Source organism: Boleophthalmus pectinirostris, unplaced genomic scaffold, assembly GCF_026225935.1.
Source record: "Boleophthalmus pectinirostris isolate CB_2022bp ecotype Guang Dong unplaced genomic scaffold, ASM2622593v1 HiC_scaffold_16, whole genome shotgun sequence".
In the NCBI taxonomy this organism is placed as follows: Eukaryota; Metazoa; Chordata; class Actinopteri; order Gobiiformes; family Gobiidae; genus Boleophthalmus; species Boleophthalmus pectinirostris.
The window spans coordinates 4,276,363-4,378,362 of record NW_026571095.1 but is presented as its reverse complement, the minus strand read 5'-3'; the positions used below and the strand labels follow the sequence as shown (position 1 = coordinate 4,378,362).

Here is a 102,000-nt window from a genome sequence, read left to right as displayed (position 1 = left end):
GAATGTTGTTCAGAGGTGTTTTGACGAGAGGCTGTTGTTTAATGTTTACAACCAGGGGCAGGCCTTATTGTTTTTAATAAACCTCAACCTTTTATTATTGTCTTGTGTGCGTATCGTCTACCACACAGCCTCAACAACTATTGCAACTAATAATATTAATAATAATGATAATAATAACAACACATAATTAGCCTAATACTGTTTAAGAACAGCGTGTTTGAAGCATTTCTGCTGTGTATGACTCCACCACGTTAAAATATTTCTCAAATGGCACTGCCCCCCTGCTGGTGACCCACGCCCCTCCAGTAGATGTGCTCTGACGCACACTCTGATAAAATGAAAGTGTGTCCAAACTTTTGGCTGGTAGAGTAAGTGTTATTCCTTTGTTCAGGATCAGGCTCCTCTGAAAGCTCTCCACTTCTTTCTGGTTCCTTATCTGAGTTTGAGAACACAAACCAAGGTAAGAAACACTGGAACTAAGCCAAGGACTCAAATGTACACACGACCAAACTGACACAGCCAAGTCTAAACACGTGTCCCATGGGCACATTACATCCTACTGGTTGTCATCAGGGACACGATGCAAAAGGAGAATGTAAAACACCACCAGAGGACAGTGTTAACCCCAATACAAAATAACCACATTTAATCATCAAAAGAAAATAATCAAATACTATAAAATGCCATAAATATTACTACTTTGCAGCTGATGACATCAACATTCTCTGGGTATGTGTTGCTAACTGGAAGCACTGCTCTGTCTGAAGCTCTGTTCCTACTCAAGTGAGATGTTTTTTGTGTTTTATCAGTGTTTTATCAGTTTCGACGAGTGCAGTAGAAAAGTTAGTGACAGTAGCAGCTAACGTGATGAAGACGATGTGAGGTCAGGAGTCTGGATAACTCCATCTCTTGAGCTAGATCCCAGTCTAAATACAATTTTTATATAACGCTACTTTTTTAACCACAGATCATTATTGTTTGTGTAGACTAGAGTGTTGACTGTTGAGCTGAGACAAAAGTGCAGTCATGTTTGTTATTGTATTAAGGCACCGCCTTAATACAATAATTTAACGCAACGTGCCTTAAATCAATAACGTAACGTAATACAAAGCACAACTTTTAACAACAGCTAACGTTAGATAACCAACCTAAACTTGTGTTGTTTTTCCCCAGATGACATCAGGAGCCCCTGTCCTTCTGCTGAGTGTCCCCATCAGGAGCCCGGCACGCTGATCAGAAGTAAGTACTTTTAATGATTTCTGTGACAGTGAAGATTAGTTTAGAGTCAGATCTGACTTTGTCTCTAACTTTCTGTTATGGGACTTGAGCCGGTGCTTCAGACTTTCAGTGAGAGATGTTGACATGAACACTAATGTGTCACATCTAAATGACACTGATATTGACTATGAACACCATCATAAGTTGATTATTATATTTTAAATATTGTGGTAAAAGTAAATGTAGTAGAGTATTGTGTATTAACAGCAGTGAAATACGTCTCAATCTCATACTCAGGCTTATACTAAAACAAATGAGTTCAGTTTTACTGCACTAAAGTATTTCCGATGAGTTAAATAATGTTTTTCATCTCTGTTTCAGAATATACTATGGTTAATAAGAAGATGGACATAAGGACATGATAAAGACCCTCTGGAGGTAAATACTGCACTTGGATTAAACACTGTGGCCTCTGTGTTTAATTTGGCCCTCTGCTGGGCCAAATTCCAAAAATGTAGAGGCAGACCCTGTGTAAGTTTACTGTATTATCCTACTTTTATTAACTTTCATAACTAAACATATGCACATTATAATCACACCTGTTGTTGTGCAGATTGTTTCTTTCAGAACATGCTGTGGTGGAGTTTACAGACTGACCCTCTGTAAGTGCACAGATTTCTCCGATCAAGTGTTTACCTTTCATGTTCAAATCACACAGCCACTGTCATGACTTACAATGTTCTTCACAAAACCTGAACTCTAACTCCTTACAAGAATAAGAGGTGTAATGGGGTGTTTAACACACACTGGTGTCATTTCAGATGCTGTGAGAAAGGGGGAAGCCCAGAGCTGGACACTGACAGACTGGATCTTCACCAGTCGGACTGAAGAGGAGCCAGACTCACTACACCTCTGCCTCAAAAACCTCTGCCTCAGACTGAAGCTAAAGACAGAGGCTCTGAAGCTCCCACACTGCACACTCTATAAGAACAACCATCCATCTAATTGTTCTGTGGTGGTAAACACAAGTTCAGTTGTAGTTTTAACAGTATGGTATGTGGCTACACTCAGTCTCATCTGTCCAGGCTTTTACTCATATAGCTTATATTTGTTTTTTGCTATTAAAAAAAATAAATAAATAAAACTTTGCTTAACTTGAACAATTTTTAGTAAAAACTGTAAATTTTCGTTTTCATATTAAGAATGAAGCATTGGTTAACTTATAAGTCCTATACCATTAATAATAATTACTCATGTCCTAAGATTTTCAATTAATGATTTAAATAAACATTGTTTAGTGATAGGATATCACTGATCCAACTTTGAAATTGTTTAAATTCATGTTTTTAAATTTAAGCCTTTATATCCTAGTTTTAATACTTGCTGTAAAAGTTTTATGTACAATTGCAATGCAAATGCTGCTGGTGTGTATTTAGATCAGTAGGAAGTGGAGTGTGTACACTGCCGGTGTACATTGTCAGAGCAGGTAAAACGGAAGTCTAGGGCTAAAGACGACACAGCAGCTCTCAGGGAGAAGCCAACTTCAGCTCAACAAGAAGATTAAGAAATTCTACAGTTTTACTTTCCTTTATTTTTAATATTGAAATCACATTTTTCAGAATTTCTTTTTGGTATATTGGAGATTTTTTGTTTTTTTCAAATGTCAGGAAATACAACAATTATTTTTATCCAGCCTTCGGTGACTGAAGGTGAGAGAGCTCAGTTGTTTAATATTCCACACAAGTGAAAGAGGGGAATTTACTTCTATGGGGAATTAACCACTAACTCATCATGTATTTAGATCACCATAGTCCTTTTATTGTTTAAAAAATTCTGTATTTGCTGAAAATAACGTATTAAAATGTGAAACAACTTTCAGTTTCATTTTGAGTCAGAGTCCCCCCTCTGTATGTTCTCCACATTGTGTCAGTAATCCTACAACAGGCATGTATCTCACTAATAAAACTCTGCACATTGTATCAGGTTTGTGAAGTTGTGATGTATTATTTTGTATCCTGTTTTTATATATTTATGAAAAATGACTGTGTGGGAGCATGGGCGGCTTAGGCTTGTGAGCAGTATCATTCTAACTGTAAGGAGGGTTTTAATGAGGAAACATTTTAACATGGCTCAAACTCCAAAAATAATGCATAAGACCCCCTCTTTAAATGTACCAAAGCAGAAGTATGTAAGTGTGTTTATTTCTCTGATCAGGACCAGTTTCTTCTGAAGGAACTCCACTTCTTCCTGGCTCCACACCTGAGTCTAAAGGTAAGAAACACTGAAACTGAGCCAGGACTACAATGAAACCAGGACTAAACAAGGACAAAGCCAAGTCTAAATCAGGTCTGAAATAAAAGTGGAATATTTTAAGCTAAAGATGAAGCACAACTGTGAGCTGATCTCTGTGAAAAGTGCTCTAAAGAAATGTTACTTATAGTCACCTTTAAACAGTAAACTGTTGTAATACAGTGAGGGACGTGTGTGTGGGGGTCATCGTGGTGGTGACTGTGAGGTCGGGTCCTCTGGGTGCAGGTCTGCAGTCTGACTCTTCTGCAGTGTGGGACAGTGAGTGAAAAACACCACCAGATGGCGATGTTAACACCAATACAAAATGACCACATTTAAAACAGTGAATAATGACGAGAAAAGAATCAAAGAGAATAAAATCAGTGTCCTCATGTCAGGGTTTCAGTGGCTTTACATTTATAGATTCAGTAAAAAAAAAAAAAGGCCAGTGGGCTGAAACACATTGGGGCTCAAGATATTTTAACATCCAAGAGAGTACCTTGTTTTTTGTACTTTTTGTCCCTTGACCAAAGAGCACCTCTTTTTTGTTCTGCTTTCCTTTTGTCCCTTTTTCACACCATAGTTCAAATGTTTGGACACACTTTCTCATGTTTGTTTCTTCTTCATTTTCATGATTATTTACACCTTAGATTCTGACTGAAAGCATCAGAACTATGAATGAACTCATGTGTGAAGGAAACAAAGATAAACACAAAACCTTTAGATTAAAGACCAAAATAGTCACCCTTTACTTCAGTCACTGCTTCACACACTCTTTGTATGTGTTGACCCTGACAAGAAGCTGAAGGGTTTGCAATTCTGTTGACAATACAAAGGGTTAATTCCCTTTTTTTCTTTGCTACATAATTCCATATATGTTGTGCCACATATTTGATGCCTTCTGTTTGTATTTAAGCAGTAAACTTAAGGAAAAAAGACACTGAATGAGAAGGACTGTCCAAACTTTTGTCTGTGATGTACATGTCTGATATTGAGAGGAATCCAAAAGTTGTTTTCTGTCAGTTTGTTCTAAAACCTGCTCTCCTCTTGTGCAGACTGCTCCTGTGCAGACTGCTGTGTGGTCTGCTGTGGCTGTGTGAGCCTCATCGTTCTGAGCATCCTGGAGATCTTGTGTTGTCCCTTCACTTTCCTCTGTTCACTCTGTGATAATCACTAGGGTCAGTCTACCGGCCCCTCAAGGAGAATGCATGTTTTAAGGTATTTTTGAGCAATACAAATATCTGTAATTTACCTAAAAGTGCACTGTGTAACTTTTTGTTAGGCGTATGTCACCTGCTTATTGGAGGCCTTGCAGCGTAGCGTTGTCTGTCTGTACTAACATTTGTTTCCTGTTACCCAGGGAAAAGGAAGAGACAAAACAGTATTGAGGACATACTCCAATACTTGAAGAAGGCAGATACAAGGGCAGAGGAGAGGGAAGCTGAGGCAAATGCGAGAGCAGAGGAGCGGGATGACCGGTTGCTGCAGCAGTCCAACACTGTGCTGATGGGGCTGATGGAAAATGACACACACACAGTTTCACTCCACATAATGTACCTATCTGGAACAACAGATGTATTCTTTCCAAAAGAAAATCTATCTATTATGAGGACTGGGTGAGAAAGGGGATTTGGTCCATTTCACATTTAACAGATTCTAAAGGGAACCTTATGAAGAAATATAATTTACAATGCTCAAAACAGCAATATCATACAGTCATCAAAGCTCTCCCATTAGAATTGTTAAATCTAGTTGTGGCATGTTGAGATATGATAAAAATTACACCAAATTCCCTTTACTCACCATAGATGAATTTGAATTTAAAGACAAAAACTGCTCAAATAAAATAATAAGGAACATTATTACTACCAAATTGTGTCCTCTCCCATTAAAAAGAATCCATGTACTTAAAGAGTTTCCAGTTAATATCATTGAAAATTTTTAAAAATTAGAACAAATTATTTCTCATTTCCAATCTCCCCTAAAGCCAAAGAAACTCACTTTAAAATTTTAAATGATATTTACCCCTGTACAATTCTTGAAAAAAACATTTTAATATGGAGACCAATAACTGCACCTTTTGTAACAGTGAAATAGAAACTGTTGAACATTTGTTCTTTTATTGGAGCCGTATTAGAACGTTTTGGGACTCATTCCAAATGTGGATGGTGGAATATGACACAGATTTACCAAATGTAACTTATAAAGATATAAAATACAGAATAATTTTGGAAGACAACAAAAAACTGTTCTATAATTCTTGTTTATTACTAGCCAAACAATAAAACCCTTGTTCAAAATATATCGTCATGATTTTTTGCAATTTAATCCTCACGTCACATTAAAGGTTGTATGGAGGATTTTTTTTTGTTTCAAATTGTCAATGATAGCATTATAGAGGTGCAGTAGCCTTGTAATTATGATGACCAAAAAAGAGAGAATAAAAATTCATCAACTCTGGACGTGGTGGGGCTAAACATTTGCCAATAGATAACGACACTGCCTCGTTATCTGTGAGCTGACAGGCTGTCAATCAAACTCCCTACGTTTCTAGCGTAACTGACTTGCCTGCGCGCCGCCGTACGTGGTTTACGTACGCCTGTCACGCAGTCCACAGACGCAAGCCGCACAGACGCTGTTTACTCCACCAACGCAACAGTTCTTAGCGGCTTTTTTTTACCTATATCTTCCTCGCAGTTCGCACAAAGTTTGTTGCAATGGCGACAAGAATCCAGGAGCAGTTCGCCGCAAAAGAAAGTCCGTTTTTGAGGTCGCTGAAAGAAGAAGACAAGGGGAAAAGCAGCGAAGCCAAACTAAGGTGATTCTTGAAGATTCATTCCAGCGATGGCGCGACTGAAGCAAACGCAGGGTCTAAAGACTGACGCACTGGTCGCCAAATTACTCCTGGACAGGTCACTTCTGCTTATTATGAAAACGTACTTTATTTCCAAGAGCTAGACAAACATTTTTCAGGACACGAAAGCGATATCCTATGTCTGAAAACGTAATTTTCAAGGCAAAGAAAGAGTCCGCTTGCTGCTGCGTGTTGTAGCTCGTTCATTCGCACGGAATCTCCGCACAACCTTCTCTGCACCCCTTTCCTGCTCCTGTCCCCGCTGCCCGATCCGCTCTTCTCCCTGCTCCTCACTTCTCGTCCGCGAACGAAATGTCCGCACACCCGCTCCCCCCGCTCCTCACTTCTCCGCTCTTGCCTAACCAACACTGTAGTTAGTTGTTTACAAGTCATGTGCAGCACCGGCTGTAAACAAACCTGTTTCTGGCGTAAGGAGGAGGAGGGAGGAGGCGTTTCTACGTAGGAGCTCGCATGCGCAACATTTGAAAAAGGACAAACAGTCGCTGGATTTCTCGTTCCTTGGAAAATCCTCTATACAACCTTTAAATCTAAACAAGCCATTATAATAAATGATTTCATGCAGTCAGATGCATAAGACCTCTTGCATTGTACTTTCTTGTATTAACATTGCATTGTGTGTGTTTATTTTATTGTTTTATTGGAGGCCTTGCAGCGTAGGCATTCCAGGCATTGCTCTGTCTGGAATGTTCCACAGTGTGACATTAAAGAGCTCTGCTTTACATTTATTCAATTACACATGGTTTTATTGCTCAAAAATCCCTAGAAAAACAGACATTCACTGTGAGTGGGGTCGCCTCTCCACAGACCTGACCTGTAACTTGGTCTGATTTGGTCTCCATGGAGATAGAAAAGTTTAATGCCACACTGTGGAACATTCCAGACAAAGCAATAACATCAACATGGAGGTCTGCTCTTTATTTTATTTTATTTAATTTTATTTTCTTCTTTTACTCTATTGCCCTTCTTGTTCGTTTCTCCTCTTGAGCTCACAAATTCAACATGTTTTATTAACACACATATAAACACACACTCATGGTTTACTTTTATTTGATTATTATTCTGTTTATTGAATTGTTTCGTCTTGTCTGCAGACTGTCCTGTTACATGAGTCAGTATGTCCTGTTATTCGTGTTTTGAATCTATCATCTGTATGTATGCTTTAAATATATATACCTAGGCCCAAATCCAGGTTAATAAAATGTGAACCAAGTCTTCTTCTTCTTCTACTTCAAAATGAAACAGATGCTCCACCCCAACAGCACCGCCCGAGGAGCAGAGCCGACAGAACGCACGACTACAGCTGTAACATTCATAACACTCATGATAGAAAGAATAACGAGACGCACTTTGATCCAAATACTGTAAAGGGTTTATTTAAAAGCAAGGGTCAAGTAAAAGTACGGACACAGATCTCAAAGCTCCTTCGCGGAGGCTGGAGAGGGAGTGTCTTCAAGCGGCATGCAAAAACACAGCACTTCAGTACCAAAGATGAAAGCAACTACAGAGACAGACGACGGGACAGCTGCCGTACAATATTTAATGACTTGTTTTCTATGATATCAAATAAAAAGTTGGATTTAAATTCTATATTTCTGTAAACGTTAAAAACATGAGTGAAGTTGCTTTGCATTATTTGCTTTCCGATTTCATTTTAAGCCTCAGAACGCACTTGTACACTTAAAGATGCGCTTCTGTTTAAGGGGAAAAACTGTGAAGCTCTCTGAAGAATAATCATTTTACTCTCTAAAGATGCACTGTGTAACTTTTTGGTTGGGGCTTCATCACCTGCTTGTTTCTATGGATATGTCATTGTTCCACAACATGACATTAAACAACTCTACTTTATATTTATTCAATTACAGCTGGTTTCGTGGCACAAAGACGCCCAGAAAAAATTGGAAATGTTATTTGCGTTTCCTAAAATGTTCCACGGTATTTTATGGACGATTAGTCGCTCTGGATTATAAGACGCACTGTCATTAAATGGTCTATTTTCTAACTTTTTTCACAAATAAACCGCACCGGACTTTAAAGGAAACCCAACAGTGTGATGGGTGAGTGGTTTTGTTTGTTTGTTCGTTCACGGTGACTCTGGGCTTTGTTCAGTTGTGGTGTGTAGGGAGGGTGCTGTCTGGGACCACTGGATTGTCGGCGTGTTCACAGTGACTCAGTTGTTCAGTTGTGTCTAGAAGTGGCACATTGCACTCGCTTTTTCAGTTCGTTCCTTCGTTCCGTTCCTCGTCGGTGTGGAGTGATGAGTGTGTCTGTGGGTGTGTTTCGCTGTGTGGTCGCTGTCTGCTCCGTGTGTGTTTTGTGTGTTCTGCGGGTGGTGCGGCTTTGCAGTTTACTGAAGTCGTACTGGGACACCGGAGTGGCTTTGTGTATGGGGCGCTCTGGATTGTGGCGAGCGGATGTTTTTTGATGCGGTTAGAGGCTTAAGAGCGCGTCTAATAGCCCGGAAAATACGGTATGTCATTAAACGTATCTGTCTTATATTTATTCAAATGCAGCCTAAAAACCTTGAAAATAAGTGAAATGCCAGACTGTGGAACATTCTAGACAAAGCAATACTGTAACTTCTCCATGGAGACAAGCAGGTGACGAACCCTTCACCAGAAAACCTACGCATTGCACCTTTAACAGTGAGTATAATTTATGGCTTGTGAAATGAAAAACGCTTAAGTTCGTTGTTTTTTGTATACACACTTTTGTATGTGGTATTTTTAACAATTTAACAATTTCGACAATATTATATTTTTAAATAGTTTTGAAGTGAATATCATAAGTGCACAAATGAAGTGTCCAAATAGTTTCAGCTTGGCTCGGTCCGTCTCTACAAATAGTCTACGGGTAAAACATACAAAATAACATTAAGTTGGGTTCATTATAGCAAAAAAATATCAAAACATAAAATGGCGGACAGGCGTCAGAACACGACTACGTTTTAAAAAGAAACTACTTCTCTATTTAATGCTCAAAGATCATTTCTAGGCAAACGAAGCGATACTGAGATGTCTTGAAGCACCTGAATGCATCAGTCCACAGAGCACTGCGGACACTTCATAGTAAAAAGTAAAAAGAGAATGTGTCATTTGGCGCACTGCACCGTTGGCCTGACGCGAAGCACTGAAATATGAGGTTTGGCACTTGGGACTGCAGGTAGAAAAAGAACATGGCTGTAGGTGCTGGGCAGTGGGGACTGGGTGGGTACATTACCAGTGAAAAGTTTGGACATACAGTTTTCAGTGGTCCCTTTCTTCATGTTTACTACTACTACATTTTAGATACAAACAGAAGACATCAGATATACGGTGTAAAATATACATGGAACTACGTACTACAGAAACTACTACTTCATGAAATCTTTTTTAGATTTTATATTCAAATCCTTTAAGTTTACCTTTGCTTTGTAAACAGTGCTGCAAACCCTTATCCTTCTTTCACTGAGCTTCTTGATGAAGTCTCCTGAAATGGTTTTCATTTCACATCAGGGTCAAGCAAAGGGTGGCTATTCAAAAACCTAAAATCTAAATGAAAAAGTGAATGTAGCTGATTGTTTTGCACTGTGTATGTGTCCATTGATAGTTCTGATGCCTTCAGTGATTCTCTACAATGGAAATAGTCATGAAAAAACAGAATGAAAAGGCCTGTCCAAACTATCGACTGGTAGTGGAAATCGGTTGTCTTGGAGACGGGGTGGTGGTCCTGGAGACGGGGTGGTGGTCCTGGAGACGGGGTGGTGGTCCTGGAGACGGGGTGGTGGGTGGTGGTCCTAGAGACGGGGTGGTGGGTGGTGGTCCTAGAGACGGGGTGGTGGGTGGTGGTCCTCTAGACGGGGTGGTGGTCCTGGGTGTCCTCAGAAGCGAGCCCGGATGCGCTCCAGAAGGTCAGTGTCCCACATGTGAGCGTCCCAGGCCTGGAACCAGCCGGTGAAGGTGGGCGGCTCTGCCCCCTGTTTGATGGTGGTGATGGGGGTCCCTCTGCGGCCGGAGGGGTCACAGTCAACGTACTCTTTAGCTGAGGGACGAAGAGGAGCAGTGGTGTTATTAAAACATGGACTTTATTATCTTAAAATATGAAAAACAGACAAAGTTTATCTTAAACAGTTTGAGGCATTTTCTTGCACTCTAATTATTTACAGCAGTGAATGTTTATAATAATGAGTTTGACAGCATGCTAATGCCAAGCTCGAGGCTGGACTGCACTCACAGAAGCTCATTTCCACTAGTAAATCAAATCTGAGGATATACTGTACTATGCTTTAATCTGGCTTTTAACCCTCTCCAGGCAGACGTTGCAGATTTGCAACAGCTAAATGTCAATTACCTACTTACTCCACATCCATATTTTTTGAGCTTTTTTTACTCAAGAGCCTTTTTTCCCATCCATGCTGATAAACGTGGACGATGCAGACTGTGCAAGAATGTCTACACACAAACGACCTGCCAGAAGTGCAAAGTACTTTTGTTGTTTACAAAGGATAAAAATTGTTTCTTGGAGAACCACACAAAAAAGTGATGTTGTTCTGCCACTGTAAAGCTGTTACACTGTGCTTTATGTTTTCATTGTTATGAAAAGTGGTGAACACATAAAGTCTTCAGTGTTAATTTACCACACCGGGCCAATGTTGCAAATCTGTAACATCCCAGAACACATTGGATGTGAAGGTCTCTCAAAAAAAAGTCAGGACTGTATATTACTACCCCATATGATAATTTTCCCCAAATATCAGATTTTTCCTGTTACTAAAACTTAATTTGAGCCTGAGAGGATTACTCCAGACACCTTTGCAATGTAGTTTTAAATGTTCTATTATAAAATATTGCAAATGTATTCCTATTGAAAACTACCACAGCTACACAGTAGATGTAGTGAAGACTATTTCAGTAAAGAAATGCTTCTTGTTTCCAAAGCTCCAAGAGAACTAAAAGGAGACAACCAAAACTGTACTCATAACACTTTACTCATAATACTCATAATACTCTAATACTAATGATAGTACCAATACTTTTCTGAACCTGAACTCTCAGATGCACAAAGTGAATCCAGCCTGGAGCCTGTACGTGATATTTTGTCCCGAACACCGTCTCGTCCTCGGGGCCTCTGATACAAACCTATTTTTGGAGCTCCAGTCTTCTCCTCGGCATTGGCGTCTTTTCCCACCCAAATGAAGATCTGAAACAGTCACAAGAGACACAGTAAAAAACATTTGTAATCATATATTTCCCAATTTTTCTGACATGGGTACTGCTTGTCAAACGCCAAATCTGGGAACGTTCTCCAAGGAAAGGGACATGGAACTAAACTAATTAACTCATTGTCCTAATTGTTGTGACCAGAGCTTATGACACTGAGAAAGCAGCGTGAAACAAACTGAAAACATTTGAAACGATTGATCAAAATGAGTAACGTGAAGGTGTATGGACTTTAAAAACACAGAAAAGCTCCTTGGATTAGTTGTCTTTTACCTTTCATGTCTTATCACATTATTTCTACATCATTTTAGGAGAAATATAAACACTATACCTGATCCCAAGCGTCCAGGAGCATGACGTCATCTGTGGCCAGGTCAGACTGAGTGAAATCCCCCGGAACTTCTTCAACCTGAGAAATAATCAAAAACCAAAATTATTATTATTTTATTATTATTCCATTTATTATTCCTAACTGCAAACTGCTGCTGGAGACTGACCGAGAGGCGTCCGGTTTTGTTGGAGCAGGCGAACAGTCTCGGAGGGTTGACCACATCGCGGAGGGCCTTGGACGTCTGGTACTCCGCCTTTCCTCCCAGAGTCGACCAGAAATCACCTGAGGGACACAAACACAAACTCAAATGATAAAGTAGTGGGCGAGGGTTTAAATCATGTGTTTGTTTCTCTCTTTGAGTTACAGTTAACATATGTAGGTCACAAATGATACTTTTTCATATTTAAATCTCTCTATGAATCTAACGACAATTATTGAGTATTTTCCTTCACTTTCCTTCATTTGATGGTGCTTTTATTCACAAGTAGGTTAGTGTTAAGAATAAAGGAAAAGATGTAATTACTAAAAAAGACCAAACATGCATGTTTAGGAACAAGTACTACAATAACAAATTAGGCTAATTGTGACAAATACATGGTTAAAGTCATTAGTTACATTACAATATTACTGGATTTAAAATATAAAACATGACACGACTATTGCAGCACTTTAAGTTACTCTCACCAAAATAACTACAAAGATGCGGAACTTCTGCGGAATGAACCAAGACTAAACTGGGACTGAACCGAGGACTGAACCAGGACTAAACCAAAACTGAACCAGAGCTGAACCCGGACTGAACCAGGTCTGAACCAGGACTGAACCAGGTCTGAACCAGGACTAAACTGGGACTGAACCAGGTCTGAACCAGGACTAAACCAGAACTGAACCAGAGCTGAACCCGGACTGAACCAGGACCGAACAAGGACTAAATCAGGTCTAAACCAAAACTAAGGTCTAAACCAGGTCTAAATCAGGTTTAACCAGGACCAAACCAGGACTAATCTTGGACTAGAACTTGGAAGGTGTCGGGTGTCAGCTGCGTTTAAGCCCATGGAGCGTGGAGTTCTGCACTGGTCCTTTCGCCTGCGGTCACCTGACGGTCTACGTGGGCATGTCTCTGGTGTTTCACCGCCGCTGATATCGCAGTGATTTTAGAGAATTTGTATCAAGAAAAACAAAAAACCCACCACTTCAATCCAGGTTAAAAATGCATTGTAACGCGTGTTACTGACATTTGTACACAGTAATTTATTATTATTTTTTTCCCTGTAATGTCGAACATTACTGCGTTACAGGGAAAAGCAACGGATTACAGTAATTTGATACTTTTATAACACATTACTCCCAACACTGTTCTTAGGAACATCACGTTGCTCAAATCCAGAAACTTGGTGGTTAACAAAAGAAGAACACACTAACAGTTCTTAGCAGAACCTCTGTGCACGTACCTGGCTCACGGCCTTCGCTCACAGTCGAGGGGTTTCCTCCTAAGAATCCCACCACATGTTTGGCTGCGTTCATCTCCTCGTCACTGGCCCCGGCTCCTCTCCACACGAACAGAGCGGAGGGACTCTTCAGCACAAACACGTCGTTTGTGTTCAGATTGGACGCACTCGCCTCCACCTGAGACACACACAGGGTCCTCAGAAAACACACTCTCCACAGTATTGTCTCATGTACTACAGTACTGTCTCATGTACTACAGTATCCTCTCATGTACTACAGTATCCTCTCATGTACTACAGTATCCTCTCATGTACTACAGTATCCTCTCATGTACAAAGTAACACAGAGCTAAACAGAAGAGCATGTATGTGTATAGGTGTGTGTATGAGTGTGTATAAGTGTGGGTGTGTGTGTGTGTGTGTGTGTGTATGTGTGTGTGTGTGTATGAGTGTGTGTGTGTGTGTGTGTGTGTGTGTGTGTGTGTGTGTGTGTGTGTGTGTGTGTACCTCGACAGCACGTGTGGCCCCAGATGAGCTCTGGCGGATGTGGAACAGACGGGTGCTCGCCGTCTGGGTCTGTCCTCCTTTCCGGGAGGTTCCTCCGCTGTGGATGATCATGGTCTTAGACTTGAACAGACTCATGAGGTGAGGAGGCTCCTGGCCCTGGGTCACACGCACCTGCACACACAGCAACAAAACACCACCAAAGTGTCATTATATCAAATAAGTAATCATAAGTTGTCTCATTTTAAGTATATTAAAACATAAATTACAATCATTTTAATTCATTGCAGTCACAATATATGTTTTTTTCTAAATTGTCCTAAATTAGTCCTAAAATGTCATCTTATGAAAAAAAATGAATCCACACTGCCCCCTCCTGGTCACAGTTAAAACCTACACCACCTCTTTTTAATAAGTTGTCTACAGTCAGAAGAAGTCATTATTTTAAGTTCAAAAACATGAAAACAAGTGCCAAAAACAACACAAATAATGCATAATATTAGTTGTTTTAAAGCGCACACCTGAACTGGAGCTCCTCCCATAGAGTCGTCCAGCTTCACTGTGAGGAAGGCTGAAGCTGCCAGCTCGTCCTGAGTGCACTTCAGCCCCTGCCTTTAGAAACACAACAACAAACAGCATTTAAACAACAGTGCTCCTCTAACACTCTGATGTGTGTCTGTGTCTCCCTCAGAGCTCACCATGTGTAGATGATGTGCTGCTCGCGCCCTCCCAGTCTGTAGCTGTACAGGATCAGGTAACAGTCTCCACCGTAGAAGTGTCCGTAGGAGGCTGGGTCCACGGGGACACTAGCTCCATCCTCCACCCGAAAGATCTGTCACCCACATCAGAAAGGTTAAACATGCACAGCACATTTGTCCTTAAAGGCACTTTATGTAACTTTTTAGCTAAAAAAAAGAGACTGAAATAACGTGTGTGTGTGTTGTTGTTTTTTGGGGTTTTTTTGTACAGAACTTAGTCTGAATGGGCCTGTCTCTTGTGTCTACTTGGCCTGGAGGACGGCCTTCTCCTACTTGTTTGAATGGAAAACTTATTCTTTTGGACATGATCTTCCACAGTATGAATCTTATCTCCATGAAGAATGTGGTTGTAACTCTCATGTGGGCAGTGTTGGGAAGGTGACTTTTAAAATGTATTAAATTGTACAGATTACATACTCCAAAATGTAGTTTGTAATGTAATCTATTAAATTACTTAAAGTGAGTAATGTAATCTGAATACTTTGGATTACTTGATTTGCTGTAGAGAAGCAAAGACGAGGAAATCTTCACATAAGATGTTTTGTCTGCTAAAAGAAAATAAAAAGCCCAAACTTTACAGAACCAAATTAAAAATATTATTGATAGAAGATGAGGAGACACGGTCCACATGGCATGGTTTAGTCCTGTTAAATCCTGTTTGAGACATAGTTTAGACCTGGTTTTAGTCCTGGTTTAGTCCTGGTTTAGACCTAGTTTAGACCTAGTTTTAGACCTACTTTTAGATCTGGTTTAGACCTAGTTTAGTCCTAGATTAGTCTTGGTTTAGTCCTGGTTTAGTCCTAGTTTAGACCTAGTTTTAGACCTGGTTTTAGACCTGGTTTTAGACCTAGTTTGGACCTGGTTTGGACCTGGTTTAGTCCTAGTTTAGACCTAGTTTAGACCTAGTTTTAGACCTGGTTTAGACCTGGTTTTAGACCTAGGTTTTAGACCTGGTTTGGACCTGGTTTAGTGTCCGGCAATGAGTGGAATTACCGGACAAAAAAAAAAAAAAAAAAAGGGATATAGCCCAAAATGTGAAAACAGGAAAATACCTCTGTGTAATCCATTTATTTCAACAAAGTAACTGTAATCCAATTACCACTCACTTAAACAGTAACTGTAACTGAATACAGTTACTCATAATTTGTACTCTGATTATGTAACTCTGGTACATGTAATCTGTTACTCCACAACACTGCATGCCGGTGACGTGCCACCACCAGTTTTACTCAGGTCAAGTTTAATTGATCTGATTAATGTTTGTTGTGTTTTTTACAGAACATAATGCATTTGGGCTTAAAATTTTTGTATTTTCAATGAATGAAATGAAATCAGTTCCATTCAATTGAGGTTAAAGTCAATAATATACTGTCATTAGAACTAATTGTTGATTGGAGTAGATGTAGAGCAGTACAAGGTTATAGAAATATATGATCATTTTATTTCCAAGTTTGTGAAAAAGCATTCTAAATTCTACGTCAGAGCATGTTTAAGTTGATGGCGTAAAGAGGCAGCCAGTCATAGGGAGAACCTGCAAACTCCACTCAAAATACATATATCCTGAGAGCTTTTTGCTGTGAAGTGACACCACTCACCACTGCACCCCCACAGAGCCCCTCACCTGGACTTTCCCGCTGCCGTCGTCCACCATGCCGTGCTGGGCGGCCATGGCCTTGTTGCTGTGGAGGGAGGAGGCGTCGAAAGGCTCCTGTTTGATCTTGGCGATGCGTCCGATGGCGTAGGCTTTGGAGGGGCCCGTGGTCTGGTCTTTGTCCTTCCAGTCGCTGAAGAACTGTTTGAACAGAGTGGTCTCCGCTCCGGCCGGAAGCACCTGGATCTGTAGGAGGAATGTGAGAATTATTATTAGCAATTCCTACTATTACCTTTTATTTTTTATTTTTTATGTATTTATTTATTATTTTATAACAATACGTGACCTTTTTTTTTTCTTCCCCCAAACCTCCTCCCTTTACCTTACCCAACTATCTTCTGCCATTGTCTCCAGAAAAAAAAAAAATCAATCAATCAATCAATAAATATAAATTAATTAATACATTAAAATAAATTCCTACCATTCCTGCCATTACCAACAGGTCGATCAATAACACTGTGAAATCTGTGAAACTGATGGGCCCAGTCAAGTAGAAGTATACACAAGGTCAAAAATTCAAGTTAATGCATCTGATATAAAAATGTATTGAACAGATACATATGTACTCTAGTTTATGAAACTGTTGACCTTTTTTCTGTACCATTTTTGGTACATCATTTCAAAGACCTGAAAATTATGTAAATAAATGGATGTATTTCATCATATCTTGTGTTATTCCATCTTTGAACTGTTGATGAAGGTACATGATTTTTCCAAAAAAAAAAAGTATTTAAAATGATAAAAATTAGCTTGAAAGGACTGACATATTTTATAGAAATAGTTTCCTTTCATTTTGAAGTAATATTAAAGTATTTGGAAGAAAAAAGCGACAAATGATGTAAAATCATGCACCTTCTACTTGTTTGCACAATTTTCCCTCCGTTACTTTTCCCTCCGTTACCATGACCTTTCTTAATAAAAAATCTCATGAGTCAAAAAGTAAGAGGTTTTTCAACCTAATCTTGTACCATATGGTAGAAAACTATATGAAGCAAATATTCAAACCAGTTTGTTAAGGATATGGAAGTGAGAACCAAGAGTTATCACTGTTTGGATTTATTGCCCAAAAAGTGCTGCATATTTCATTCCCTCCGTTACCGATATGAGTTTTTAAATTTTTTGTCAACAACTTGAAAGAATATCACAGGTTTAACTTGACCCTGTTGGAGTGTAACTCTTTCCTACATTCTGATACTTTACTTATTTCAATAGTTCCTCTAGTTTCTGAATAAGAGACATTTGAATGTCAAAAATCTGCCCCCGTTTCCCTCTGTTACCACTTGACCGGACCCTGATGTAACATTCAATACATAAATAAAAATAGAAATATGTAGTATAAATGCAAATGTGTGTGTACAAAAGTCTGTAAAAAGTAAAACAATGTGTGAGAATTTAGCAAGTAGCCATTTTAATCTTCGGAGCTAAAATAAAATACTAAAACGTATCTGTTTTCTTATCTTTATTAATATATAATCTTTATGGTTTGTTTTTGTTTTTTTGGAGATGTACATAAATGGATGGTACTAATGATGCCGTTAGTTATAATAACCTTGGACAGCAACATACATTCTCATAATATTTGAGTTCACAAACCCACGAAAATCTGTCTTGGCCTGTTCCCACTGGTGCAGCGGGGCCTGGCATCGTGGAATCTTCCAAACAACTGACATACTTCAGCAGTAGTGTTTGTGAAAAATGTGCAGAAGAATGTGCTTTGTGCATTTGGGCAGAGGAAAGATGTGTCAATTGGATCTAACAAAAGTTAAAATTTTAGTTAAAAAATGTTGAGATTCTCGCCTCCCCTGTTTCAAATGTGTCCAACGTGCTGAAACGGGCCATAGCATTTACCACCTTTCTGGCCCGAAGGCTGATTTTACTTAACTGGAAACTTCCCCATCCCCCGACACATCTTCGCTGGGTTCGTAAAGTTATTTACAATCTTAAACTTGAAAAACTGAGGTTCTTCTCACTCAGAGGCTCTGTTAAATTATTCCATGCTACCTGGGACCCCTTTTTACATCACATTGACTCTTTAACTCTTCCTCAGGATCTGGAGGATGTCTAAAGTATAGGAAATAACAATTCTTTCTCTGTATTCTTTCTTTCCCTCTTTTTTTTTTCCTCTTCCTATCCCATGTTTTTCACCTCTATGAGCTCCTTTCCTTCTTTCGCATCCCTACTTCTTACTTTTTAATTTATTTTTGAATTAGTTATATATTTTTTTATAATAATTAATAATTGATAACTAATTAATCTATGTATTAATAATTATTCATATTTAATTTATTTACTACTATCAATTTTATTTACTTAATCATTATTGGTATTAGTATTATTACTATTTTATTTTGTATTTGTTTTATTTTAATATTATTATTTTGGGTTGTTTGGCCAGTGGTGGGGGGTGGGGGTTGTTGACATTCAGATGTGTCCTCTTTACTGTCATATTTATAATGGTACTATTCAATACAGTGCACTCTGTTTGTTTGTTAATGTTAAAAATGTTCAATAAACAAAGTTGGGGAAAAAAAAAAATTGAGATTCTTTGACCAATCAGCTGGAGTATTCAAACATGTCGATAGCTTCTGATCACTTTCACACAAAACCATCTCAGACTGATAAATATGTAGAATTCACTTCATAAGGCTACACAACTTGACCTATTGTGATTCAGGTTAGGCCCTAGTGCAGTGGACACAACACACAACACACACAATGTTACAAAATGAAATATGGATGAAAAATTGACACACGAACACACACCACATCAAAACTGGAACAAAACAGGACTAAACTAGGACCAAACCAAGTCTAAGTCAGGATTAAACTGGGATCAAACCAGGACCAGACCAGAACAAACTCTCTGGAGCAGTTACCTGAGTCTTATGGGAGTAGCCTTTGTCCTTGATGAACTTCTGTCCAGCTGACATGGCCGCTTTACGCTCAGACGTGTTTGCTTTGGGACCTGATTAAAACACACAAAAACACATAATCTACACATTTTTAAAAGATCATATGACAGATATTATTCAAGCAATAATATTAACTTCCAATTCAGTTGGGGCAGTCAGTTGAGTGTGTGACTCATATAAGTATCTTGGAACACTCATTGATTCAAAATTGAGTTTTGACGATATTTGTTCTGCTGTGTGTAAAAGAGGCACCAGCGCCTTCACTGTCTGAGAACGTTTTCCTTTTACCGTGTAGACAGAACCATGATGACACTGTTTTATAAAACATTTATGGAATCAGTTTTAACATTTTCATTGGTCTCGTGGTTTGGGAGCGTCTCTGCTAAAACAAGAACTCCCTGAATCAGTCGGTTAAATGGGCGAGTAGGTGATTGTTCATCCTCAGAGCCGCTGGACTCTCTGGACTCGAGACACTTACAGAGGATGTCCCAGAGGATTTTAAGAGACGTGAAACATCTACTAAACTCAGAGTTTCAACTGCTTCCTTCTGGTCTGAGGCTTTTAGTCCCAAGATCTAGAACAAATCGTTTTAAAAGGAGCTTCGCTCCAGCTGCTCTCGTACTTATGAATAAATTGTAATCTATTTATCTAAGATTGTGTGTTTTTAACATACTTAATATTTATTGTGATTTTAGCCAAGCGTAATGGATGAATTTAATAGTTTTTTTATGGAACAAACCATTCTGCACTGGAGCACTGTAACACTTTATTTTGTAATTGTGTTTTTATGTGTGTCTTGTGGATGAATGAAATGTGAAATGTGGGAGCTGCCTCTCAAATCTGCAAAGTAAATGTACCTACGGGTACGAATAAAGCGACCTAACCTAACCTAACCTTCCATGTTCATAGTACTTTCTGCGGGAGAAACAGTGTAGTAAAACTGTTATGTTTTATCTGAAATGATCTGAACATTCAAACACTGTTGACATAGAAGTAACAGAATTCAAAGCGTGATCATATTTTAAGACTTTTGAGTGTGTATATTATTACACACCATTTGTATACAAAGCATGTACAAAAAAACACTTAAAACTAGTAGCCTATACCAGGGTGACTATATTTTGAAAGAGCAGGCCTAGTGGCAGGAGTGTGTAGTAACTCTTGAGTGAATATTTGTTTTTGAGGTGAAGAGGAGCTGACCCTTCCACACAAAGATGTTTCTGTCCACGCCGTTGTCCAGGATGTAGCACTCCTCAGCAGAGAGCATGGCCTGTTTGAAGGGGCTGGAGGGGGCCACCACGGAGACCTTCATGGACCCTGAAGCGTCAGAGATCTGGGAGGAGACAGAATGACAGTAGAAACATAGACTGGATATATAAATGGATGTAGCTAACCTGCGAGCGTCCATGTTTCAAAGAGGAAGTGAACATGGGGGCGCTTTCGGTTTGATCGACTGGCTCCAGTTGACTTTACATTTAAAAATCATCGCCCCTCTGTCTGTAACTGCTGCTGTGAGCCTCGTCATTTTGGTTTTAAAAGGTTCGTATTAACCCACTCTACAAGATCCAATCATTTTACATTTGCTCTTCTGTCCATTAAAAATCCCTGTTCCTAATATGGAACTCTGCTCCAAATATGCTCCTATAAGTGCTAACCTCTGTGAGCTTCATTTGACTGGAGCTGAACGCTACGTCCCACTGCCTTACTCCACTTCTTTATACAGTCTATGAGTATGAATCATGTAAATGGTAGAGGGTAGAGCCCTGTACCTGCCGGACCCGACGCAAAACAGTTTTGAAAACTCATCGCGGGCGCGAGCGTGAGTGGGACTACACCACGCGGGAGTGGGTGGGTGGGATGATAAACTGCAGTCCCACAAATTAAATATGAGTGTAAAGTCAAATATACAAATAATGAATGTAAGAATATCATGCATAATTTGTGCTGGATATTTCATTTGGCATTAATAAAAACATTTTAAGCAGCCTAAATTTGCGTATGTGGTCTAATCTACCCCCCTCCCATACGCCACGTGGACCATCCGACTGACCCTCCTCGCATACGCCACGTGGGCTGCACCACTAAACCAGGACTAAACCAGGACTAAACCAGAACTAAACCAGAACTAAACCAGAACTAAACCAGTACTAAACCAGAACTAAACCAGAACTAAACCAGAACTAAACCAGAACTAAACCAGAACTAAACCAGAACTAAACCAGTACTAAACCAGAACTAAACCAGAACTAAACCAGAACTAAACCAGTAACTAAAACCAGAACTAAACCAGACTAAACCAGAACTAAACCAGAACTAAACCAGGACAAAACCAGTACTAAACCAGAACGAAACCAGAACTAAACCAGAACTAAACCAGGACTAAACCAGGACTAAACCAGAACTAAACCAGAACTAAACCAGTACTAAACCAGAACTAAACCAGAACTAAACCAGGACTAAACCAGTACTAAACCAGAACTAAACCAGAACTAAACCAGAACTAAACCAGGACTAAACCAGAACTAAACCAGAACTAAACCAGAACTAAACCAGGACTAAACCAGGACTAAACTAGAACTAAACCAGAACTAAACCAGGACTAAACCAGGACTAAACCAGAACTAAACCAGGATTAAACCAGGACTAAACCAGAACTAAACAAGAACTAAACCAGGACTAAACAAGGTCTAAACCTGGTCTAAAACAGGTCTAAAATAGGCATAAACCCAGGACTAAAACAGGATTTAGCCAGGATTTAACCATGCCGCTGGCCCACCCACCGTGCCTCCTCCCATACACAGCCCCCCCCAACTCCCTCCGGTCCGCGAAATATTGTCTGATATAAAACCAGTCCGAAAATGAAAATTGTGCCCCGCGCAGACCTCTAGTAGGGGGGCATGTTTTCAGTAGGATATATTAAACAAGCTTTAATCTAAAGTGCTGATAGAAGTTCTAAACCACATTTCCTCATTAACAACTCAGGACTCTTGTTATTGGCTTTGAAATATGTTTTTGAGTAACTGTAACAGTAACTGCTGTGGTGTTTCATGTTTGGAAAATGTCCTAGTTATAGAAAATTCTCATTATGTTCCATCAGATGTGCTCCATATGATTTGGTGCTCGCCATCTACTGGCAGCAGAGGGAATGACAGAAGGGCCTGTATTATACTGTTTCTGATCTATGTTATAATGTTGTTTCCTCATCAAAAACAGAGCTGGAGTTGTGTTTGGTTTCATTTACACACATTTAACACACAAACCCTGAATATTTTGAGAGTACTGTGTTTTTAAAACTCCACACACCTTCACTAGAATCATTTGGATGATTTCAGACTAATAATGAACACGTGTGAATAAAACTAAACACAAGTCCAGGTCTGTTTTAAAGCTAAACTAAAAGCTAAAAGCTCACAAGAGTCAGTTTGGTGTAATATAGGACCTTTACACAACTCAACAGGCATTTTTGCATGAAAGCAGGAGTCATGAAACAAGCGTGAATCACACTCCAGGTATGTTTTTGATGAAGGAGCAGCATTATAATATAGTTAAAACAAAGAAACTAAAATTTTTGTCGTTAAAGTTAACTAGAAACTACACTGGTAAACATAGGCTCTATTCTAGGGTGACCAGACGTCCCCATTAATCCCAGTTTTGAGCCTGTGTCCCCTGTCCCAGCAGACTTGTCCAAAACCATTTTGATTTGTCCAAGTTTTATAGGCGAGTTTCATTGTTGACAAAAGCGCGCGTTGCATGCTGGGAATTATTTTGGTTGGTGGCAAGAAACACTAATTCAACATGACGGACGGAGCGAGAAAGCACGTAAAGGGTATTGATCCCGGTTATTTATCCACTCTAACGGCAGAGGACCCAAGACCATTTGACCAGAAATTGGTCATAAGCATCGACGGACGACAAATCACCCTTTTCAACCCCTACAAAAGGTGGACCAAACCACATTTCTGGTCAGAATCACCAACTACCTGGACAAATATTCACTTTGGTGATATCCACAATGACTTGGTGGAAACTCCTGGGCCATTCACAGCAGAAAAGATGAAAACCTCCAAGAGTCTCGATGTGTTGTTGAACTTGTTGGAGTCCACGGTTTGTTAGGATCTTCTACGTTTGCTCTGTGAATGTTTGAAAGTTGTTTAATTCACCGTTGTCGGTTCTTTTCACTCGGAATACGAAAAAGACATTTTCCTTCTTCAGTGCTTCTATTTGTGCATCCGATAATGCAGCAGGAATTTACCATTATCGGGGATAAAAACACAAGGTTATTTTGTGTGTTTCTTGCCTCCGACCAAAATATTTCCCAGCATGCAACGCGGGCTTTTAATAACAATGACGTCAGCTGAAACTCGCCTATACAAGAAATGTCCCAGGTGTGCCTATTTTTGACCAGTTTGATCCCTGCCAACAGTAAAGAGAGACATAAATTGTCATTTGTTTAGGTCAAATACAGAAAAGCTGCTTAAAAATGACCAAAACACAAAGAAAATGTGACTATTCTGACTCACATGGGCCGAGCGCAGAACAATTTTCCTTAATTACACACTCCTTTCACAATTTTATTACTGCCAACCAACCCAAACCGGGAGTGTCGCAGTTTTTGTTTTTGAAAATCTGGTCACCCTGTTCTATTCGCGCTTACGTCACAAACCCGGAAGACGTTTGGAAACATGTGGACGATGAGTTCCTTTGGGCTCCGCTGGCGATGGGGAGGCAGTTTTCTTCATCTAGATGTCATTGTATTCTTTCTTTTTTCCTTTAATAAATTGCTTATTAATTTGTGTATTATAATTTGTGTAACTAAAAAAAAAGATGTCATTGTAGCGTACTCCTGCACACTCACCTGGAAACGACACGCACACTTCACTACAGTTTAGAATAGGTTCATTTAAAGGGGCATTGCGCAACTTTTCTGGTGGAGGGTCCGTCACCTGCTTGTCTTTGTGAAATTGGTATTGCTTTGTCTAGTTCCACAGTAGAGATTAAACCTATCTATCTCAATGGACACAACTATAGGCTACATTACAGGTCAGATCTGTGGAACGGCGACCCTATTTACAGAGAGCATTGTGGTATTTTTGAGAAATAGAAACACCATGGAACACTGCAGGCAAAACAGTAAGATCTCCATGGAGACAAGCAGGTGATGGACCAGAAAAGTTGCTCAGTGCACCTTTAAAATAGGTTAGGTTTAAGGTTGTGTCAAGGAAGTTTGAGAGAGGTGCCCAGAGGAGGGACTTGTGAGTCGTGACTTGGACTCGAGTGAGACTTGAGTCAATGTTGTTAGGACTTGGGACTCAACTTGGACTTGAAGGTCAATGACTTGGGACTTGACTCGGACTTGAGGCATGTGAGAAGGCTTGATACTTCTCACGTGCTATATATGTTTTTAGAAAATACTTTTCTCTTTTTTGTTGATAAATGCAGTGTTTAATTTTACTCCTTTTTATATAGAGACTGTACCAGGTCACTCGTTCTGTTAACAGAGGTGGGACCAAGTCGTTGTTTTGCAAGTCTCAAGTAAGTCTCAAGTCTTTGACCTCAAGTCCGAGTCAAGCCCAAGTCATCTGCTTTGAGCTTCAAGTCATTTCAAGTGTTTAAACCAAAGTGCTGCTTAGATTTTTTGAATTTTTAGAATTTCTGACTTTTAAACTAAATTGTACTTAACATGTCATGGTATATTTCTATATGAGTATTTATATACAGTGTTGGGGAGTAACAGATTACATGTACTGGAGTTACGTAATCAGAGTACAAATTATGAGTAACTGTATTCAGTTACAGTTACTGTTTCAGTGAGTGGTAATTGGATTACAGTTACTTTTCTGAAATAAATAGATTATACGGCGGTATTTTCCCGTTTTCACATTATGGACTGTATCCCGCTTTTTTTTTTTTTTTTTTGGTAATTCCACTCATTGCTGGAAACTAAACCAGGTCTAAACTAGATCTAAACCAGGACTAAAACCAGGTTTAAACTAGATCTAAACCAGGACTAAAACCAGGTTTAAACTAGATCTAAACCAGGACTAAAACCAGGTCTAAACCAGGTCTAAAACAGGACTAAATAGGACTAAACCAGGACTAAAACCAAGTCTAAACTAGAGCTAAACTAGATCTAAACCAGGTCTAAAATCAGGTCTAAACCAGGTCTAAAACAGGACTAAAACACTATTTAATGGGTCTCATGCTGCGCAGACGTGTCTCCTCTTCTATCAATAATATTTTTAATACGGTTAAGTAAAGTCTGGGCTTTTCATTTTCTTTAAGCAAACAAAACATCTTGTCTTGTCTTTGCTTCTCTACAGAAAATCAAGTAATCCAAAGTATTCAGATTACGTTACTCACTTTAAGTAATTTAATGGATTCTGTTACAAACTACATTCTGGGGTATGTAATCTGTAATCTGTAGGGGATTACATTTTAAAAGTCACCTTCCCAACACTGTTTATATAAGAGTATGTTCGGCAGATCAACAGTTAAAACCAGCTGCCTGTAACTGACACTCAAGATGCGATTAGTCACGTCCCCAGTGGAAAGCTTTGGCAGGTTTTGAAGACCGCTGCTGCTGAATCCACGCTTTTATCACCATTATTATTATTATTTTTGATCCATGGCTTTATCCACATGCCCAGTGTCAGTAACTACACCAGAAATCGTCATCCGCATGTTTCCAAACGTCTTCCGGTAAGCCTGAATAGAGCTTATTAAGAGGTCGTTTCTGCGCTCTCCTCCTCACCATGTAGAGGGCGCCCTTCTTCCTGTTGGACACCTCCACTTTCTCATCGTCAGGAGAAGCAGGAGCGATGCAGGTTTTAGGCCCCAACACCTGCAACATAAAAGGGTTTATTTAGTGATGAATGTACGTAGTGGAGGAGGAGGAGCCCGTAAGCATAGTCAGACACTCTGAGTACCTCATATACTGTGTACTGCTGATTCTTTAGTAATCATTAACACATTAACTAGTTTATTGCCAATTAAAACGTGCAATTTGTTGTTTTAATGATACGTATATCCAAACAATCGCACATTGACATTCTTAAAGGTGCACTGTGTAACTTTTCTGGTGGAAGGTCCATGCTTTTCTCTGTGGAGATGTTATTACTTTGTCTGAAATGTTTCACCCCAGTGGAGGAGTTAGCAATTTGGAAGTCTTAGGTGAACTTGAGTTTGGGGCCCTCACTATAATGCACCGTTTTTTGTTTTTTTAAAATATATATTTATGATTGTCTGTTTTTCCTCATTGTTCTTGACACATGCACATCTCTATTTATTTGAATTATTGTGGATTAGAAACTTGTCTTAGTTCGGTCGCCTAACCAGAGCAGAAAGCAGTTTTTTTGTTGTTTTTTTTTTCTAGTACAATAATATTTTTGTTTACATCCATTGCATATGATTATTATTATTTTTCTTATGATTATTGTTTAAAAGTGAACTACTTTCATTGTCATACTGAGTAAATCAAATTTCTCTAAGACCTTGGCCATTAGTGGCGCTGAGGGCAACTGACTGGGGGCCCCTTCAGGTTTGGGGGCCCTTGGCAGCGGCCTACTTTTGCCTTATTGTAGCACCGCCTCTGTTTCACACAACGCTATTAATCCTTTCTATCTTCATGGAGATAAAACAGACCAAGCTACAGGTCAGATCTGTGGAGAGGCGACCCCTTTCACAGTCAGAATGTGTGTTTTTCTAGGTATTTTTGAGCTAAAAAAAAACACTTGTAACTGAATAAATGTCATACTGTGGAACATTCCAGGCAGAGCAATGACATCTCCATAGAAACAAGCAGATGGACCCCCAAACAAAAAGTTACACAGTGCATATTTAAGTATATAACATTTACTAAACACACTATTTTATATTGAGAAACCATTCCATTCAGTTCCTCATTTTCTTTAAAATCTGAAATCATTCCACATATGTCCTGGCAGCTGCTTGTGTCCCCCACAGGTCCCTGGACTCCTGGTTGGAAACACAGGACAGACAAATAAAACTGGACTCTAAAATCAGAGTCTAGTCAGAACTCGTGCAGCTTGTTATAGTTTTCCTATAGATGACATACTCATTATATAATCTCATTTTAAACTCGATCACGTCAGTATTTTTCCAGACTGCTCCTTTATAAACGTGGACCATGTGTGATGAAGTTAGTTAGTTGTTCCTGGAGATACACAGACACAGTGAATACATGAGTGTGTGGCTCTGCTTCGTGACTCCACCTGAGTGAAGGCGTCCGGCTCGTCTCCCTCCTCCACCAGGTGAAGTTTGGCTCTGCCGTTCCTCTCGTTGTCACGGATACCGATGGCCACCTCCGACGCCTTGAGCCTCTCGTAGCGATTACACTCACTGCCACACCACTGGTAGATGTCCTGAGAGCAAAGAGTACACAGATTATACTACTACTGTATACTACTATACTACTAAATAATACTACTATATATGACTATACTACTATATGATACTTCTATATACTACTACTACTACTATCATATATTATTACTACTACTACCACTACTATATACTACTACTACTATATACTACTACATCTACTACTATTATATATGGCTACTAGTATTATATACTATTACTATAATATGCTACTACTACTACTACATACTACTACTACTATTATATCCTCCTTCTCCTACTACTACTATTATGTACTACTCCTACTATATACTACTACAACAACTACCACTATTATATACTACTATTACTACTACTACTACTACTACTATATACTACTACTACTACCACTACTATATAATACTACTACTATTATATCCTCCTTCTCCTACTACTACTATTATGTACTACTCCTACTATATACTACTACAACAACTACCACTATTGTACTACTCCTACTATATACTACTACAACAACTACCACTATTATATACTACTACTACTATTATATCCTCCTCCTACTACTAGTATTACAAAACTACTCCTATTATATACTACTACTACTACTACTACCACTACTACCACTACTACATACTACTAAGATATACTACTACTACTACTATATACTACTACACCTATTACTACTATATAACTACTACTACTGTTATATCCTCTGACTACTACTATTATATACTCCTCTACTATATACCACTACAACTACTACTACTATGATATACTCCTACTACAACTATTACTACTATTATATCCTTCTACTACTACTACAACTATTATAAACTACTACTACTATATACTACTACTACAAACATGCACCTGGGATATAATTATAATTTACACAAAAGTTATGACTAATTTATAAAAAAAAAAAAAAAAAAGCACCTTTATTTTGTGAAATGAGGTGTTTAAACTGACAGAAAAAGTCTTGTTTGTGCAAAAATAGTCTTAGATTTTGGATGGACTCTTCTTGTTCGTGATATAAGTACTATTTTGTTTTAGAAATCAGCGCTACTTGTATTTTTGACCTTTTCTTCTCATCTTCTTTTTGACAAACTGCCACTTAACTGATGTAAAACCATGAATAATATTTACCACAAGGACGTTTCCACCAAAAGTGAAAGTAGAAAAACGTGTCTTTAAGTTGGTTTGGTCTGGTTTGAGGCTTGGGTTTGGGTTTAGCCTCTTCCTCTTCTCTAGTTTTTATTATTCGCCAAAAATATGAATAATTTTAGTTGAAAATATCGACAAAAATGTATATAATTTTAGAGACAGCTTTAGACAGAACACTAACAAAAACTATGACGAAGCATTTTTGTGGACGAAATGAACACTGATGGAAATCCCTGCAAAGTGGAAAAAAGGAAGGCTGTAAAGTAATATAACAGGCCAGTTTAGTGTTTGGATCAATTTAAGTCATAAAACATGTCATGACCCTGTTTATAATGATCAACAACTTCCCAGAAGATCGTCTACTAAGAAAACAAAGAGAACATGTTTTATCACTGTCCACTAATATTTATACAGTAAATTACAGACATTTTCTTTTTTCAGTTATGATATTTAAATACACTGAGTGAAGTTGATGTTAGGATCAGTCTTCAGGAAATGAACAGAAGACAAGAAGCATCAAAACACAATCTCTGTTACTCTGTGTGTGCATGCGTGTGTGTGCGTGCGTGTGTGCGTGCCTGAGTGTGTGTGTGTGTTTGTGTGTACAGTGAGCATACCTTCCTCAGGTCCAGTGTGTGTGTGCGTGTGTGTGTGTCTGTGTGTGTGTGTTTTTGTGTGTACAATGAGTGTACCTTACCTGGGTTCACTGTATGTGTGTGTTTTTGTGAGCATACTTTACCCAGGTTCATTGTGTATGTGTGTGTGTGTGTGTGTGTGTGTGTGTGTGTGTGTGGGGGTGGGTTTTTGTGCGTACAGGGAGGTTCATTGTGTGTGTGTGTTTGTGAGTACAGCGAGCGTACCTTCCCTAGGTCCAGTGTGTGTATGTGTGTGTGTGTGTGTGTGTGTGGCGGGGGTGTGTGCGTGTGTGTTTTTGTGTGTACAGTGTACCTTCCCCAGGTCCAGTGTGTGTGCACGTGCATGTGCGTGTGTGTGTGTTTGTGCGGACAGTGAGCGTACCTTTCCCAGGTCCAGTGTGTGTGTGTGTGTGTGTGTGTGTCTCTGTGTGTGTGTGTTTGTGCATTCAGCGTACCTTCCCCAGGTCCAGAGTGTGTGTCTGTGTGTGTGTGTGTTGTTTGTGCGTTCAGCGTACCTTCCCCAGGTCCAGTGTGTGTGTGTGTTTTTTGTGAGCATACTTTACCCAGGTTCATTGTGTATGTGTGTGTGTGTGTGTGTGCGCGAGTGTGTGCGTGTGTGTGTGCGTGTGTGTGTGTGTGTGTGTGTGGGGGTGGTTTTTGTGCGTACAGGGAGCGCACCTTACCCAGGTTCATTGTGTGTGTGTGTTTGTGAGTACAGCGAGCGTACCTTCCCTAGGTCCAGTGTGTGTATGTGTGTGTGTGTGTGTGTGTGTGTGTGTGTGCGTGTGGCGGGTGTGTGTGTGTGTGTGTGTGTTTTTGTGTGTACAGTGTACCTTCCCCAGGTCCAGTGTGTGTGCACGTGCATGTGCGTGTGTGTGTGTTTGACAGTGAGCGTACCTTTCCCAGGTCCAGTGTGTGTGTGCATGTGCGTGAGTATGTGTCTGTTAGTTCAGTGTACCTTTCCCAGGTCCAGTGTGTATGTGTGTGTGTGTGTGTGTGTGTCTGTGTGTGTGTGTGTTTGTGCATTCAGCGTACCTTCCCCAGGTCCAGTGTGTGTGTCTGTGTGTGTGTGTGTGTGTTTGTGCGTTCAGCGTACCTTCCCCAGGTCCAGTGTGTGTGTGTGTGTGTGTGTGTGTGTGTGTGTGTGTGTGTGTGTGTGTGTGTGTGTGTGTGTGTGTGTGTGTTGTGCATTCAGCGTACCTTCCCCAGGTCCAGAGTGTGTGTGTGTGTGTGTGTGTGTGTGTGTGTGTTTGTGCGTTCAGTGTACCTTCCCCAGGTCCAGGATGAAACAGTCTCCTCTGTTGAAACAGGTCCATTTCAGGTCGACCTCGGTTGCCCGGACGACCCTGCGGCCTTTGATGTGCAGCAGCCTCTTCACGTCTGCGCTGTTGGTGACCACGTGCTGGAACCCCGAGGCCACTCCCCCTCTCTGAAACACAAAAATATACTGTTTTATTATCAGAGCTCGGATGTGAGGAAGACAGAAGTTAAGGTTAGAGCAAAAAAGTACAAGGAGAAATCCAAGGAGCAGAGGAAGGAGTGAATTTTGTTATGCAGTTTCTAGTGGTGGGTTTGTCAGATGTTTTTCTCCATGGAGGTGTTATTGCTTCAACTAAATGTTTCACAGTATGACCTTCAACTTTTCTATCTTCAGGGAGACCAACCCAGACCAAGTTACAGGTCAGAGCTGTGGAGAGGCGACCCCACTCACAGTCAGAATGTCTGTTTTTCTGTTTGTTTTTGAGCTATAAAATCACCTGTAACTGAATTAATGTAGATCTGTTTAATGTCACACCATGGAACATTCCAGGCAGAGCAATGACATCTCCATAGAAACAAGCAGGTAACAGACCCCCAACCAAAAAGTTACACAGTGCATTTTTAAGTATGCCTATTTTACAAAGCGTCAAAATGATGTCTACTTAAATGTGTTGTTTAAAAGTTCAAATAGATTCCAAACCAGCATTTAAAAGTGCAATAAAAAGTATAACACAATTTGAACATGTGAGTTCAACTGCACTATAGTTGTAATTACATGATCTTATCACAATGGTTCAACATGAGGGGTGGGGTCTTTGTCTAGTCAGAAGATCTGCTCTTGTAAAATGTTTATTGTGCAAAATAAATCTTAAATTTAAAGGGCTTAAGGGGTTTCGAGAAAAAAAGATGAGAAGTACTGCATTATAACACCTTACTATAAGTCTAGGGGTCTTGAACTTTAACAGCCACATCAAATCAATAACATCTGCAGACTTTTACCATCTAAAAACACAGCAAAAATCAAAGGTTTACTGTCTAAAGCAGACTTAAAGAGACTTATCCATGCGTTTGTCTCCAGTAGGTTAGATACTGTAATGTTCTGCTCACTGGTCTCTCCAAACGAGCTGTGAGACGCTGCAGAACATCCAGAACACTGACTCGAACTAGGAAGTACGAGCACATGCGTCCTGTGCTCAGGTCTTTGCACTGGCTCCTGTGGCTCAGAGACTTTAAAGCAGCTCTGCTTGTACAAGTCTCTCCATGGACGAGCACCAAAGTCCATCTCTAACATGTTAGTGTCATATGAACCATCTCACACTCTGAGGAGCTCAGGGACCGGCCTCCTGCTGGTGTCCAGAGTCACGACTAAACAAGAGGAGTCAGAGTTTCAGATTCATGCAGCTCAAACCTGGAACAGTCTGAACATGTGAGACAGACTCAACTTTGACTCTGTTTAAATCCAGACTCAAAACAGTTCTGTTTAACTGTGTCTGACTGAAAGGTTTTCATTCTGCACTCTTCTCTCTCATTTATGTAATTAATGTCTCTCTCTTTTTTAATTTTAATCTTTAATTTTGTGATGATTATTTATGTTTTGATTTGTATTTTTTGGTGATTTTTAATTTTTAACTTTTTATTTATTCAGTTTTTCAAGTTTAAATACAAAAACAAAAACTTGGGGCACTGTTCCGGTGTTACAAGGATACAGAAGTCAAGTCTCTTTTTGTTTATATTTCTACCATTTTGTCCAGTGTTTAATGAAGAAATGTCCTTTGAGACGTAGAAAAAAAGTATATTTCTTCTACAATGTTGAGCCACTGATTCACTGACAGTGGGTTCTTTTTAAGCCAGCTTCTTGTTATTGCTTTTTTTTTTATGCTAAAGTCAGAATCTTAAAAAGGTGTCTGTCCGCTTTGTATTTATTGTGATTTTAATGTCTTTCTTATTCTGTAAAGCACTTTGAATGACTTTGTGTATGAATTGTGCTGTACAAATAAACTTGCCTTGCCTTGCCTAGGTCAAAGTGAATCTCTAAAACATGAATGAGGATGAGACGGAGAAAAGGAGAGAGGATGGTGAGTCACAGCACATCACAAGCACAAATACAGCTCCAGCTCATAAAGCCTCCAACATCTATACAAGTCTATATAGGGTTGTATAAGGTGAGCGTATGTTCTCGGTCTGGAGGACAGTGTGTACCTTCAGTCTGAGTGTGTCTCCCAGTGTCCCCTCCTCATGAAGCCAGTGAACAGAATAAGCAGCATCAACAAAAGCAAAATCAACTTGAAAAGTTGAAGACATGAACACAAGGCGAGTGTGCGTATTAACTTTTATATAGATCATTATTTACATAAAGGCCACTATGTGATTTTTTTCATGTATTTGTGCCAAGTCCTGCGCTGTACAGATATATTGTAAAAGCAGCTCCTGAGGTCAAAATGAGTTCAGTGTCTAATTGCAAAGCGTTTTATTGTCAGACAATCAGGAAGTACGCAGTTAGCATGCTTGTTGTGTTATGAAAAGTAGAGATAAATCGCTATATATTGTATAACGTTTTGGTTGGGGGTCCGTCACCTGCTTGTTTTTATGGTTACGTCATTGCTCTGCCTGGAATGTTCCACAGTATGACATTAAACTAGCCTGATTCATCAGCTGATTTCACTTTGTAGAAACAGTCTGACCTCGCAGCGTTAGGATTTGTTCGCTCGACAGTAGGAGGGTACTTTTTATTTAACCAGTCATAGCTATTTTGTCGTGACGTATATAATGCTCAGCTAACAGGATTGACTGGTATATTAAGCTTTTCCCAAATCCTGTAGGAAGAAGAACAATAATGTCTTTCCCCTTGATAAAATTCACCAAACATTTTCTTTGTTCCGGTTTTAAATCCTCGATCTCGGGAATCATTGCAACACAGAATGTCTGGCTCTTCGTTGATTGGCTGGTGCCTGAACTCACACTTCCGGGTTTTTGTGAACCGTCTAGTGTATTCTGATTCCTGATCTACTCGCTGGAGTGAAATGAAATTGAGCGGAGGCACTAGGTGGTGTCAGCCTTACTAACATTAAACAGCTCTATGTAACCCGCATTTGAGGCACTTTTATTGTTGCGGGTCAATTCCGCTTTACTGATCTGATATTGCGCAATATTTTGAGTTTATCGGCCTCTGCTTGGGCATGTTTGATAACTTTTTTGATTTAAGTGCATTTAATAATGATTAACTTAATTGTGATAATCTTACTGAATTTACTTTACATATTAACTTACTGAATTAATTTAATAAGTTAACTTATTAAATTATAAACTTAATGACATATTGATTTATTCACTTATTGACTTGAATTCACTTACTGAATTGAATTTAAATTGTGATTAATTGTATTAATTGTTGAAAATGGTAACCTTTATGAACTTTTTGGGTCATTAGTCAATGACTACATTTAATTTATTTAATTATTATTTATGTATATTATGAACTGTTCACTTATGAATACTTATTATATGCTTGTATGTTTATGCATACATTGACTTTATTTTGGGTTATTTAAGACCTATTAATGTATTATTTAAATGATATTCATTTGTGTTTTTTTGGCCTTTTAGGTCAGGTTTTTTTCCTTATGGACTGATCCAACTCCAGCTTCCCTGAAATTCTCAACTCAACTAGAAACCGATTGATGGCGATCTTACCCAGAACCTGAATTTAGATTAACTTGGATAAAAATACCAAATAACTGGACTGTTTTTTATTCTTTGTTTTTTATTCTGTTTTTATACTGTTCTTGTTGTGATCTGTTAAAAAAAAAAAAATCTTTTCAATATACTTCACCCAAACTTCACATTCCTGTCTGTCTCTTCATTCACACTCAGGCTCCTAAAAGGACAATCTTCTGATGCAGCCTTAGTGGCCGTAGTCTGCCTCTAACCCTAACAAATTTGCGTTACATCTACTTTACATTTATTTAATTTACACGTGATTTTATAAATCAAAATACCCACAAAAACAGGCATTCTGACTGTAATCAGGGTCACATCTCCACAGATCTGACCTGTAACTTGGTCTGGTTTGGTCTCCATGAAGATAGAAAGGTTTAAGCATTTGACGGACTCTCCACCCGAAAAGTTACACAATGCAGCTTTAAATCTGATATTTTTTTTTGCTGCCTAAAAAACATAAAACTAAAAAAAAGTTGTATATATATATATATATATATATATATATATATATATATATATATATATATATATATATATATATAATCAGCCCTTTATATCAGTCCAAACATATCAGCAGAGCTGCTCTGGATTGTAAAAAATCGGAGTAGAAATCAGCCATGAGAAAAAGTACTTCTACTAACTAAACTCATTGTGGTAAATAATCAGGATCCTCGAAATGCATAAGAATAAGTTTGAAATAACTTTGAACCACTTCAAACTGTTTAAGATGAACTACTTTTTTAATACAGTAAAAACCTCGTACTCGTACAGCACCGCAAATGATTTGTGTCTGAAAACATGTTGAAAATCTAGAGTCCCATTGTTCATAGTCAGTCTATTGTTAGCTTGTAGTCTCTTGCGAACATGTGTTTTCGCCCCGAGCCACTCACATACCATCCATCTTGTTCATCTTATAAACTTTTCCATAGCAACTCTCCCTCACTGCAACGGACGACTAGTTTCTGACCTAAACTGTGAGCAGACCAGTCTCCTCTGCTCCTCTGCTCTCGCTGTAAACAAGTTCTGAAGGAATAATTATCTTTAACTCAAACCAGGACTGAGCCGAAGTGGTTTACAAAGCAATGGGAAGCAGATGTGTGGCAGGAAACAAGCTGGAGCTATATTGGTCAATCAAAATGGTTGTCATGGCAGCAGGTAGTGGTGGTAGCAGCAGGGGGTCGGTCAGACACGCCTTCGGAATTAAACATTGAACCAGCGTGGGCCACAAGTACTTAGGAGTCATTGGTGTAAAACAGTGGCAAAGTCCAGCTAATGAAGGTATTTATTAACTATGGAGGTGTGTTTAGGTCAAGAAGATGACATGAAAAAGTGTGATGTGTCACCTTCAATACCGTGTGTAAAAAAAAAATTCTCTCTGGAATGAGCAAAGTTTATATTTTAACACTGCAGCTAATAACTGACTCCATTAATTATATACAGTGTTGGGGAGTAACAGATTACATGTACTGGAGTTACGTAATCAGAGTACAAATTATGAGTAACTGTATTCAGTTACAGTTACTGTTTCAGTGAGTGGTTGGGCTATATCCCTCTTTTTTTCTTTTTTTTTTTTTCCCCCCCGGTAATTCCAGTCATTGCTGGACACTAAACCAGATCTAAACCAGATCTAAACCAGGACTAAAATAGGACTAAACCAGATCTAAACCAGGACTAAAACCAGGACTAAGCCAGGACTAAACCAGATTTAACCAGGACTAAAACCAGGACTATACCAGATCTAAACCAGGACTAAAACCAGGACTAAACCAGGACTAAACCAGGACTAAAACCAGGACTAAACCAGGACTAAACCAGGACTAAAACCAGGACTAAAACCAGGACTAAAACAGGACTAAAATAGGACTAAAATAGGACTAAAACAGGATTTAACAGAACTAAATCCTGCTGTGTGGATGTGTCTCCTCGTCTTCTATCAATAATATTTTTTATTTGGTTCAGTAAAGTCTGGGCTTTTTATTTTCTTTTAGCAGACAAAACTTCTTATGTTACGATATCCTCGTCTTTGCTTCTCTACAGCAAACCAAGTAATCCAAAGTATTCAGATTACATTACTCACTTTAAGTAATTTAATGGATTCCGTTACAAACTACATTTTGGGGTGTGTAATCTGTAATCTGTAGGAGAATACATTTTAAAAGTCACCTTCCCAACACTGATGATATATTCTAAAGGCTGCCACATGCTACAGGATTTTCCGGCCTTAGACAATTTTTAAACGTGCGACAAAAAGCGCACATCACAGACACGAGGAGAATCTTATGAGACTTAAAATCTCTGATCACAAAGACTGCAGCGGGATCTGTCTGTGGACCTCAGGTTACACAGATGTGAGTGCACCTTGTGTCTGTTGTTTCCTGTCGACAGTAAAAGCAGTCGCTCTTAGACTCTTAAGTGTTCAAAGATCAGACTCTGCACTGGCACACACAAACTAAGTTATTATTTGTGAAATGTGGAGCAATGCTTAAGATACATGACTTTTAATGCACAGAAGGCTGGAGGTAAAGTCCACAGGAAGTAGAGTCTCGATCTCTACTGTGCAGCTTCATCTCGACGCTTCAAACTGGATTCACAGTGCTGTTTTGTGGACTGGGAGTCATTATTTGCGGAGGACAAATTCTATGGATAATGTGGACGATGCTGCACTTTAAATCTACAACTTTACGAGAGTCTTCTCATTGTTTTCGCCGTTTTCTGAGTTTGTATGTTGTGTCTCTGTGTCCATCACTCCTCTGCCCCTGACGCTCTGTTTTATTGTCTGTTGTCATAGCGTTGTTGATCTTTGGTGGTTATGATCTGACAGAGCAGCTCAGAGTCACACACACGAGGAGCGCAGCAGCTTCAAAATCGCACAAGAAGACACAAAGTCGGGTCACGCCTCCTCAAAATCAGGGAGAAGCAAATCGCAGCCAAAATCATGCAAATTCTCCATTTGACAGATATTTTCTTTTAATGTGAATAAACAACTACCTTAGAAATTACCCACAAAATCCGAAAACATATAAGACTGCACAGCGCGCCTGAACTCATCACACCAGTAGAACCCGTGTGTGTGGAAGGAGCAGTGATGTAAAGTTTGCAGAGTATTGACTGTTCTGCATCAGTGATGAGTTTGTATGGATCTGAACCAGCTGCTCTTTTCACGCTTAAACACATACACCTGTACATCATGGACACTACACCTGTGGTATTACCTGGTATCTGATGCCGGTCTTGAAGTACCCCTGGAACGTTCTGGACTCACAGTTCTGCACCTCTCTGTACTGCACAGGCCCGCCCCCCAGGAAGTCATCCAGCTGAGTGGCGAAGATGGCCGCAGCTCCACTCTCGTCCTGGGAGCACTCATCTCCTGCAAACACCATGTAAACATGTTTAGTATTCTTTATAGTGCTGTCAAGAGATAAAAAAATAAAATAAAATAAAAAATAAAAAACATCGAGAAATTAATTAATTATGATCTGTAATTAATTGATCTAATTAATCTCTTTTTTAAAATCTCACCTAAAAATTGCTGAGAAAAGCTCAACTTGAGGTATTTTCATTTAAATTCATTATTACATTATTGCGGCAGATCAAAAGACTGTGACATTTATTGTTTAACAAACTTTAACAGATGCAGTCATTTACATTCCTCTGTGTTCTTTTGTCAAACTCTAAATAATTAGAAAATACAAATAAAATAAAACATTAGGTTAGAGCCCTGCACCCGCAGGACCCGACGCAAAACAGTGCAGCGCAGGACACATTCTGAAAGCTCATTGCAGCCCGGGCGGAACGAGACTGTATGTGTACCGATGTGTGAGTGGGCTCGTGGGATAATAAACTATAGTCTCGCAAATTAAGTATGAGTGTAAATTAAAATATACAAATGATTAATCGTACATCATTTGTGCTGGATATTTTATTTTGGCATTAATAAAAAATAAACTAATCGGAGAAGAGAAAAAAAATGCTCTTGTGCGGTGATGTGATTCAGCTTCTGTTGGACTAAAGGACACGGCTCAGTGGAATATGAGTGTTCTTTCTGTGACAGAGGGGTGTTCTGCTGATGATGGTGAGTCTGTGTCGGAGATGTTGTATGTGTGCAGGTATATCGCAGATGCGGGAGGGAATGGGAATGAAAATTACAATTCTTGGCGGAGCAGGACTGTGTCCCAACAACACATAAAAACTGATTTTATAATAAGGCAACTCGCATACAGAAACAGTAAAGTTAGAGATTAAAAATGAGATTAACACGATTAAAAAACATAACGTGCTAAATATGACTGTAATTAATTAATTGCAATTAACACAACACCCCTAATTCTTTATTATCTCTTATTTAAGATGGCACCTCCTAATGTTTGAGGAAATAGGCATTAAACTTATTTATCTCCATGGAGACAAGAAGGTAACTCCACTAGGCCAAGTTACAGGTCAGATCTGCGGATAGGCGACCCCACTCATTATAAGAAAGAATACATGTTTTTCAAGGTATTTTAGAGCAGGTATTGATACTAAACGTTACAGAACAAGTATAAGAGCACATAGACTAGTATACGCCCATGGACCACTGACAAATTACACAGATATGAGACCACGTGGCAAAAGAAAATAAAGTACTATTATATAAAGGTGTACTGTGTAACTTTTCTGGTAGAGGGTCCACCACCTGCTTGGCTTTATGTTGATTTTTCCTGGAATATTCTACAGTATGGCATTTAATTTAACTCTCCATGTAGATGATCAAGTTACACGTCAGATCGTTTGCAGAATAGTAATAATGCATGTTTTTGTTTAATGTCATTGTAGCACTTGTGGTGGGATAAAGAGGCTTCAGAGAGTGTATATTTACTTCCATTTAATGCTGTATGCACTGAAACACAAGAGACACATTTATGATCACGCTAGTCGCGTCCAGGCACATTTTACAACTAGGACCTGCGAGGCCCCCCCTGAGTTGCCTTCCCCTGCCTGCGTGCATCCCCAGCATATCTCCTGTGTATAATCATATCTGTTTCTTGTGTGCATAAAATATAAAAAATAATACAATTTCCTTTAAACAAATTTGGTTTAAAATAATAAAAAAAATAAAATGAGGTGGGCGGTGCTTTCTACTTCAGTATCATTACAGTGCCTGCTTAATACTATTGGTCCCACACCATACTGTGGAACATCCCAGGCAACGCAATAACATCACCATGGAGACAAACCAACATCAGAAGTTATAAATTGCATCTTTAATGTTGAAAATCACATTCAATTATCAAAATATATAGTGTTTTTATCGTCATCGTGGCAGAATCGGTATTGAGTATCGAGTCTGTTCCTTAGTATTTGAAATTTGAGTATCGTGACAACACTAAGCCCTACTCTAACTCTTTTTTTTAAGCATAAATCTGCAATGAACTTCTTGGCTACGACCTCACATGACCCCTGAGTCACACATGTCCCGAGTGAATCATATTAAACCACATTAGAACTGGCTCCGCTCCACACACAGGGAGAGACTGCACCAAAGCAAGACTTTCACCAAAACAACTGGAGTTTTATACTAAGTTATAAAATAAGTTATAAAACAGTGTTCGTGTGTCAGTTATTCTACTGCTTTTAAATGATTTTCTGTAATAAAATGAGACCTACTGTGAATAAAAGAAGCAAAAATTGATACAGAAGTAGTTTAAATATGACAAAATGCAGTCAGCAAAAGCTTGTTGTCAGCTGCTTTGCCTGAAACTTTTCACAGTGCAGCTTTAAAGGTCCTATGTTACGCAAAACTGACTCTTGTGAGCTTATAACATGGTTTAATGTTATAATGTTGTTACCTCCTCAAAAATATAGATTGAGTTGTGTTTTGTTTTACTCATACGTGTTTGAGTAACTCTGTATTATTAGTCTGTCTACATCTCCAAAGCTCCAAATGTTCTTTTCCGCCTTGTGACGTCATGAAGTGGTCATTTTCAAATTAACAGCTATAATTTACTTTTAGTTCAGTAGAAATTGGCAATTCCAGACCTGCAATGATCCAAATGATTTTTGTAAAGGTTTATGGAGTTTAAAAACACAATGGAGCACTTCCTGTATTACCGCATGACATCACAAGGTGGTGTTTGTTTGTGTGTTAAACATGTGTAAATGCAACAACACACAACTCCAGGTCTGTTTTTGATGAAGACACAACATTAGAACATAGATAAACATCAATAAAATAGTGTAATATGGGCCATTTAAATTTACATATCGTCATGGAAACAAGCAGTAATTTTACAATTGTGAATAATCCATGTGTCATTTGTTCATTCGTGTTTCAAATAAAACCAAAAATAAGAAAATGAAAAAAACAACAATTTTCTTCATTATTTGTCTGATAATGATTAGTTTTTTCATTTTTTGATTTTGTGTTTAAATGAATAATGGAAAAAACAGATAAAGGCCATTTCCCGTTTACATGACTTAAACTGCAATGCCGAACTATTGTGCCACATATGGACTGAACCAGGACTGAACCAGGACTGAACCAGGACTGAACCAGGACTAAACCAGGAGTGTCGGAATGGCCCGGAGGTGCGCCCACGTAGACTGATCAGGACCAGGACCAAACCGGGACCAGACCAGGACTGAAACCGGGACTGAGACTGGGACCAGACTGGGACCAGGACTAGGACTGAGCCAGGACTGATCCCAGGACTAAAACAGGACTAAACCAGGATTGAACCAGGACTAAACCAGAACTGAACCAGGACTAAACCAGATCCCAGGCTGGTCCCAGTCTGGTCCCGTTCTGGTCCCAGTCTCAGTCCTGGTCTCAATCCCGGTCTCAGTCCTGGTCTGGTCTTGGTCTGGTCTTGGTCTCAATCCCGGTCTCAGTCCTGGTTCGGCATCACAGTTCAAGTCACGGAAACAGCTGTTATCAGTTTTTAACATTATTCATTTATACACAAAATCAAATCATTATCTGTCTTTTCATTTTGGTTTTAGAGACAAATAATGAAGAAAATAGTTGTTTTTTCCTTTTTTAATTTTTGGTTTTATTTTGAAACACGAATGAACGAATGACACACAGATTATGTATGTCTTTTTGCATTATTGTACTTTAAACTTGTCAAGAAAATTTGACAAATGAGAAAAAAAAAAAAGTTCTAATGAGACTAAAACAACAGATGATGTCACTAGGCCAAGTTACAAGTCAGATCTGTGGAGAGACGAACCTGCTTCTCATAAGATTACATGTTTTTCTGTGTATATATATATATTTTTTTATATTTTGCAGCAATAGACATCCTATTTGCAAGAGAGATACATTTAATGCCTTAATGTGGAATATTCTAGGCAAAGCAGTAACTATCTCCATGGGAACCAGCAAGTGGAAAAACCCAAACCAGAAAAGTTACATAGTGCATTTGTATTATCTTATATTAAGCAAAATTGACTCTTGTGAGTTTTAAACCATGTTATAATGTTGTTACCTCATCAAAAACAGACCAAGAGTTGTGTTTTGTTTCATTCATAATTGCTTGAGTAACTCTGCATTATTAGTCTATTTACATCTCCTAAACTTAAACCACCTTGTGATGTCATGAAGTAGTTTTTAATGAGGAAACAACATAGCATAGACCAGAAAACAGTGTACTACGGGCCTTGAAATATCTGATTAAAACTACTAAGGACTCAGTGTCATATGCTGTATATATCTATAGTGATGGCAGATCTTATATAAATACTTTCTGGACTCGGGTTTGTACTTTCTGTCCTCGGCCTGTTTTGTGGTTCTTAAAGGAAAAGTGCTTGTGGCTCTTAAAGGGATAGTTCATGTTTGGCAAGAGTCTTTGTTACGTAACAAACATGAGTCTGGGAAACTCTCTCCTCCACCCTTTAATTTAAGGATTAGAGCCGGTGCAGCCGTTTGTGCAGGTCCAGGCTCAGCGCACAAAGGGAAGTGCGCAGCACAGCAGTTGTGTAACATGTAAAAGTACACACAATATAGTGCACTGAAACAGGACTGCCACAAAATCAGGCCAAGCTCAATTAGAATTTACAGATTCAAACAAGTTGTGCACTTTTTGGAGAAGGAAAGAAGTGGTTGGTGTTTGCTGCACTAAATGGATCCTGGTTTGTCTATAAAGTCACTCCTGCTGTAGAATATTTCATAATACTGCTTTAGTTTTACATAGTGCTTCTCCAGACACTTTCCCTTTTAACCCTCTCCAGGCAGGCGTTGCAGATTTGCAACAGCTAAATTCCAGTTACTTTCTTACTCCACATCCATATTTTATGAGCTTTTTTTACTCAGGAGCCTTTTTTCCCATCCATGCTGATAAACGTGGACGATGCAGACTGTGCAAGAATGACTACACGTAAACGGCCTGCCAGAAGTGCAAAATACTTTTTTTTGTTTACAAAGGATAAAAAAGTCAGGATTGTATATTACTACCCCATATTATAATTTTCCCCAAATATCAGATTTTTCCTGATACTAAAAATTAATTTGAGCCTGAGAGGGATAAATAATTTAGTGCATTTTTCATTCTCTCCATACTCACTGGTTGTAATATACTTCTCAATCCAGAGCAGACTGAAAGAAATGAGGCTGCCAACCTGCAACATTGGCTCCTCCAACCGCCCACACTGATGACATTTGTATAAAGCCAGAATGACAGTTTCATATCAGAGCCTAACCCAGGAACTAACCAGACCACCAGACCCAGGCCTCTCAGTTTCAGAGACTAGACGAGATCAGGCTCTGACAAGGAGGTTTTATCACGTCAACAGTGCATTTTAGGCCCAAGAATAACATAACCTGACTCACACTAGACTGATATGTGTATCACTCTGAACTGAACTCTTCACTCCCTCACTGAAAGCAATCGGGGATTATCAAACCTTTGTTAAACAGAGATCTTCCCTGTCCACAAATGCACTATGCACTTACCTTCTGCACATTTTTCACAAATAAAATAGCCCCTATTTTTGCTAAAACAGGCTGAAGTCATCTTTGTTTTGGTTTGGGTGCTTCACAACCACATTGCTGCCATCTAATTGGTCCAAACTTCAACCACCAGTGACCAGGCTCTCCCGCAGCAGTGGGAGCAAAGATGGATGCTAGAGTGTTTGTGAACTCACAAATATCACGAGAATCCATTTCGCTGTGCAACATTAGGAATAACACACATTTGAGAGAATGTGTTTTGTTATCATAAACATCATTTTGTCATATTGTTATTAGGGTAAGAGCATTCAAGTCTTACCAGCAACTATGGGCCTTTGGCAGGGACTAGTCATTCACTTTTGTTGAATTTGTAATAACTTTTTTTTACTACTGTTTATAGCATGTCTTTAAATATTATAAACACCTGCAGTATAAATGCATTTCTACATGTTATTTTGACACGAGCTTAGGGTTTTCAAACGTCACTGAAAACCCACAACAGACGAAGAAACAGGAAGGAACATGTCGCCACGGAGATTGCACGCATCTCTCAGATATGTCTCAACACACACACACTTTATCACAGTATGGCCAGTGACTCATGTCAGGACAATGTTTGGGTATGTTTGAATTTGTGCTTTTTGTGCTTTTTAATAGTTAAGCTGCAAGCATGATACAAATACTGCAAGCAGGATATAAAATGTAAAACTGGTTTATATATACAAAAAATGCAGTAGTGGAAGAACTACTATTAGTAAGAAGTACTATTAGTAGGGGGAGACAAGACACAATTTTCACGAGACACACCACAAGATTTGACAAAGATTTTGACTAATTTGTAAAAATTAAGTAGTGCAATCCATTACACAATGTTGGCTTTATTTATTTTATGTAATACTTTAGCAGTCTTTGTAGTACTGCTTTGTGGAACTACAGCTTCTCAAATTGTGTAACTCACCAGCTCTTAACTCTGTTTTCTGTCCAAACCAAATGTAAATTCAGGGGGAAACAATCTCACAAGTTAATTTTTTTCATGTGTGCACAAGCTTGTGGAGTTTTGTCTCATGAGTTCTTGTTGCACGAGATTTTGTCCCATCCCAGACTATAAATAACAGAAATTAAATAAATGAGGTCCTAGGTTCACTTTACGCAATTTACAGGGTGCTTCTTTGTGTAAATTGCATGTTCTTCCTGTGTCTGTGCAGGTGTCCATGGAGACCACAAAAATGTGGTTGAGGTTTGCCCATAGAAGTGCACAGAAGTGTAGTCACAGTGGCTTAAAACTTGACTTCTGATCAATGCATGCAACTTCAGGACAAAAAAGCATGATCAAAACTTACTTTTAAGATTTAGAATACCCAAAAGTAAAGATGCACTTTGCAACTTGATGGAGGTTTAATCAGCTTATTTTATACATGTAGATTTTATTACTTAACCTTGAATATTCCACAGTATGGCTTGAAAATATTGATCCTGCTATTATTCAGTTACAGGAGTTTTACATTCTAGGGAAAACAATAACACAATAAAACAATAACGTAACAATGTAACAAGCAGGTAACCACCAGAAAAGTTACACATTGCGACTTTAAATATATTCTTGAATTGAGATTGCTTGATATGAGTTTTTAATGTAAGATGGAGTTACCGACTGCAGAATCTACAGCAGATAATTATTTCTGATGATATGTTTGGGTTGATATATAGAAAAAAAGAAAAAGGAAAGGGGGGCAGATAACATAAGATTTTTTCTTCTTTCTGCTCCTTTTCATTCATTTCTTGTGTGTTTGATGTTGTGACACTGTCGACGTCTTTTTATGCTTTATGAAATGAATAAATAAATAAATAATAATAATAATAATAATAATATATAGAGACAATTTTTATTATTTTCCTCAAATGATGTCAATTCAATTTATTACAAAGTCATCCACAGCCATTTTTAATAGGAGAGCACCGCCCCAGCTATCCAGATATCAATACTTATCTTATATCAATACTGATATTAACCGATACCAGTGTAGGAATGAAAAATGTCACTTATTTCCTTAAAACAGTGAAATTATTACACGTGAGATCAAATTGTGTTCTGTAACTGTTATTAATCCCACTGAACAGGTTTGTGTGAATAAAAGTTCAAACATTATGAGACGTTTTAGGCCAAAATCTGCCTGTAAAGAGTCTTATTATATCCAATTAAAGGCCCAAACAGGATATGGACTGAACTGATATCATGGAACCGATAACCGATTCACAGGAAGGAAAGGAAACACCCAAACCGTGAAAAAAAGCGTGACTTATACTCCGAAAAATACGGTAATTATATAACCAGTCTCTTGTTGATTTTATTGCTACTTATTTATTATTTTTATCTGTTTTACTCTTTGTTATTATATTCTATTGTGATGTGTGAGCTACTGTGTTCACGTCATTTTCCTTTTGCATCAATAAAGTTTGTCTAAGTCTAAGTGAAACCAGTGCTATGGTTTTGTTCATTACCGATCCACATGTGAATGCTGTAGGAGGGGAGCGAGGTGGTGTGGAGAAGCAGGTAGGCGTCTCCGGTGTAGAAGCTCCCGTGGAGGGCTTTGGGCACGGGCTTCAGGTCCAAGTTCTCAATCCTCCAGATCTGCAGCCCGGCCTGCTTCCCCGCGTTCGTGAACTCCTTATGAGACACCATCCTGGATCTGCAAGGACACACAGACACCATCAAAACAACGCATTAGAGTCAAGACCAGGTAATAGGGTTGTCAAAAGTATCAAAAATCAGGTACTAAACAATAATAAAACTAATACTGAAACTAGATACACATTTGAACAGGTATTAATACTAAAAAAAGTCACATTCACAGGACAGAAGTGAACCTTTCCTGAATAGCTTTAGAATGATCTTGAGTTGTATCAGAAGTTGTTATTGCACATAGAAGGTGTTATTGCACATAGAAGGTGTTATTGCACATAGAAGGTGTTATTGCACATAGAAATTGTTATTGCAGGGTCACATGGTACTATAAAAGAAAGATGATTTATGATTTAATGCTGAAAATAAAGAAAATATTTTAATAAAAGTGTTTAAATAAAGAGTTTTTTTCTTTCTTTTTTTAATCATTGTGGTATCGGATTTGGTATTAATTATTGAGTCTATTCTATATTCAAATTGGGTTTAAAATTTTACACACACTATGAGGCCAGTTTAATTTCTGGTTCTTTTACATGCCAGTTTTCAATGCACCTTTTTCCTATTTATTATTTATTTTTCCTATTTTTTTTTTATCTCTACAAGAGCTGGAATCCAAATACTTGTATGCGTCAATTCTTCTTGCCACAGGGAGTCAGCGTCAAAGACAGAACTAGACAGGTGTTCCTCACATTTACTCAAATGTACAATTTTTAAGTGAATAAATTAGTACCAGAAACCTAAACAGACACAAGCAGAACATTCAAACATGTCAAATTTGGGCTCTGAATTTATGATTGACAAGCAGATTAACCAATCAGAGAAATGCATAGTCCATTTGTGTCAGAACAACATTTATGAGAAAAAAGAAGGAAGACAGAGAAACAGAGAATTGCACAACTGTGGTGAGTTTATGCAAAACCAAGGATTATGCAGAAAGCAGAACTGAAAGGCAAATACAATTTTTTCTCTCTCAAATCTTCAGCTAACTCATTCTACCATCTCCTTTCTGCTGTTGTCACATATAAATCTTTAGTCAGGCTGGTGCTACCTAGTGTCTCTACTTAATTTCATTTCTCTCCAGCGACTAGGTGAGGAATCAAAATACACTAGACGGTTTGCAAAGTTTGGGCACCAGCCAATCAGCAATGAGTCAGACATTCTGTGTTGGCAACAATTCCCGAGATCGAGGATTTAAAGCCGGAACAAAGAGAATGTTTGGTGAATTTGATCAAGGGGAAAGACGTTATTGTCCTTCTTCCTACGGGATTTGGTAAAAGATTAATATACCATTTAAGTTTTTTTTTTTTAATGCATTTATTTTGGGCAAGTAAAGATTTACATTCATATACAATGGAACATATAACATAAGTGAAATCATAATAGAAATGAAAATAAACACAAAAAAAAAAATAAATATATATATATATATATATATATATATATATATATATATATATATATATATATATATATTATTATTATTAGTTAGTAGTAGTAGTAGTAGTAGTAGTAGTAGTAGTAGTAGTAGTAGTAGTAGTTACGTATTTATTTATTTTTTGCCCAAAAAGGAGTGGGAAGAAGAAAACTTATTTAATCTCACCCCTACTCTTCATAATCTAACACAATGAGCGTCTTTTGTGTTTTTCAGACATTTTTCAGACATATTTTGTTCTGAATTTGTGAATATTCAAGAGGAGATGTCTTTCAAATTTAAGAGACACAAATGAACAGCAGTGACTGAACTGCTCCAAAACTGGGCGGCTGTTTGACACACTTATGGTGTGGTTCAGGACACTCCTGCAATCAAACAGAAAGTACATTATAAATACAATAAAGCAATAATAGTTCGAAGTAATTGTATGTAATATGTATTTGTGACACCCTTGGATCATTATGTTATAACTTGGACCTTTTAAATCACAATATTGATCTAAAACGACCTAATAAAAGAAACTACAGCTGATTTAGTCCTGCTCCTGCTCACTGTCAGCTTTTAAAGTGTACAAAAATATACTGAAGAAGTACATTATAAGTATGTACAGACTGTTAACAGGTATTTGTTTTTATTGGAGTTGATGGAATCCAACACCTCCCATTCCATTCATTCAGAGAAGTCCTGAGCTCTTCTAAGTACAGGAGTTGGTCTCTGGGCTGAACCAGTCTGACGAGCTCCAAGGTGCAGCTACACTTTTGCTCTTAAACCTTTGCTCTAACCTGAGTCAAGCCTGAGACACTTTCTATGAATTTTAATGATTAATCTAAGAATTTGAATCCATTTCTCAGTATACATCAGGGATTAAAGAGCCTGTTTTACACATGTTAGAATGCCATGTTTGAATGTTGGAGTTGTGTTTTGTTTCATTCACATGTTTACGGTGTCGGCGGCAAGGGGGGGGCATTTGAGGGCCGCGCATTTTACTTTGGGCTGAAGGCACAAACTTTAGCGCCCAGACCAATGACATCACAGTCTCTGTGTATTTAGTGTCGTCTGATTGGACAGCTGTTCTGTCACTCACGTCACGTCAAACTGCTGCGTCAACTCGTAGCAGTTTCACGATTAGCGGCAGCTGCTACTTTAGCTTAAAGCTCCACACAGGAAATGATGAGAACAGAACCAAAGACCCGACCTGACAGACCCGCCGCCGGGACCCGGGGCTGTCGCTACCGCTGCTGGGACATTCGCCGCCGGGACCCGGGACTGTCGCCGCCGGGACTGGGTCAGTTGCCACCGGGCCGGAGCTCTCGCTGCCGCCGCCGGGGCCAGGCAGAGGATAAAGTCTATCCGCCTTTGCCCGCTCGTTTCTGGGTGTAAAAGTTTGTCCTGGGCGTAGCGCAGAGGCAGAAGTCCACCTGGTGTCCTGGTGCTGATATGGACTGGTGGAACTTTCACATTTAAGGAGCAAGTGGGATTAAGACTAATTTTACAATCAGCTCGTGCACTCGACTCCCGGACCTCGCGTCAGGGACCTGACTGGACCAGGATTTGGACCAATTTGATTTCAGAACCAGAGACAGAACCAGTGGACAGAGGAAACACTCTGCTTCAGTCTCTGGAGAAGGTAAGAGGCTGGTTTTCTTTAGTTTGCGGTAAACCTGAACATGGAGCGTCACAGGTAAATAGTGTCATAGTTAAATAGTGTTCTAGTTAAATAGTGGGTAAATGAGCTGGTGGGTGTGATGGAGCTGCTCTGGTTGTTCTGTCGTGTGCTGTAGGAGCGACATCTGTGTTCATGTTGTGATCGTAGCCTCTTATTGTAGTTTTGTTGACGTTGTTGGTCTGGGTGTGAGCGGCGTGTTACGTTGTGTTGTGTTGTTGCGTAAAGTTTTCGCGTGGCTGTTCATTGTGCTCTCATATAGTTCAGCCACTAGTAACCAAAATATTCATAATATATATTTATAATTTTGGTCTTGGTACCCCTCCCAAAAATTATACCACCATTTAAATTTTATTTTATTTTTTTTAAATATCTCACATCAGGAGAAGTGTGTGGACGGCGTGCCCTCGCGTACCACGCTCACTACAGACCTGGTGCTCCCCGATTTCTTCTTTCAGTGATGTTGTTCAGAGGTGTTTTTGAGGAGAGGCTGTTGTTTAATGTTTACAACCAGGGGCAGGCCTTATTGTTTTTTTAATAAACCTCAGCCTTTTATTATTGTCTTGTGTGCGTATTGTCTACCACACAACCTCAACAACTATTGCAGCTAATAATAATAATATTAATAATAATGATAATAATAACAACACATAATTAGCCTAATACTGTTTAAGAACAACGTGTTTGAAGCATTTCTGCTGTGTATGACTCCACCACGTTAAAATGGCTCAAATGGCACTGCCCCCCTGCTGGTGACCCACGCCCCTCCAGTAGATGTGCTCTGACGCACACTCTGATTTGAATCCATTTCTCAGTATACATCAGGGATTAAAGAGCCCGTTTTACACATGTTAGAATGTCGTGTTTGAATGTTGTAGTTGTGTTTTGTTTCTTTCACATGTTTAACACACAAACCCTGCACATTTAGGCTGAGTTCTTCTCTCAAACTGAAAACACTTTAAGCACATTGTTCCATCTTGTGCTCCATTGTGTTTAATTTCAGCCTTGGAATTTTCCATTTCTACTAAACAAAAGGTAAAAGACATCTGTTAACTAGAAAACTACCTCTTCATGACATCACAAGGTGGAAAGGAGCATTTTGAGCTTTGGAGACGTAAACAGACTAATAATAAAGAATTACTTAAACGTTTGAATGAAACAAAACACAACTCCAGGTTTGTTTTTGAGGAGGAAACAACATTCTAACATGACTTGAAGCTCATACTATTAGGTGCTCTGGATTATAAGGCGCACTGTCATTAAATGCTCTATTTTCAAACTTTTTTCACAAATAAACCGCACCGGACTTTAAAGGAAACCCAACAGTGTGATGGGTGAGTGGTTTTGTTTGTTTGTGGCGTTCACAGTGACTCTGGGCTTTGTTCAGTTGTGGTGGCGTGTAGGGAGGGTGCTGTCTGGGACCAACGGATTGTCGGCGTGTTCACAGTGACTCAGTTGTTCAGTTGTGTGTAGAAGTGGCACATTGCACTCGCTTTTTCGGTTCGTTCCTCCGTTCTGTTCCTTGTCGGCGTGGAGTGATGAGTGTGTCTGTGGGTGTTTTTCACTGTGTGGTCACTGTCTGCTCCGTGTGTGTTTGTGTGTTCTGTGTGTTTGCGGCTTTGTAGTTTACTGAAGTCGTGCTGGGACACCCGAGTGGATTCGTGTATAGGGCGCTCTGGATTGTGGGGCGCACAGTCATTTTTTGATGGAGTTGGAGGCTTAAGAGCACGTCTAACATCCCGCAAAATACAGTAATTTTTGTCAATATAGGACCTTTAAAGCTTTGTATCCAGTTATTTTTCATGTATTTGAGTAACATATGTCTTGCCTCAGGTAGGGGTGTGCAAAAATAGTGACATATCGATATATCGTATTGTTTAATGTGATTATTATACAGTATCAATATCATGGGCTGCTGTATCAATATCACAAAGAGTATTTTTTGGTATATTTTACAAAATTATTTTGTTACAGCTACAGTTTTATTGTTTGTTTAGAGGAAGGAAACTCGTTTATGCCTTTTTCACTGTTTTGAGGATTAAAATGTTTGACTTTTAGTATCACAGACATGATTTAGTTTAGATTTTTTACTGAACTGCATCAAATTGACATGAAATATATTGTATTGAATCGAAAGTGCACTGTATTGAGATCGTATCGTGGCCTGTGTATCGAGGTATGTATCGTATCGGCAACTTCTGAATGATACCCAGCCCTAGCCCCAGGTCTGTATAGATATATTGGAAAACCAGATCTAATTCTAAAACTTTTCACTGTCTGAAAATCAAGAAGTGCGCGGTTGACTCCGTTGTTTCTGACATGACAAAACTCAGCCTCTGAAAGTTGTTAAAGGCACTAAAATCTCATCACGGTGAAGAATTAGGATGCTCTGAATCTATAAGTTAAGTGAGGAATAACTGGACCACTGCAAACTAGTTCTGTTTTTCATGGTTTCTTCAGTTACAGCACTTTTTTAAAATTTTTTAGACATAATGTACAGTTTATGAATGACCACTGTAACTGCACATGACCAATTATGTTAATTTTTTAAAATATGCAAAGAAAACAAATAACAAATAAATAATTGGTTAAAAACAAGAAAACATTATTACAACAAAGTCACACAATACAAGTTAGAACTGAACAAAAACAAACCCGTATTGGAGCAGCTACAGTGAAGTGTGATATTAGTCGGAGCATGTCTAGTGATCTGGACGTACCTTTGTACAGACACTGCCATGAGGAACTTTGAACTGTAATACAAAGATGATCTCATACCAGGGATGTAACAGTAACTGAAATATCGTAAAATCGTATCGTCAAAAGTCTCACAGTAATATCGTGGGCCGTTACAACGTATCGAATCTCAAGTCTCTTTGCTTAAATTCATTGTTATGGTGCAGCAATAGCTCAAAAACTACATAGACCATGATCCTTTGTTCTGTTTCAGGCCAAACCACATGCTGAAATAGTTGTTTTGAAGCACTTTTAAATCTTATTTATTTGGATTGTGATGAGAGAAAAGTAGCATACTCAATTTTTTTTTTTTTTGCCTCCACAAAATATCGCAATAAATATTGATCCCTGAGATGTATATCATGATATCATGATATCATACCGTATGGAGAGGGCTGGATATCGTTACATCCCTATATCATACAAGTACATATTATGAATGAAGCAGTCCCCCGCTGTCATGATACTAACATTTTAAACTTAAAGGTGCATTGTGTAGGGTCCATCACTTGCTTCTTTCTTTGGAGATGTCATTGCTCTGCCTAGATGTTCCACAGTATGATTTTTAACAGCTCTACTTTACATTTATTCAATTACCGGTGGTTTTATAACTCAAAAATACTTAGAAAAACAAAAACATTCTGACTGTGAGCGTTCTGACTGTTGCCTCTCCACAGATGTGATCTGTAACTTGGTCTGGTTTGGCCTCCATGGCCATAAAAAGCTTTAATATCACACTGTGAACAATATGTCCAGTTCCTTTTTTTTACAATTTAGGAGAAGAGATTGTATTTTTTAGCAATCAGGTTTGTCCCATATATGCCCTATTTCTACTTTTACTTTTATAGCCATGAAATAGTCTTATTATAAAAGTACTTTCTCCATTTTACATTACGTTTGACCTAACTATGACCATCAAAGGTGCACTATGTAACTTTTTGGTTGTTTGTCCGTCACCTATTTCTATGGATACATCATTGCTCTGTCTGGAATGTTCCACAGTATGACATTAAACACCTCTACCTTATATTTATTAGAATGCAGGTGGTTTTATAGCTCAAAAATACAGATCTGACCTGTAACTTGGTCTGGTTTGGTTTCCATGCAGATAGCAAGGTTTAATGGCATACTGTGAAACATTCCAGACAAAGCAATAACATCTTCATGGAGAAAAAAAAGCATTCTATTCCTTAATACTGAAATTGAGTTGAAATGTTAGTATGGTGTAGCCTAGTGCCTCCGCTCAGTTTTATTTCTCTCCAGTGACTAAATCAGGAATCAGAATACACTAGACGGTTTGCAAAAACCCCAGAAGTGCGAGTTCAGGCACCAGCCAATCAACGAAGAGCGAAGATATATTCTGTGTTGGCAACGATTCCCGAGATCGAGGATTTAAAGCCGGAACAAAGAGAATGTTTGGTGAATTTTATCAAGGGGAAAGACGTTATTGTTCTTCCTACAGGATTTGGGAAAAGCTTAATATAACAGCAGTGAATGGTTAAATGAAAAAAGTACCCACCTACCATCAAGCAAACAAATTCTAACACTGCAAGGTCAGAGGTCAGGTTTCCACGAAGTGAAACCAGCTGATGAATCAGGCTAAGTATCGTGACAACACTGGTTAGAATTCTTGTTTCTAAACTTGTACTGTATCTGAGAGCGATGACGTTATTCTGTGAAATAATATGGACTTTATAACTGTAAGAAGATAGAGTAAAAGATTAGAGTAGATCAGATTTATAGAAGATTACAAGATTACAAGTGGCACAGGATTACATCAGATCTGACGCAGGATGAGATGACATGACCTGTATCTAATCATCTGAATCATATAACTTTTACATCACTCAGTTTTGAATCAAATGTATTTTTAAGAGTGAAGTTTTATTGCACTATGGTATTAATATATCCAGCCTTGTGTGGTGAATCGGCTCCAATAGATGAAACTTAAAGTGCATTGTGGAACTTTTCTGGTGGAAGATCTGTCAAATGCTTGAGATGTTATTGCTTTGTCTGGAATGTTTCACAGTATGGCATTAAACCTTTCTATGTACATGGAGAGCAAACCAGAGCAAGTTACAGGTCAGATCTGTGGAGAGACAACAGTCAGAATGCTCACAGTCAGAATGTCTGTTTTTCTAGGTATTTTTGAGCAGTTAAAATTAAATGTAAAATAGAGCTGTTTAATGTCACACTGTGGAACATTCCAGGCAGAGCAATGACATCAACAATCAAACAGTTATACAATGAAACTATAATTATCGTATATTCATATTTATGTATTTGTATTACATGATATTTTTCTATCTGATTGCACCAGAATTTAAAGCTCCAAAATTCAGCAAAATCGACTCTTGTGAACTTTCAGACATGTTATAATTCTATCACCTCATCAAAAACAGACCTGGAGTTGTGTTTTGTTTCATTCATGCATGTTTGAATAATCCTTTATTATTAGTCTGTCTACATCTCCAAAGGTCAAAATGCTCTGTTCCAACTTGTGATGTCATGAAGTGGTAGTTTTCAAGTGAACAGCTACATTTTACTTTTTGTTCAGTAGAGACTGGAAATTCCAGGACTTCGGCTACGTTTACACTGAAACGAATCACCGTATCGGAAATGATTTGCGTCCAGACAAGTCATTTCTGTGTCCACAAGTCTTCCCTGTCCACATAGCTTTGAGCATATTTGTTTACGTTTTACAGAAATTAAACTTAAAACCACATGGTTAAATTGCATAAACTGAGCTAAAAAAAAAAAACAGTTCACTATTGTGCGCTGATGAGATTCAGTTTCTGTCAGACTAAAGGACACGACTCTGTGGAATCTGAGTGTTCTTTCTGTGACAGAGGGGTGTTCTGCTGATGGTGAGTCTGTTCTGTGTTTCTGTCATGTTGGAGATGGTTCATGTGAAACTTTTCAGAGATTATACGTCTGCAGGTCGTACACACAGACACACGTTTATATGAATGGACAGATATTCTAGTCTCTTAGTGTTTTGGCGGTGAATTACTTCGCTGTGCGCAGAACTACATCAGAGTATCAGTGTTTCAGGCATCCACACAATGCCGGATCAGATCTCAGATGAACTCGGATCAATTCGTGGGAGATGGTGAAATCAGATCGTTCCGTCTCTGGAGCAGTTTTCAGTCGGATTAATGTGGACGAACACTGCACCCACAACAAAAACCACTCGAATAAGCACTAGTGTGGACGGGCCTTAAATAATCCAAATGATCTTAGCCAAGGAGTATGGAGTTTAAAAACACAGTGGAGCACTTCTTGTATTACCTCATGACATCACAAGGTGGAACAGAGTGTTTTCTGTTTAAGAGAAGAACTGCAGGGTGTAAACGTGTGAATGAAACAAAACACAACTCCAGGTCTATTTTTAAAGAGGAAACTACATTATAACATGGCTGAAATCTCTCAAATACTTACTTATTTTTATTTAATTTGATTATAACTTTACAAAAAAAACATCACATCCAGAAACTTGAGTTGTAAAAGTTCAAAACAAACAAACACTTGAGTTGGCTCTCTCCATCATAAATCACGTTCTACTTGAGTAATTATTTGAATACTTTCACTCTTACACTAATTAAATGCTCCCTTCATCTCTGTTTATCTCACAACATAAATCAAACTATTTTTAATAACTAGTCTCATCGTTTATCACACACCTGCCTATTGTGAAGCGCAGTGTGTCATTCGCCGCCTCCCTCTAACCACGCGGCGCACAGTCAAGTCACCGTGCTCACGCTCTATTATTACTGCCACTCAGACACGGGCCCGGGTTTACTCAGCTGGGCCTCAAGAGCGGCTGAGCGGGCAAAAGGGAGATCAGGTTACAGCACAGGCTCTCAGCAAAACTCGATCGATAAAGAGAGCGGAGACGGACTGCAGGGTTTAATGCAGTTGAAGCATCTGATATGAGGAACACTGTCAGCATCACGTATTTAAAAGGCCTGTGCCCACTTATGTCTGTGTATTTCAGCAAACTTGTGTGCCCATTATCAACTCATACTCTGCAGTGATCTGGGGGTGTTCTACAGGGATCTGGGGGTGTTCTACAGGGATCTCTATGGTGGAATGTTCAGCAGTGAAAAAATGCATAGCACACTCAGATGGCCGATGTCCAAAAGTTTTTTATTTTTATTTTCAAAGTAACGTGTCTGGCTGCTCCTTGCATTTACACCTCTACAAGAATTTTGGTGTGCGTTTTCTGTTTCTTTTGGAATGTTCAGCAGTACCACGGTGACGCAACTGCACAACGATAACTACCAACCAAAGTTTTAACATGGTCTGAAAAGTCACAGGAAAAAAAATACAAAATGCATTTAAACAACACATTTTCAATATACTTTGTAAGAAAAATCATGAGGTCAAAATAAGACACTGTTTACACTGAAATGAATCTGTGTAACACAGTATCACTGTATTGGTGATATGTATCCAGACTTGTCGTTTCTGTGTCCGCAGGTCTTCCCTATCCACACAGCTTTGAGCATATTTTTTTACATTTTACAAAAGTGAAATTTAAAACCGCATGAATCATTTCCATAAACTGAGCTCAAAAAGACAGTTCACTATTGTGCGCTGATGTGGTTCAGTTTCTGTCGGACTAAGTGGAATCTGAGTGTTCTTTCTGTGACAGAGGGGTGTTCTGCTGATGGTGAGTCTGTTCTGTGTTTCTGTCATGTGAAACTTTTCAGAGATTATACGTCTGCAGGTCGTACACACATATAAACGTTTTATGAAAGGACATATATTTTTACTGCCATAATTTTGATTTACTTTTTATTTAATTCTTGAATAATATGTAATATGCATATAAGAGAAGATTTGGGCTTTTATTTTGGTAGTCAGCAGGTAGGAACTGTTGTTGTTTTTAGAGCCCGACCGATATATCAGCTGGCCGATATTATCGGCCAATATGGGCACCTGGAGACATATCGGCTATCGGCCGATATGCTTGCTGATATGGGCCGATATTTCACGTGGGCATGTTATACCTCTTTATAAAGTTTAGACTCTCTACATTATGTTCATTTAATCCAATTTACAGACAGATAAATGTCCTAATATGTGGCTCCGCATCAGTATTTATCTGCGGTGTCATTTGTCTGTGTCTGTGTCCGTACTGTCCCTGAACACACCACCAGAGTGACGTCACTTCACTCGCGTGTGTTTGTTTACACCCGCAGCGGTGCGCAACACTGAGATTATATTCTTTTTCGGACAATCGGTTTGAGTCTGGATTAAAAGGACATTTATTAGTGCAGGGTTGTGATGTGAGGAGGAGCCTGTGTGAGCGGTGAGTGTTGGAAATACATCGACTTTGAAGCTAGTTTAGGTTTTGTTAGCGATTAGCTGCTGTAGCTCCCGCACATAAACAGGCTGTTTTCTATTGGTCTATTGTAAAGTGATTATATTGGCCGTATATTTACTACTGGACCAGCATTGATATGTAAATGAGCTGTGAATAGACGTGTGAATGATTCACATTTATGCATATATTTAATTACCGCGGTGCGCACGTTTTTACGGTTAAAGGCTAATAGCGATAGTTTACTAGCTAGGAGTTATGGGTCGGTCGCGATCGAAGCGGCTCTTAGAGCCGGCTCTTTGAAGTGAACAACCGGAGCATGTTTCTTATTGGGAGCCGTGTTTTCTCTTTTTCTCACTTTTTCTCTTCAAGCCGCATGTAGACCTGTAGTTTGACAGCAGCAGCGGCTGAAAACGAAACTTTCAGAAATCTGCGTGTGCATAGGATAAAAAAAAAGTGCATATTTGTTCAGCATAAAATGAATAAACCAGGACTAATCTTGGGCTCGAGTGAAGAAGAAAGATAGAAACCGAGTCCCGACACTCAGTCCTGGTTCGGTTCTGGTTTAGTCCTGCTTGCAACAAAACAATGTCAAGAGTCGCTTGGGAGCCGAAAGAGCCAGCTGCTTTAGTGAGCCGAGCCGGTTCTCCAAAAAAAAAAAAAAAAAAAAAAAACTGGAATACCCATCACTAGCAGTGACAGTAACAGTAGCTAGAATGTGATGCAAAAATGCCATTAGGCCAATCTACTGTATGTAAATATGATGTAAAGAGTCAAAATAACAATAAATGTTGCCTAAATAAACCCAATTTAGAATTCACTAGAGCCAAACCTAAGTTTTTTAATCAATTCAAGATTTACAGTGAATTTTTACATCACTAAATATATCGGCGATTATATCGGCTATCGGCAGCCCCAACTCCCATTATATCGGTTTCATATCGGCCACAACAAAATCCATATCGGTCGGGCTCTAGTTGTTTTGTTCAGTTTCGCTGGACCCCTTGATAGAGACGCACGCCTGGTTGAAAAGCAGTAATGTGGCGTGTCTGCAAACTAAAAGTCAATTAAAGTTCAAATAAAGTGAATAACCTTATGTTAAAGGTCATTCTACATCCAAAATATGGGTCAGCCAGTGAGGTATGTTTTTCGTAATTGTTCATGTCTTTATTTTGTGTCTTTTATATTATATTTTTGTAATTGTCATTTATGTTCAGTGTTGGGGAGTAACAGATTACATGTACCGGTGTTACGTAATCAGAGTACAAATTATGAGTAACTGTATTCAGTTACAGTTACTGTTTCAATGAGTGGTAATTGGATTACAGTTACTTTGTTGAAATAAATGGATTACACGGCGGTATTTTCCTGTTTTCATAGTATGGGCTATATCCTTTTTTTTTTCTTTTTTTTTTTCCGTAATTCCCCTCATTGCCGGACACTAAACCAGGACTAAACCAGGACTAAACCAGGACTAAACCAGGACTAAACCAGGACTAAACCAGGTCTAAACCAAATCTAAACCAGGTCTAAAACCAGGTCCAAACCAGGACTAAAACCAGGTCTAAACCAGGACTAAACCGAGTCTAAAACAGGTCTAAAACAGGATTTAACCGGACTAAACCATGCCGTGTGGACCGTGTCTCCTCGTCTTCTATCAATAATATTTTTAATTTGGTTTAGTAAAGTCTGGGCTTTTTATTTTCTTTTATCAGACAAAACATTTTATGTGAAGATTTCCTCGTCTTTGCTTCTCTACAGTAAATCAAGTAATCCAAAGTATTCAGATTACATTACTCACTTTAAGTAATTTAATGGATTACGTTACAAACTACATTTTGGTGTATGTAATCTGTAATCTGTAAGGGAATACATTTTAAAAGTAACCTTCCCAACACTGTTTATGTTAATTATTTTAGTTCGACGGTGGCGTTGGTGATGTTGGTGGCATCAAAGGCATCCTGTAAGTATCAAGATTGTACAAGCCACAATAAAGATTAATCAAGCCATCAGTAAAAAGAACTCTTTATTGACTACACGAGGAGGTGGTGTAATATATATTCTCACCTCTTAGTGTTTTGGAGGTGAATTACTTCACGGTGCACAGATCTACATCAGAGTATCAGTGTTTTCAGGCGTCCACACAGTGCTGGATCAGATCTGTACTCAGATGAATTTGTGGGAGTTGGAGGCATCGTTCCGTCTCTGGAGCTGTTTTCCATCAGATCATTGTGGACAAACACTGCAGCCACAACGAAAACGACTCCAATACGTACTAGTGTGGACGGGGCCTAAGTCTGCTGTGTACTGTCTGTATCTAATTATAAAGCTTTTTCTTGCATGAGAATCAGGAAGTGTGCAGTTAGCATGTTATAGCTAATGCATTTAAAAGTACACTATGTAACTTTTCCATCTGCTTGTCTTCATGGAGATGTTAGTGCTTAGGCCAGAATATTCCACCTCAACAGAGACAAGTAGATGACGCTTGCTCACAGTAAGAACATGTTTTTCAAGGTGTATTTTTAGCAATAAAAACAACTGTTACATAACCTTATGGAAAACGCCATAAAGTGGAACATTCGAGGCAAAAAATTAACATCTATCTGCATCAAAACAAAACCAGAAGTGATACACAAACTACTGTGAGCTAAATATGTGAGGTAGTATTATAGGGCTGTAGTTATTGAAGATCATTTGTTTCATCACATTTTGAATTTTAAATGCTGTTGAATTTCTCACTTTAGACTTTTTAACTCAACACAAGTATACTTTTCAATAGGTTTCAAATTCAGAATAAAAATTTCACCTTTTAAAATATTCAGCAAATATATTTTCAAACTCTCAAATTCAACAATCAAAATTCAGAGCATAGAATTCACAACAAAGATCCAAGACGCCAAGGCAGAAGCAATCGATCCTGTGTGTGTGATGAGGACAGACACTGTTTCCTATTGGCCGTTCTCATCTGTGGACAGGGCTTACACTTAACAAATCAAAGAGATGAGGTTTTGATGAGGCTGATTCTGACCAATCAGATCGCTTCACTGCACCATTTCCTGCTCGTTACTAAGTTAGATCGGATCACTTTAGATTGATTCGATTGCTTCGGCCTTGGCATCTTGGCTCTTTCCTGCACATTTTTTCCACTCTGAATTTTGACTGCTGACTTTGAGGACTTGAAAATATTTGTGCTGAATAGTTAAAAGTTGTTTTTTATATTGAATTTTAAACACTTTGAAATTGTACACTTAAAATTTCACCAACTGACATTCAGAATAAAAGTAATTCAAATTCTGCAATATTTAAAACTCAAAACGTGATGAAACAAATGATCTTTCATAACAGGCCTGCAGTCATTTTATTAGGATTATAAGGATTGACGTGGGCAAGAAGTTAGTGCATGAGTGAGTCATCTGTCGTTTTATAAATACACGGTTTCTTAGTACAATTTTCTGTATAAATAGTTGTTTTTTTGCATGAGCTTCCCCTGTAGGTGGAGTCTCGTGAGTGCTGTTTGGGTCAGATACACAGAGATACATAATCGTTTACGTATCATCCCCTTTGTAGTTGTCTAATCAGCAGGGTATATATTATTAAGTCACCAAGAACGCATTTATAGCCATAATTATAACATTGTACTTCATGGTTCAAGTTGTAAATCATTAAGAAACCCACATGTTAGTTTTAACCACAAGAAGTTCCAAATGGAGAACTGGGGTTTGAACAATCACAAACAATATCACTGAATCAAAACGCAAACGTAATAAATTATAAACACGGCAATGCTTTTCTTTTTACTTCTACTATTCTTATGGAGACGTTTCTATAAGTGTCATAAAGAATAATGGTGGGACTATTACATTTATGGCTCAGTAAACAGCATGTGGAGAGAGCAATGGGTGTGTGCATGTGTCAGTGTCCTACCTCTGTCATTACCACTGACGGATCCTGTATTACGCAAACATTGACTCTTGTGAGCTTTAGTCGTGTTATAATGTTGTTACCTCCTCAAAAATATAAGCAGAGTTGTGTTTTGTTTCATTCAAACGTTTGAGTAATCCTGTATTATTGGCGGTGTTGGAGTAATAGATTACATGTACCGGAGTTACGTAATCAGAGTACAAATTATGAGTAACTGTATTCAGTTACAGTTACTGTTTCAGTGAGTGGTAATTGGATTACAGTTACTTTGTTGAAATAAATGGATTCCATGGCGGTATTTTACTGTTTTCACATTTTGGGCTATATCCCTTTTTTTTTCTTTTTCTCCGTAATTCCACTTATTGCTGGAAACTAAACCAGGTCTAAACCAGGTCTAAACCAGGTCTAAACCAGGTCTAAACCAGGACTAAGCCCGGACTAAGCCCGGACTAAGCCCGGACTAAACTAGGTCTAAACTAGATCTAAACTAGGTCTAAAACCAGGTCTAAAACCAGGCCTAAACCAGGCCTAAACCAGGCCTAAACCAGGCCTAAGCCCGGACTAAGCCCGGACTAAACTAGATCTAAACTAGGTCTAAACCAGGTCTAAACCAGGTCTAAACCAGGACTAAACCAGAACTAAGCCCAGACTAAGCCCGGACTAAACTAGAGCTAAACTAGATCTAAACCAGATCTAAACCAGGTCTAAAACCAGGTCTAAAACCAGGTCTAAAACCAGGTCTAAACCAGGTCTAAACCAGGTCTAAACCAGGACTAAAACCAGATCTAAACCAGAACTAAACCAGAACTAAACCAGAATTAAACCAGAATTAAACCAGGACTAAACCAGGACTAAACAGGACTAAACTATCAATAATATTTTTTATTTAGTTAAGTAAAGTCTGGGCTTTTTATTTTCTTTTAGCAAACAAATCATCTTATGTTACGATTTCCTCTTCTTTGCTTCTCTACAGCAAATCAAATAATCCAAAGTATTCAGATTACATTACTCACTTTAAGTAATTTAATGGATTCCGTTACAAACTACATTTTGGGGTGTGTAATCTGTAATCTGTAGGGGAATACATTTTAAAAGTCACCTTCCCAACACTGATTATTGGTCTGTTTGCATCTCCAAATCTCAAAATGCTCTTTTCCACCTTATGTCATGTAATTTTACCTTTGGTTTAGTAAAGATCAGCAGTTCCAAGGTTGAAATTATCAAGATGATTTTAGTGAAGGTGTATGGAATCTAAAACACAGTGGAGTACTTCCTGTATTACCACATGAAATCACAAGGTGGAACTGGACTGTTTTGTGTTTTGCTGTAGAGAAGAGCTCATCTTGAATCTGCAGGGTTTGTGTTTGTAAGGTTAAACATGTATGAATGAAACAAAACACAACTTCAGGTCTGTTTGTGATGAGGAAATCACATTAAAATGATCATCATTATTATTACTATCTGCACTAATCTACATAAATAAATTCAACTTTATGACGTATAAGCCGTAACCACTCTAGAGCCACAGCAATCTGTTTGACATTATAATGTGTTTAATTCAGTTTTGCGCAACTCTCACAGAAACAAAACTTAAAACCGCATCACTAATTTGCATAAACTAAGTTAAAATAAAACTACAGCTCTTGTCCACTGATGCGGTCAATTTCTGTTGGATTAAAAGACATGACTCAGTGGAATACAGGTTAGTGTGACCATATTTGTGTTTGTCAAAACCAGGACACCGTACGGGGGGAGGGAGGTGGGGACTCGTCATCGACATTGCGCGACTCTCATCTGGCAAAGTTTTTTCCCACTGGACAAAGACACATATGTGCTGCTTTGTACACTGTGCACATTTCCTCCCACTTGTTCCGAACGCAACGGAAAGCGTGGAATTTCTTGTACAAGTCATCGTTAAACACACATTTGTGCTTCGGTACGTTGCAGACTGACCCACTGTTTGTGTCTCGCTCCTTCTGAGTGCAGAGAAACATGTACAGACCCTGTTTGGTCACACTACATACAGCAACCTACATTCAGTTTGTCGATTAAAATGAATGTAATCGATACAATTCTTAATGATCAATTATCGATTAATCGACCAATCATGCCCATCCCTAATCTGGATGCATATAGGCATAGTATATATTCACCCAACTATGAAATAATGCTGTTGTGCCATATTCACATCTGTATATACATAATGGATCTTAAAATCTAGCCCATGTACAGCCCACCAGAAGCAAGAGACTTAATAATAATATAACACATGGAGACAAAAAGACGCTTAGATTAAAGTCATCATTGAGTTGAGATTTGTCTGGCTTAACACAAATACATTTTTCTGCGCATGTCTGCAAGATTGTTACACATATAATGATCCTAAAATGTTGTATATTTAATCTAATCCAGTAGAAGTCATTGCTTTGGCTGGAATGTTCCATAGTGTGGCTTTAAAACATATCGATCTTGCATTAAAGGTTGTATAGAGGATTTTTTAAGGGAAAAGAAATACAGCCACAGTCCTTTTTCAAATGTTGTACATGCGTGACACCACCTTCCTCCTCCACGTAATCCCCGCGCGCCGCGAGTCAGTTACACTAGAAATGTAAGGAATTTGATTGACAACCTAACAGCCAATAGATAAAGAGGGAGCCTCATTGTCTATTGGCTGATGTTTATCTGGCCTCACTACGTCCACAGTTGATGGATTTTCATTCTTTTTTTTTTTTGTCATCATAATTACAAGGCTGCTGCGTCTCTGTAATGGTATTTTAAACTTTCACTGACAATTTGAAACTAAAAACAAATCCTCCATACAACCTTTAATTCCATCGCAGTTGTTTTTATTGCTCAAAAATACCCAGAACATCACACATTATTACAATAAGCAGGATTGCATCGCCACAGATCTGACCTGCAACTTGGTCTGATGTCTTGTTGCCATGTTTAATACCCTACAGCACCACAACCCTCCACTAGAAAAGTTACGTAGTGCAGAATTACATAGAAAAGCGTAATGAAATGTAATGAAGGTTTGCACATAACTGCTTGTAATTTAAAGATGCATTGCGTAACTTTTCTGGAGATTTTTTACAATTTACAATTTTACAATCTGAATTTTGACTTTTGAATTTGAGGGCGTGGAAATATCTGTGCTGAATATTTAAAAGGTGATTTTTTTTTTTTTTTTTTTTTTTTTGAAACATTGAAAAAATATACTTCAAATTTCAGCAACTAAAATTCAAAATAAAAATAATTCAAACATCTTTTTACGGATTAAAAATTCAAAGTGAGAAATTCAGTCGTAAAATCTGATAAAATAAATTATCTTCCATAGAGTTACTTCACTTTTGTACACCGTAAATCATCGTGCCAACCTATTCTACACTAACTGGGCTTTCCCGTTCACCGATCCGTGCCAACTATTACATAATCGCACGCTCTACTTCCTAGACCCAAAACTCTCGTGCAAACTTTCATAACATCGCGACAAAACACAGACTTTTTCCACCGCTTCACTGCTCCGTGGGACTATGGACCTTTTTTTATGACCCGCTGTCCATTGCGGAAAATCTCAGCAACCGGGCGTCAGAAAAGCAAACTTCACTTCACGAGAGAGCGTTATAATTTCCACAAACACAGCGCTACAGCTTGCAAACAAACCTGCAAGTCCTGTTAAACACATTTAAGATGAATATGCATGCAATGTTTTTAAAAGACACAAGCAGGAGCGCGCGGTTTAGACGTGCCAAATGCGTAAAAGTCGTGCGTAAAATGAGATTATAACGTTGTACTTACGGTTTGTGGAAGAAATAACGGAGAAGGTAGTCGTGAATGGAGAGAATAGAAGGATGAGTGCGGCAGACGACTCCGCAGTGAAGAGTTTTATCCACGAGAGAGAGAGAGGTGGGTGTGTCCGGGCTGCTGCGCCGTGGGGGAACTGGATTCTGATTGGTTGAGAGATCCAAACGAAGGAAAGATGCTCGGTCCAGACGTAAATAAAAGGTTTTAACGAGGAAAAAGATGGAAGAGGAACGTGGGGGGAGGTCTGCTCAGTTACATTTACTCTGTTACATTTACTTGAGTAACTATCATGCACTTTCCCCTATTTTAGTCATATTTTTTAATAACTCAATACTAAATGTAAAAGTTTCGGATGCTCTTCCCACTGTGAGTAAGTCTACAAGTGGCAAAAACTTTACGTCGATAATATAAAATTATGTCAGATATGATTTACTTTTTCTCATTTTTGTGTCTGACTTTTGAAAATACCTGACTTTAAAAAAAATTATGTCGACCAGTGAGTCTCCAGATGTAACATCAAGTAAACCAGGTCTAAACCAGACTATTACAGGTTTAGACTAGGACTAAACCATTTTAAAACCATATTATTACAGGTTTACACTAGGACTAAATTATTTTAAAACCGGATTATTACAGGTTTAGACTAGGACTAAACCATTTTAAAACTGGACTATTACAGGTTTACACTAGGACTAAACCATTTTAAAGCCGGATTATTACAGGTTTACACTAGGACAAAACCATTTTAGAGCCGGATTATTACAGGTTTACACTAGGACTAAACCAGGTCTAAAACCAGATCATTACTATTAAGGACATTTACACATTTTTTATTTTTTTTTTAAGTGGACATAAATCATTTTTTAATCTAAATAAATAAAAATTAAAATATAGAAAAAAAAATATGTACAAACAAAATCGGTCCATAACTTTTTGAGTTATGTTGCTAACAGACAAACAAACAGACAAACGCCGGCAAAAACATAACCTCCTTGGCGGGGGTAATGAATAAATTAGAAAAAATAAATGCAAAAAAAATATAAAATGTGTAAATAAATAATATAATAATAATCCATCCGTCCATTTTCTTCTTATCTGGGGCTGGGTCGTGGGGGCACCAGTCTAAGCAGGGACTCCCAGACTTCCCTCACCCCAGACACTTCCTCCAGCTCCTCCAGGGTGGACCCCTGAGGCGTTCCCAGTCCAGCCCAGAGACATAATCCCTCCAGCGTGTCCTGGGACTTCCCCGGGGCCTCCTCCCAGTGGGACATGCTCAGAACACCTTTCAAGGGAGGCGCCCTGGAGGCATCAGGAACAGATGCCCGAGCCACCTCAACTGGCTCCTCTTGATGTGGAGGAGCAGCGGCTCTACTCCGAGCTCCTCCTGTGTGACTGAGCTCCTCACCCTGTCTCTAAGAGAGCACCCAGCCACCCTGCAGAGGAAACTCATTTCGACCGCTTGTATCCACGATCTTGTCCTTTTGGTCATGAGACAGAGCTCATGATCATATAATAATAATAATAATAATAATAATAATAATAATAATACAAAATAAATATGCACACATAAATAAAAGTAAAAATCTATAAATTAATATAAAAATTACAAATAAGCATATTTTAGCAGTTTATCCCCAAAATGTATGCATTCATGTGTAAAAGCCTGTATTTATTTACACGTTTATATTTTTCACCATTTAACTTAAACATTTTCAATATTTATTCTCTTATTTACTTATTTTTAATGATGTCATTTTTGAACCGACATATGGTGAAGATAAAAAACACAAAATAAAAAATCATATTAATATTAGATAACAAATGAGCCTTTCTTCTTATCAGGTTTTATAAACAGACATAAAATCCATTTATATAAAATTTATTGACTTGTAGCTGCAGTAAATGTTCACCTCAGTGAAACTTTACACACGTCATGTTTATTCAGAAGATTGTCCTCACTGTGATGGACACGAGACACACTGAGACTGTGTCCTTGGGCAAGACACTTCACCCACATTGATTAATATGAATGTGAGGTGTGTTGGTGGTGGACAGAGGGGTGATGGTGCAGATCGGCAGCCTCTCTTCAGTGAATCTGTCCCAGGGCAGCTGTGACTATGAGTCATACTTAAATTGTTTCACTTGTTTAATTCTTGTACCCAGACAGAGACACTACTGATCCCAAAGGAAAGGAAAAGAAAGCCACTACTACTACTACTACCACCACTACTACAACTACTACTACTACTACCTCCACTACTACAACTACTACTACTACTACTACTACTACCTACCACTACTACTACTACTACTACTACTACTACCTCCACTACTACAACTACTACTACTACTACTACTACTACTACTACTACTACCACTACTACCACTACACTACTACTACTACTACTACTACTACTACTACTACTACTACTACTACTACCACCACTACTACAACTACTACTACTACTACTACTACTACTACTACCTACTACTACCACCACTACTACAACTACTACTACTACTACTACTACCACTACTACTACTACTACTACTACTACTACCACCACTACTACTACTACTACTACTACCACTACTACTACTACTACCACTACTACTACTACTAACTACAACTACTACCACCACTACTACAACTACTACTACTACCACCACTACTACCACTACTACTACTACTACTACTACTACACTACTACTACCTACTACTACTACTACTACTACTACTACCACTACTACACTACTACTACAACTACTACTACTACCACTACTACTACACTACCACTACTACTACTACACCACTACTACTACTACTACAACTACTACTACTACTACTACTACTAACTACTACTACTACTACTACTACTACTACTACTACTACCACACTACTACTACTACTACTACTACTACACTACTACTACAACTACTACTACTACCTACCACTACTACTACTACACTACTACTACTACTACTACCACTACTACTACTACCACTACAACTACTACTACACCACTACTACTACTACACTACTACTACTACTACTACTACTACTACTACTACTACAACTACTACTACTACTACTACTACTACTACTACTACCACTACTACCACTACAACTACTGTTACTACTACTACTACTACTACTACTACTACTACTACTACTACTACTACTTATACTTATACTACTAATTCTACTAATAAAACTATAGCAGTAATTCATTATTTATTCATAGTATGTGTTGTGTATATTTTGTCAGACTGTCAGAGCCCGGGCTACATGCACTTCTTTTAAAGCTGCATTGTGTAATTTTTCTGGTGGTGGATCCGTCAAACACTTTTCTCCATGGAGATGTTGCTTTGTTTTGAATGTTTCACAGTATGGCATTAAACCTTTCTATCTTCATGGAGACCAAACCAGACCAAGTTACCGGTCAGATCTGTGGAGAGGCGACCACTCTCACAGTCAGAACGTCTGTTTTTCTAAGGATTTTTGAGCTGTAAAACCACATGTAATTGAATAAATGTAAAGTAGAGCTGTTTAATGTCACACTGTGGAACATTCCAGGCAGAGCAATGACATCTCCGTAGAAACAAGTATTTGATGGGCAACCAACCAAAAAGTTACATAGTGCACCTTTAAATGCTTTGAATCTTGCATGTGTGTGTTTTTTTGTTTTTTTCGGAGTAATAAAGGAACATTGTTTGATTAGGGTTGCCATGGTTACAACATTATTTGCTTCTATATAGAAAAAATGGCCAACTATGAAGCTGAAAACACTTTCAATAAGTTACAACTGACTCAGAAATCTCATACAGTTCATTTCAGAAGGCTTAACCTCTCCATATTTTCTAACAAAAGCATTCGAGCGAGAGCAGAGCTGTGGTCTTATCGAGCCCGGTCTGATGTGTGCAGATAACACGCAGGTCTACAGGACAAAGGTCTGCACTTGTAATGACCGGCCGCCTTAGTTAAACCAACATAAAGTGTGTTTCAGGCTTTACTGCAGTCACGTGACCAGCCAAAACAGAGAAAGTGCCTCCGTCTACTTCCTGGAGCGTAATACCACCGGCTTTATCCACATCCCTGCTCCTGTGTCCACCTCACGACTGTCCACCAGCTCGAGTCGCAAACACTGGACGCATTTTTGTGATCATCTCCATGGCGATATTACCATTTTGCCTTGATTATTCCACAGTATGAAAATAAACTTCATAATGGAGACAGGTTAATGGTCAGATCTGTGGAGAAGCGAGCCTACGCATTGTAAGAGTTCAGGTTTTTGAGCTTTAAAACACCTGAAACTGAACAAATGCAAGGGATGCCCAAGTTAGAGGTCAGATCTGTGGAGAAGCGAGCCTGCGCATGGTAAGAGTTCCTGTTTTCTTAAGGTATTTTTGAGATGAACACCTGAAATTGAACAAAAGCAAGGGATGTATACTGTAGGTAACACCCTACTGTGGAACATTCCAGGCAAAGAAATCACATCTCCATGGAGACAAGCAAGTCACGGGTCCTCCAGCTTAGAAGAAGAGGAGGAGGGACTGAGGGGGTTGGTGGTTCTGCTGCTGTGGGAGATTGTGTTTAGAGGTGCACTGCACAACTTTTCCGGTCACGCCATCTACTCGTCTCCATGGAGATGTTATGGCGTTGCCTGGAATGTTCCACAATATGGCATTAAACAAACCTATCTTCACAATGTTGAGCAGATTGCACCAGATCTGTGGAGAGGCGATCTCCTTCACAGTGTCGGAAAACTTCCTCATGAGAGAGTTAGAAGTGCTTGTAAAGAATGTGTGTTTGTATTTGAGCAACAGAAATACTGGTAATGAATAAATACTAGATTTGTACTGTGGAACATTCCTGGCAAAGCAATAACATCTCCATGACAACAAACAAAATCCATCCCCCACGAAAGGTTGGACACTGCACCTTAAGTAAACTTAGTGCACTATTTTTTTTATCTATATTATAATGTTTTTCCTCATTTTGTTTCATTCACACATTTAAAACACAAACCCAGAAGTATGTTAAGGCCAAGTTCTTCTCTTGAATGGAAAATCCCATGTTTTTAAACTTCACACACCTTCAGTAAAATCATTTGGATTATTTCAAATGAGGAAGTGCCGAGCTCTACTGAACTAAAGGTAAAAAAACGCTGTTAACTGTTGACTCACTACATGACATCACAAGGTGGAAAAGCGTGTTTTGAGCTTTGGAAATAAACAAACTAATAATAAATAAAACACAACTCCAGCTCTGTTTTTGAGGAATAAAAACATTCTAACATGACTAAAAGTTCACAAGAGTCACTTTTGTGTCAAATTGGAGCTTTAATGTAAATAACTGGACCAGTGACAAATGTGTGGACTAGTGGGGTGCAAAAATATTCAAATATCGATATATTGTATCTTATGTTATTAGGATCTTTTTTCAGACCAAGAGTTTGTTTTCAGACCTGACAGTTTCGAGTGCTCATAGTGCTCTTCCTCAGAGTCGTGATGTTGCCGTGACAACTGACTGATTTTTACAGGTTTTGAGGTTTTGGCGCTGTCCTCCAAGATTCAGACCAATAGTGTGCAGCCCAAACTGTCAGTATGAAAACAAACTCTTGGTCTGAAAAAAGAACCTAATAACATAGATTATCGAAAGATTGAATGAACCTCATTGGTATATATCGTATCATTTAATGTGATGATACAGTATCGATATCATGGCAGCTGTAGCAATATATCACCAAGAGAATTTTTTTAAATGTATTTTACTAAATGATTTTGTTCCAGAGCTACAGTTTTGTTGTTTGTTTAGAGCAGGGGTGTCAAACTCATTTTGGTCCGGGGGCCGTATCCAACCTACTTTGATCCCAAAGGGGCCGGATCAGAAAACTCATAAACCCCCAAAAATAACAATAAGTTCAAATATTTGTGCAGAGAAACACAAATCTATTACAGAAATCTTTTTTTTTAATTGATGAACTCTTTCTTTTACAAAATATTATAATATTATGAACAACCTGAAACTTTAAGAAAAATTTAATTTCAACACAATGTTTTAACATTGACTTGTATGTAAGTAGGAATAAGTCAATTTTTGTTGTAAAATCCTGCACTCAGCTCCACTTTTCTTATGTTGGACATTTTTCTGATGAGGGTGTCACGGTCAACAGTCAAAACGATCGTCCTTTAAGAGCGTTTGGAAAGAGACAAGTCTTCATTTGTGCTGCTCTGGTGGGAGGGGCCACGTACAGAGACACTAGAGACACTGCTGTGATAAACACCACAGAAAATTAACAAGATTTTAATAGAAAATATAATTCTAATATTTTAGTAGAAAATCAGCCGAGGGCCAGATTAAAGGTCTTGGAGGGCCGGATCTGGCCCCCGGGCCGTATGTTTGACACCTGTGGTTTAGAGGAAGGAAACTCATTTATGCACCACATTTGACTTTTTCACTGGTTTTGATGATTAAAACAGGCGTGTTTTATATGAACTTTACATCAGAAGTGGTTTAACAAAGACTTATTATTTTTTTATTCAAACGTAATAATTTGAAATATATCGTATTTGTTTGTATCAAATCATAAGCTCACTGTATGTATGTATGTATCGTTTCTGCGACTTGTGACTGATACCCAGCCCTAGTATGGACTTTTCAATTCAACTATGAAGTATAAAAAGTATTTTTATCAGTGGAACCGCACCCCTCCTCACTCAGCTCAAACACGAGGCAAACAGGAAGTGACATAAATCCACATTGTGCCACACAGAGCCAGTCTGGACCACACATACATCCTCTACAACAACACACGAGCTGCCAGACAACACCAAACTGTGCACGCTCCTGCCTTTACACTGTATAAATTCACACAAGCAAGAACATGCACAATGATTGGAACTGTGCACTGTGTAACTTTATGTTTGGGGGTCAGTCACCTGTTGTTTTTATGGAGATCTACGTTACATTTATTCAATTACAGGTGGTTTTATAGCTCAAAAATACCTAGAAAAACAAACATTCTGACTGTGAGCAGGGCTGCCTCTCCACAGATCTGACCTGTAACTTGTACCTGGGCCTGGTCAAGCAGAAGTAAACAGCAAGGCCAAAAATTCAAGTTAATGCATCTGACATAAAAATGTATTGAACAGATACATATGTACTCTAGTTTATGAAACTGTTGACCTTTTTTCTGTACCATTTTTGGTTCTAAAGTTCCATATGTTTTAAACAGACCATGTATGAAACATGGAACAAAAATTATTTCCCAAATTTCAAAGACCTGCAAATCATATCAATAAATGGATGTATTTCATCATATCTTGTGTCATTCCATCTTTGAACTGTTTTGATGAAGGTACATGATTTTTCAAAAAAATGTATTTAAAAATGATAAAAATTTGCTTGGAAGGACTGACATATTTTATAGAAATAGTTTCCTTTCATTTTGAAGTAATATTAAAGTATTCAGAAGAAAAAAGCGACACATGATGTAAAATCATGCACCTTCTACTTGTTTGCACAATTTTCCCTCCGTTACCATGACCTTTCTTAATAAAAAATCTCATGAGTCAAAAAGTAAGAGGTTTTTCAACCTAATCTTGTACCATATGGTAGAAAACTATATGAAGCAAATATTCAAACCAGTTTGTTAAGGATATGGAAGTGAGAACCAAGAGTTATCACTGTTTGGATTTATTGCCCAAAAAGTGCTGCATATTTCATTCCCTCCGTTACCGACATGAGTTTTTAAATTTTTTGTCAACAACTTGAAAGAATATCACAGGTTTAACTTGACCCTGTTGGAGTGTAACTCTTTCCTACATTCTGATACTTTACTTATTTCAATAGTCCCTCTAGTTTCTGAATAAGAGACATTTGAATGTCAAAAATCTGCCCCTGTTTCCCTCCGTTACCACTTGACCGGACACAACTGTAACCTGTAACTGTCTGATTTTGTCCTCATGAAGATAGAAAGGTTTAATGCTATACATGCGAAACATTCCAGACAAAACAATAACATCTTGTGATTCTTTAATTTTTTTGCCACAAATCCATAGTGAAAGTGAGAATAAGTATTTTGGTGAAATGGACATTTTTGAGTGTGCCTCCTGCTTCCCCGCACATCTCCATAGAGCGAAGCTTTTAACAGACCCTCCACCTGAAAAGTTACATAATGCATCTTTAAATGTGTATGCACAATAAATGTTCATGGTGTTTCAAAGTGTTAGAAATAAAATTCAAATCAATCATTGTCAACAAACATAATTGTACTTAAAAGTCATTTTGGATGGAGTTGTAGTTGTTCACAGTGATGAGTGGATGGAGCGTGAGATTGACAAGCGGATCCATGCAGCGTCTGTAGTGATGCTGTGTGTGTGTGTCAGATGCCCTCCCAGAGTCTGCAGTGATGCTGTCGCTGTACTGGACTGTCATGGTGAAGAAGGAGCTGAGTCGAAAGGCGAAGTTCTCCGTTTACCGCTCAGTCTACATTCCTACTCCACCTATGATCATGAGCGTTGGGTAATGACCAAAAGAACAAGATCAAGGACACAAGTGGTCGAAAATGAAACGCTGGAGGGACTATGGCTGTTTCTCAACTCTCTTTCCTCGCTTCCTTCTCCTTGATTCCTCTCCTCGATCCTCCATTTTTCAGCTGTCAATCAAATGTCATATTACGCGGCGTTCCAAAGAAAACCACAGAGTGAAGGAGTAAACCTGAGAGAGGCGTCAGGAGCAGACAACAGAGTGTCCTTATATCCTCTCTCCTCGCCGTGTCTCCTCTTTGGGTGGGACTTCCTGGGACAGAATTGACAGTGTTGGGATGGTTACTTTTAAAATGTAATCCCCTACAGATGACAGATTACATACCTCAAAATGTAGTTTGTAACGGAATCCATTAAATTACTTAAAGTGAGTAACGTAATCTGAATACTTTGGATTACTTTGGATTTGCTGTAAAGAAGCAAAGACGAGGAAATCTTCACATAAGATGTTTTGTCTGCTTAAAGACAATAAAAAAGGCCAGACTTTACAGAACCAAATTAAAAATAGTATTGATAGAAGACGAGGAGACACGTCTGCGCAGCACGATTTAGTCCTGTTAAATCCTGTTTGAGACATAGTTTAGTCCTGGTTTAGTCCTGGTTTTAGACCTGGTTTTAGACCTGGTTTTAGACCTGGTTTTAGACATGGTTTGGACCTGGTTTATACCTGGTTTTAGTCCTGGTTTAGTCCTGGTTTAGTCCTAGTTTAGACCTTGTTTAGACCTGGTTTGGACCTGGGTTTAGACCTGGTTTATTGTCCAGCAATGAATGAATTACCGAAAAAAAAAAAAAAAGGATATAGCCCAAAATGTGAAAACAGGAAAATACCTCTGTGTAATCCATTTATTTCAACAAAGTAACTGTAATCCAATTCCCACTCACTGAAACAGTAACTGTAACTGTATACAGTTACTCATAATTTGTACTCTGATTATGTAACTCTGGTACATGTAATCTGTTACTCCACAACACTGAGAATCGAGCAGAGGAATAGGGAGAAGGAAATGAGGATAGAGAAATGTATCTGGGCTGGCCTGGGAACGCCTTGGAGTCCAACCGGAGGAGCTGAGGGAAGTGTCTGGGGTGAGGGAAGTCTGGGAGTTGATATAGTTTCAGTTCAAATCAGGATATTATTATTTGTACAATCTTAAAGTCTGGTCGTGCTGGTGCAGTAGAGTGTGACGGTGAAGAGTAGGACATGGAGAGGCTGAGGAGGTTGATGGTTCTACTGCAGCGCTGGATTGTGTATTTCTAAACTGAGCAGCAAACATCACCACAGCAGTAACACATCAGACACCGTGGCTCCTTCACCGTCTCTCTCTTTACATGAATCATTTGAAAGCTGTAAAAGAAAGAAAAACATGATCATTTTCCACGCGTGTGTAACGCAGATACAAGCTGCCGTCATTGTTCAAGGGCCCCTGTGCGCTGAGATAACAATAGCTTTAAATAGAGTCACCCATTAACCAGGATGCCCTCCCCTGACCTTAACTGCACCAGGGTCAGTCAAACCAGAGCTACCACGACGTCATCTGGACTATAGATTGTTTTATGGCGACATCTGCCCTAATCTCGGATCATAAACTTTTAAATCATTTGCCAATACCCATAACAAAGCAAAACTGACGAGACCCATTTATGTCACATTTACATCTCCTAGATATACCGTATTTTCTGGGCTATTAGACGCGCTCTTAAACCTCCAACCCTATCAAAAAACGACCGCGCGCCCCACAATCCAGAGCGCCCTATACACGAATCCACTCAGGTGTCCCAGCACGACTTCAGTAAACTACAAAGCCGCACCACCCGCAGAACACACAAACACACACGGAGCAGACAGCGACCACACAGCGACACACACCCACAGACACACTCATCACTCCACGCCGACGAGGAACGGAACGGAGGAACGAACCGAAAAAGCGAGAGCAATGTGCCACTTCTAGACACGACTGAACAACTGAGTCACTGTGAACACGCCGACAATCCGTTGTCCCAGACAGCACCCTCCCTACACGCCACAACTGAACAAAGCCCAGAGTCACCGTGAACCCCACAAACAAACAAAACCACTCACCCATCACACTGTTGTGTTTCCTTTAAAGTCCAGTGCAGTTTACTTGTGAAAGAAGTTTGAAAATAGACGATTCAATGACGCCTTATAATCCAGAGCGACTAATAGCCCGGAAAATACAGTAAATAAGTGGTTTTCTCATTCTTTTCAAATGTGTCTCCTGAGAAATAAATCTCTCAGAGAGCATTGAATTCTCTAAATTTCTCACAGCATCTCTGTTCTTGATCTCAGCTAAGACAAAAATTAGATGTATTGTGCTGCTTTTAAATATGTCTCAATTTGATATCCGTACTTGGAAGGACTGTCTCAGGTATGTCTCTCACAGCTCACTGTTTGACTTCTCAGCCCTGTCTCATAACAGCACTCTTGGCTGAGTGGCTCAAATGAGTGTCTGAGTGGCTCAATGCCTCACAGCAAGAAGGGTCTGTGTTTGGTCACCCATGCTTTTCTGTGTGGATTTTGCATGTTTTTCCTCATGTGTGGATAGGTTTCTTCCGGGCGCTCCGTTTTCCCCCCAGCTCAGTTAAATACAATCAATCAATGAACTTGTCCAGAGACGACAGGTGGAAATGAGCACTGATGCTACAACCTCGTACAAACATGTCTCCTGTTAAGGTTCATTTAGATTGTGCACTGTCCTCGTCTCATTAAATAAATAAACATAGAATAATAAAAGTCTCAGATTCATCTCATGTGATTCTCTTTAATTCTCCTTCAAAATAACCAAGACATAACTGAGATCAGATATAATTATGAGATCTCCTCTGTTCAAGTGTAAGATGATCTCAACTCCACCTCCTTTGTCTTAGTGATATCTTGTCTCTTTTTGAGTTTATCTCTTGCTCCTGAGAGACCCTAGGAGAAGTAACACACAAACAAATGATCACAGAATGAAACGAATATGAAAAGCTCAAACTGATCTCAAGAGACTGAACAGCAGATGAGCAACACATTTATCTTATGTATGTTTTCTTTGTCTAATTTTATATAAAAATCATTATTTGAACCTTGACACATAAAAAGCAAGTACATTAAAAAGAATAGCCAGTGTTTAGTTAGTATTTGGCCTTTTGTTCAAAATATTAAAGATGCACTGTGTAACTTTACTGGTGGAGAGTCCAGTTCACCTCTACAGTATAAAAGTCTCTGTGGGGATGTCACTTTTCTTCAAATTTTCCACCGTATGGCATTCAATTTAAAACATTAAAGTACCTGTGGTGAATATTTATTATCGTTTTAGATCAGTTAAGTTGCAAAAAAGTTGAAGAAAGTACAAAAATACAGGAAGTAGCGTGGGTTTTCAAATGTAACACCTCTGTGATATCAACTCTGAAAAGATCTTTCAAAGTGCAGCTGCAATGGAAACTCTCATGTGCACTCTAATCTCAGTGGATTCTAACAAGGCTAATTACAAGGCAGATCTGGATTATAATTATAATTTTGGATTTTTTTCCCCAGATAGATAAGTTTAATGCCACATCACACAGCAAAAATATCTTCATGGAGATCAAACCCTGTAGAAAAACTACATCGTGCACTTTCACAAAAATTACATTTACAAACACTGGCATCCTTCAGTTTGCACGGAAAATAAGTCAAATATATTTCAAAGTTTTCTGTTTTCTGCATCAAAGAACATAAAAATATTCCAGCTAAGACTTTCCAAATCCCTGGAACACATCACCATGATTTGAGGAAAACTGGGCATGGCCTGATGACTCAACCTGGAATGGGGATCGGCTCCTGTATTTGAAGAATTCTTTTAGCAAGTTTGGTTCCAAAAAACTCAATGAATCACCGCTGGAGAAATAAGGTGGTTCTTTGGGTCAAAACAAGTTACTTCGACATTTTAGTATCGTGACAAGACTAATATTGAGAACTCGATTTCAATAGCAGAAGTGGGACTTGCAAGTCCTGATTTGGACTCGAGTCAGACTTGAGTCACTATTTTTAGGACTTGAGACTTGATAAAATGGACTAAGACTTGGGACTCAATGGGGACTTGAAGGTCAGTGACTTGGGACTTGACTCGAACTTGAAGGTGAGTGATTTGAGAGGACTTGGAAGCATATTTGGTAATTAGATTTTGAAATGACTTGAAGCTCAAAGCAGACGACTTGGACTCGACTTGAACTTATGGGTCAGTGACTTGAGACTCGCTTGGACTTGTCTGTATTTGACTTGGGACTTGACTCGGACTCGAGGTCAAAGACTTGAGAAGCACTTTTAAATCAGAATTCTTTCGATTTTGACTGTAATAATTCACTCTAAGATCTTGTCAAGACATAAAAAAAAAAAGTGTTCCTACAACTCTTATAAACTTTATAAATACTCATATAAAGTCAAAGTATATTTATGTAAGCACAATTTATTTAAAAAGTCATATAAATTGCCAAAATCTAAACTATATTTGGTACTTTGGTTTAAGGATTTGAAATGACTTGAAGCTCAAAGCAGACGACTTGGACTTGACTTGAACTCATGAGCCAGTGACTCAAGACTCGACTTGGATTTGTCTGTATTTGACTTGGGACTTGACTCGGACTTCAGTAACTTGGGATTTGACTAGGACTTGAGGCCTGTGACTTGAAGAACTTTTAAATCTGAATTCTTTCTATTCTGAGCATAATGATTCACACTAAGATCTTGTCAAGACATTAAAAAAGGAAAAAATTGCGTTTCTACAACTTTTATAAACTTTATAAATACTCATATAAAGTCAAAGTATATTTATATAAGTACAATTTAGTTTAAAATGAATATAAATTGTAAAAATCTAAGCTATATTTTACTTAGGTTATACTTTGGTTTAAAGGTTTGAAATGACTTGAAGCTCAAAGCAGACGACTTGGACTCGACTTGACCTTCAAGTCCAAGTCAAGTCTCAAGTCACTGGCCCAAAAGTCCATTGACTTGGGACTTGACTTGGACTTGAGGTCAGTGATTTGAGAAGCACCTTTAAATGTGAATTCTTTCTATTTTGGCTGTAATAATTCGCTCTAAGTTCTTGTCAAAACATTTAAAAATGTAAACTCTCTAAATACTCATATAAAGTCAAAGTATATTTATATAAGTACAGATTATTTAAAAATTCATAGAAATTGAGAAAATCTAAGGTATATTTGGTACTATATTTAGACTTGAAATGACTTGAAGCTCAAAGCAGACGACTTGGACTTGACTTGGACTTATGGGCCAGTGACTCGAGACTCCACTTGGACTTGTCTGTATTTGACTTGGGACTTGACTCGGACTTGAGGTCAGTGACTTGAGAAGACTTGAGAAGCACTTTTAAATCAGAATTCTTTATATTTTGACTGGAATCTAAGACTCTAAGATCTTGTCAAGACATTTAAAAAGAGAAAAAAATGTGTTTCTACAAGTCAACAGTTACAAACTTTATAAATACTCATATACAGTCATCGTATATATTTATGTAAGTACAATTTAGTTTAACATTCAAATAAATTGCAAAAATCTGAGCTATATTTGGTACTTTTTTGGTTTAAAGATTTGAAATGACTTGAAACTCAAAGACTTGGATTTGACTTGGACTTATGGGCCAGTGACTTGAGACTGGACTTGGACTTGTCTGTATTTGACTTGAGACTTGACTCGGACTTGAGGTCAAAGACTTGAGATTTGCAAAACGATGACTTGGTCCCACCTCTGTTTAATACTAAGGAAAAGACTCGATGCCCGATTCTGATAATAATAAAAAACTCTTATCGATGAGTATTTTATTTCCGATACTTTTGACAATAATTCAGCGTAAGTGTTCTGATAAACGGGTTAAAGGCATGTGCGGTCATTTAGTGTGTGGGCGTCTGATAAAGAAAGCATTTGTCACAGTCAGTGGAAAAGGCTGAGACAGGACCCCAGATAACCTTCTCGTACAAGAGGGCGAAGTTATCGTCAGGTAACCGTGGCAACATACAGCACAAGTACAGGTTTTACTGTATTATACAAAAGATACATTTAAAGTTGAGTCTTAATGAAATTCTTGCATGACTCTTTAGAAGATCTAGAAAACAAGAAACTGATTTGTGAGCTTTTATCCATGTTAGAATGTTGTTACCTCCTCAAAAACAAACCCGGAGTTGTGTTTTTTCTGTCTACATCTCCAAATCTCAAAATGCTCTGTTCCACCTTGTGACATCATGTAGTGGTAGTTGTCATTTTAACAGCTACATTTGACTTTTAATTCAGTAGCGATCGGCAATTCCAGAGCTGAAATTGTCCAAATGACTCTAGTGAAGGTGTTTGGAGTTTGAAAACGCAGTGGAGCACTTCCTGTAATGACATGACATCACAAAGTAGAACAGAGTGTTTTCAGTTTGAGAGAAAAACTCAGCCTAAATGTGCAGGATGTGTGTGGTAAACATGTGTGAATGAGACAAAACACAACTCCAGGTCTGTGTGTGATGAGGAAACAACATTCTAACATAGATCAGAAAATATTTAAGAGTGAAAAATAATTCATATAATATTTATCATGAGTTTCAAAATATGTCAAATATGTGTAAAGTGTTAATGTAAAACTGCATATAATCCAGTTAAGTTCAGTGTCTGTGCTGAGTCTGAGAACTTTATAATAATAAAAGAGGATATGATTCAAAGTCTCACTGCACTAACCCACATCCTGCACACAACAGGAACAGAAAACTATTAGTTATCATACACACAGGCTTCACACACACACGAGTTATTCAGGGACACAATAAAACACAGCTATATACAATATGTTGAATTCACCGCAGTTTAGTAGTAGTTCTCCAATTTTGACTTTCGTTGGAATAAACCTGTTGTAAATATAAATTATAGTTTTACATCATAAAAGCAAAAAAATTCCAAAGAAAAGTTGAGAAATATGTTGAAAATTGCAGGACGTGGATGGTTCTATTTTAGAGGATTCTGAATGCTATTCAAAAGTTCAGCACAATTACATAAAAAACACAGTTTTTTGATACTTTCAATATTATTTCTACAAAATAAAGGCATTTTCTTATACTTTTTATTTGTGAAACATTAATTTCTATGTAAATTAGAGGAGGTTTGGTTCACTTGCAACATGGTTTCAAGATAAGTTATGGAATTTCCTCGTGCGATGTCATGATTTCCTAGCCAGGCTGAATGTCATTTCTCTCCAGCGACTAGATCAGGAATCAGAATACAATAGACGGTTCACAAAAACCCCGGAAGTGCGGGTTCAGGCTCCAGCCAATCAGCGAAGAGACAGACATTCGGCACAGTGACTGAGTGGCTAGCAGGTTCTGGGTTCGATCCCCGGGTCACCTGGGCCTTTCTGTGTGGAGTTTGCATGTTTCTCCCAGTGTCTGGATGGTTTCCTCCAGGCGCTCCAGTTTCCCCCATCAACCCAAAACATGCTCCAGGTCTCCAGAACAGTTGATAGTCAAGGTCAGTTAAATACAGTCAATTCAATCATTGTGTCCTTAGGCAAGACACTTCACCCACATTGTCTAGTATGAAAGTGGTGTGTGCGTGAGTGATGGTGGTGGTCAGAGGGACCGATGGCACCGATTGGCATGGCAGCCGCACTTCTGTCAGTGTGCCCCAGGGCAGCTGTGGCTACAATAGTAGTTTACCATCACCAGGTCTAGAGTGAATAAATATGCTCTGTAAAGCGTCTTTGGGGACAGAAAATGTCTGTGAAAAGTGCTATATAAATAAAGACTTACTTACTTACATTCAGTGTTGGCAAGATTCCCGAGATCGAGGATTTGAAGCTGGAATAAAGAGAATGTTTGGTGAATTTTATCAAGGGGAAAGACATTATTGTCCTTCTTCCTACGGGATTTGGGAAAATCTTAATATACCAGTTAGCCCTGTTAGTGGGGCATTACATACATCACAACCAAATAGCAACGACTGGTTAAATTTGAAAAAGTACCTGCCTCCTGTTGAACGAACGAATCCTAACACTGCAAGGTCAGACGGTTTCTATGAAGTGAAACCGGCTGATGAATCAGGCTACTGATTTCCAACCAAAAAGTAAAATATAAAACCTAAAAAATGGCCAAACTGAGGAAAAAAATAACTTTTTTAAATTTTAAGATCACAATATTTAAGATTTTATTTGTGTTTTAGCCACTTGTAAGCACTTTAAGATGCACTATGCAACTTTACTGTCTCCAAGATGCTGGAATGTTGCACAATATGGCATCTGACTATCTCCATGGAGACCAGCAGGCAGCAGCACCAGGCCAAGTTACAGGTCAGATCTGTGGAGAGGTGACTTCACTCACAGCCAGAAAGCATGTTTACTTTTTAGCCTTCAAAACACCTATGATTGAATCAATAGAAACTAGACAGGTTTAATGCCATGCTGTGGAACATTCCAGACAAAACAACATCTCAGTGGAGTCGAGATGGTGGCAGAAATGTTCATATTATTGTTGGCAGATGATCTTTTCAAAGAGCAGTGAAATTAAAGGGAATGTCCAGAGCTGTCAGTTTCAGTCACATGACACTTTCCTCCATCAGATTCCTTTTTTTTTAAAGACATTTTTACCATTTAAAACAGATAGAACATTTAGTTTTGACTTGACAACAGTTCCTTATCTTTGTCTCTCTGTGCCCATGGATAACAAGACTGACGTTGGTTTCAATTCCACTTCCTGCCCTTAAGCAAGACACTTCTCTGTATGAATGCGCGGTGGGGGTGGTCAGAGGTTGTTATTTTTGTTCTCTATGTATGAGAAAAAGTCAAGTGAACAATAGTGTGTTAGTTTCACAATACGTAATCTACATTTATCACTTATGTATCCGTTTTAAATAGAACATGGCCTACAACTTTACTTCTTCCTGTGCGAGTATTATCAAAACTGTTACCTCCTCTTCCATTTGTGTTTCTAAAGCCCTTATATCTCCTTCTGCAAAATTAGTTTTACACATTTAAAGATGAATTTTCCATGACTTTACAGCACCTTCATGTGTAGAATTGGTCAGAATTGTAGGGCTAAATATGAAATGTTAATGTTTTCACTCATCTTATGGTTTGGGATTATAGTTTAACATTCAAAATCCTGTCAGTGCATTTATTGTCGTCTCTTTTCAACAAAAGGCGCAGACGTTCAGAAATAAGACTCATGAGAACTTAACAGAACACTGGAGTTGCATGAAAGACATACTAAAATTCCATGACTTTTCCAGGCCTTGCAAATGACATTTTCTATTTTCATGACTTTTCTAGGTTTTCCATGATCGTGGGAACCCTAAAGCTATTCAGGAAAGCTTCATTTCTATCCTTCGAAAGTAACTTCTTTAGTACTGATATTTCCTCAAATGAGTATCTAAATGTCTATACTACCATAGTTCAGTAGAATCGTATCATTTAGTATGTGACTTTCGATACTTTTGGCAGAGTTAGTCAACTTACATAAGACTAATGTGAGAAGAATACAGAATTTGACCTGGACTATTTTGGGGTTTAAAACAGTTTGAGTTTGTTTACATTTGAGTGAACAACTTTTTCCTCCACAGACTCGACTCATCTGGAGACACACACGTCCCTGAAACATGAGCCGGGTAAAACATGGGAACTCACAAACCACACTGGAACATTCTCATCCATAAAACTACATATAAAACCTTTATTTAAGCGACATCCAAATAAATAAAAACAGCTTAAACACACTTTAAAAGCTGCACTGCGCAACTTTTCTGGTGGAGGGTCTGCCACCTACCTGCTCGACTCCATGGAGATGTTATTGCTTTGTCTAGAATGTTCCACAGTATAGGCGAGTTTCAGATGACGTCATTATTAAAAGCCCGCGTTGCATGCTGGGAAATATTTTGGTCAGAGGCAAGAAACACGGTAGTGGTCAAACACAGTGCGTAACCTCGCGTATTTCTCCCCGATAATGGTAAATTCCTGCTGCATTATCAGATGCACAAATAGAAGCACGGAAGAAGGAAAATTTCTTTTTTTCGTATTCTGAGTGAAAAGAACCGCTAACAGTGAATTAAACGGCTTTCAAACATTCACAGAGCAAACGTAGAAGATCCTAACAAACCGTGGACTCCAACAAGTTCAACAACACATCGAGACTCTTGGAGGTTTTCATCTTTTCTGCTGTGAATGGCCCAGGAGTTTCCACCAAGTCATTGTGGATATCACCAAAGTGAATATTTGTCCAGGTAGTTGGTGATTCTGACCAGAAATGTGGTTTGGTCCACCTTTTGTCGGGGTTGAAAAGGGTGATTTGTCGTCCATCGATGCTTATGACCAATTTCTGGTCAAATGGTCTTGGGTCCTCTGCCGTTAGAGTGGAGAAATAACCGGGATCAATACCCTTTACGTGCTTTCTCGCTCCGTCCGTCATGTTGAATTAGTGTTTCTTGCCGCCGACCAAAATAATTCCCAGCATGCAACGTGCGCTTTTGTCAACAATGAAACTCGCCTATAGATTAAACCTGTCTGTCACGATGGAGATAAGCAGGTTACAGTTCAGATCTGTGGAGAGGCGAACCTATTCACAGAAAGAATGATTGTATTTATGAGCAATATAAACACTTGTAATGAATAAATGCTAGATGGAAATGTTTAAAGTCATGCCATGGAACATTCCAGACAAAGCAATAACATCTCCATGGAGACAAGCAGGTAGAGGACCCTCTGCCAGAAAAGTTACGCAATGCATGTTAAACTGAATAGGAACATACCAATCTGATATTGGATAATGGAGCAGACCTTGGAAAACTTACTGGATTGGTTCAGTCGATATTCTGGTTGGACATATGATCTAAATTGATAGAATAACATCTTTTACTTGCTGTAGTTGCCCCAGGAAGTCTCAATGTTTGAACTTTTATTTGTACAAAGCTTCTCTGTATTTATTTCAGAATAAATAACAGCTACATAACAAATTCTGGATCCGTTTTGTCTTATTTTAGTTTTTTCAAAGGTGCACTGTGTAAGTCACTTGCCATCACTCGCTTGTTTTTGTCTGGAATTTTCCACAGTAGGGCATTAAACTATCCATTTTGCTTTTACTGACTTAAAAACATACATTCTTAGTGGGAATGGGCTTGCCTCTCCACAGATCTGACCCTGTAACTTGGTCCTGCGGTGTCATTTGCTTGTTTGCTTAGTTTAGATAAATAAGTGTAATGCCATACTGTGAAACACTCCTCCTCCAGAAAAGCTACACAATGCACCTTTAATTAAATAATAAATGCTGTTTTCAGTCTCCACACTGGTATCGATATCGGCAGATGGTTAAAACTGTAATATTGAAATCGGCATCGAAACTGAAAAAGCTGGATCGCAAGACAGTAGTTTAAAGTCATGTTGTTTTGGGTTTGTCTCCCTCTTGTGGTGGGAGCAGGTCGGTGCGCTGAAGTTTGGCCAGTGGAATCAGAGCTCGAGAACAACACAATGCAATCGATTCTATCTTTGCGATGCTCCTGTTTAGTTTCTAGAAAGAACTAAAATCCACTATATGATTTCAGAATATAAAGGAGGTTACCCAAGATACGGATCGGTGCCTTTTATAATTGTATTTACGTGTTTCAAGCTATAAAAGTTGTAAATTCTGCTTTCACTGCCCAAATACTTTGTCATTTCTGTGTTTTAGAATCAACAGAGAATCCACGACTCCATGACTGTTCAGTGTGTGGTTCATGTCAAACAAAAATCTGAGTACTATAGGATTTCTGGATTTTTAAAGGTGCACTGTGTAACTTTTTGGTTGGGGTATGACATTAAACAGCTCTACCTTATATGTATTCAGTCATAGGTGGTTTTATAGCTAAAAAAAACAAACAAACAAACATTCTGACTGTGAGCGGGGTCGCCTCTCCACAAATGTGACCTGTAACTTGGTCTGGTTTGGTCTCCGTGAAGATAGAAAGGCTTAATACCATACTGTGAAACATTCCTGACAAATCAATAACATCTCCATGAAGAAAAGTGTTTGACGGACGCTCCACCAGAAAAGTTACACAATGCACCTTTAACATTTAAATGACGTGCAAACTGTAAAATCTGTCCGTCTGATTACTCACAACAATGTCAAAAAGAAATTTGATAATTTTCCTGAAATTATATCGCACTATTCCAAATTTCATATGAGCAAAATGATACAGCCCCATGTCACGGTTTTGAGGTTTATCACAGTTTTAGTCGCTTCATTTACAATTCAGAGGTAGAGCTGTGTGCTAAAGCAAAGAGATCCAAAAAAATCCACCTGTCACTCACATTATATAAGAAGAGGGAGTGGATGAGTCTGTGTTTAAGCTGCATTAAACACAAAAACACTGAGTCACCAAGAAACCATCACTCCAGTTTGGTCACAAATCGCTATAGATGCACCGCACTGCTGACGGGGAGGCCATACAGATTGATGTCAAAAAAACTGAACTATCCCTTTAAGCAACTGCAACTTCCACATATAAGTAAACCAGATCTAAAATGTGGATATTTGTCTTCAGTTACTCTGTATTTTCCAAAGATAGAATTTCTATAACTATAACTGCTGTTAATATCACGTTTTGGTACCCCACAGAGACTGGTCCTCCTGCATGGCCAAAGTCTGGTTCACAAATCTTAACATTCCAGTTAGTGTGCTCAAATTGTCCTCTTCGTCTTCGTCTTGAGGCACTAGGGTTCCACTGGACTCCCTCCTCCCCTCTCTCTCCTTCTCCTCCTCCTCCTCCTCCTCCTCTCTTTCCTCTCTCCCTTGCTTCTCATCCTCCTGCTTATCCACCATGTATGTCAGTGGATTGAAGGATTGGTCTGAGGTAGCCGTGATGTCCGCACCAGTCAAACCCTGCCAGCTCTGGTCCACCGTGTTCTCCGGAAATGGCAAGACGGAGGAACGCGAAGCCCACGAATGGTCCTTCAAAGCTTCCTTCAGTGCGGTTTTCACGTTCGGGGGAAGATCTAAGGAGGAGCTGGTGGTGCTGCTTTGTAACCAGTCGGAGACCTTTTGGTGTTTACTGGAGGTGGAGAGGTCAGCGGGTGGAGGCTGAAGAGGGAGTGAAGGTGAAGTATGAGGGGACAGGGGGAGAGAGGGCGGGGCCAAGGGGAGAGGGAGGTGATGGCGATCAGCAGCTCTTTCCAGACTCGAGATTTTACCCAAGAGACGGGTCATTTCAGACTCCTGCAGAGAGAAGAGACAAGTTGAAGTTAGGACTAGACATAAGAGAGGTTACAGTTCATCTGCAGTGGAATCTAAATTGCAAATTAGTAAATGGGGTGGTCAAAAGTATTGGTTAGTATCAGATTTTCTATACAAAAACTTGTAAAAAATGAAATACTCATTTGCACAGGTATCAATATTAAAAAAAGTCAGATTCACAGGACAGAAATGAACCTCTCCTGAATAGTTTTAGAATGATCCTGAGCTGTATCAGAACAAGTAGAAGAGCACATGGAGCACTATGGAACATACCTGGACCACTGAGGGATTACATACATATAAGACCACATGGAAATATAAAAGAAAGTAACATTTTAAAGAGTGATATTAGTACTATCATGACAAGTGTGAAGGAAATATTTTTGGTGGATCTAAAAATTTGAAAAAAAACCCAACATAATTTCGATACTAGTTTTAGAATAGATTAGTTGTCTTTTGTTGTTGTACCTTAATCAGCAGAGATTCCTGGGAGGATTCCACAGACGCGTGCGAGGCCTGGAGCTGCTGCTGGAGCTGCTGCTGGAGCTCTTCAGCCTGGACTCTGCTCAGCTCCGCCCGTGCTGAGAGCTGCTGTACCTGACTCTGCAGCTGAGCGCTCTGGGCCCTGGTTTGGTCGTACAGCCCTCGGACCTCCTGGAGCTCCACTCGACTCTGAAGCAGCTGGGACTGACTCTGCTCCAGCTGAGACTGCAGACACACGGACAGACTACGGGCCTGCTCCAGCTCCGCCTTGGTCTGGTCCACCTCTGCACGGCTCTGGTTTAGCTGAGCCCTGGTTTGGTCCAGTTCTGTCCTGGCCTGGTTCAGTTGGTCCTGACACAGCTGGAGCTTGGAGTTGAGCTGCTCGTGAGAGGACTTCATTGTGGAGGACATCTGCTCGGACACTTTGAGGAGCTGGCCTCTGGTCTGCTGCAAGGACTCCAGCTGAGGACAAACAGCATGGACTTTACTCTATGTTTATTGGGGTTTTACAAACAGAAAAACTATAAACAACGCAAATTAGTTCATAATTTTAGTGTGTGTGAACGTGTATGTGGGTGGGAGGGTGTATGTCTGTGGGCTGGTTGGGGCTCTGGTGGTTGTGACTTTTAATAGTCCATGTAAAGTACTTTATGTTACATATTGTCAGTGTTGGGGAGTAACAGATTACATGTACTGGAGTTATGTAATCAGAGTACAAATTATGAGTAACTGTATTCAGTTACAGTTACTGTTTCAGTGAGTGGTAATTGGATTACAGTTACTTTGTTGAAATAAATGGATTACACGGTGGTATTTTCCTGTTTTCACATTTTGGGCTATATCCCTTTTTTTTTTTTGTAATTCCACTCATTGCCGGACACTAAACCAGGACTAAACCAGGACTTAAACCAGGTCCAAACTGAGACTAAACCAGGTCTAAACCAGGACTAAAACAGGTCTAAAACAGGATTTTACAGGACTAAATCATGCTGTGTGGACCGTGTCTCCTCGTCTTCTATCAATAATATTTTTAATTTGGTTCAGTAAAGTTTGGGCTTTTTATTTTCTTTTAATCAGACAAAACATCTTATGTGAAGATTTCCTCATCTTTGCTTCTCTACAGCAAATCAAATAATCCAAAGTATTCAGATTACGTTACTCACTTTAAGTAATTTAATGGATTACATTTTGGGGTATGTAATCTGTAAGGGAATACATTGTAAATGTAACCTTCCCAACACTGCATATTGTGCAGAAAATGTGCTTTAATTTACTTAAATTTGTCTTCTACATTTGACCTGTCCTTCACTGCTGCTAAAGCAACCTGTCAGGATCAGGGACCCACCTCAGTCTTTTGAGAGACAGGACTATCTTATCTGGAGGATTTTACCTCCTGTGTATGTTTTAGGATGCAAATACATGACATACACGATACAAATCATGGCTTTTCCTGAAGAGAATCCATGAACATTTAGATAAAGCTGCAGATGATCTCGCTCAAATGGCAGTAGCTATGTGAGTATAAGGATCTTAAACACAGATGATCTGGTCTTGGTACCTCTTTGCTGTGCTGTTCCCTCTCCAGCTCCAGCTCTTGCTCCAGACAGGCCACAGTGTCCTGGAGCCTGGCCTCAGTGTGCAGCCACAGCGCCTCCTTCAGGGCAAACTCCTCCTCTACACGAGACAGCTCCTCCTCCTCTCAACACAACAGTCATGTGAGCAGTGATAGAGAAGACCATGTAAAATGAAGAAACTTGTGTGTGTGAGACCTTCTCCTTGTTGTGTTGTCTGCTGGTCTCCAGTTCTGAGCTCAGAGTTTCACAGCGCTGCAGAGTCTCTTTAGATTCAACAAGAGCAGCCTCCAGTTTGTGCTGACAGACCCTCAGCTCTCCACTCTCCTAACACACATGTAATCGGATATTTTGTTTTAGGATATTTTGTTTGATTTTTCTTAAGGACATTTGTAGAGGTCAATAGCAGTGATGCAGCTTTCACAATTAAATTTCTTTTTTACAACACAAATTTTAAAATCAACAAGATCTCCAACTTATATACTTTTAAGATGCTAAAGACTGGTGTTGATTCCTGACCTGTTTGTCCCTGTCAGCCAGTTGTCTCTGAGCCTCTTTAAGCTGCTGCTCTGAGGTCTCCAGACTCTGCTGTAGAGACTCCACCTTCCTCTGCATCTCCAGTTTGTGCTCACGGATCGCCACGTCCAACTGCCCCAACTGTTACAACACGACAAAACACAACAAAATTTAAAACCAGGTCACCACCAAGTCAGTTCAGGTGCAAATGTTATGGAATTTGTAAAAATATTCTGACAATATAAAATAAAATAATAAATAAGCCACCATATAAGATTATTATATTCACAGACTTATAAATCATAATTCTAACTTGTTATTTTTAGTAAATATATTGTTTTCAAAAATGAAGTTAAGTTAATTGAATAATAAAATATCCAGGTAATTCATAGAGTACATTTTCCTCCTGAAAAGTGTGATAAAAGTACATGTTTATACAGCGTTCAGACTAGCCTGGTTAAACTGCTGCGGACTACGCTGATCTATATTTCCACAGTGAGTCAGATTCAGTAAGCCTGGTTTATTAAACCCAAATAATCAAAAAATGAACAAAATGAGTCAGACTTGTCCATTTGAGCCTATTTTACAAACTAGGTTATTTTAATGAAGCAGGTCCTGGGTCCCAGGTCTCAGGTTTATCCTGGTACAGGGCAACATGAACGCTTCAGTGTTCCATCTTTCAACTTCTACCTTTTATATCTTGTCTTAGTTTCTTTATCCAAAATACAGAAAAATCACATGAATCATCATGTCAAAGATAAGTTCTAAGTTAAAATAGGTTTTTGTACTATACCAGCTGGGCTCTTTGCTGCAGTTCCCCCTGTCTTTCCTTCAAAGCATTGTCCATGTCCAGAACCTCATGTGTTCTATCCTCCAGCTCCCTCCGGCACTCACTGTAACACACACACACACACACAGACATACAAACACACACACACAGGGTTAGTCTGTGTGCCTCTATCTTTAAATTAGTTTTGTTTCACTATCTAAATCAATGTATTAGTTTGAATGAGTGAGATGTCAAGATGTAACATTATATTAGCATAATAATGTCTTAAGTTTTATTCAGCACTTTAGAAATGTGAGTGGTACAACTTTGATCTCAGAGGAAAAACAAGTGAAGTCTTGTTGTATTTCATTAGTGGTTCCACCAGAGGGCTGAGGGCTGTGGGTGTGTGCACTGTGGTTTGACTGTGAATAGTAAACTCCAGTGAGAATACATGTGTTTACTCCAAAAGGCTCATGTAGGCAGCGGTGACCTGGTGCTTCATGTACACTGGCATTAGCAAAGAGTATTATCACTGGGTCTGCTCCAGGCAATATGTGTAATGTAATAAATAAAATGCAATCATTTGTTCTGGTGAATTAGTCTGATTTGATACATGATATATTGGACTTGTTTAGGGGCTGTGTATGTACAGTGTAAAATTATAACAACATTACACTGAAAATAAAATGGACCAAATATTTGAGTAAACACTTTAAATAGGGTTGCTTTGGGGGAGCAGGTCACACAGGTTACAGAGGTGGTTAAAGAGGTTAATGCCAGCAAAGGACTCTGCAATGTGTTTTGATCATGGAATGCAATGCTATTTGCACAATGAAACAGGAATATTCTGAGTAGAAGCTTTAGTGTGTGAAATAAAACAATTTGAAAAAAGGCAACATTAGAAAAATCTTTCTGTTACAACAGATACTTTAAAACGTGACATAGTCACATACAGTTCCTGGACCTCCATGAGGAAATCCTATTTTCCACACGTTTATGTAACAGAGCAGCTCCAGTCCGATGCAGTGTGAGCCTCTGTCCTGTAGGGGGCTCCTCACCTCAGCTCCAGGCTCAGTCTGTCCACAGAGGCCTGCCTCTCGTCTGCGATGCCCTGAGTCTTCTGGAGCAGGTCTCTGAGCTGCTGGAGCTTTTCCACTGTGTCCTTCAGCTCTGCTCTCACCACCTCCAGCTGCTGCTCCAGAGCATGGGCCCTCTGTCTGCACAGCAGCTGGTCAGCCTCACAGCGGTGCAGAGTCTCTTCCAAGTCTGCCACTAGAGGGAGAGGGAGATTACTTTAGTTAGTTCACTTTTATCTAACATTTTGTAGGAAATACAATAATAGTACTATTAAGGAAATTTGTATTATGAAAAAATGCGAACAGTAATGAGTAAGTTGAGAAAATGTACAAAACGTACAAACATAAAAGTGTCACAGTCTTGGAAAATCAGCAGACCTTAAGAACCTATTTCTGCTAGTCCAACGATTGTCTTAGAGTTTTAAAAGTACCGGTAGTAAAATCACATTTTAGAAAAACAGGATTAAAAAGAGCACCAAGTTAATGTGTTTGCTATTATTTTGCAGACTATAGCTTCCAGTATTTAGCAAATAGTTAAAATCCCATTCTTTACCCATGTCAGTCTTGGTGTCCAGCAGAGCCTTGGTCCTTTGCAAACTCTCCTCCAGGTGACTGATCTGAGACGCCTTCAGAGCCACGTCCTTCTTCAGATGCTTCAGCTCAGACTCCTTCGACACCAGCTCCACTTTGTACTTGGTCATCTCCGTCGACAGATGGCTAAAACAGAACAAGCAAATCAAACAATCAAACAATTTACCAATGTCAAATTATCATACTTCTAAATTAAAATACCATCACATAAAATTACCTTAGAGTAAGTGTAGCCCCCATTGTAAAGGCTAGATTACAACAAACTGAGGAAATGGCTTCAATAAATTCAGCAAACATACCAAAAAAACTAAACAAAAACAAAAATAACAAACCTACATGTTGAACTAGTGAAGTTAGGACTGGTTGCACAAACTAAGACAAGCTCCTGATATTACAACTTATATTTGTATCTCTAAAGGGGATGTGGTTAGGATTGGGAAAGGGGGAGGGCTCCTGATCTGTGCTCTGAGGAAAAACTGGGATGCTGTAATCACAAGACTGACTGATATAACACTGAAGTGTTATATCAGAAGAGGGCCAAACACACAGTTGCTAAGAATAGAATCCACAGATAACGGCACTGACATGAGCAGGGTCAGGATAGAGCTTCTCATTGATCTTTGTCAATATAAAACAGTGGCTTAAACAATTAAGAGACTGCAGAAACATCTTGTATCAATTTAAAAGAGGGGATATGATGCCGAGTAAACTTTTTAGAGCTTTGTACCATGTTATGTTTCCTCATCAAAAACATGTCTTTGTCATATAAAAACGTGTGTTTTCATGTCAGTCATGCATGTTTGGGTAATCCAGCGATCTCTTCCAGGCTCTATTCCAACCCTCCCACACTAACTGTATGATCCCGTCAAAAGCACAGCCCACAAGCCTACATCCTGCGCAGCAATTTTCCCTACATTTTTCAGTTATACAAAAAAATACACTAGAACTTCACAAACTTTATGCGATGTGCACTAATTACCTTAGTGAAGTAAATATGAAGTATATACTACTGTCTATTGAAAGAATTACAGAAATGTGTGCATAAGATAAGTGTGATTAATGATTTTTTACAATAAAGGATGTAACCAACACAAGAATCAGTCATCTCATCATACCAGGTGCCACAGTGGGCTACAGTGCATACTGTCATTGTGTCCTTAGGCAGGACACTTCACCCAGAGGTTGGTAGCCTTGGTTCCGTCATATTGCTTGTTGCTGGATATTGAGACGACGTTACATAGGGTCATAGGTGAATGGTCTGACCTGAGAGAGCCGGTGAGCTGTGTGTTCTCCTGCTGTAGATCCTCCAGGCTCTTGTCTCTCTGCAGAACCTCCCTCTCTCGACTCAGAGCTGTCTCCTGAAGAGAAGCCCGGGTCCGCTCCAACTGTTGCTCCAGATCTGACAACTACACAACAGGGGACATTTCATGAGTAACTTAAACTGAACAGGGACTAAACCAAGTCTACACCAGCATTTGGATTTTACTGGAAACAAACTTGAACAAGTGTGAACGCATCCTTAAAGGCAAACTATGTAACATTCTTGGTCTGCCACTTGCTTGTTTCCATGGAGATGTCATCGCTGTGCCTGGAATATTACCCAGTATGGCATTAAACCCACCTTGCATTTATTAAAAATGCCTGAGACATTTAATGCCATACTGTGGAAATTGTCACAGGGGGTTGAAAAACATTTTTTCATTTATGCAGAATCAATAAGCAAAGCACTAAACTCTGTTAATCTGACATGTGTCACATTCATTTTGTGTGTAAATGATAGGTGACCAATGAGCTGCTTCGTTTCACAAGCATCACTGGACAAATGGATCTGATTGGTGGGACTCGAGGCATAATGGAGGGTGAGCCTGATCTCCATCTGTATAAGAAATACAGAGATCTCATTCTGGATTGGCTAGGCAATTAAAACACACAAAGATAAGAGTTTTTCATGCTTCACAGCAATAGTAAATTCAAGTCAATTGAACTGTCCAGTATCCACAGTAAAATAAGCAACAATCTTGATAAAGTTTGACCTACAACTCCTCGAGCTCATATCTCCTGCTGCTCTGGCCTGATGTGGTGACATGTCCTTCTGTATCAAAGAGGAACATTGTGGATGAGTATCTGCTGTGTCACTTTAAATCACAAAGTCATTCCAACAAGTCCTCCAGCTCCTCAGAACCCAACTACATGTGACGTGAACATCTACAATCTCTGACTGTGAACGATAAAATGCTGAACCTCAGATCTGAAAGACTGCATTATAAGTTTGTTATATGAATTAGTGTTTAGTCGATTAACAGGGTGATGAGTTAAGTTAAGATAAGTTTCCTTTGTAACACTCTAGGCAAAGTCATAACATCTCCATGGAAACAAGTAGGCTTCCAGAAAAGCTACATAGTGCACCGTTAAATAGTAGAGTTAAAAATGAAAAAGCAACCCTGGAGACCTTACTACAGACACAGGCTACTTTCCATTATGAAACACATTTTAACCACACACCACTCCAAAACAGAAAGTTCAAATCTTATGTAACAGCCATCTACAAAGCAAATCCACAGATGTAACATTTATATTATCTACAATACAGAACTATGCGTTTGAAGATCTTAGGGTCATGTGTACGGTTAGTGAATACAGGGACAGTACACAGAAAAATGACAGGAACCAAATAAAAAAAAGAACTGCGCATAGTTAAAGGCATTTAGGTGTCCATAATATCAAAGGTGAAGGGTTATTTAAGAGTTAAAGTGTTGTCTCCAGGAATTCCCTCCTAGAAAAGTTAATTCTGACTAAACAAGAGGCTTTATAAACTGTTTGTGGAAACTTTTGTAGTTCAAAGACATTGCCTGGGAGTATCTCACATGGTCCAAAATGGAAAGTTTGGAAAAAAACAACACTACAGTCAACACACCTACACAGATATTACACAGTTCATCCATGTATTTTCACAATACTGGTTTAAAATATAGTTTGAAAAAACTTAAGATGATATGGTTCTATACCTGTTCAACATCTGTATCTCTAGTACAAACTGAGACATTATTATTTGAATAAAAGACATATAGCAAGTTGTATTTTAGTCTGATTGAATGACTCTCCTCCACAGCAGTACTGCCCATACTAGTGTTGTCATGATTCTAAAATTTGAAACCTGATTTCAAAGAATAGACTCAATCCTCAATATTGATTCCGATATCACATTGATAAAAACACACTTTCTTTAGACAACAGAATGTGATTTTCAACATTAAATTGTAGGATGTTCTTTTATATTATCATGTGGTCTTATATTTGTAATCCCCCAGTTGTCTAGGCAGGTTCCATAGTGTTGTATGGGTGTATACTTGTCTATGTGCTCTTATAATTGCTCTGATACAGCTCAAGATCATTCTAAAGCTATTCAGGAGGTTCATTCCTGAATGTGAATGTGGCTTTTTAGTATCGATACCTGTTCAAACGAGTATAAACGACTAGGTTCGATACTAGTTTTAGTATCAATTCGTGTCTAATTTTTTATACTTTTGACGACCCAACTTCTAACAGAGGCTTTACCTGTTTCTGCAGTTGGCTCTGGCAGTCCTCCAGCTCAGAGATCCTGGTGGTGCCTTCACTGAGCATGGCCTGGGTTTGTTCCAGAGACTGCTGCAGTTGTGTGTTGTGTTCACTGGTCGTCTGATAAACTAGCATTGTACTGTGGAGCTTTTCCTGCAGAGAGTACACCTGGACAGAGACAAGATGAGGGCCAATGCTTCAATGTTTCAATATAATGAACAACAACTGCTATACCTGAATAGTGTAATTTTGTGAAAATAAGTATTTACTAGAATTTTTCTTTTAAGAATTAGGACTAACTAGGACTAAACCATGTCTAAAACAGAATTAAACCAGGAGCAAACAAGTATTAACCACAGACCATAGACCACAGACTTGACCCATAGCATCCATCTCCATTCAAATGAAGCTTGCAATGTGAACGGTTACAGAGGCGAATTTGGAGCCAGGCTCTATATAGGATTTTTTTAAGGACTAAATTTTAATTATTAATACATTTTAACATTTGGAAGGTGGGCTGTGGCCTGGATTAGATTGTAGGTTTATATTGTTCAATGTTACTAGTGTTTACGACTATATACCATACGTTTGGTGTTACTTTATTCTCTCCATTGGCTTTGTCGTCAGTCTTACACCAACACATAATACAATAACACCTAAGGGCTCGCTGTCCAAACCACTAAACCATCATGAAATATATTAACGATCACATAAAGATCTGACATCAGAGCAGATTCTGAAAATGGCTGTGGTTGTAAAACAGTCAAGTTCCACATGTTATTATGAAGTCAAACTGCTTAGGGAAATGTGCATAAATTATTTCATTATGACATGCTAGTAATAAAGGACTACTCAAACATGTCAATGAAACAAAACATAGCTCCAGGTCTGTTTTTGAGGAGGTAACAACATCATAAGATGGTTTAAAACTGACAAGAGTCAATTTTGTGTATTTTAAGACCTTTAAGACAATTGTGTATAAAGCAAACCATAAGAGAAGCCTTGAAATTAATGTTTTGCATCGATATAATGTGTGTGTATCAGTGATATCATTTTTAGCTAATTCAATAGCTCTTTTAGGGTTGATTCAATGCTCTCTGATGTAATGTTTGTTATGTATTTAATGATCCTCATATGATCCATGTGAGAATACAGCATAGAGACTGGCCTCTGTGACTGATGCTGTAATGGGCGTTATATACATTAAATACAGCACGTAAAATTATTTATGGTAGTATGAGGTTCTTTCGCATCACTCTTTAACACAATGTTCAGCAGCAGGAATTAGATTTTAAAGAAAAAATTAACTGAATAATATTTGAATAGAAATGTATGTTTTCTGGATCCCAGGCAAAAGAAGCCCACATGTATGTATGTTTGACCCAGAGTCAGTATTTTTAGGATCAGGAGTAAGTACTGAAATGTGAGCAGGGTTAGGAAGTAAGTGAAAACATGAATTTTGAGAACTCAAACCTAAAATGCTGCACAAAATACAGTAGTATAAGACAGGATTACTCAAACATGGATCAATTAAATGAAATATAACTGAGAAAACTGCGTTCCCACATCATGGGTTATTACATGGCTAAAAGTCGATTTTACCTAATACGGCCCCTTTAATTACTAAAAAGATCTTGACATCCTCACATAAGCACAGAGTTTAGCAGGTAAGGTCATGGGTGAGTACCTTATCATTGCTCCTGCTCAGTTCAGCCTCGTATCTCTTCTGAGTCTCCTCCATTTGCTGCACATACACTTGGAGCTGATGTTCACAGCTGGACAGAGACGACTGGAGTGCCAACATCTGCCGACACAGACACACATCATATAAGACCATCCTTGTGTTAACAGGGACAGAATAAACATGTACTGACTACTGTATGTGCAGACCTTTGAGTTGGACTGAGTAGATTCCTCCTTTAATCTCTGTTCCATTTCCTCATGGTGCTTTTCTTCTAGCTCCTTCTCCTGTAGAAAAAGCTAATTAATCAAACATGTACTACACTAATCAAAGTTTTGGACACACTTTATTTCATTTAATGGTCTATTTACATTTGTAGATTCTCACTGAAGGCAAAAATTATGAAAGAAAAATTATTAAATGACTAAAACGTGATAAATATATAAGATTAAAAAGCTTTGCTCTTGACATTTCACTGAGGGGTCACAATTTCACCTGTGTGAGTTTGTCCACGGTGCTCTGTAGAAGCAGGGCCATGTTCTGAGCCTCATCTCGCTCCATCTGAACAGAACCAAACAGCTCCTCCATCTCCAGCAGACGCAGCTGGGCATCTTTCACTGACGCCTCCAGCTGAACAGCAAGGACAGGAAAACATTACGTTTGTGTCTGCTATATAGATATAACACAACACCAGTGGATAATTAGTAGTTATAATCTGGACATTTTAAAAACACAATATTCTTCCAAAATGACTTCATAAAGGAAACAAGGCTGTTGACTTCTGCTTTAGAAAACTGTGGTGACCAGTGGGAGCTGACGTTGCGGTACACATCATCACAACAAAGAGATGTGTAGCTGTCGGCCCCTCCGATGGATAGCCACACATCACACTAGCGAGAAGCTGATTTTTTTCCCCATTTGTATCAAAATGTACAAGCAACGCTGCTGAATCCTACACGTATCACAAATTCAGGAAATAAAATTGGAGAACAAAGGAAGCACTAGGGTTGTAACAATATCCAAGTGTCACAATACGATATCGTCACAGTATGAACCTCATGGTAGAATATTTATTGCAACATATGATATGTTGGGGAGGCTCACGATTAAGGATGTAACAATATCCAAATCTCTTGGTACGATATTTTCACGATATACATCTCATGGTACGATATTTATTGCAATATTTTGTAAGTTTTTTGAGTTAATATGCCACATTTTCCTCTTAAAATGCCTTGACAAGACTTAATCCAAAGAACTAAGACTTAAAAGTGTTAAAATTGTTATTTCTTCTTGTAGTCTACACTGAAATGGAGCAAAGGATTATGGTCAATGTAGTTCTCTCTCTTTTTTTAGCTATTGCTGCACCATAACTCTTAATTTAAGCAAAGAGACTTGTGATTCGATATATTGTGATGGTCCATGATATTATTGTGAGAACTTTGACGATACAATATCATGATATTTTGGTTACTGTTACATCCCTAGTAAGCACAGAGCAGTGGGCGTACTGGTGGCAGTGAAATGACACTTTGAATACAGTTTGAGAATAAAGATTACTAAAACATGCATGAATCACGCTAAATACAACTTTGAGTGGGTTAATTTTACATGTCTCCTTTAAATTATTCTAGGCATAATTTCAAATCTCATTATAGCTACACTCACCATCTCCATCTTGTGCTGCTGCTCTGTTGAGAGTTGGACTTGTGTCTTCTTATATTTATCAAGCGACTGTTGATATTCTCTCTGCTTTTTGCTCATCAGGGTCTGGTAGTGCTCCACTGTAATGGTCTTCTCCTGTAAGTGAAATGCAAGTTTAAAGACGCACTGTGTAACTTTTCTGGTGAGGGTAGGGCATTGAACTTATCCATCGTCCACTTTTGCAATGACAGGGTTCTATATTGCTAAGAAGTACGCTGAAAAATATGCATTCTTAAAAGTTCGTAGATTACAGAAAATTGATTGTTGTGAGCTTTAAGCCATTTTATAATGTTATGTATATGTAATGTATAATGTCACCTCATTAAAAACACAAAGATACTCAGAGTTGTGTTTTGATTCATTCACACATGTTTGAGTAAGTCTCTATTATTAAGTCTGCCTACATCTCCAAAACTCAAAACGCTCTGTCACACCTAGTGGTAGCTTTCAAGGTAACAGCTACCGTCTACCTTTAGTTCAGAAGAGATGGGCAATTCCAGGGCTGAAATTATCCAAATGATTCTAGTGAAGGTGTGGAGTAAAAACACAGTGGAGCACACTGTATTACCACATGACATCACAAGGTGGAACAGTGTTTTCTGTTTGAAAACTGAACATAGCCTAAATATGCAGGGTTTGTGTGTTAAACATGTGTTATGCATGAAACAAAACACAACTTCAGGTATGTTTTGGATGAAGAAACAGCATTATAATATAGATCAGAAAATAGTGTAGTATGGTCCCTTAAACAAACCCGCATAAATGTAAAGGTTAATTTAAAGTGGCTTAGCTGCTTGTGAAAAAGCAAGGCAAAGCAATAAAATTTCCAAAGACACAGTAAGGAGATGTCTCCAGAAAATGGAGACAGTATTGAAATATGCATTAAAATAATCATATGGTGTGTAATGTGTGTGACCTGTAGGTGCTTCTCGAGCTCAGTGTTCCTCAGAGCGGCCTGGCTGTATGCAGAAATCTTCTCCTGCAGCTGTTTCTCCAAAGCAGATGCTCGAGCACTCTTCCTCTTCAGCTTTGCAGACAGAGAAGAAGAAACACTGCATTATTTGTGTTCTTTAACGATGCACTGTGTACCTTTTCTGGTGGAGGGTCCATCAAAAGCTTTTCTCCATGGAAATGTTATTGTTTTGGCTGGAATGTTTCACAGTATGCATTAACCTTTCTATCTTCATGGAGACCAAACCAGACCAAGTTACAGGTCAGATCTGTGGAGAGGCAACCCGGCTCACAGACAGAATACCTGTTTTTCTATATATTTTTGAGCTATAAAACCATCTGTAATTCAATAAATGTAAGGTAAAGTTGTTTCATGTCATACTGTCCATGGAAACAAGCAGGTGACGGACCCTCCATCAGAAAGTGACTTAGTGCACCTTTAAAACCTACCACGGATGTCACAAAAGAACTGCATTTGGGTAACCTTTTTTGATAGATTGTACTTTTCAGACTACTTTTCTAGCAGCATACTTTTACTCCTACATAATTTTATTGAAGTAACAGTACTCTTAGTATAAATTTTGGTTATACTTCCCACTGTGAGTCTATGAGTGACAAAAGCTTTATTTTTGACAATATGAAATGCATTTATAGTGTCTGCGTACACTGGTGTGTGAATGTGTGTGTGAATGGGTGAGTGGTTCCTTGTTGTAAAGCGCTTTGAGTGCCTTGAAGGTGGAAAAGCACTATAGAAAAATGTGACCATTTTACCATTTACCATTATTGCACAGATCAGATTTAGTTTCTTTCAATTTTGTGTCTATCCTTAGAAAACACCAGATTTTGTGCATTATTTAATGTGTGGTCAAATTACTCTTAGTAAGAGTAGGTCTTAGGTCAAGTTACTATTAAGTAGTACCTTTCCCAAATACTTTTTAAAATCTTACTCAAGTAATTTTTGGACCACTTCTTTGTCCTTGTCACATTACATTAAATTAATATTTCTCAAGTACTATTGCAGGTTTGGCTACTCTACCCACCTCTGTGTACTTCCCAAACCCTGTACCTCTTTCTCAGTGTCTGTGGCCTGGCTGACTTTGTCCATGAGCTCAGAGTGGAGGTTCTGGTAGTGGGAGGCCCTCTGAGCCATGGAGCTCTGCAGAGAAGAGACCTCCTCCTGGGTTCGTTTCAGACGCTCCTGCAGCCTCTCTACTGCCCTCTGCTGTTTGCTCCGGTCTGACTCTACAGCCTGCAGGGTCTTCAGCAGCTGCTGGTACCCCTCACCTGGGACAGAGTTTTGTTTTATTTTTATTCTACAGTATGATGTAACTGAGTGTATAACAAAGTGTATAAAGAAGTGGACTAAGTGAATGTGACGTTGGCTCCAGTCAAATGAAGCTCATGAGGCTAGCAGTTATAGGAGCAAAGTTGGAGCCAGATTCCAGATTAGGAATAGGATATTTTTTAACAGACAAAATACCTAAATAAAAACACCAGGATATATTCAGTCTATGTCTATAACACTCTATAATGAAACAAATACCTGGCTGCAGCTGCATCATTTGTGCAGTTCCTGAATAGTCCAATGGGGGCAGCATACAAGGCCGTGCACATAGAGGCCCTGAACCTCCCTGAAAAGAAAAAAAAAAACAAACAACTTCATAATACTACAATAAACAAAACCCTTATAACTTAAAGATCCAATATTAACTTTTATTTTGTTGGGAACCTCAATAAAGCATAAATAACTAATGCTATGTTGAAATGCATTTTCCAGATTATTGTTAAAAATATATTGTTTTATCTCTGTGAAAAAATACATACATGTTTTTGAGCAGCATATTAATATAGAATATATACCACTCCAAATAACAAAGAGAAAAGGAGCCAAGGCCAGTTGTTTATATCCATTCATTCATTACGCTGCCTTTCTTTAAAGGTGCACGGCATAACTTTTCTGGTAGAGGGTCCACCACTTTCTTTTTTCCTGAAAAGCACTACAGTACGGCATTTAATTTAACTGTCTCCATGGTGACAAGATGCTCACATCACCAGGCTAAGTTACATGTCAGCTCTTGGACTTGCTCACAGTAATAATGCAGGTTTTTGCAAGAGTTTTGTGAAATATAAACATCTGTGTGTGAATAAATACAAGATATATTTGTTTAATGCTATACTGTGGAACATCCTGAGCAAAGCAATAACATCACCATGGAGACAAAGAAATGGTGGACCCTACACCATAAAACAAAGAGTGCACCTTTAAATATCATGTCAAGACTAGTCTAATCATTTGTTTTATATATGTTTTAATGACTATGAACCAAATACAAACAACATATATCATTTTTATCAAACCTAAAAAGCATCTCATTTCACAAATGGGTCTCCATTGTGAAGTGTGTGTTTGGACTCACCTCCTGCAGGTGTAGCAGCCTTAGCACAGCCTCCAGACTGTTCAGCTCTGCTCTGCTCTGCAGCGCCTCCCTCTGGCTCTGTTGG

At 38.7% G+C, this 102,000-nt stretch overlaps 2 protein-coding genes and 1 long non-coding RNA gene across 3 annotated transcripts; 1 reads left to right on the top strand and 2 right to left on the bottom strand.

Annotated features, from left to right (window-relative positions):
* The first annotated feature begins 2,704 nt into the window (after nucleotides 1-2,704).
* Nucleotides 2,705-7,592, top strand: LOC129407190 (uncharacterized). Its single transcript, XR_008631868.1, has 4 exons — nucleotides 2,705-2,927; nucleotides 3,433-3,489; nucleotides 4,563-4,725; nucleotides 4,868-7,592. It is a non-coding gene; the product is annotated as an uncharacterized LOC129407190 (long non-coding RNA).
* A 136-nt stretch (nucleotides 7,593-7,728) lies between these two features.
* Nucleotides 7,729-64,949, bottom strand: LOC110153342 (gelsolin-like). Its single transcript, XM_020917212.2, has 17 exons — nucleotides 64,825-64,949; nucleotides 45,762-45,949; nucleotides 37,549-37,703; nucleotides 30,627-30,788; nucleotides 27,413-27,562; nucleotides 25,933-26,022; nucleotides 20,382-20,514; nucleotides 19,146-19,234; nucleotides 16,240-16,455; nucleotides 14,559-14,692; nucleotides 14,382-14,472; nucleotides 13,864-14,034; nucleotides 13,360-13,534; nucleotides 12,075-12,190; nucleotides 11,909-11,986; nucleotides 11,497-11,557; nucleotides 7,729-10,399 (listed from the first exon to the last, which is right to left on the bottom strand). The coding sequence occupies exons 2-17, from the start codon at nucleotides 45,940-45,942 to the stop codon at nucleotides 10,239-10,241; spliced, it is 2,163 nt and encodes a 720-aa protein (XP_020772871.1). The 5' UTR covers nucleotides 45,943-45,949; nucleotides 64,825-64,949; the 3' UTR covers nucleotides 7,729-10,238.
* A 17,965-nt stretch (nucleotides 64,950-82,914) lies between these two features.
* On the bottom strand, nucleotides 82,915-101,999 carry ccdc18 (coiled-coil domain containing 18; the record flags this gene model as incomplete). Its single annotated transcript, XM_055151881.1, has 18 exons — nucleotides 82,915-86,583; nucleotides 87,070-87,546; nucleotides 88,643-88,780; nucleotides 88,854-88,982; nucleotides 89,175-89,312; nucleotides 89,965-90,064; nucleotides 90,999-91,212; nucleotides 91,570-91,733; nucleotides 92,871-93,013; nucleotides 95,163-95,330; nucleotides 96,850-96,966; nucleotides 97,053-97,130; nucleotides 97,339-97,473; nucleotides 98,512-98,643; nucleotides 99,464-99,574; nucleotides 100,565-100,782; nucleotides 101,042-101,129; nucleotides 101,916-101,999. Coding segments are annotated over 18 exons (3,252 nt in total), but the record flags the coding sequence as incomplete, so codon positions are not given.
* Between the last annotated feature and the right edge of the window lies 1 nt (nucleotide 102,000).

Excerpts from the sequence above, each read along its gene's own strand:
- LOC110153342 (XM_020917212.2), bottom strand. The coding sequence starts at position 45,942 with ATGGTGTCTCATAAGGAGTTCACGAACGCGGGGAAGCAGGCCGGGCTG. Across the intron at positions 27,563-30,626 it reads TCATCCTGGACCTGGGGAAG|GACATCTACCAGTGGTGTGG; the intron begins GTACACTGAACG and ends CTTTGCTCTCAG. Across the intron at positions 26,023-27,412 it reads AGCCGGACGCCTTCACTCAG|GTGTTGGGGCCTAAAACCTG; the intron begins GTGGAGTCACGA and ends TTTATGTTGCAG.